This window comes from Heloderma suspectum, chromosome 7 (assembly GCF_057233095.1).
Source record: "Heloderma suspectum isolate Gila_16-S chromosome 7, 16-S_ref, whole genome shotgun sequence".
NCBI classification, from domain to species: domain Eukaryota; kingdom Metazoa; phylum Chordata; class Lepidosauria; order Squamata; family Helodermatidae; genus Heloderma; species Heloderma suspectum.
The window spans coordinates 65,257,905-65,368,163 of NC_139464.1; the positions used below are offsets into that span (position 1 = coordinate 65,257,905).

Below are 110,259 nucleotides of genomic sequence, written 5' to 3' on the forward strand. Positions count from 1 at the left end.
TTATAGTGGTCTGTGCTGGGTAATGCGTCCTTGAGCTCCAATGTAGGAGCTCATATTGCAGGTGCAATGCATAGATAGAGTTGGCCTACTGACTCCTGCCTTTCCCGAAGTGGGTCTCTCAGCTATCCAAAGGCTCACCATCAACTTCAGCGCAGGGTGATTTGCTTGTGTGGTTTCTTTATGCTTTGATTATGGTCTTTCTGAGAATGGAGAAGAATACAGGACCTTTGAAAGTGACTTTGTAATTTGCATGCATATATAGAAGCAAATATTTTTTTAGAGTGTTGCCCTTCTCTAGGAAACAAAAGGTCGAGAAAGCCTTTTAGTAGAAATATATGCTGAGTGGCCTATTCATGCGTAACGCAGATATGGTTACTGTGTTTATCAAACTCCTACCTGGAGTGGTCATGCCTTATGATAAAAATTAGGAAAGTCAAAAGGCTATCTTTATTCTTAGATTGAGAACTGCAGCAAAAGAACGGTTGTGGTATACTTGCTAGAGTGCTGGGCTAGGACTGAGAAGACCTGAGTTCGAATCTCCGCTTAGACATTAAAGTCATTAGGTGGCACTGGGAAAATCAACATCTCTCAGCTGCACATATGCTTAGGGATGTTGTGGGGATAAAAGGGGGTTAACTTGATTTATGCCAATGAGGCAAGAAGGGTGGCATTAAAGTGATAAATGTTTAGGGCTAATTTGGACCACATTAACAACAGCAAGTATGAATTGGTTCTCATATGAAATCTGTAAGACAGCCTTGGAAATAAGGCTACAAAAGTTATTAGCCTGCAAAGTATTTTACGAAGCTAGCAGCATCTGTTTCCATGTTGGCTGCACAACAGGCAAAGCCCCATCGTCCATGGCTTGCCATCAGGCTTTTAACATCTCGGCAGGTTAGGAAAAAAAAGGAAAGGTTTTTTATCTGAGCAAACAGGACAGGGTGAGCCATTCCTCCTCTGCCATCCCTCTGTATTTCCATGCTGAACAACAGAGAACGATGTTTTCCTTCCTCTGTGACTAGCACAGAAATCAAGGAGGTTGCTGGAGGAGGGAAGCCGTGATCTGTTCCCCCTCCTCTACTACCAGCTCTCTCAGTCATCTGCATAGTATTCCTGGTTGCCTATGGCTACCAGGTGCATTGTTAAATTCAAGACTGCCATAAAGGTGTTCCGACTCAAGCTGAGAACAAGCTCTGAAGTTCTGTACAGGAGGGAAATGTGTACAGGAGGGCACCAAAGCACCACAATTATCACATAGCATCACACACACACACACACACACACACACAGAGAGAGAGAGAGAGAGAGAGAGAGAGAGAATGGAATACATCCTCATTTATCTGAATGAGTAGAGTATTTGGATAATCACATATTTGGATCAATGAGAGTACTTTCTATGAAGCGCTATACAGATATATACAAAATGAAGAGTATGGAGATAAGTGGAAGAGTTGAATGAGCCAAAGCCTGCTGTGTATCGTGGGTGAACAGAATGTTTGATATTGTTTTCACTTGGTAAAAATTAGCTTATCTGCAGTCTGAGAATATGGACTTTTTGAAATTTAAATCCTTGCCTACCAAAAGTGGCCTAAAATAGTCCACAAAATTAATGTCCAGTAAAAACAACAAAGAGTCTTGTGGCACCTAGAGGCCATTTCATCCAATGCATGAAGTATTGTCCTAAATTATCAGGTATTTGTGTGTGGGGGTTCGGGGGAGGTTATAAGCAGTAATATTAGAGGGAAATTAAATTCAAATAGTGCAGACTATGATCATTACATTATATCTTAAATGTATGTAAAATCTTTACAGTGACCATCCACAAAGAACTGCTGACGATAACACAAACATCCTGGTATTAGTAAGTTAATTAACACTGAGATTGTTTCCCCAACTTTGGAAAGAGATCAATACATTTTTAAAAAGAATTCTGGCATGTATATTGGTTGACTTAAAACTTGTGCTTTGAAAAATTGTAATATATGCTAGCATTACTAAAAAGGTGCATGCAAAATGTGAACAGCCTGTCCAAAGACCTTCTACTGCCTGAGGTGAAATCCTCTCTCATTCTACATACAGAAGCTGACTGGACTGCCAGTAGAATTTTACTTCAATACTGGTGATGGGGTAGCATCATCCACCACACCTGAAGACAGCAGGCTAGTTTATTGGATCACAACTGGTTGTGTGGTACATGCAACTCTGTCCTCCCAACAGAGGGGAATGTCCATGGGTCTCAGGAAGAACAGCCAGGGTTCTATTGGTGCTGTCCCCCAGCATCAGCCATCTAAAGCTGTTGCCCCAGCCTGCCTAATGGTAGAGCTGGCCCTGAATGGGAGATTCAAAGAAAGGGTAAACTTGGCAAATATTTTCAGTGGATATGTAACAGCACATTTCCTTTCCTATGTCCTGCTTTGTGCTACAAGGATTTGCATGTGTGTTTTGCAGTTCTCAGTTAAAATACCAATTGTATAACTAGACACAACAGAAACACACACATGCCAAACTAGAGATGCTCAGTATTTGTAACTGAAAATATTATCTTCTTAAGATATTATGGTCTCCAGCAAAGGGGATCGTTACCTTGTCGTGGTGCTGGAGCTTGAGCAACTCAATGACGCCATGAGCTAAACAGTGAAGGGACACCCAAGACAGGAAGGTCATGGCAGAGAGGTCAGACTAAATACGATCCCTGGGGAAGGAAATGGCAACCCACTCCAGTATTCTTGCCATGAAAACTAAATGGATCAGTACAACCAGAGATATGTCAGCATACCACCGGAAGATGGGACTCCCAGGTTGGAAAATGGTCAAAATGCTACTGGGGAGGAACAGAGGATAAGTTCAACTAGCCCCAGATGTGATGATGCAGCTAGCTCAAAGCTGAAAGGACGGCAGGCGGCCGATGGTGCTGGTGGTGAACGACGAATCCGATGTTCTAATGATCAACATACCATAGGAACCTGGAATGTAAGATCTATGAGCCAGGACAAATTGGATGTGGTTATTGGGGAGATGTCAAGATTAAATATAGACATTTTGGGTGTCAGTGAACTGAAATGGACTGGAATGGGCCACTTCACATCAGATGACCACCAGATCTACTACTGTGGACAAGAGGACCACAGAAGAAATGGAGTAGCCTTCATAATTAATAATAAAGTGGCTAAAGCAGCGCTTGGATACAATCCAAAAAATGACAGAATTATCTCAATTCGAATTCACGGTAAGCCATTTAACATCACAGTGATCCAAATATACGCCCCAACCACAGATGCTGAAGAAGCAGAAGTAGATCAGTTCTATGAGGATCTGCAGCACCTACTGGATGGTACGCCAAAAAGAGATGTTATTTTCATTACAGGAGACTGGAATGCTAAGGTGAGTAGTCAAACGACAGCTGGAATTACAGGCAAGCATGGTCTGGGAGAACAAAATGAAGCAGGACACAGGCTGATAGAATTTTGCCAAGACAACTCACTGTGCATAACAAACACTCCCTTCCAACAACCTAAGAGACGACTTTATACATGGACTTCACCAGATGGTCGACAAGGAAATCAGATTGACTATATCCTTTGTAGCCAAAGGTGGCGGACATCTATGCAGTTGGTAAAAACAAGACCTGGAGCTGATTGTAGTTCAGATCACAAACTTCTTATTGCACAATTTAGAATCAGACTAAAGAGAATAGGGAAGACCCACAGATCAGTTAGATATGAGCTCACTAATATTCCTCATGAATATGCAGTGGAGGTGAAGAATAGATTTAAGGGACTAGATTTAGTAGATAGGGTTCCAGAAGAACTATGGACAGAAGTTCGCAACATTGTTCAGGAGATGGCAACAAAAAACATCCCAAAGAAAAAGAAAACCAAGAAGGCAAGATGGCTGTCTGCTGAGACACTGGAAGCAGCCCAAGAAAGAAGGAAAGCAAAAGGCAACAGTGATAGGGGGAGATATGCCCAATTAAATGCAAAATTCCAGAGGTTAGCCAGAAGAGATCAGGAATTATTTTTAAACAAGCAATGCGCGGAAGCGGAAAAAGATAATAGGAAGGACAAGAGACCTCTTCCAGAAAATTAGAAACATCGGAGGTAAATTCCAGGCAAAAATGGGTATGATCAAAAACAAAGATGGCAAGGACCTAACAGACGCAGAAGAGATCAAGAAAAGGTGGCAAGAATATACGGAAAATCTGTATAGGAAGGATAATATCGGGGATAGATTTCACAGTGTGGTCAGTGAGCTAGAGCCAGACATCCTGAAGAGTGAGGTTGAATGAGCCTTAAGAAGAATTGCTAATAACAAGGCAGCAGGAGATGATGGTATCCCAGCTGAACTGTTTCAAATCTTGCAAGATGATGCTGTCAAGGTGATGCATGCCATATGCCAGCAAATTTGGAAAACACAAGAATGGCCACCAGATTGGAAAAAATCAACTTATATCCCCATACCAAAAAAGGGAAGCACCAAAGAATGTTCAAACTATCGAACAGTGGCACTTATTTCACATGCCAGCTCAAGATCTTGCAAGGTAGACTCCAGCAATTCATGGAACAAGAATTGCCAGATGTACAAGCAGGGTTTAGAAAAGGCAGAGGAACTAGAGACCAAATTGCCGCTGGATAATGGAGAAAGCCAGGGAGTTTCAGAAAAACGTCTATTTCTGTTTTATTGACTATTCTAAAGCCTTTGACTGTGTGGATCATAACAAATTGTGGCAAGTTCTTGGTGGTATGGGAATACCAAGTCATCTTGTCTGCCTCCTGAGGAATCTGTATAGCGACCAAGTAGCAACAGTAAGAACAGACCACAGATCAACGGACTGGTTTAAGACTGGGAAAGGGGTACGGCAGGGTTGTATACTCTCACCCTACCCATTCAACCTGTATGCAGAACACATCATGCGATGTGCTGGGCTTGATGAAGCCAAGGCTGGAGTTAAAATCGCTGAAGAAACATTAACAATCTTCGATATGCAGATGATACCACTTTGATGGCTGAAAGCGAGGAGGAGCTGAGGAACCTCATGATGAGGGTGAAAGAAGAAAGTGCAAAAGCTGGGTTGCAGTTCAACCTCAAAAAAACCAAGATTATGGCAACCAGCTTGATTGATAACTGGCAAACAGAAAACGTGGAGGCAGTGACAGACTTTGTCTTTCTAGGCGCAAAGATTACTGCAGACACTGACTGCAGCCAGGAAATCAGAAGACGTTTACTTCTTGGGAGGACAGCAATGACAAATCTTGATAAAACAGTGAAGAGCAGAGACATCACACTGACAACAAAGGTCCGCATAGTTAAAGCAATGGTATTCCCCATAGTAACCTATGGCTGCGAGAGCTGGACCATAAGGAAGGCTGAGCGAAGGTGCTTTTGAACTGTGGTGTTGGAGGAAGATTCTGAGAGTGCCTTGGACTGCAAGAAGATCAAACCAGTCTATACTCCAGGAAGTAAAGCCAGACTGCTCACTTGAGGGAATGATATTAAAGGCAAAACTGAAGTACTTTGGCCACGTAATGAGAAGACAGGATACCCTGGAGAAGATGCTGATGCTAGGGAAAGTGGAAGGCAAAAGGAAGAGGGGCCGACCAAGGGCAAGATGGATGGATGACATTCTGGAGGTGACGGACTCGACCTTGGGGGAGCTGGGGGTGGTTCGACAGGAAGCTCTGGCGTGGGCTGGTCCAGGAAGTCACGAAGAGTCGGAAGCAACTGACCGAATAAACAACAAGAAGAAGATATTATGGTATGTTCCAAAAGAGATGTGTAGCCACCATGTTTTGTGCATGTTTATATGGAAGTCTTTCACCCTCTTGTTGAGGATGAAAGAGGAGAGTGCAAAAGCTGGTTTGAAACTCAACATTAAAAAAACTAAGATCATGGCATCTGGCCCCATCATGTCCTGGCATATAGAAGGGGAAGAAATGGAAGCCGTGGCAGATTTTATTTTTTTGGGCTCCAAGATCACCGCAGACGGTGACTGTAGCCATGAAATTCAAAGACGCTTGCTCCTTGGGAGGAAAGCTATGGCAAACCTAGACAGCATAGTAAGAAGCAGAGACATCACCTTGCCGACAATGGTCCGTCTAATCAAAGCTATGGTTTTCCCAGTAGCAACGTATGGCTGTGAGAGCTGGACTATAAGGAAGGCTGAGCGCCGAAGAATTGATGCCTTCGAACTGTGGTGCTGAAGAAGATACGAGTCCCCTGGACTGCAAGGAGGTCAAATCAGTCCATCCTAAAGGACATCAACCCTGAGTGCTCATTGGAAGGACAGATACTGAAGCTGAAGCTCAAATATTTTGGCCACCTAATGCGAAGAGAAAACTCTCTGAAAAAGACCCCGATGCTGGGAAAGACTGAAGGCAAAAGGAGAAGGGGATGGCAGAGGATGAGATGGCTAGATAGCATCACCGATGCCATGAATATGAACTTGAGCACACTCCAGGAGAGAGTGGAAGACAGGAAGGCCTGGCGTGCTATGGTCCATGGGGTCACGAAGAGTCGGACACGACTGAACGACTGAACAACAACAACATATGGAAGTCAGTGTCATTTGAGTTCAAAGGGATTTACTCTGAAATAGGTGGCCATACGATTACTTGATCTTTATGTAAATTTATTCTAAGCAAATATGCATGGAATAACGCAGATTGCATATTTTGTTAATTACTAAGCATTTGGCATAAAGATCTGGTCCATGATGGCTGGTGCCAGAGAATGAGATCTTTAAATGGTAAGATTAGTACTAGATTAATTAATCTTGCTAAATGAGAGTGCAAAGTTCTGAATTAGACAGAGCTCTTGATTAGGCTGAACTGAAATGCAAATAAAGCACTATTTTGTGTATTCAGAGTAAAACTTCTAATGTATGCCGAATGCACAAACATCTTCAGTCTATGAAATCAGCCGTGAGCTCTCCTGCTTTTAAAGCCTTAGAAAAAACTTCGACCGGACCTCATCTGAGCCTCGCGGGGATTTTTTGGGGGTCCCAACCCACCACACTCTAAACCCGTTACGCGCTGGGTTGCTGCTAGCATGAACGCAAGAATATCGCGTGGCTCTTGTCTCTCAGCGCTCAGGCGTCGATACCTTGCCGGGAAGTCATGCTAATACTGAAGACTACAAGACCCACAATGCACCGCTGCACGACTCCCCCGGGCTTACGCTCAAGGGGGCGTTCTGACTCCATAGAGTTGGAGAAAGATGAGAGTCGCTCACCGTCTCGAACCTCATTGGCACTTCCGCCCTAAAACCGAACAACAACAACAAGTGAGCGCTTCCACCGAGAGATACCAACGGAAAGAGCGACGCCACTCCGCTACTTCAGAGAGCCAGTGGCGGCTTTCACGTCTTTGCCGCAAGTTTGGGCTCCTTCTCTCCGTTTTCTATCTCTACATCTTCGACGCCTCCGGACGACAATGTCCGGCCAATGTTGAGCCCCAGGGGGCTCCCTACTGCCCCCCCCCCGCGAGCCCTGCGCCCCCTCGCGTCGGGCTTCCACTTCCGGGTTGTCGCCGTGTGGGGGATTCACGGCCGGGTGAAGGGGAAGCGGCATGGCGGCCTCCGAGAAGGCCGAGCGTGGGGAGGGGAGCGCCGAGACCCGGGCCCCCGCCGGCCCCCGCCAGCAGACGAGCAAAGGTGGCGCCATTTTCTCTGCTCGAGCGGCTTCCGGGGATATTTTGAGCTCGCCCGTTGGGCCACGTGCAGTGGGGCGGGGAGCGGAGGGGGGATTTCGTGTTCCCCGCACGCTGCGCCGCATGGACACTTATCTGGCCGGACCCTTGGGAAGCCTCCTTAAGGGTGCGATCCTGTGCATGTTTAGACAGAAGAAAGGCCTACACTTCCCAGCATGCTGCGAGTTGTAGGGCGTGCTTCTGCCCAAACACGCGCAGGGATGCGCCCTAAGGGAGCAATTCTGTGCGTGTTTACACAGGCAAGTGGTTTACAGCTCCCAGCATTCCCCGGCCTGGCGTGCGTAGCGTTGGGCTGCGTTGTTTTATAGCCCGATCCTGTGCATGTTTACTTCGAAGGACTTCAGGGGAGGTTACTCCCAAGTAAGCTTGCATAGGGTGGCAGCCCTAGGTCTTGGCGCTGTAGGTTTACAGCTCTTTTGTGTGTTGTATTCTAGTTTGCTTTGTCTCTTAACGTGATAAGTCACTGTGAAGTCTCTTGGGTTGGACTGCAATATAATTTTTAAATAAATAAATGTAAGTTCTGAATGGCTGCGGTTTCCTGTTGGGAGAAGACTTAAGAGGCGTAATCAGCCAACTTTGCTGGTTATAATGATCTGATCGCATAAGCTTACAGACCAATATTATATTTAGGGGAAAACAATTGGAGGAAATAGTCTCTTTTGTTGGGACACCTGTAGAATTTAGGGGTACTGCCAAAACAAAGCAATGTTTTGAAAGAAAAATAAAGAGCATTGGATGCCACTTTTATCTGTTTCTGCGGGCATCTACAGCAGCAAACAACATATATAGCCTATCATAGAGAACTACCTATTGGGGCTTGCATTCTTTCCCCCACCCCAACTGCATGATGACAATAGTTCTGGAGAAGACTGAATCTAAATATAAATACATAGAGGAACCCAGTTCCTTAGAACAATGAAGTTGTTGGACTACCCTTCATGTAGGAGTATTATGATTTATGTAATGCCTGGCAACTTGTAGATAGTGACTTTTAAGTCCTAATGCTGCTATGTAACTTGTCACTTGCGTCCATAGGCAGAGTAGCAGCCTATCCCAGGCCAGCAACCATGCGGCAAATGCACCTGTTTGTCCACTTACGCCTTTCCTATCCCAATATTGACACCATCGTGGCACTGTGGTGTCTGTTACTAGCTCGGGAACTGTGTTGGCACGCTATGGCTGCTGCATATGCACCTTCTCTGCTGTGAGTGTTCCAAAACACAGCAGCAGACTCGGCATGCGCTTTTGTTTTCCCTCCTGGGGAAACATAGAGGGACGCTGTTCCTGTTTGTACACGTGTGCATGTCCTTTCCTGGCATGTAGAAAGGTGGCAGAGGTTGTGACTGGAGTGGTTTGAAGTGATCTGTGCCATGTTTTCCTGACTGAGCATTGCTAATGAGAGTGTTCTCTGAGAGCCAAGGTATTTATGCCTTGTTAGGATATCAGCTTGAAATTTTGCACTGCATTTTTGCACCCTGACTCTTACAGTTGGTTGCAGTTCGTGAAGCTCAACGGTTTTCCCAGTTCGGATATCAACATTTGAAGCAGTTGTTGTGGCACCTCCCCACTCCCCATTTTTTATGTAAGACAAACTATTCTAATATAAATATATAATTTTTTTAACAGTAGATGACTCTGAACTTCTCACTGTTCCTGATGGATGGAAAGAGCCAGCCTTTACAAGACAAGATAATCCTAGAGGGCTTCTGGAAGAAAGCAGCTTCGCCACTCTTTTCCCCAAATACAGAGAAGCTTACTTGAAAGAATGCTGGCCCCTAGTGCGGAAAACTTTGAATGAACATGTATGAATACTTTCTATACTTTCATAATGCTTAATACTGACTTCAGGAGTGGGCAACTTGTACCTCTCTGGACGTTTTGGCCTACAGCCCCCATCAACTCTACGCATCATAGCCAGTGGTGAAGGATGGTGGAACTTGTAGGCCAAAACATCTGGAGGGCTGCAAGTTGCGCAGCCCTGTTCTACTTAAAGAGCCTAGGTTACCGAGAGGAAAGGTGAGGTGCAGTGTACTGTTAGGCAGAGAATTCTCAAACTACTCATCTCTACTTTCATAAATGGAAACGGGTGGACTAGATTATAATAATATGCTACTTAAAAGTATAAATTGTTATTTTCACAGTATTGTATTTCCTACAATACTGAGATATAGTATACAACTTATCAGAGCTTTAAGAAACCTGAGCAGCCTGCATGTTCCAGTGGAAATAAATGTACCCCTGCAGCAGATGTTTGGATTAGTATGATTGTGTGTGTGAAGTTAATAGACATATTTGCAGGGATAAGGGGTAAGTGGCACTGCTGGCCCCAGATTTTGGGAGTCCCTTGGACACAGTGTTCTCATTGTCTAGCACCATTGTCCATTTACTTGACTCTTTTCCCAGGCCCAGTCTGACCTCAGTATGACCTCTCAGAAGTAAGGGACAAGCCATGGGGAGGTTGCTGCTGTTCTTGCTCCTCTCATTGTTCACTTGTTCAGAGGGGGCAGGTGACCAGGCAGCAAAAGGGAGACGGAGGAGCAGGACCAAGAGGCCCAGAGGCTGATAGTGGGCTCTCTATTGCAGCATGGGCTTCAGCAGATGCCTTACAGTGCTAACCCTGATACTAGCCATGCAAGGCCTGTTAATTTAAAATTCTACTTGAAACTTCCTAAGTCAGGCTCATATACATCATCCAAAAAAATTGTTCTTGCTTTTGTAGTCAAGATATGTTCTATTTGTAAAATGTGTTTAGTCTATAAGCTCTGATACTGTCAAGAAACTTGTTTCTGCATAGGCCATTTCTTGCTTCTTTGTGTTACAGCACATAAGTGCAGCTTTAGACTTAATTGAAGGAAGCATGACTGTCAGCACAACAAAGAAGACGTTTGACCCATATATAATCATCAGAGCCAGAGACTTAATAAAGCTCCTAGCAAGAAGTGTTCCATTTGAGCAGGTTTGTTTAGTGATAAGTACTTGGGTGTCTACCACACCTCCCTATTAAATTGCTTGAATTTTGTTTTCCTATTAGTTTTTTAAGTCTGAATTTAGGAAGATCTGAAATATGTGCTTGGGTTTATTAGAAAAGTCATTCAATTGAAGTAGCAGACTTTTGATTTGGAATCATCTTTCAGAATAGTTTCTCAGAATAAATAAAGTTACTTTAATAATGCTGCTACCTATACTTGTATCTGTTTAACTTTAGATGGTCTCTAATATTCTGTTCAGGCTGTACGCATCCTTGAAGATGATGTTGCGTGTGACATCATTAAAACAGGGTCACTGGTGAGAAACAGAGAAAGATTTATCAAAAGAAGACAGAGGCTTATTGGTCCCAATGGATCTACGCTCAAGGTATGTCTTATACTCTTACAGCCCAACCGTATTCATATTTACTCAGAAGTAGGTCCTAATGGGTTCAGTGGAGTTTATTCCCTAGTGAGTGAGTTTAAGATATAAACCTCAGTTATCATTAAGATCTCTGCTTATGAAATATCTGCTATATCTTCTTATGTAGGCTCTAGAACTGTTAACCAACTGCTACATCATGGTTCAGGGGAACACTGTTTCAGCTCTTGGACCTTTTAATGGCTTAAAAGAGGTAAGGTCTCCTTTTCATAGGAAAAAACGTTTTAGAAATTCATTTCAAGTTGTAGAATCTGTTCGCCCCTTTTAAAATGTTTTTCCTAATAAACAATTAGGAAATTGTTCCTAATAAACAATTAGTACACATATGGGAAAAATGTTTCATCCCCTTCGTAGGAATTCTCTTAGTTATTTCACTGAGGTTGTTTTCTGTCTTAGCATCAACATAGAATTTTATGTTACAGCCGATTCTATGGTCCTGCTGTGCAAGGCAAAAAGTGTTTTAGGACCTAGTGTGAGGACCTTTTGCATCCATGCAAGCTGTGGAGTAGTGCAAGTGAACCATGCAAGATCTTGCACATATAGCATGTGAGAAGATAGGGAACATTAGGTGCAATCCTATCCATGATAATAAAGGATTATCTCTCCCCTCCACCTGACACACACCAGTTTCCTTGCGCTGGTACAGCATTGCATCTAAAGGTATGAGTACCAAAAATCTGGCTATTACCCAAACAGTCCATAGCGTGCCACATAAGAAGATACCAACTAGCTTGGCCGGGTGAAAATGCTTGTGCATTAGCAGCCACTGACCTGGGTTGCACATAACCATGAACCATGGTTTAATTAACCGTGGTTTGTTGAATTGTGGATTGTTATGTGTGAACCCAGGACTATGGGTTAACTTTGGGCTGTTAACCACGAACAGCCCATGAAGAGAACCCATGATTTGTTCTTGGGTTGTGAACTGTATGTTGCTGAAATCATGGGTTGTCATTATGTGCAAACCCAGAATCATGGATTCATTGTTTCACCAGGCTACAGAGGCAGCGGGTAAAAGTAGTAAAAAAAACACACACACCCAAAACAGTGTCCTTACATGCCAGTACTGCAGTGCCACAAAGGCACTTGGGATACAGGGAGGGAAGGAGCGGGGGAAGGAGAAGGGAAACAAACAACCCAGGGACTGAGAAAACAAAACATGGTTTGTTTGATCTTTCAGACAAACGCTGGGTAGGGCAACAAACTATGGTTTAAATAAACCATGGGTTAGGGTTATATGTGAACCAGGCTATTGTGTAAAGTATAGGATATTAGGTTGTTTGTCTACTTTTCTTTCAAAATGTAATTGGTGAGTTGTGAAAAGATTATTTCAAGTTCACATAAACATTCTTTATTGAAAATAAGTTGCTGTCTGCCTTTTCTTATATCTAGGTTAGGAAAGTAGTTCTGGATACAATGAAGAATATCCATCCCATATATAACATCAAGGTGAATATTACTTTTTTATGCAAATAAGACTTTACTTTGTGTCACTTTCATTTTAGCCTAACAAGTTTATCAGTTGAGGTGCCTATTACCTTCTTAGCATTTTTATTTTTTGGTAACAATCCTTTTTGGGAAGAGCAATCCTATGTCTTGGGGTGAGGGAGATCTGCAGTGGAGCTGCCACCACATCCAGGGGCCAGAGCAGGAGTGGGGGTGTCTGGTTCCTTCCCATGCCCCATTGACCACGTTAGCTCTCAGGCTGGCATAGGTTCCAACTCCATTTGGGGGCATGTTGGGAGCCTAAGAACTTGCAGATCCTCCAGGTTCTAGACCCTAGCATGCCACTGAACTGCCCCATTTTGGGCTCCACTGATGTTGTGACAGCCACGGTGGCAGGAAGCTGTGCTGCAGTGTATAGAGGACCACTGCAGATGGGACAGGAAATTCCATCTGCCATATCCAACAGCTCCTTGGTCAGCCTTGCAGGGAGTAGAGGATTCTTCCTTAAAGACTTGAAATACAGATTAATTTGAAAACAACTCAAATAACAGAAAATGGCTGACTTCTGCCTTTTTTTTTTTTTTTACACATCTAGCATATCATTGAACATACTAAATAGCACCCAAAGAACAGGGTATCATTGTTCACAAATCAGACTTCTTCCTTTTATGATGATATCTAGTATTATGTGCTGTTACTAAAAGGTTATTTTAGATCTACTACCTAGATACTTCTGTCTGTCTGAGTACATAAAAACAACTGAGTTGAGTAAATGCTATGTTCTAACTGGTGTTTTGTTTGAAGACTCTGATGATTAAAAGGGAGTTGTCAAAAGATCCTGAATTAAGACTGCAGAACTGGGAACGGTTTTTACCTAAGTTCAAACACAAGAATTTGAACAAACGGAAGGAACCAAAGAAGAAAAATGTCAAAAAGGAATATACTCCCTTCCCACCTCCACAACCAGAAAGTCAGGTCTGTTCAATCCAAAAACTTTACTGCCAAAATAAAGGGGTTCAGAAAAAAATCCTTGCCTGAGATTATAGAGCTATAGTGGGACATTTATGACAGTTGTTTTTATCAAGTCCAGTATCTTACTGTAACTGTTTTTAAAATATTTTAGTTTTTGTGTTAAAGATTTTCTATTATGTTTTTATTATCTTGTATTTGCGGCTTGTCATTTTGTGAAATGCCCAGAGAGCCTCAGCTATTGGGCAGTATAGAAATTGAAATAATGATGATAAGAATTCCACCACCTTGAAGGGGGCAGCAAAAGAAAAACGTGTTTTAAAAACATGTTTATTTGATTGCCTTTCTGTCACAGAATAATAGACACTTTCTGATAAACAGCATCAGTTCAGAGTTCTAACACATTCTTTCACATGAAATACAGAGTTTCTGAAGAGTATGATTTTGTTGTTTTTAAATGGGAGATATGGCAGTATTCAGTATGGAACATGTCTAATCATGGTAATTATTTTTACAGATCGATAAAGAATTGGCAAGTGGTGAATATTTCTTGAAAGAAAGTCAAAAGAAGCGTAAGAGAGTAGAGGAGATAAAGGTATAGTCACTTTGATATTTTTGAAGTTATATTAAAATGTATCTAATTTGGGGGTGTGTATCATACCTGAAATGTGGGGTCCTTTTTTTTAGGCAAAACAAGCAGAGGCAATTAGTAGGAGACAAGAAGAGAGAAATAAAGCTTTTATTCCACCTAAGGAAAAGCCAGTTGTAAAACCAAAGAAAGGTAAGCTTGGTTCCTGGAAACTTTTTTTTTTTTTTTTACCTTTGTTAAAAAATAATTATCTCTGCTATACAGAGGTATTGATGAAGGGAAAGTATTTTGGTCTGTTGTCTACAAAATGAATTTTCACTGGCTCTCAGGCTGGCATAGGTTCCAGAGGTACAGAGGCTATACAGAGGTATTGATGAAGGGAAAGTATTTTGGTCTGTTGTCTACGAAATGAATTTTCACTGGCATCTCTTACATTGTGAGGCTAGTAAAACTTGGAAAATTGAGGAAGAGAAAAGTTAAGATATATATAGTTAATGCTGGTCTGTCTTTCAGGATAAAATTCAGTGTGCTAAAATTGATAATATTTGTGTTCTTGCTCAAGGAACTGTGTCACTCTTTTGTAACTTTAACAAAGGAAAAAACGTAACATTTTGAATGTCAAGCATGTGCAAACTACTTAACAAGTTTCTAGTATTACAAACTCTGTGTGCACGTGTGTGTTTTGTATATCTACACATATTTTCCCAGTTTGTCTAGCTCCAGTGCAGAATAGGTCATTGCTCTTTGGAACTACTTGGGTAATTATGGTTCGACTGTAATGAGGCTATATTTTTGGCTTATACTGAAGGGTTCCTTATTTATTTTATGCAAACCTAAAACCTGTCCCAACCTAAAAGCTGTCTTTATAGATGTGAAGAGCTAGAGAAAATCATAAAGTGTGACAGCATGACCTTGGTGAAACCTTCAGGCTAGTAGATTTCATTTAAGCAAAAGTACTTTGACATTAACGGAAACTCCAGCCAATGCATAGCATCTATATACGTTTTTGGACAAGAAGGACAGTGCACATCAAGCTACTTTTCAAGGCAGTGTGGTTCTAGATAAGAGTGGATTTATTGTACCAAATCTCCTGTGCTAGTCAATTTAATAATCTTAGTTTAAATACATGTTAACTGTAGAAGGAGATAAAACCAGGTTAATCTGAAATATTAGTGCTTCTTGGAAGTTATTAAAACTGGATTCATTCGGTTGGTTCCAGAATCTGCCTTCCCTGGATGGAAGAGGTCCTCCCAGCTGCAGGAGGCTTCTGATCCAGTAGAGGAATTCTGTTGCTGGAATGGAAAAGGCAGTGATCTTTGTTGCTTCACCTCTCCCCAGGCAGTCCCCTGTGACCCACCCCACCCCACCCAAACCTGCTCCAGAGGGTTAGGAAACCCTCCTGGACAGGGCGGGAGGTGGCACTAGGCTCTGCAGAAGTAGGGGCAATGGGTGAAGATTGCTCTTCTCCTCTCTGCCCCCTCCCCCACCCTTTCCACCAGTGAGAGCATTCTGAGCTGAACTCTGCTCGGGGAATACTCCTGCTGATGGAAATAAAGCTGGATCCAACACTTCATTTCACTCAGGTTATTATTTATTTATTACATTTCTATACTGCCCCATAGCCGAAGCTCCCTAGGTGGTTTACAAAGGTTAAAACATTAACAATACAAAATTGCAAAGCATTTTTGCAATGCAAAATGTAAACATTTAAGAAACATACACGAAGACAACATATATCTAAAAACAACTTTGAGCAATCAGCCAAGCCATAAAACAAATCCAGGATCAATTAAAACTTATTACATGCTGCCAAAATGCCTGGGAAAAGAGAAGAGCCTTTATCTGGTGATGAAAAGATAGTAATGTTGGTTTAATTTAAAAATGTGTGCGTTAAAAATGTAGCTATGCTTACCACCTGGGTTGCTGCACCTGTGCATGCAACATTAGCATATCAGAAATTCTTGGCTCATGTACATGGCGCTAGTTTACGAATGTTATATACTCTGTCTTAAAATCTGATTTATGCATGACAAGTTTGTCTGTTGGTGTTTTTTTTAGCACACTTGGCATCATGCTTAAACTGGGCCTAAGTAATGTGTGTAAAATTTTTGAGTATCTCTTGGGTCTGGTATGTTGATCCTAGGAAATCCAACCTGTGTTAATGTCTCTCTTACTATGTAGCTTCTGCTGAAACAAAAATTGATATTGAAACTATTAAAGAAAAGGTTAAAAAGGCAAAGAAGAAGAAGCTGGGGGCACTACCAGTAGAAGAAGTTAAGTTAAAAATGGCATTGGATGAGAAGAAGAAAAAGAAATGATCTTTGAAGTTGTCGTGCTGAGCTTTTTCCAAGGAGGAAGACTCCATAAACTCCAGATTTATAACTGACCTTATTTATGGTGTCATATTTCTGCTGCATATCAGAAAACATAAGCCTCACGTTCTCTGATGGATGAAAAAACACAATTTCCAGGCTTACATAAAGTAAAACCAACAGCTTATTTTGTTGCATTCTGGACATTATGAATAATGCTTGCAGATTTACAGTATCCATTAGAGTAAGCTGGTGACTTAAAACTTTTTGGTGCATATACACAACAACCATAGTGTACAGTGTATGAATATTGCCAAACATACTTAACATTATGTGTGATATCGTTGTATGTGATTCTTGCTGGGAGTGCTTCTCTGATAAATTGCAAGTGGAAATAGGTTTTCTTTGGGAAGATGTTAAAAAAATTTCTAAGTACAAATGTAAACTGATTTATATTTTAGGTCTACCAAGATTACATAAACTATTTTTATATATGTTGGTATTTCTGAAAGTGGCTTTTTAGTCTGTCTTGGATGTTATGTATGTTGTTTGAGAGACGCACTTTCCAAATGCTGGCTGCAACCAAGCACTGAATCACTTCCTTTAGGTGGTGCTGAGATCAACAGGATAACTGGAAATAGGTGTAATAATGCAGACCTTGGGTGTTTGTTTTCCCTTAGAACACTTCATGAATGTTCTGGTTAAGAAGCCATATGAATCATACCCCTTATGACTGGTGACTGCTAAACTAAAAAGAGAGGTCTTTTTCTCCTGCATGTACACTTTTAATATCTAAAGAACTTTGAAGCAGAAGCTCTGATGTCTTGATGTTTAATTGTGCCATATACCAGCTGGCTCTTCTTATTCTTTCATCTCCTTATGAGACTTACTCTATATTTAAGTCATTTAGTTATCAGTGTTGCCAGATCACTTTTATATAGACATTTTGGGATCATGTTGCTTCATAAATAAGACTATTACAAAAGTCACTTCTGATGCTTCCAAGTGTCCTATGCCCTGTTGGGCTGAAGCTGCCAGGGCGGGAGAAGTGGTAGAGATCTTTGCCTTCCCATCCTCTGTGTTTCCTGAGTTTTGCTAGACAGGCTTTTGAGCCTGTCTAGTAAGGGTGCTTCAAGGGGGGGAGGGAAGAAGGCTCAGGCTAATTTGTGTCATGGCCTCTCCTGTCTCCTCCCCTTCCTGCCCACTGGAATGCAGCCTTTCCTACTCCTCGAGGTTGTTTTTCTGACCTTGGACAGGCAGCCAGCACGGTTCTCTCTGCACTGGCTGCAAGGAGGAGGGGTCGGGTTGGATCTCCAACTCCCCCTTCTGAGGTCGGAGCGCTGTTGGGTTTTCCAAGCAATCCTGTGGCCCTGGGACACTTGCCTAGGGCCCATAGGCTTGCTCTCTAAAAGTAAAGATGTTTCAGTACTAGGATGGTGATATAGTACTGGACACACCATGACTCCCCTCAGTCTTTAAATAAAATAAACATTATTTGCAGTTGGAACAACATTAATGACAAATCACTTCAGTAACATCACAAGATAATGGTGCATTTTTGGACTTCCTGGATTACTAAGCTTTTAATTTAGGAGTCATTCTAGGACCCCAAACGAAAAAGCTCAGAGCTTTGGATAGAAGTGAAGAGGCTTTGTCAGATTCTAGTGCAGTGATTCTGTGTGGCTCCATCCTTAAATGCTTCTCCAAAATTGTTCAAGTCCCTGGAATGATAATGTTCTGGGTAAGCATTTGACAAGTGGCAAGCCTCTGATCAGAGCAGGCACTGTACAAAGTGTTAGTATGCTTCAGATCTATGTTGCAGTGTAGAGGTTTCTAGACTGTGCTCACCCTTGGGGTGTTCCACCAGCCTCACATCCCAAAATTGGCCACTTGAGAAGCATATAGCCTTCCCCCCAGGTTTAAGCGTGTCCTCACTTATCACAGGTGAAATATCTCTTAATTACATGCTGCAAAGAGACTGTTCAGAACTTGGTGAGGCAGAATGCTGTTGCAATGCCTACATCTTCCTTTCTGTCTTGTCTTCTGCTCTCGACATGTAGAGGTAAATTCAACATTTTGTGAATAGTTTGTGAACCATGAATAGTCATGGTTCAAAGGCTTAGGGGGGAGAGGTAATAAGCCTTTTAAAAAAAGTAATTTGCAATAGACATTGAATGCCTTATGAGAGGTTGATTCTAAAAAGTTTATGTATATCCAGAACATTGACCAACTGATTAATCTATAGCCTGCATCAGAACTGCAAGCAATTGATATTCACCTGAAGTCCATGTATTTGTATTTAGATCACACCAGGTCAAACAGTATGGAGAGCTTTGTACTGGGGTTAATCCTTATGCATTTTAGCAACAATATTTCCCACTGCTGTAAAGCATATTTGGCTAGAAAGTAGCTGCTGCTGGAAAATTGCTGAAGTGATTCCTGGTCTTCGCTCACTTACCAAGAATGCGAGGCTTTATTTTTTCCATGTGATCATTTTCATTCATAGAAAAGCCTCGGTGTGAACAAAGCTCAATGCTAGACAGTAATGCAACCCAATTCAGCAGCTCTTTGTACAGCTGCTATAATTACAGAAAGTGTTAACGATTTTAAATTTTATTTCCCACCCCATGGACCAATGGAATCTTAGTGTGGTTAATAATCAAAACTATCTTAAAAACCAACTTGAAGCAGAAGAATTCCTGTATGATCATTCCTCAAGACTATACTTCCTAAAAAGGTCTTTCTCTACATTTTAAATGCCATGAATAGGCTTCCCTGATGAGCTACTATGAGAGACTAAAGTTTTACAACTCAGGTGCCACCACTGAAGAAGCCCTGAAACATTTCTGCAGACTGCCTACAGCATGCTTCATGTTAAAGTTTCTCCATGTGATCCCTTACATGGGAGTGAGCATGTGGAGAAGGTCCCTTGAGCCACACCAACATATTTTTAATTCCTGTGGTTATTTTTAATAACCACAGGAATTTTACTTCAATTCCTGTGGTTACTGCTTTGCTTTAGATTGTACAACAGCCACATAGCCAAACTGCTTTACTTGCTCTGGATCTCTGCCAGTTTTAGTACTCTGTCAGCCCTCCATTTTGAGTGATGCATTACAGCATTTTTTTCAGAACGCACATTTTCTTTGCTGTTCTCCAGAGCGGTATTTCCCCCCCCCCCCCCCGCCGCCCTTTGTATACATTCTTGGTTCAGTTATATATAGAACCAAAACCCACTATCTTGTATCATTCCACTCATAGTTGCACTTTATTTCAGCGTTAGAAGACTAGTTCCTTTTTACTTATCGCCAAGTCTGTCTTTATATGGTTCTCTGTTACACTCACTGCAAGCTGCTCCTGTTTTATATGGCCATGTTGGATAATTCCCACTGTGTAAAAGAACAGCTTTGTCAGCTCACTTCATGGAAAGGGAAGGGGCACTGGGTGAATTACAGGTTCCTGTTGTAATTTTATTGCAACTGCTTTAACTGTGAAATTGTAGTCTGGAATGATTCTTAATACGTAGTGAAACTTGAAATAGTAGAGAGTAAGAATAATTGCGTACTGTAACTCAGCCAAACTTCACAAAGGACATTTCTGAGCATTATATCAGTGATTCAGCCTTCTTTTCAAAGTTTACAGACTGAAAGGACTGAATTCACCCTTATTAATTTGTAGCTACTTGCCAATTATTTGAGTTTAATGATGGGTGCGACACTCAGATTCTCATTGCTATTTATTGGACAACTTCTAAAAGGCTGTAATTGGCCACTACGCTTTTAATATTATCCTAATCACTAAAGAATTAAGGTGAATGTTGTATCATGATTTCTTTCCTCTTCACTCTCAATAAACTGGTAACACTTTAGAAAACCATGGGGGATATCAAGCGGTGAGGGCTTTGGCACGCAATCACCAGAGATTAAGTACTGTTAATATTGGTCTAGTCTGGGGATAGGCAACGTAGTGCCTGCAGGCATCAGTGTGCCTCTGGACACGTTTCATGGTGCCTGTTGAGTCATCCTATCTCTCCCATTAAAAAAAAAAAGACTTCCTTACTGGCAGTTGGGATCACTTCAGAGTAAAGTGAGGGCCTCCAGCTGCAACCATCTCCATTACCCATGAATGCCTCTTGCGCCACACATGGGGCTCAGATACATTCTTAGGAAATAAAGATGGTAATGTACCCAGCCACCAAGAAAAAAGGGACTTCTGTTACTCCTGTCTGGTAAAGGGGGGGGGGGCACTAGGGAGATCAGAAGGTGTCTTAAGAGCAACAGTTAGCCTGGGAAGCCAACAAGGAAGGGGTAGGGAGAGCAACATGAAACCAACGGGTACTGGGGGAGCCAGCTAGGAACAATCTGGGCGGTTGTAGGCACATGCCTGGAAACATTCTGTCAGGAGTCGTCTGACAGGAGAGTTTACTCAAGGGAGAATCATCAGGAGATGTTTTTGTGAGGCTGAGGTGCCAGAAGAAGAGCAGCTACAAGACCAGAAAGCCAAGCTGAGAGCATGTGAGGCAGAAGCTGATGGTCTGCAAGTGAGGAGAGGAAGACTCCTGGAGCAGCCTTTTGAGTAAATAGAAGAAGCATGAGTGTCGGCTGGCAGTGGTGGTCTGAAGACAGAGCAGCTGCTGGACCAAACTGAAGACTTCAAGAGAAGCCTGGCAAACAGCCTCGGAAGTTCCAGGTTGAATTCAAACCCAACCAGAAAGACTACTTTCATGACCTCATTGTTAGGCCCGTGAATTGAGTGGGGTGGAGTTTGATAGGGGAATTGGCTTAAGGGAAATGAGACATCCCAGAACCTGAGCAAGGTTATATATATACAGAAGAACAAATGTTTATGCATATAGGATGCACACTGACAGATGAGAGATGAGGAAGCAAGGAGTGGGGAGCACTGTGTGTGGATAAAGAGCAGCCAGGTGCTAGGATGGTGGGACCGGGCTCAGAGTCACCTGTGGATAGGAACTACTGTGAGTTTTGGGGAGGAGATATCTATGTATCAATGGAGTAATTAGACATATATGATTATGATAATTTTGTTAATTAGTAGGTGTTGGGGGGCAATCAGGATTTGGACTTCAGCACATAGGTTCAAGGATTGGGACCACTACTGAACAGATTTATCAGCACCTGATTTACCTGTCTCCCAAAACTTCAAGGGGGAAACCCTTTATCTGTGATGGATAGATCTGTCTGTCAGAATGAATAATCTCTATGCAAAGATGATTGTCCAGACTTCAAATAAGCATCTGTATCCATTTAAAATGATAATAGAATGTATCAATAAGAAGCAATATATATAATGAAACAAATAGTATAAAAATGAATAGAAGACTAGTCTTCTAATGTCCTTCATTCTCAATATGTTCCATTTTGCACAGCACTGCGGGACAAGTCCCCTCAAAGCAGGCAAACGGGTCATTTCCTAAAATAAAATAAAAGCCTCCATGCAAAACTTTCACTCTCTTTTAACTTATTCACATTCTCCCACCCCCCAAAGGAGGTCAGCTTCACCCATGGGTAGCGGGCTTTGCATGGAGGGGGGATATTTGTTGGAACAATGGCACAGGGTTCCTCCTGTGTGGTCCTGAGTGCCCCCCCCAGCTGCTATTTAAGAACAAAAACCAACTCCAAGACAGGTTAAATGTGATAATACATTCAATGTAGCTTGGCCCTCGGAAGACGCTGGATCCATGCCTGGTTATTCCTTTGAAGGAAGGTTTAAAGACAATCAGGTGTAATTCCTTTGAGGCAATCACATCTGGTAGACATATAGCATAGAAAATGTATAGAACCTTGTCTCAATGTTAGTATTAACTAGCACTACAGTACAGAGGTTAGTCTAGCAAAAACCTCATGAGAGACCAGTGGGTTCCAAATAATCCTGGAGACCAAGTCAAATAATTGTGGTTTTTATAAAATTAGCTATAAAGGTGCTGTTTATGATGTTTAGCTTGAAAACTTCAGGGTGGTTTTATCTTGTTTTCCTTTGTCTCCAGTATTTGAATATACACAGCAGGAAATGAATCAGCTTCAGCTGAAGGCAGGGATTGCTGAGTCAAGTTTGCATTTGTACTGTGCCTTTTCTTTCACTTCCTTATATATTTCTCATTTCTTCATATCTTGTTAGTCCTTAACTACTCAGAAAGAAGCAGGAGTACCGGGCCATACAAGCATTGTAAAGTGTCTCATGCCAGTATGTGCAACAATTTAAAAACCTCTTCATTGTTTTCCCAATTTTGTAATGAGTCTTGTACCCCAGTTCGAAACACATTTTCTCTGAATGAAATCTCATGAATTTCAGTGGCATTGGATTTCAGGTCCCATCAGTAAAAACAAACAAAAAATGCACTGTAACAATATGACATACAACATAAAATACAGTTTTATATTTTCTATATGGAAATGTGGGCCATCTTTGCTGGTCCCAGGCACTCCATCCTCCCCATCTGGATTTGGGCCTGAAAGACCAAGATGTCATGGTGGAAACTGAGCTCATAGAGCCCCAAAGCAGTTCTGATTCTGAGGAAGAACAGCAATCTGTGGGAGAGGAGCTCGCTCATCTCTCACAAGCACAGCAGCTGGCAGAGATTCCTCCTGCCAGCATTTCTGAGAGAGATAGTGACCCTGGCAGTGAGAGAGCACTGGAGGGGGGCTTGCTGGACGCTCAGCGCAGACGCAGGGAGCGGCGACAGATGGAGGGCGCCAAAAGGAGGCGCTCCGCTTGTTTGGCACTAAAACAATGGCCGTGTCCCGAGGACCCAAGGGTAAGAGGGAGGATCTCTCCATAGCCCATAAGTTCAGAGTCTTCCCACAGTTCTTCTTCAAACAGGGACCAACTGCCTTACCTGGAGCTTAGGCTATTCTGCTATCTATCCCCAGTGCAGTTCCTTGCTTAGTTGCTAGTGATTAGTATCTGTAAGAGTCATAAAGGAATAAAGCCTTGGAAAGAATCCTCATCGTCTGTGTCCTGAGTTGGCTATTGGAGGGGACTGCAAGAGGCAGCTAGGGCACTCCTGACACAAGGAAAAGTGTGGGTGCGTGGAAGGTAAGTTGCAAGCGAGCATGATTTGTGACATCACACAACATTCATTCATTCACTTAATAACCCATCTGGCCAGTCACCTGGCCACTCTGGGTGATGTACAATAATACAACAGTTTAAAACAAAATTTCACATTAAAACCTTGTATTTCTAAAAATACCCTAACCCACCCTAAATGCCTGCCTGAACAATCACATTTTTAATGCGTGGCGGAAGCTCATTAAAGAGGGGGCATGGCAGAGATCCCTAGGGAGGGAGTTCCACAGAGTGGGGGCCATGACAGAGAAGGCCCTCTCCCTAGTCCTCACCAGCCTAGCTGTCCTGGCTGATGGGACAGAGAGAAGGCCATCTGAGGCTGATCTTGTTGAGCGGCCTGTCTGGTGTTGCTAGAGGCGCTCCTTGAGATAGGCTGTGCCGGAACTGTATAGGGTTTTAAAGGTCAAAACCAACACCTTGAATTTGGCCCGGAAAACAACGGGTAACCAGTGCAGCTCCTTCAGCACTGGAATGATGTGAATATGCTGGCGGCGGCTGCGTTCTGCACCAGCTGCAGCTTCTGAACCGTCTTCAGGGGTAACCCCATGTAGAGCGCTTTACAGTAGTCTAGATGAGAGGAGACCAGGGCATGAACTACCGATGGGAACAGATGGTCGGGAAGGTAGGAGCGCAGCCGCCATAACAGATGGAGTTGGTACAGTGCTGTCCGGCTCACAGCTGACACCTGAGCCTCCATGGACAGCTGGGAGTCTAAAATGACCCCCCGGCTGCGGACCTGGTCTTTCAAGGTCATTCAACTCCAGGTCGCCATCCCCCAACCTCCTCTTGTCTCCCACCAAAAGTACCTCGGTCTTGTCAGGGTTGAGCTTCAGCTTATTCCTCCCCATCCAGCCACTCACCACCTCCAGACATTTGGACAGGGATTCTACAGCCAACCCTGGTGAAGATTTGAATAAGAGGTAGAACTGCATGTCATCCGCATATTAATGACACCACACCCCAAACCTCCTGATGATAGCCCCCAGCAGCTTCACGTAGATGTTAAATAGCATCAGGGAGAGGATGGAACCCTGTGGCACCCCACAAGTGAGAGGCTACAGGTCTGAAACCTCCTCTCCCATTGCTACCCTCTGGTAACTGCCAGAAAGTGAGAGGCTACAGATCTGAAACCTCCTGATGTTAGCCCCCAGCAGCTTCACGTAGATGTTAAATAGCATCAGGGAGAGGATGGAACCCTGTGGCACCCCACAAGTGAGAGGCTACAGGTCTGAAACCTCCTCTCCCATTGCTACCCCCTGGTAACTGCCAGAAAGAAAGGACCAGAACCACTGTAATACGGTGTCTCCAATGCCCAAGCCCTCCAGGCGGTCCAGGAGGATACCGTGGTCCACGGTATCAAAAGCCTCTGAGAGATCGAAGATAACAAGGAAGGAGCATTCACCCCTGTCCAAAGCCCTCCTCATATCCACCAAGGCGACCAAGGCCGTTTCTGTCCCATGCCTAGTCCTGCAGCATGATTGAAATGGATCTGGATAATCGGCTTCTTGCAAGTGTGCCTTAAACTGCATTGCCACCACCCGCTCAATCACCTTGCCCAAAAATGGCAGATTCGAAACTGGGCGAAAGTTGTTCAGGATTTGGGGATCCAAGGAGGGCTTCTTTAAAAGCAGTCTTCTCTTCTCACTGCCTCCTTGAAGGCTGATGGAATCACTCCCTCCTCAAGGGAGGCGTTCACTACCTTCCTGATCCCCTCACCCAGCCTCTCTCTGCAGCTCATAATGAGCCAAGATGGGCAAGGATCAAGTAAGCAGGTAGTCGGCTTTACAGATGAAAGCACCTTGTCCACTTCATCAGAAGGAAGAAGCTGGAACCGATCCCACAAACCCGGTTTGCCACAGACTGCCTCTCGCTCGCTAACTGTATCCACAGTGCATGGAATAACACTCCTAAACATCATCACTGATCACAGGGCATTAGAGGCTTAAGCGGTCTCTGTAGCCTGAAATGCCTTTTATCAGCTATGGCTCATATACCAGCCACAACCATATCTGGATGGAGACTCCTGGCTACAGCTACCCATGCTCTGGTAACATCATGTTTAGACTACTGTAATGCGCTGTATGTGGGTTTGCCTTTGAAAATGGTTTGGAAACTGCAGTTTGTTCAAAATAGGGCCACAAGATTATTAACTGGGCTTGGGCATTTCAATCATATTATGCCACTGCTATGACAGATGTACTGGCTCCTAGCCTGTTTTTTGCCTCAATTGAAAGTGCTGGACTTAACCATTGGAGCCCTTAACAGCTTGAGACCAGGTTACCTGAAAGATCACCATCTCCTGCATATACCGACCTGAAGCTTAAGATCCTCTTCGAAGGGCCTGTTCTACTTCTAAGTGCCTCCACCAGGAGAGGCAGATGGCTACCTGGAGAAGCCCTGTAGAAAAGCCTCCCCAGAGAGGTTCACTTGGCATCTTTGTTATGGTCTTTTTAGCACCAAGTGAAGACCATTTTAAAATTGTGATTTTTAAAAAACTGGGCTCTAAAAGGTCAGATCTGTAATTTATTATATATTTGTACTGCTATATTGGTTTTATCTTTTATCTATTGTTGGAAATGCTGCTATTTATCTTTTTTATATTGTATTTTATTCTTTTCCATTTTTGCGAGCCACCCCAAGAACATATATTATTGGGTAGTGTATATAAATATAGATAATAAGTAAAGAAAACATAAACAAATCAATACCATAATAAGTGGCCACCAAATATTTCGTTAAAATATACAGAAAATAATGATCAACTAAAAAGGATATAACATTGCTAGAATTTAGAGATTTCCTCCTCTCAGTGTGAAGATTCATGTACAATGTTTTCAGCTACGTTTTGTTTTTTGTATGAATGTGAGAGAGCACACCAGAGGTACAAGTGCTTATCTATTTCTGTCACTAAAGAATGGACAAAACAGATTCTATTTTGTTTTCCTGTGACATATTATAAGCATGATATTCCTAGTGATGAAACTGAACATGCATTTATATGAATGGTGTCGGCTCATATAACCAAAACAGTGTCTGGAGTTGTGGTGAGCATGATGTACATTCAACCCTATATAGCTGAATATTAAATGAAAGATGGTGCAGAATCTATTACATTTATGGGGCTATACAATATTAAATCCTACACAGAGGCATGGACATCCAATACATTATATTGCATCACTTACTTCCTAATTTCCCCCCTATTTCTTATTTCTGACAAAGAGGGACAAGGATGCCTGGGTAGGAAGCAAAAGCAGATCTAACTCTAGAACAGCCAATACAGAGGAAGTCTTTTTTATCAGAACAGAAGGAGTTGCTAAAGCCTGGTGTTGTAAGGATTCTTCTCTAGGAAATTCATTCAGGCTGTAACCCTACACGTTTTTCTGGGAGTAAGTCCAACTCAACAAAGTGGGGCTTAACTTCCAAATAAATATGCATAGGATTGCATTGTCAATGTACTGTGGAAATGACGGAAGCAAAAGAGATGTCCTACCCCACAAATGATTCCTTGGGGACCAGAATCAACTTTCTGGCCTAGTGGAACCAGACAGTTGTCTTCCACCAGCAGCCCTGCAGTCAGGACACCCCCAGGGAAAGTCCATCTTGTTACTAGTTTAGCCACACATGGTGATGAATGATAGTGAATCAAGGTTAAATGCTTGTAAAAGGAAGCTAATTATGTCAGCATTTTAGTTCTCCTGAAGTGCTGGCAATCCACTAAAAGTTAAGCAAAAATAATAGGTTTACAATGCAGTTAGTGCCCTTCATATAATGGAACCATGGATCTCAATGGGACTTACGCTGAAATGTTTGGGTTTGCATATATATAGAATTAAAATTTTTGCTTCCCAGCAACTGTACTAGCCTATTAATATAATTTGATCGCCTATTCTCACATTGTTAATACTGAGAACTTAGTTTACATTCAAAAATTACTAAGTACAGAAAACCTACTGCCAATCGTCTTCTTCCATATATACCTGCCTGGCCCCTAAGACCATCCTCAGAGGCCCTTCTCTGGGTGCCCCTGCTGAATGAGGTGGGGCGGTAGCTACTAAGGTGAGGACCTTTTTAGTTGTGGCACCCTGGTTGGTGGAGAGACTTGCCTGGTGTCTATACTGTGGTCTTTTCAGTGTCACGAGAAGACCTTTTATTTTCCCAGGCTTTTTAGCCCATTTAAAAAAAATGTCTTCGTGTGTTTTTAGATCTTTGCACAGTTGCTGGCTGTTATCTTAATTACTTCTATTAATTAAGATAACAGGTTTTATTCTGTTTTAAATTTACGGTTTTATATTATGTTTTATGTTTTTGAGCTTTGTCTTGTAAACCATCCATAGAGCTTTGGGCAGCATAGAAATGTAATAAATAAATAAATAAATGCAAGTATGTTTACCAATTTCAGACTGTGTTAATATCTTCTTTAAGAATCACAAAAATTGTACTACTGACTTCCTGCCAAGGCTTTTGGGGTTCCCTCAGTTTCTAGCACTCCAAACATGTGTTTAGCAATAGTAATATCTATAGCTATAGATATAACATAACAGTGCATTTAGTGCAGGGTTGCAGAATCCAATCTGGCCCTCCAGAGTTCCCCAGATGACTGTGCCCCCTTCCCATGGCCCGCCCCCTTTCCCTGACTGTTGGTTGTCTGCTCATTGTTTGGTGGTTTCCCAGCTTTTGCACAGTTTTGTCCCCATTCTAAGAAGTTGAAATGTCTCTCCTAAGGTGTAGGTACTAGCAGCAAGAGTTTTAAGCTAAAATATGCTGATATTGATGGTATTTTGACCCCAACTCATTTTGCCTTCAGCTGTATCCACTGGAAAGCAGCCCGAGAGCTTCTCTAAAATTGAATTTTTCCCTCAGGCTGAAAGTTTCAACCCCCGATTTGGTGTGTAGGTAGGGGCAAAAGGTTTAAATCCAAATTAGTGCAACTGATTTTTTAAACATTTATTCTTTAAAAAGCAGGTGACTTGTAATTCAAACATAAAAGATATTTCATCTCTACTCCATGTGCTAGGTAGGTCCATAGATACAAATGTCTAAGGGTAAAAACCTATTTTCAGGGCCAGTCCATCCATGAGGGAAGGTGAATCCCCCAGGTCAGGCAGGAGGAATGGCGAATTGTGCACTCCCCCCCTGCCAAGAGGGTCCCTGACCACCTCCTCAAGCAGCTGTTACAGAGAGCCTCACCGGCTGCTCGCCTGCCTTGGCATTTGCCACCCACCTGGCAGCACTACAGCGGGTGCTTCGGAGAACCCCACTTAATCCCACTCTCCTGCTGTGGTAAATGCAACAGCGGGCAGGGCTTTCCAGAGTATCTCCCTACCCTCTGTCTTGCTCTGAGAACCCCTCAGAGTGAGACAGAGGGCAGGCAGTTGGGTTCTCCTTATGGTGAAACAGAGGATGAGCAGCTGCTTTCAGCTACTTGTCGTATGGTTTGGGCTGAGATTCCTCTCAGACAGTACAAGCCAGAGGGTGGGCTCTCTGGAGACCCATGTTGGCTGGAGGAAGCAGGCGGTGCAGCTGTTCAGAGAACCAGTCAGGCCCAAATACCTGGTTTTGACGAGGTCCTTCCTCAGAGCCAGGAATTGTGGGAGGGGTGTCCCAAAAGATCACCTGTACCACACTGTGAACAGTGTTTCCAGCCCATAATAGTTCTAGTACTGCAAATTTCAAATGTTTATAGCTCAGTCCTGTGGCTTCTTGTGAAAGTCAAAAAAATGCATAAAACTCGGAGCAAAGTTTGCAGCTTCCCACCAGTGAGCAAAACGCATAGGATGTGGGCAAAAAATGAAGTGTGGAGAGGAAAGAAGCAGCCAGTAGCAGCAGTGGAACGCTGAAACCACAGAACACTTCAAACTGTGAAGGCTGAAAGCCCCCGAAGAGCCACATGATGCCAGTTAGGGATAGGTTTCTGACTAGCTTGCTATGGTGCAAATGCTACTGCAGTAACAGCTCTTTGAGTCAGAGCGCCAATCATGAGATTTGAAAGATGAAGTGCAATGTTCCTGTTCTGTTTTTGGAAACTATTACTATCATACTGGCAATGTTTTATGTGAAACCTTGAAGGCTAGAAGCTTACACAAAGCTTATATTGAATCTGAGTAAAACTTGAACGTGCACTGGATACACACAGGTTAGAGAGCTTATTCATACATAAACATTTGAGGATATTTCTTGTATAATATGGCCACAGTGCCAAAAGTCAAGAATACAAAAAATGTTCTTAAAATTAAAAGAGCAATACAATATGAGTCACATGCTGAGTGTGATGGAATATCCCATTCTGGAGACCAATTGGAGTAACCTAAAATACAGACAGGTGTCAGCCTTATAAACAGACTATAGCCAATCCAAATAATAATGAAGACAATCCCATTTTGTGAACCACCCAGACAGCATTGGCTAATGGGTGGTATAGAAATCTAATAATAAACAAACAAACAAACAAACAAATAAATAACATACTCATCAATTGATCACGCTCTGGATTCTCTAGGGAGTGAAAAGAAAGTAACGTAAATATTGAATCAAATCTGGTATTCTCCCAATCAATTATATCTGCTTAATCTGGACAGTTACTTTATGTATTAAAAACGTTAAAGCTGTTCCCACCATCAATAGCTATTTTTAATTGTCCAAAGCTTTTGTTAAATGATTGAATTGTATTATCAATAAATTCTTGCACACCTGCTTAGTTCAGACAAGATTATTACTGCCCCATTTTGACCATCAACATGTTTACATTCCCATAAGACTGAAATGCAATAAACATCTTGCAAAGTTTAGACAATGGGAACTGGTGACCCATAGCCCTGATGGGGCCCCACCAGGCCTTCCCATCCAGCTCCTGGCCTCTCCTCCCACCCTCCTCAGCCTCCTGTTTTCCCCACTGCTCAGCTGTTTTCTGATCTAACTGTAGTGGTTAGGTTTAAATCTTCTCTCCACACAGTTTCTCCCCACTGCTCAGGTGATCTGTGGGAACAGTTGAGAAGCAGGAAAGAGGGGGCATGGCTGCAGAGTTCTGCTGCCAAGCGCACTCTTCACCCATTGGCATCTCACTGTACTTCCATGTGGGGCACTGAGAAAAGGAAGCCCTTTTCAGCACTCAGCATGGAAGCCAAGCAAGCTGCCCATGGAAGAAGTTCTCCTTCTCCATGAGCAGCTCACATGGCACAGGAAATCTTCATGTAGGTTGTGGTTGGGAAGGAGAAGGTTAACCCTTTTCATGCCACAATCTCAGCAAAAATCCCACCGCCACCCAGCAACTGGGCTTGAAAAAATCCCCCCACTGGAGCCAATGAGATGCTTTTTTCAAACCTAACTGCAAGGGTGGGATCTTTGGGTGTGTTAGTAAACGGGCATGTAATGGGTGAGAATGGATGTGTGTTATATGTATGAATGCCTGTGCTTCCAGACAGATGACTTGTAGTGCTACCACTCAAGATGCATTGTGTAGAGATTCCATCTTTTCCTTAACAGATTTTTTCTGGTAAGAAAAAAGATGGAAGAAGTGGTGGGAAAACATAAAAACAGCTACAAAATGAAGACATCATTGTCTGGACCTCCCAGAAAAATCTGTCAATGAGGCAGACTGATTGCACAGAAAAAGCCTTGTCTGGAAGCAGCCTGAATGTGTGTATACGTGTATGAATAGATGAGTTGTGTTTGTTATGTGTGGATGTGTATGAATGAGGTTTACATGTGTATGAGTGTGTGCTTTGGCTCTGCCTACCACTGGCAGGTGGTGTCCAGGGTCTGAAAAGTTTCCCCACCCATGGTTTAAAATAATTAGCACCCTGGGGAGTTCTTGCTACATGGTAAACAACTGGTGAATGCTTTATGTGGGAAGGGAGACATGCAGAAAGCTAAGAAACTTTCCAAACAACCATAGCAAAACTTCATAGCAAAATGAAAACACAACTGTTGCTCATGTATAGCATTAAATCCAGATGTCTTTCTTCAAGGAAATACTTCTGATATACAGATACTGCATTTCCCAGCATTTAAATCACAATATATTGTTTCTGGAGAACTTGCTATCACAGCAACATGCCTGCATAAGCAGTCACAAGCACTTATTGAATGACAACACTGAAATCAAGTGACACAACTTCCAGTCCCTTCCCCTCGTGCCTGTGCCATTTTTGCTCTAATGCCAGCACTGCAGCTACACAGGATTCACCTGGGAGCTGAAATGAAAAAAGTCTAACCTCCCCCCACCCCATATGTTTAAATGTTGCAATTGCACTTGAGTGAAACTAACAAGGGGCCTTTGCTAGCAGCTCCTGTGAGAGGTTCCTCTTCTTTTAGCTGAGGCAGAATGTATCTCCGGCCTTTAAAATGAGGGGAAATGGAGACAATTACATGGCAGAACTATTCCCACCCCTATCCCTTAACTGTTGGCTGGATTTTATTTTCTTGCCTTTGAAATGTGATTAGCAGGACTATCATGCAAAGACTACAATGCAATAGGGCCACATTTTGAACTCACCGTCTGGATAAGCTGAAAGGAAAACTTGTGCTGAAATTAACAGGATCATGGCCAGAAATATTTGTAATGGCAAGTGAATACTTAAAACAGGAACTACAGGACTACATATATGAACCCATTATAAATGATTCTATTTCAAAGACTTTTTCCATTCCTGCATGACAAGCTGCTCTTGCCAGAATCCCCTCTTCTACACAGCTATTATAATTTTAGTTATCAGTCTTCCTTCGCAGCTGGTTACCCCAGTGAAAAGGTAGACAGTGGTAAAGTTGATTTACAGAGCAACCCTACCATTTGGTGTGGAGAGCTCTGATGTTAGAGCCTCCCAAGCATCCAAAGCCTTGCCTGCATGAGCCCAGCAGGGTGGAAGAGAGGGAGAAGCAACATTTCTGCTGTTTTTTTCCTTCACAGGTCATTGTAGGTGTTTTTTTTTTTTTTTTAATGAATTCCCTCCTTTTGATTTCAGTGGGAGGCAATGGGTCTACACCAGCTCCAGGCCTGGTGTAGATCAACAGCTGGTTTGGGTGTGTGTTTGGGGACCAGAAGGGGATATGGATCCACAGCCTTTCCCAGCACACCACCTTTCCCCACTTCCTGACAATCTGGTACCAATGTCGGAAAAGAATTGGCTGTGGAGATGTCCGTGGTGGCTGGGAAGGGGTACCCCTTTCAGAAGGGGAAATCTGACCCAGAGACCATAGGACTGCAGCTTTAGCCTGTGCACTTTCTATTGAGAAATCAGATTCCTATGTACTTCCTATGGAGAGACAGTGTGGTATAGTGGTGAGAGTGTTGGACTGTCAAGAGATCTGGGCTCTAGTCCCCACTTAGCCATGACGCTCACTGGGTGACTTTGGGCCAGTCACAGACTCTCAGCCCAACCTACCTCACTGGGTGTTTGTTATGAGGATAAAATGGAGAGGAGGAGGATAATATAAGCCTCCTTGGGTTCCTTGCAAGAGGAAAAAGGTGGGATATAAATGCAATAAATAAATACTATATACGTATTAGCAGTTTGGTCAACAACCACAGAATTTTTAGCGCTTCAATCTTTCTTAATTTGAAACTTGCATATGATCTACTTGATGCCAAGAATGTGTATGGTATTTCATACTAACCATTCAGGAACTTATGAGAAAGGAAATGGCAATCAAATGCCATTCCTACAACTAACTACATGGATATATCTTTAAGTCAGGGGTGGGCGAATGCAGCCCATGGCTGCATATGGCCCCAGCTGCTACCCTCACACAGATATTTTTTTTCAATGCTGAAAAGGTCAAAGAAGCTAAATTTGACCTTTTTTGGTGCTCTGTAATGCTATGCACACTTTTTCTCTAATTTATTTTTTAATTCATGTTCAGGTTGCCCAGCATACTGCAGCATGCACATGTGTGTAAGTGTGAGTGAAAATGGTCCCTGGATTTCCTGAAGTTGCCCTCCCATGCTTTAAATCAAGAGGATATCTGGCACCTAAACACAATTATAAATAATTTTGTTTTGGAAGTAAATCCTATGGATATAAAAGGATTTGTTCTCATGGAGTACAGAATTCACTGCAGTTTGGTATTAATCAAATGAGAAAATATAATTTTTTTTTAGCCCTAAATGTATGCATAACTAGTTTCACATCCATCAAGGACAGAATCCTTACCACATAGATTATGTACACACTTTTCACCATTGCACTCACTGCATGGTCTTCCTGTTTTGTAAGGTTGCACTGGATAATTCCCACTGCAAAAGTAAAAGCAAAATGTCTGAATTTATGGAAAAGATATGATTATGTTCAATTAAACTGCTACACCAACAAAGTACGGAAGAATATTTTGAAGATGCTTCAATATCTCAGTTACATGTATGCATTTTTAAAGGCAGAAAAGGAAGAGAAAATCTCTCTCTACCCTCTAGAGATATATCAGAAGTTCAGATTTTTTTTTCATTTTTCAGCTAGTATCATTGGCTGTTCCAGGGAATTACTTACAGCAACTCCAAGAACAATGAATGAACCATTCCAACTTTAATACGTGTAAGAAATATAGATCCAATTTCTTTATAAGAAAGCATTCATTTTAAAGTTTCATTAAAACTACTAAATTTTTAAATCTTATATTTAGGTAGTGATATTGTTTGTGTATATTTTAGCATATGTGTAATGTTATTTAGGTCATTTCATAATAGGAATTGAGTCAAGTAAGAGGCAGACAACTAAAGATCAGTTAGTAAAGGAGAAAAACATCAAATCTCTTGCTATTATTATTTGCGAGCAGTCCTAAACACGTTCACATGAAAGTAAATCCCACTGGTTTCAGTGATTTTTATAGGAAGTGTGTTTAAGACTGCTGACTAATCCCAAACCCACTGGTAAGTCTTCAAGTGTATTCTTGTGAATTAATGGGTCTTACATAGTTAACTGTCCATTCATTTCACTGGAGTTTAGTAAAGCATGCCCAACTTGCTCTGGATTATGCCCATTGTATTTCAGAGTGGGTTATCAGGCATCCATTATGCAAAACTATTTGCACTTAGTTACAAGAATGGAAGGGTCAGCCTGATCCGGAGGAATTGCTTTAGCTACACACCACAGACAAGTTTATCACTGCAGCTGAACCATTCTATACTTGGAAAGAGAGATTCCACTTTACCCCTCAGATTTCCATTAACTACAGGCACATTTGGCACTGCTTTAATGATCCCATGATTATATGTTATGGCCATAACCCACCATCCTCTGTGCCTGCCACTTCCAGTTTTAGTTAACAACCTATTACGGGCTCCTTTGTAGGTTATTGAGTGTGACGTCCAACCTGGACTGCTGGGTTGTTTAGGGGCTAAACAACCCAGTGGTTAACCCATGGTTTGTTGGGTTAACCACTGGGTTGTTTAACAACTTACAAAGGAGCAGATCATAGGTTGTTGATTAAAAGTGGAAGTGGTGGGCATGCAGGACGCAGCGATCTCTGTTTCTCCTGCTTGTCCCTGGCAGCCCATGGTTTGTTTATCCCATGGGCTGTTGTTATGTGTGAGCAGCACCACTGAATTGAATATATGCAGTTAACTGGTTTGTGGGCAAAAGTGGCAACGTGCTTTCTAGTGGCACAAGGATGTCCCTTTTGAAAGAACTTTCAGTGATGGTGGCATAGTGATATCAAATTCATACTGATAAGAGGTATCATAGGTACATACTGGATCATTTGGGACAAATACAGCACTTAAGATTACAGCAGTTTCAGGTCAGTAAGATATGAATCCATTTACAAAGAATGTGCATCACACATACTACAGAGAGCAATACAAGAATTATTTTCATTAACTCTATGAATTTAAACATATTTTAAAGTATTGGAAAACTTATATACGCTGGTCCATAGTTGCAGACAAAATGTGCTCCATTGGAAAGTCCTTCATAGCCTGAAACACTCTGGCAGAATTGGACTGCACAGCCAACTTTGTAACTTGTTGCCCAAACAACCTGAGACAGAGAAAAGAATTTGTATAGGATGGCATAAACTGACTTGCTACAGTTAAGCTACTATCAATTAAAAATGAAGGCAATACTTACTTTGCAAATATTCAGGTACATAACTTTAGCCTTAGCTTTTGTTTCTATGAGATATATTGCAACTCCCCTTTGGCACTATTAATTAGGCTCATTTCTTATATTACTGCTATGAGAATAAGGAATTTACCTTTTGCTTCCTTGGATTAATGTAGGGACAGGTGGGCTGGATGATGTCAAGGGGGTGGGGAGCTCCGTGCCTCTCTCTTAGGGATGGCGGAGAATTCTGCCACGGATTTCAGTGAGGCCGAATGCACTGGCGTTCAGCCCCCCGAAATCCGTGGCAGAACGGCCTGCCACCCCCCCACGGATCCCCCCCGGGACAAGACTTACCTGGGGCGGATGTTCCAGACGGCGGCGGCTCCAGCAGCGGCGGCAGCTGGTCTTCTGACCAGCTGCCGCCGCCATTTGCAGTCTCATCTTTTTTTTTTTCTTACATAGATGTGATAGGCTATGTAAAGACTTATGTAGCCTATCACGTCTGGGTTAAAAAAAACCCACACATACGCAAATGGCAGCGGCTAGGGCAGCCGCCATTTGCGTCCCTGCTACCCGGCGGCTGGATGTCTGCGGAATCCCCGTGGAGCGGAGCCAGCCGGGCAGGACTCCGGGGGGAGGGACAGAGCGCCTCCCCCCCCCCGTCAAGGATTCCAGGGGGAGGGACGGAGCGCCTCCCCCCTCACCGCGAAGCAGATCCGTGAAACGGTAAGTAACTTTTGTACATCTCTACTCTCTCTGTACGGAGAAAGCAACTCAGCCAACACTTTCAGGAATGAGTCAGGTGCCTCCTTCCTGCACAGCTGGCATCCTAATTGGGGTGCAAGTGGTGCAGGAAGGGACTTGGCTGAAGCTTGCGGGAGCTGGTCCTGCAAGCCCCAGACGCCACGAGGTGGGACTTGGGGGGTGGGGGCCTGCAGAAGGTGCCCAATCTTCCACAGGCCAGATTAGGCCCGCAGATCAGAGGTTTCCCTCCCCTGGACTAAAGGGTCAGAGGCTTTGAAGGCCGTGCTTGGATGTAATGATAATCAGAATTGCTGAGAATTCTGGTTTATTGCTCCCTTAACAAATAGGAACGGGAAACTAACATCAAACCTTGGTTTCAGATTCTGTTTTGTTATGGGAACAACAACCCTGGGTCTGGGTTTGGGTGCAATAGGAAGCTTTTGCTTCCTCATTAGTTTCTGGTTAGTTTAGCTGCTCCTGCTGGCACAGAGCCAAATATGGGTGATCAGGCAGTGTGTACCAGCATGCCGCTCATGAATGATAATCCAGAATTCTAGTTTATTGCTGCATCTGATTGCAGCTAATCCACTGATGCCTGTTGAACAGGGAGTTGTGATTTTGCAAGCGCACACGTGTATGTGATAGAGAAGCTGTGTGTGCCTTGCTTGTAGTGAGTATGCATGGCTGATTTTCATGGTCAATATTAAAAGTGCAGTGTCACCACCAGGCAAAATAGACCCTACTCTTGCAATATACCTGTGCAACTAAAGCTAGATTTCATATTAATATGCCAGTGCTTCATATTTGCTGTGTACTTAATTTGTAGCTTGTAATGATAGAATGAGGAAGAAAGGAATCACCTGAGTATAATGGCCACAAACATTAGCGCATGCATGGTTCTCAAAGTTGTAGTCATTGACTTCATTATACCACTTACGGATGGCGTGTTCTACAGAGAACAGAGAGAGTGAGCCAGTCCAAAGATTTTCTCCAACTGGAGTAAAGTTAGGGTGAGCCTTTCCAGGAGTTGAAAGATAGATATTATGATCAAAGTGACATTTCTTTGCCCATGCTTTAGCTGTCTTTGCCAAAGCAGGGTCCCAGGTCTGCAGAATTAAAAGACAAATAGATATTGTTTTATTGATTTTTTTACAAATATATTTTACATCATTAGCAATTGCTATAGACAAAATATAATACAGACCAGTGGATATATTTACATTTCTTGAATCCCAGTATCATGCATAGCTACTAATATAGATCTTAACCAACAGAAAGTATGTCTTAAGCTATCTTCTTTGCTGCTTTGTTGCCTTTGCTTCATCCCTTCCCCACTTTCCAAAAGTTTGTATCTTGATAAACCTGCAACTGCTTTCACTTGGAGTTGTAAAATTAGCTCTTTCATTGCTTTACTTTAAATGGGCCGTGTAGTGTTTGCTGCGTCCTTCTCTCTAATAATTCATATTCACAAATGGGGTGGAGCAAATTTACAGAAGATGTACATTGACAAAGTCCATTCTGCAGTGTTCTTAATTTGTTTGAGCAATTCCTGTGAGATAACATTGAAAGCATTACTAAAATCGAAGCCTACAGGATCAACTGCTTCCCTCTTGTTTCTCTTCTTTTTGAAATAATAGATGGGATAGTTTCACAAATCTATGTTGTCTCTTATTCACTTATATGCTCTCACACACAACGTATCTGACCAGTACCTACAATATCTTGTGTGTGTGTGTGTGTGTGTGTGTGTGTGTGTGTGAGAGAGAGAGAGAGAGAGAGTGAACCCCTACCAAATGTGCAAATATCCATAGGTATTTGCAGAGGAGGGGTGGGTGCTCTCTCAAACAAGCGAACAGTCTCTCTCCACCTAAGGTACATAGCTTCAATAATTGCCAAAAAAGAAAGAAAAAAGAAAAAAAGTGGTGGTGGGTGGTGGTGGGGGGGAGTGAACTGACCATGCCCAAATGCTCTTCTGCTTGTACATGCAGTCTAGTTGCAGGCCACCAGGACTATCCTTGTACTCAAGGCTAGCAGACAGATGTAAAACCATGGAAAGAGGCCAGTTGAGTAAAGAGGAAGAATGGCTGGGTCTACCTAGCCATCTAAGAGGAGAATTCAGAGGCCGGGTGTGCATGTAACAAGAAGCTACTCTGAGTGAATTTCCCTGCAGGGCTTTCTGTTGCAGTGGTGGCCGCCATTTTGAATATTTGGGGCACGCTGTAGTTTCTCGCTACATGGGAACTTGACATGGGTGGATTCTTGGGATAGTTGACAAGCTACCCATGACCCTAAAACAGCCCATGGGTTCTGGGTGGCTTGTCAATCATGCTAACAACCCACCTTGACCAGATTCGCATGTAATGAGAAGCCATGGCTTGCCCTGGCAATGTGCCACCTGCAGGTGCCACAACCTACCGTGGCTAATAAGCCATGGTGGGCTTTGGTTAACATGCAAACCAGGTCAGAGAGAAAAGGTATGCTGGATCTCTGAGGGAAAATCATTTGGTAGTTCTTTTTCTGCTTATGGAAGGTACTGATGATAACAGTAACTTGAAAGGTTTATTTTAGTTCTGTATTTTTAAATCTATTTTTCTCTTATAAAAACCAACTCTTTATAGAAGGCAATGTTGAAAGTATGCTCTTTGGACATGCAAAATGACCTGTCTGGATTTTTGTTGTTTTTGATAATAGCTGTTTAGTCTTTAACACTGGGGGCTACTCCAAAATACTAGAACATGTAAGTCACACCTGCCAGTTAGGGAGACCACTGTTTTGTATGTGTTGGTTTGGCAGAAGAGAACAGAAATAGGATTTCTGGGGAGAAAAAAGCAAGATACTGAGTTTTTGCAACTAACTGGCAATAAGCAGTCTTTGGGGGGTGCTTCTAGAATTCAGTGTGACTTCTGGGGAACTAAGGGCACAACCCTATCAAGATAGGCAGTCACCTCCAACCTCCTCTGAAGTCAGAGGCAACCGTCTGTCCAATGTAGGGCAGCTGAAGCACGGAGGAGAGGATTTACTCCGTGTTCCAGCTACCCTGCAGTTTGCCTTAGAGCCCTGTTCCTGCCCCCTCCCCAAAGCCATGCTTAGATGTCCCATTCCGTACAAAGATAGGGAAAGTTTTCTTACCATAAGATGCATGTTGCTGGCTGAGGGGCTCACCCTGGATCGAAAATAGTTGTGTTTGTTCACACAGTCCTGTATAAACTGTTGGTCTTCTATATCAGGTAAGGAGGTTGGATCATAAGTATAACAGTAAACAGAGAGATCCAATAATATCCAAAGTCCACATAGCAATCTGAATTTCATTATTCTTCCGAATCTTTGGTTGCCTGCTATATACTGAAAGATTCTTTTTGTTTGCTTCATACAGACCTCTGGTGCATGGTATCAAGATTGCACTTATAAGGAAATCCTCTTTTAACAGTTTCATAGTAACAGGGAAGAGTTGCTTCAGCACTCAAAAACAAATGTACAGGAAATGGTTTTGTGTTTTTTTTAACTTCTGTGTTGAAACAAAACAAAAATAGAGAAGCCCAATACAGTATTTTTAAGCGATAGATAAACATTCTTCCTTGGTTTCTGGCATATAACAAGGCTATGACTTGTTTTGACATAGGGCACAAATCATTAAGAAATTACCCTGCTGTGCAGCTTCCATTCAGCTGAATGGGAATTGCTCAGAACAAAATATTCAGTGGAATATGCCCATAATTTCTTCTTGCAGAAAAATGGACAAGCAAAATATTGTTGGGATGAAAAAAGATATTAGACCTATTCTCAAAGCTTTCCTGCAAAATAAGATTTTTCTTTTGAACAGGCATTTCCACATTTTCTGCCTTCTTTAGGATGGGGAGAGGTTTTACTCAGCACTCCTGGAAGACAGAAAGAGACACCTGACTTGTTTAGGGCATGTTTTGGCCTTGCTCTGTAGATGTCTGATGCTTAGAAGCCAGTGGAGTGATGGTGAACCCTCCATAAAGAAAAGCTCCTGTTGTTTTCTCAAAAGGTTTAAACGTAGACCTCATATTTGTGAGCTGCTGCACGCACTGATCTTCCTCAGCTCAGTATGGCAATGGACAAAAATTGAACATAATGTATGAGTTGTTGCTAAAACTCTTGTGGGAGTCATCTTGTCAGTACTGCAAGTACAAAAGGAACCTTCTTCAGATTCTACCCTAATTAAAGGAATCCCTGACTCCCCAAGCCATTGTTGTAGGACTTAACCAGTGCAAGCTTGTGCCAGTCTCCATAGCTTCCGGCCAGGAGAAGCTGTACGTAGTGTGCATTCTCCAGCCAAGGATTCCTCGGGTTAGTGGCTTGAACTATCATATGACATACAGTAAGCAGGAGAAACTGTTCTACTGATCAGGTAAACAAGGCCAGGTTCATAGTATATATTCCAGACCTGGCCACTCTGGAGGCTTCACACTACTTCCCAACTGATGGGTTAATGGGCGCTTGAACTGTGGGTGCTTGAACTGTACAGTGGTTAACCATCTCAAATGTTTCTTCAAGATCCCCCTGAGCACAGCAATGCTTACTTCTGAGTAAACTCATTGGCTGTAACCATTTCCTTTCCTGGGAGTAAGTGCCATTGAAATTTGTGTGGCTTGCTTCTGAGTAGGCATGCATAGGAGTGCACTGCTACTTAGAGTAGCAGTCTTAAGGTCTCCTATCCTCTTCAATGCATTTACTTGGAACTTCCCCCTCCCATTGACTTAACTGCTTCTTCTCCCTTTTGCTCACCAGTTTAATGGGCTTTTTTCATACAGCCACTGAATGGACTTGCACTCATGCCTGTGAAAACATCCATATGATTGGGAAGGAAGCCAGCCACTATATCTTCTCCTAGCCCACCTTGCAGGGTTGTTGGGAAGTAAGAATAAAGGGGAAGAGCAACAACAGTGCAGGGAGTTGGGGAAGCAAGCCAGGTCTCATGAAGGTGTCCCTGTGAAGCGGTCACCTGGGGGGCAGGGCTGCTAGGGATGGCTTGGTGCATTGACTGTATACAAGTCTGTTTGTGGATTCTTACTTCTGTAGTTGGGAACCTGGAAATTAGTTTACCCTTCAAACTCAGTAGTGCCAGCAATGTACTGCATTTAATTCCATCACACACTGACATAGTTAGCACAGAAGGACTAGCAGCGCCAGCAACCTCAGGGTAAGCCACCAAGAAGACTCTATCTCCCTCACCACAAAGTTGGAGGAAGGAGGGGAGCAGGGGACCAGCTCCCATAGCCCACTATCCTGGTCACTAGAAGGGCTTCCAACTTCCCTCCTGCTGTGGAGGAGTGGAGGGACAGGGCGGAGCCATCAATCATGTTATAGGAACCAGTGATCAGGAGAGGGGGCATGGGGCCAGCAGCCCCCTTCTGTACTGATTTTTCCATGCAGCTCTGCCCAGCCATGAAAAGGTAGAGAGTGGAGATAAGTGCTATGAGAGATGCCTGTATACAAGGTCAGTCTAAATCCTGGAAAAGATCCGAAATCAAAAGGACTGGTTTGTAGTGGGATAGAACGCCAGATGTGAAGAGAGCCTACGTCTACCCAGAAGCTCACTTGATTAGACCCCAAACTCAGATCTTGCTGTTCAAGCCCTGGGTTACTTAATTAGAATCCTTTAGTACTGCTGAAGTGTTGCTTTTCTGAGGAAGCAGAATTAAAACAGATATTTCATAGCACTATATTATGCAGCAGTGCCCTTTTCCCATAGTCCTAGAAAAATTCCTCTTATATGTAAAGTCCCATTCAGTAAAGGTCATTCGCAGCATCAATAAAAAGTTTGTTTGCAGATTCAGCCAGTTTTATTGCATCCTCATGATCCTGGTGGAGGCATTAGTGGTGAATGGCCTAATTGCCCCTTTCATAGCCTCTCTGAATTGCCCCAATGAGAGTTTCTGCTTTTATGGGGGTGGAAGGTTTAATTACTGATTTCCTGTTTGATTATGTGCTGCTTTGTGATGAAAGTAACATGTGGAAAGCACTAATTAAAGCCTTTCCCACTGCAGGAACAGAAACTGACATTGAGCAATTCAGAGAAGCTATACAAGGTTGAATGAACAGGCTACTCTAAATGCCACAGCTGGGATCAACAACAAGCACTAAAACAGGCTGAACCTGCAAACTGGAAATGTTAATTTTAAAGGCACAGGATCCTTGAAAAGCCTTAATAGTGTTTTGGTTGTCCACACTAGACAAACTGATGCTGCAATAGCATTTTATTACAAAAAAGGTCTGAAAGGAACACTAGACTGCAGTGACTTGAAGACAGCATCATATGGATGCTCCATAAACAGTGAGTGAACAAAGGATATAAATTCTAGATAAAAAGCCAGGTGTGGGAACAATCCTAGATTTCCTGACACACAAACTTTCTGTGAGCCAGAAAGATTCCTATTATATTGTGCACTGAACATACCATATATTATTATATTTATATATCTATATACAATGTATATGTGTATTTTTCTGATTTTAAAAATATTCCCTAGTCATTAAGATGGAACAAGTAACTTTTTATAATGTGATAAAATTGCAAGAATCATATAATGACAGTAATCAAATCTACTTTAAAAACATAAAAGTGCAGGAAAATACTATTCATATCCATGTAAATATGAGCTGCTAGTTATCCTAGATATTAATGGGCATGTTAATATTTGCGTTATATACATATCAAATAGTTTATGTTTGCAAATTTAAACCTTGATAACGTTGTTGTAAACAGTAAACAGCTGCAAATGCTAGAAGCATTACTGATGGTCTTAGAACTGCAACAGCAATACAGTATTCATCACACTTAATCCGGTGTTCCCACGGTGGAAACCATCGTGCATAGCCTATTAAAACCAATTAAAATAATTGTTACTTAATATTAATTTGCTTTTTAAGTAAATTTAAGATATAAAATTTAACTGTAATACATACGCTTCATGTTTTCTTTCTCACGTTCAGGATTTCCTGGAAAAAGGGGATATATACGATTTTTTGGAGATAAAAGATTTTGCTGATTGCAACCTGTTTGCTTTGTCTCAAGGAACTAATTGGAAGCCACTGGGAACCAAAACTTCTACATGTATTGTCCTGCCCTGAGTTCCATGCCTTGAACTTATTAGGAAGTCTTATTACAGCATGAAATGATGGAACCCAGAAACTGACTTTCATATATATATATATATATATATGATAATTGCCTTTGTCTTGTTTTCCATGAATATTACTTCATTCAATTCTATACTTACTACAGAGATTATTTTGACAAGTGTCTCCTTCTGGGCATGTGCTACATGGCTGTCCCGCTTTATAAGGTCTCAATGGGTAGTTGCCCCTAAAGAACAAATTTTTCATAATGTATTATGGCATTCAGTACACAAACTAAACTGACGACTGAAATGCAAACTATTGCAAATATATATTTAGATGTAGCAAATAAATAGCCTATGCCTATGTGTTAAGACATCAACTCATACAACTAGGTAACACAGTGGAGTGTCTTGAGTTGAACAGCCTTATGATGTACACTGGATATAAATTGTGACATACACAGAAATAATAAGAAAGCTGTCCTAAGTAGGGTTGAACTGGGAGGAGTGAAGTGATGGATCCTCTGTCACTTCCAAAGCCCTGCCACTCATGCTGATGAGGGTAGACAGACATACCTTGTCTCTTCCTTCGCTGGTGGCTACAGGTCTAATCCTTGGGTGTCACAGGGGAATGAAGGGGCTTTGACTCCAAAGCCAGACGTACTCCTGCAACCAACCAACCAACCAACCCCCACCCACCCCCTTTGGGGCCTATTTCTGAGCAGACACATATAGGATTGTGTTGTCAGTCTTCATGAAACTGAGCTTGCTTATGTCTTTGCAAGTGTACAGAGATGGCCACACAGAACTCTGTCTCTGGTCTGTATGTGTATAAAATTCAGTCGTGCAAAAGGCATGTTGGCTATATGTCCTGAGATTTTATGCTCCTACGTTATACAATGGCTCTATAACTAATGGGAGCAGCTTTTTACTGTAGGCTTTGTTTGAACCCTATAAAAACCCTGGGCTTCAAGCCCTCAGGGTTCCAGTGACTCTAGCTGGTCCCACTTTACTGAAATCACTTGGGTCCTAGCTACCCAAGGCAAGCATCTTCCACTGAAATCACTTGATTGCATGACAAGCCCAGTTAGTCCTGGTTGTTTCCTTGGCTTTCATTCTGCTGAAATCACTCTAAGCAATGGAACCTGGGGTTCTGTTTGAGTCCCACAAACCCCTTTACCTAGAACATGCATTCTGCCCATCTAGGTCCCTGTTTAGCTGAAGTGGTGACATAACTGCAGCCTCTTTTGAGGATTTCTTTAGCTGAAATCTCAGTAGTTTTCCCACACCCCAACACTGTCTGTAGGAAGAATCTAACGAAATCCCAGGAAAAGTATCTTTTAAGCCCTCTCCTGTCTTCTCAAGGTCCATCCTCTTAAAACTGTAACTTCCCCCCATACCTACTTTCCTATCATATGATAGTGTATGTGGAAATTTGGTCTATTTTTGAATGGTTTTGGCAGAAGCCTGGCCACTTTGGTGTAGCTTTGCCCTGGTTGTCTAGTAAGAAGGACTGTGGCCAGGCTTCCTTTTAGGGTCTTCTTTTTGTTTCCTCTTCATCCTCATTGCAATCAAGCTATATTCTCCAGAGAAGCTGGCTTGATATGTAATGTGTCCTGGAGCCCCTTCTGCACAATGAACTTCTGAAAGAGGAAACGAGAAGAAGTGGACTGTGTACAAGGCAGTGGAAACTGGAGTGTGTGAATTAGATAAAGGTAACTCAAATCCCATTGTCCCCATTTCTCACAGTGACCATGTGCAAGGACTAGCCTTGGCGCACTGCACACCGCTACAGACAGGCCTCTGCAAGCTCTTTTCTCCTTCCTGCTCTTGCAATGTCACCTCTGAACCTTTCACTCTCTCCCATCACTGCCCCAAGTTGCTTAGCTCTGACCTCTGTAATTCTCTCAGAACTAGACGAGTGCCATCCACTCAGACTCTCCATGCATGTCTGCAGCCTAGTTTTCTGTGCACCACAGTCTTCAGCTTAGATGCCAAATGGATTTTTCAGCTATTTTCCCCACCATTTGAATTCTGTGCACGGGTGCTTACATTATTCAATTTGCCTTTTGTTTCATTTGCTTAATATGTATAGGCTTGTTAGTAATTTATGAACTGATTGAGTCCATTCTAGAGTTCATATAGTGCCTTTTCCCAACCAGCTAATTCCAAGAGTAATTATTGTGTATATTTCTGATTCTTGTGTGTTCAATCAAATGCCCTTGTTTTCAAAGATATCTATAAGTGTGTGTGCATTGTTGGATTACCTCTGAAGATACACCTATCTCAGGGACCTTTGAAAAATGTATCTCTGAAAGTCTGTACACTTGTACACATATCTGCAGAGGACATTCAGTAATATGTTCCTGTCCAATTGCTAAGATAATCTTTGGAGGGTCTTCTCTGGGTGCTGCTTCCCACAATGGTGCAATGGATGGCTACCAGGAAAATAACCTCTCTGTAGTGCCCCCTGTCCATGGAATGCCCTTCCCAAGGAGATCTGCCTGGTATCTTCACTGTATACATTTAGACACCAGGTTAAGACCTTCCTTTTTAAGTAGGCATTTAGGGCACAATCCTATTGAGAACTGCCTATCCAAAGCAGGGCAGGAGAAGGTTCTTCCGTGCTCCTCCTGCCCTGTATTTTCAGTTGTGGGAGGGCTGAGCGGGGAAGGAGGCTGCTGTACGACACACAGGATGTGTCGTACAGACAGCTACACTCTCCCTGCCCTGGAATGCCTCCAGCCATGCCCCTTTCTGGTCATTCAATGTTCCTCTTGTGAGCGCGGAGGATGGAGCTGTTCCGCGCTGCCTCCAAGGCAGTGCGGGATTGGGGGGAGGTCGGTTCTCCAGGAACTGACCTTGGAGCGCCCTCTCCAAGGTCAGTTCCCGGAAAACACCATATCCTATGGCTGCCTTGCTGCTGTGTAGCGGCCATAGAATTGCTCCCTTAATCTTTAATCTGCTACTTTATTCATTGTACTGCTGGCTCCTCAGTGTTTTTATTATTTTTTAATGTTTGTGATGTTTATATTGTATTATTTTACTTGTATTGTTGTATTCATTTATTTATGGTTATTTTATTGTTGTTGTTTGGTTTTATGACTGTAAACTCCCCCGAAGGACATTTGCCAGCTGGGTGGTATACAGATCTAATAAATAAATAATTAAATAAATGGGGAGGAAGAGATGTTTGTCAGGAACATAGGAAGGGTTAAACCTCACCCTCCGTTTATTATTAAAAACATCACACAACACTGCAGTTGATGTATTTAACATCATGTGTAGTTAGGCCTTAACTTATGGAATTTACTCCAGAGGTGATGGCTACTAGCTTAGCTGACTTTTAAAAAGGGTACTCCGCTACAGTCTGCCATGAAAACGCCAGTGCAAGCGGAGTCCCTCTAGGGGTCAGTAATGACCCGGTGCTTGCACAGCAGGAACCTTTCCTTTAATGAGCCTCGTGTGGCCCAGAGTGGTAGGTGGCAGTATTGCAACCAAAACTCTTCCCACGACCTGAGTTCGATCCCATCGGAAGCCGGGTCTCGGGTAGCCAGCTCAGGTCGACTCAGCCCTCCATCCATCCGAGGTTGGTAAAATGAGTACCCAGCTTGCTGGGGGAAAGGTAGTCACGACTGGGGAAGGCACTGGTAAACCACCCCGCTATAGTCTGCCATGAAAACGCCAGCGCTAGCGGCGTCCCTCTAGGAGTCAGTAATGACCCGGTGCTTGCACAGGAGGAACCTTTCCTTTCCTTAGTCAGATTCATGGCTAGCAGTATGAATGACTTGCAGCCATGATCCCTAAATGGAACATCTATGTTCAGAGATTATATGCCACTGAATACCAGTTGGAAAAAGCAGGGGTGGGGTGGGGTTGGAACAGGTGGCCAGCACCTTCTCATCCTTTTCTGAGAAATGAAAATCAACAAAAGTCATAGCAGATCTAGAACATGCTGCATGCAGACAGTAAAGGAAGAAGTTTGTTCCCCCACAAATTTGTATTGTGATTGAGGGAACTTTAATTGAAGCCTTTCAATTAATACAAATCCTTCCTACGTTTTCTATCTACAGTGTCCCAAGGAAGCCAAGGGATTCTTTGAAAGCTTAATAGCAGCCAAGCCTCCATGAAGGCAGCTTGCCCACCACTATCCCCTGGAATATTGGCTTAACTCTTTGCCTGCTTCTAGACAGTGGGCTCCTAGTGCTACCAGTCAGAAGGTATACTGCAGCAATTCCTTCTTTTTTCCTCTTAATGGATTTTCACCAGGAATGAAAGGGATAGAAGGGGTGGAAAAAAATGGGAGGGCTACGAGTGGAAGATATTGTCATCTGGACCTGCTGTAAAATTCTGAATGAGGTAGGGCAATGGTGCCACAAAAGCCTCAACTGGAAGCAACCAACATTTACGCAGGAGTGAGGACAATAAGGCTCAGTAGGCTTAGTCAGTGCTGCTGTGTGTGAGCTGGTTGTGCATCCTAGAGTACAATTCTCTGAAACACTGCTGTTAGAGGTGCTGTGACAGACACGTAAGACTTCCTCATCTGATCATTTGATGTGGAATGAGCCTCTGAAGTTGGAAAGTCTGAAAGCCACTCGTTTAGAGGATTCATTAACTGGAGCTTTTAGATCATTCCTTTGGAAGACTATACTGAACTGGCGATAAAGTTGACGCCTTTTTACTTGAAAGAAAGCTCCTTTAAATTCAATGACAGTTTAACAAATGAAGTTAAATCTTATCTACTTTGATTGACAGTGGCTCTTCTCTGTGTCAGGCAGGTCTTTCTCAACACCTGCTACCTGATCCTTTACCCGAAGATACTAGAGCGAATGAACCTGGGACCTTCTACATGCAAATTATGTGTTACATTACTGAGCTATGGCCTCCTCCTAGTATGTAAGTTTTGGATTCAGGTGTGACAGAACTAAAAATTGAATACATTTCTACTGTCTCATGTTCTTGAGTTCTTAGCTGTTTTAGAACTGTTGGTGGTTGTTTGTTTTAGGTCAGACAATTCATTGTTAAACAAAGTCATGACTGGATAACAGATGCTTTTGAAGTCATTAATACAAATGTGAATCAACTTACAAAATCCAAAATTACTACCCTCAGTAATGCAACTGCAAACAGCCACATAATTTTGCATTTCAAAATACTTTTTATATGAATAATAAACACAAATCTGAGCTAATATATATTTTCTTTAACATTTGTTAACTTACGGTGGACCATAATTGCACACGACATTTTCAATATTTCTATGGCGACCCAGTTTATGGCAGAAAACAACAGCACAGCCAATCTTATAAGTAGTAGCCCAAACAAGCTGGAAAAAAAGGTTTATTTTATAAAATAAGTTGCAAGCTCTGCTAATAGTTACCCATCTCTAAAATTAAGTTCATCCTCAGATTTCTCCCCTGTAGCTTTATTGGCATTTGGGCAAAGACATCTGTGTACCTAATATTAGTATTCAGCAGAAATGGTTATATGTCAGAGCAGCAATACCATATCTGCAATATTAAAATAAGTTCTATGTAGGGCACAATCCTATGCATGTTTAGACAGAAAACAGTACTACAACCCCTAGTATTCCATGCTGGGCGTTGTAGGACTTTTTTCTGTCTAAACATGCATGGCATTGCACCCTTAAAGAAGTTAATCTTATCCATTGTTTACTGTTTGGATACAAATAAAGAAAATTTTGTAACCATCACCCAAAACTTAATGGCACACCAAATTCTCCAAGTGCTGGTCCTTATGTAGCCAAAACAACACCATTCAAAAACACGAGGGAGGTATAAGAAGGTTCAGGGGAATTCCAAGGTTTGCAGAAATACAAGCAAATGTTAGAAACCTCTCAAAACAGTCCAATGAGGACTGAGCATGCTCAGCAGCCACAGAATGCTGGGTGATGGTTGGAGGGGAGGGAAAATGGAAAACCTGGGGGCAGGGGGAATGGAATATGGCATGTCTGGTGGCTAGAACCCTGAACAGTATTCTCAACATCTTCTTCCAGGTCCCAATTGTATCATACAAATTATAATTTGGTGTTTTGAATTTTAGCAACATTCTGTTTACTGAAAATGTTATGCCACTAGGTACTATAATAACTATGAACTGTAAACAAAGTTTTATTGCATGACCAAAGTTGTCAGAATATTATGTAGTCAGAGAAAGTAAAACAAACATGATCAAGGACATGTATCAGGAAAACAGTAATGCAAATAATCTTCCCATGCGAATTGTGCCTTACACATTAATGAATGAAGATCAACAAAATCATTCCTAATCTTGGAATCACACACAGCAAAATGTGCAACTTATTAGTAACATATCTATCATTACCATTTGATTTTTTAAAAATCAACAATTTGATAGGATGGGCAACCCTGCACCTTATCAAAGAAGGGTGTCTATTGGTTTCATTCCAGGTATTATAAAAACAATGATATAGAACATGCATTAGGTCTTTCATCATCTTTATACCACAAGGGGGAAGTCCTTACATAAAATGGACTATTAAATCATCTCTTCACCAAAGAGTCCATCAACTGGATGTATGGTGAGATAAATGCTTGCTTTAAGATAAAGGCATTGAGTTGCAATAGATGATTTCCTCATTATTTTATCCCATGCATTAGAGGAACATGGGTGTTATACAAAGTTCCTTGTCCTCCTAGCTATATCTATCCTCCAATTTTGCCAAACATTTACAACAAAGTACTAAAGAAGACTCTACTGGTTTATATGTTTAGAGTTTTCTGCAGTTTGATTTCTGTTTTGTTTTAACATTGTATACTGGTTGTTGTTGTTGTTCAGTCATGTTCGACTCTTCGTGACCCCATGGACCATAGCACGCCAGGCCTTCCTGTCCTGCGCTCTCTCCCGGAGCGTGCTCAAGTTCATATTAATTGCATCGGTGATGCTATCTAGCCATCTCATCCTCTGCCGTCCCCTTCTCCTTTTGCCTTCAGTCTTTCCCAGCATCAGGGTCTTTTCCAGAGAGTTTTCTCTTCGCATTAGGTGGCCAAACTATTTGAGCTTCTGCTTCAGTATCTGTCCTTTCAATGAGCACTCAGGGTTGATTTCCTTTAGGATTGACTGATTTGACCTCCTTGCAGTCCAGGGAACTCGTATCTTCTCCAGCACCACAGTTCGAAAGCATCAATTCTTCGGCGCTCAGCCTTCCTTATAGTCCAGCTCTCACAGCCATACATTACTACTGGGAAAACCATAGCTTTGATTAGACGGACTTTTGTCGGCAAGGTGATGTCTCTGCTTCTTACTATGCTGTCTAGGTTTGCCATAGCTTTTCTCCCAAGGAGCAAGCGTCTTTTAATTTCATGGCTACCGTCACCGTCTGCAGTGATCTTGGAGCCCAAGAAAGTAAAATCTGTCACTGCTTCCATTTCTTCCCCTTCTATATGCCAGGAAGTGATAGGGCCAGATGCCATGATCTTAGTTTTCTTAATGTTGAGTTTCAAACCAGCTTTTGCACTCTCCTCTTTCACCCTCAACAAGAGGCTCTTTAGATCCTCTTTGCTTTCTGCCATTAGGGTGGTATCGTCTGCATATCGGAGGTTGTTGATAATTCTCCCAGCAATCTTAATTCCGACCTCTGATTCATCCAACCCGGCATTTCTCATGATGTACTCTGCATATAATTTAAATAAGCAGGGTGACAATATGCAGCCTTGTCGTTCTCCTTTCCCAATTTTGAACCACTCAGTTGTTCCATGTCTGGTTCTTACTGTTGCTTCTTGACCCTCGTACAGGTTTCTCAGGAGACAGGTAAGGTGGTCTGGTACTCCCATCACTTTAAGAATTTGCCACAGTTTGTTCAAAGGCCTTAGCGTAGTCAATGAAGCAGAAATAGACATTTTTCTGGAATTCTCTTGCTTTCTCCATGATGCAGCGAATGTTGGCGATTTGATCTCTAGTTCCTCTGCCTCTTCGAAACCCAGCTTGTACTTCCGGTAGTTCTCGGTTCGCATACTGCTGAAGCCTAGCTTGTAGGATTTTGAGCATCACCTTGCTGGCATGTGAAATGAGCGCAATTGTGCGGTAGTTTGAACACTCTTTGGTGTTGCCCTTCTTTGGAATTGGAATGTAAACTGACCTTTTCCAGTCTCGCGGCCATTGTTGAGTGTTCCAAATTTGTTGGCATATTGAATGCAGCACTTTAACAGCATCATCTTTTAGGATTTTAAATAGCTCGGCTGGAATACTGTCATCTCCGCTAGCTCTGTTGTTACTAATGCTTCCTAAGGCCCACTTGACTTCACTCTCGAGGATGTCCGGCTCAAGTTCAGTGACTGCACTATCATGGCTATCAGGGACATTCAGATCTTTCCTGTATAGTTCTTCTGTGTATTCTTTCCACCTCTTCTTAATCTCATCTGCTTCTGTTAGGTCCCTGCCTTCTTTGTCCTTTATCATGCCCGTCTTTGCACAAAACGTTCCCTTGAGATCTCCAATTTTCTTGAAGAGATCTCTAGTCTTTCCCATTCTGTTGTTTTCCTTGATTTCTTTGCATTGTTCATTTAAGAAGGCCTTCTTGTCTCTCCTTGCTATTCTCTGGAACTCTGCATTCAGTTGGATATATCTTCCCCTTTCTCCCTTGCTTTTCCCTTCCCTTCTTTCCTCAGCGACTTGTAAAGCCTCATCAGACAGCCACTTGGCTTTCTTGCATTTCTTTTTCTTTGGGATAGATTGAGTTGCTGCCTCCTGAACAATGTTATGGACCTCTGTCCATAGTTCCTCAGGCACTCTGTCTATCAGGTCTAATCCCTGAAATCTATTCCTCACCTCCACTGTATATTCATAAGGGATATGATTGAGGTCATACCGGAATGGTTTAGTGGTTTTCCCTACGTTCTTCAATTTAAGCCGAAATTTTGCAAGAAGCAGCTCATGATCTGAGCCACAGTCAGCTCCAGGTCTTGTTTTGACTGACTGTATGGAGCTTCTCCATCTTTGGCTGCAAAGGACATAATCAATCTGATTTCGATATTGACCATCTGGTGATGTCCATGTGTAGAGTCGTCTCTTGTGCTGTTGGAAAAGAGTGTTTGCTATGATCAGCGTGTTCTCTAAGCAAAACTCTATTAGCTTTTATCCTGCTTCATTTTGTACACCAAGGCCATGCCTGCCTGTTATCCCGGTGATTTCTTGACTTCCTACTTTAGCATTCCAATCCCCTATGATGAAGAGGACATCTTTTTTTGGTGTTAGTTCTAGAAGGTGTTGTAGGTCTTCATAGAATCGATCAACCTCAGCTTCTTCGGCATCAGTGGCTGGGGCATAGACTTGAATTACTGTGATGTTGAATGGTTTGTCTTGGATTCGTACTGAGATCATTCTATCATTTTTGAGATTGTACCCCAGTACTGCTTTTCCCACCCTTTTGTTGACTATGAGTGCTACTCCATTTCTTCTAAGGGATTCTTGCCCATAGTAGTAGATATGATGGTCACCTGAATGAAATTCGCCCATGCCTGTCCATTTTAGTTCGCTGATTCCCAAGATGTCGATGTTCAATCTTGCCATCTCATGTTTGACCACCTCCAGCTTACCTTGATTCATTGATCTGACATTCCAGGTTCATAAACAATATTGTTCTTTACAGCATCGGATTTTCTTTTCACCACCAGACACATCCACAGCTGAGTGTCCTTTCGGCTTTGGCCCAGCCGCTTCATTCTTTCTGGCGCTACTTGGAAATACCCTCTGCTCTTCCCCAGTAGTATATTGGACACCTTCCGACCTGAGGGTCTCATCTTCCGGCGTCATATCTTTTAGCCTTGTGATACGTTCCATGGGGTTTTCTTGGCGAGAATACTGGAGTGGGTTGCCATTTCCTTCTCCAGTGGACCACATTTGTCAGAACTCTCTGCCATGACCTGTCCGTCTTGGGTGGCCCTGCACGGCATAGCTTATGGCTTCACTGAGTTATGCAAGCCCCTACACCACAACAAGGCAGTGATCCATAAACAAGGCAGTGATCCAAGGCAGTGATCCAACACTGTATACTACTTTGTGCATTTTAATAGAGAAGTTGTATTATGAATTAAGAAATAAATAAAATAAACACCTGTGCCCCCCTCCCCTGGCTGCCGCTACAGACTTTCCCGTAACAATAGGAGTTGCTTGAAAAGGAACAGATTGCCACAGTTTTGAATGGCATCCCATCATACTTCGGACAAATTCACATCAGCTTGTTTTGGGGATACACTCAAAAATATCCTGGTACCATTCACACCAAATTCCATGTGGAGTCACTGTTTATTGCTCCACTTCTGCCTTTGTAGGAAATTAAGTCCCTTGCCTGTTGTGAGCGATGCCCAATGGGTACTCATTCATAAAAAATTCTTGAGCTGCTTGGTATATTGTGCACAGAGGCTATTCCAAGACAGTTTGCTCTTCCTTTTTATGGTAAGAACTCTGCTAGTATGTATACACATGCCCTACAAGATTTAGTGCTGGTTTTCTGCTGGTAGCTCAGGGAGTTTTTACAGATTTTACAAGAAAGAACCTTCCACCATTCTGATCTATAAGAGCCTGCAATTTGAGTAAGCTTATACAAATGCAACTGAAGTGATTTTTTTTTCCATTCAGAAATGTAGAAATTATCTCTAAATTAATTTCAACCATTCTTTGTTATTTATAAACTGCCATAACTGTGATTACTTCAAAGAGTATGATTACAGAACCCCTATTAGCTACTTCATATATTTGTTGTCTCAGATGATCCAGGTTCTTGATGTTTCACTCAAAAATTTAAAATTACTTGAACAGATAATAAAAGTTACCTGAGAATAAGCACTGCATAGTTGTGTACATGAGTTGTTCTGGTAATTGTAGAAAACGACCTCTGAGTACCATGTATTCATGGCACCAGTAAAATTAAATGGTCTTCTGCGGGCATTTCCATACCATAGATTTTCTCCTGGGGGGTTAAATTTAGGATCAGGATGGCCTCCTCCTATTTTCTTCCTTAATTGGTTATGTTCAAAAACACATCTGTGTCCCCATGCTCTAGCTGTTTTAGCTAAAGCTAGATCCCATGTCTGAAAAATATGATGGTATAATGCACTGCTTTTATCACATTTTTATTAGCTGACTTCTACTACGGGTATAAATATACTAATATAACATCTTCAGTTCTCTTAACATTTAAAATGCAAATATTTATTTGGATGACTTTGCATCAAGTTATTTTCCTTCTAGTATAGCTAGTGAATAGTCTGGTAGCAACCCAGGCAATTATAGATACTCATGGGCAGAGCAATCCTATAGGGGTGGAGGAGGAAGAATCCATGACGGAAGAAGTGCCAAATCCAAAGCCCTGCTGAGCTCATGCTGGGGCAGCAGGTGGTAGTGGCAGCTTTTCTCTCTCCCCCCACCACTCCCCCTCCATGTTTTTGTTGGCCCTGGCAGAACTTTTTTTATTTTCCCTACCATTTCTACCATTGGGACCGAAAATAACTATGCCAGGGGTGTGTTGGGGGAATGTGAGACTTTGGATCCTACAGATCACCTCCTCTACCATCTGCCTTTTTTCTTCCACCCACAAACCACTCTATCCTCCTGTGAAAAGGCAGGTCTGCAATATCCTCTGAATTCTGGGACACCCTGCCCAGGGCTGTAAGATTGCGCCCTTAGAAAGTGTCTGAAAAACCTCCTCATAATAGGAGAGCTTGTTTTTCAAGAACATAACTTGATGAATGTGCAATACTCTTTTTTCCTTTCTAAAATTTGTAACACACTTTCCTCAAAGCAGCTAACACTACAGATTTAAAGCAATCACCAATAAAAATAATACTGGCCTAGTAAATAAAGCAGCAGAAATATTACTAAAATCAACACTAGATCTCAATTACCCATCACACAGATAGTGATTAGAGTATACAGTTGGAGTATATGGAAGCCAGGGGAAGTGCTAAGTACTGAAAAGACCCGGGGCTCAGGGCATAACACAAAAAAAAAGAGACACATTTGCATATACTAATTTACATATGCAATATGTGCATAATTAGAAATAATTACTATAATTTAAATTTTATAGAAGGCAAGCCAATTGATTGCTTTCAGGACAGAACTGTGCAATGTCCAAATCATACTTGTGTAAAACTTAATCTCCATGCACCCACACTTTTCCTTGGTCTTTCAAGACCCAAATCCAGATGGGGAGGATGGAATGCCTCAGATCATCAAACAGCTGTATGGCACCTTAAACATTTACCAATTAATTGCAAACTGAACATGGCACACTGGCAAGGGAGAGTGTGGGAATGTATTGTAGACTATAATAACCCATGCTCTTAGGCTGCAAACTTACACAATTACTAGGGAGTAGCCCCCATTAAACATAATGGGATTTACTTCTGAGTCAATCCTCACTTGCACTCCCCAATCACCAACAAGTCCAACAGCACCAGACAGAGATCTCAGGACTGGAGGATGTTGGTCTGCTGCTCCTGATCCCCAGACCTGGTGAGGAGGCAGAGAGAGCTGCTGCCAAAGGTGACTCCTCATTTGTTTCAAATACTTTATTTTGGTAGTTTCTGGCATTCTAGAACATATCTGTTTTTACAGTTCTTGAGTTCTAATTTCTGGAAATCCTAAAATCTACACCAGCTGTTGCAATATTAAGTTTCCACAACCTCATCATTATACAACACGGAGGGAGCAATCCGATGGCAGCTAGTCAGCAGCTAGATGGCCGTAGGATATGTCGGTTTCCTGGAACCGACCTCAGAGCCCACATTCCAAAGTCAGTTCCCGGAGAACCGACCTTACCCCTCTCCTGTGCTGCCTTGCAGGCAGCTCGGAATGGCCCCGTGCTCCAAAGAGGAGTGTGGAGTGGCGAAAATGGGGCGTTCCGGGGCGGGGAAGGCACAAATGCCAGTATAACACATCCTATGTGTCATCTGGCAGCCTCCTCCCCTGCTCCGCCTCCCCATGGCTAGACAGCCAAAATTGGCTGTCTAGCCACAAATGCAGGGCAGCTGAAGCTCAGAAGGGACGATACCCTCCATGCTTCTCCTGCCCTGCAATGGATAGGCAGTTGCCTCTGAGTTCGGAGGCAGCAGTCTATCCCCATAAGATTGAGCTCTTAAAGTACCAAAATGCATAGCTGGATACCTTTATTTGGACCAACCAAAATTCCTAATAAAGGTATTGCCCAACTGTGGATTTTGAGTTTTTATTTCTCATGGACCAGCATGGCTACCTTTGTTGTTGATTGTTTGCTTTTTAAATTACCAAAGTTATCAATCCCCAGGCTTCTCTCTAGATCCAGATATTAGAACTATCTCCAGGGTGGGTAAGGCAAGTTTGAGCACATTTACTAAGGAGTAAGTCTCCAATCCTACATACACTTACCTGAGAGTAAATCCCTTTGAACTCAGTATGACTTACTTCTGAGTAACCATGTTTAGGATTACATTTTTTAATGTAGTCCTGAACATGTTTCCCCATCCACAAATCTCTCTGTACCCCCAGTTATTTCCCGACCTCACATAAATTCCGATACCACCTCAGCTACCTTTTCCCATACCACAGGTCTCAATAGCCATGTCTGCCTCAGCTAGATATTTGTAGGGATGGCAGAGAATTCCGCCACGGATCTCGGGGAGGCCAAATGCCAGTGCATTTGGCCCCCCGAAATCTCTGGCAGAACGGTCTGCCACCCCCCCGCCACCCCCCGTGGATCCCCCCAGGACGAGACTTACCTGGGGCGGATCTTCCGGGCGGCGGCGGCTCTGGTGGCGGCTGTGGCGGCAGCTGGTCTTCCGACTGGCTGCCGCCGCCGCCATTTGCAGTTTTTTTTTTTTTTTTACAGACGTGATAGGCTACGTAAGTTTTTACGTAGCCTAAAACGTCTGGGTAAAAAAAAAAAAACGTACGCAAATGGCGGCGGCCGGCCATAGCTGCCGCCATTTGTGTACGCCTTTTTTTTTTTTTTACCCAGATGTTTTAGGCTACGTAAAAATTTACGTAGCCTATCACGTCTGTAAAAAGACGAAGACGGCGAAAATAAGGGGAACGCAAATAGCGTCCGCTACGCTATTTGCGTTCCCCTTATTTTCGCCGTCATAGTCTACGTAAATATTTACGTAGATTAAGACGGCCAAAAAGAAGGAATGCAAATGGCAGCGGCCGTAGCCATTTGCATATGCGGGTTTTTTTGTTTTTGTTTTTTTACCCAGAGCCCTCCGCGGCCGGAAATCCGGCTGCGGACGGCTCTGGCCTGGCTGGGCCTGGCCGGCTGCTCTGCGGAGCTGCCGCGGAGCATAGCCGGCCGCGGAGGATTCTGGGGGGGAGGAACGGAGCGCCTCCCCCCCCCGGCCAGGATTCCGGGGGGAGGGACAGAACGCCTCCCCTCCCTCACCATCAGCATAATCCGCGAAAGGTAAGTGATTTTCGTACATCCCTAGATATTTGGCTGACTGAAGCAGAGCATCAAATGGTGCATCCCCACCCTAAACCCCAGTCAAGGTGCATAGTAGGATTCAAAGTCAGTCAAGTTGTTTTGGCCCCTGAGGCAGAAAATCCTTTAAGCACCTCTCCCCTTCCCTGGAAGTGAAAATATAATAATTAATACTTTAAATAATGAAGAATTTGTTCCTCAGCTGTCAGGCTCTAAACTGCATGTGTGGTCTTTAAAGGACTCTGTCTCCTAAGTACACCTTTATTTGTAAAAAAGGGATGTGTAGTCAGGGGAGAGATTAGCATTTGATTTCAGAAAAAAACCCTCAGGCAGAAAGATTCAAGGAAGGCAGCAGAAGGGGAAGCACCTGTGGGCAAAACCCCAGCTAATTCAGGGGGATCAGATGCAATAGAGATAATCAGGACTCCTTTACCTTTATTTCATCAAGAGCTATTTTTTCCAGTTACATGAAAAGCAATATCTTTCAAAATAACTTTGTGTACAGTGGACTCCTGTCCATGAAAGGTTATTAGCCATAGTAAATTTGTGAGTCTTTAAGGTGCCACAAGGCATTGTGGCTTTTGAACACAAAAGAGTAAGAACCTCCTATTTTCTTCCCACTTCTATTCACCTTTCTCTAGCCTAGTGCAAACTTCTGATGCCAAGGAGAACCATGCACCCACATGGATTATGCAAAAAGCAAGTGCACTCCAGGAAGATGACTGGAGAGCCAAGAAGCTCCAGACATAAACAAGCCAGCCAGCAAGCAGTACACTCATACATTACCTTGTCCCAAATTCAGACACTGCTGCTCATTCAAACCCTTTTTGCAAGCAAATCCACCTCTGTTTTCCCTCAAGGTTTGAAGGAAGCCACAGATGAGGAAGTCCTCTAGCACTCAATCTGATATGTGAGCAGTCAATGTGCCTGCTCTTCCTCTTGTCAGAGCCTTGCTGCCTGCAATGGCCCAGGGCACAAGTGCCATTGCTTAGTAGAAATTGGCTGGGCAGGTTGTGCAGAGTCACACTCTGAGAAAGTGGGGTGACAGTGGAGCTGTCAGGCAATTTTGGACTCTGGACTTAATTGAAAATAATGAGTAGACTGGAAGGAAAGGTGGTAGTCTCTCTTCTAGTTTAAAAGGCTGGTGCCTTCATGTTACACTCCCTATTAATCTGTTAAGGGAGTGAGTCCTACAGTCTCCTAGTAACTGTAAGGCTACTGAGTTCAGAGGGAAGAAGCAGGTTGGTATTAAGGCAGATGGCTGGGGAAGCTCTAAAGATCTGGGGCACTGCTCAGAAAATCCAGGGCCCATGCCTAGGTGGTCAAGTCTTAACACTGCCCACGATGGGTGGGAGCACAGAATCATAGAATTGGAAAGGGCCTACAAGACCATCCAGTCCAACCCCCTGCTCAGTGCAGGAAGCCTGATTCCCAGGCAGTCTCCCATCCAAGTACTAACCAGGGCTGACCCTGCTTAGCTTCCAAGATCAGACGAGATCAGGCGCATCCAGCCCTTTGCTCGGCAGATAATCTTTTAAGTGGGGATTCCTTTAGTGCAGAGACAAGAGGCGTGCTAAGAGTTTTGCCCACCCTGCATCCTTCCCAATGGGGGAAAGCATGGGCTGGGTGAAGCGATGCCATTGCCTGGGTGGCTTCACCTGCATTTCCCCACTGGGATGGATACGGTGCGCTAGGGGACTCCCTGCTGTTACATCCCATCATGACTGGGGAGAAAAGCAGGGCTTCCCTTTAGTGTACCACTTGCCCTTCCAGTTGGGAGGATGAGTGGCATGCAGGGGAATTCCTGCTATTTCCTATTACTGATAGTAGATAATAGCAGATTCCTTTCCCTACTAGCCCTGAAGGGGCGGGTCTTGGGGAAGGGGCAGAGCCTGGGGAGGGACCTCAGCAGAGTCCCTGTCAGCTGGGCTGGTTCCCCATCCCTAACCTAAATGGGGTCCCTGTAAGTAGAATTTTAGCACCCATCTATTCACTCCTTTGGTACAAAGAAAAGAGCTGCCCTTGGAAACAACGCTGGGGAAGTGGGGAAACCTACCTCCTTCAAAATATTGAGCAGCTTGGCATATACCTCAGAGTACAGTGGCATGCATTGTGACACACACACACGCAATGTACTTGATTCCAACACCACCACACCATTTTCAGTGTCACTGATAATCATTCAATGAAACTGGAGGAATATTAAATCCCACTGGATTATGGGTGGGAGGAAAAGGTCACAGCTACTTTTTAGGGTCATGACAAAGCTTTCACTGAACTGAGTTCAGGACAAACTTTCACTGTGTGTGGTTTAGGGGGAGGCAGACTTATCACCCCTTCCCTCAAATTGTTTTTGCTTATAGTTATTCCACAAAGGGTGTCATAAATGGCTAACTCAGACTAACTATTAAGGATGTGTCAACACCTGTCAGGGCCTAAACTGATTAGGGATTTAGTTCTGGAATCAGATTTAGGATTAAGCCCTAGAAAATGTAAGGGCTTGTGAACAAAGGTGAAATGCCTTTTCCTTTCTCAGACTACCCCCATAACTCAGTCTCACATAGGTTTGGAGTCTAAGCTTGGGTCTAAGTCTACTTAAAAATTACCCATTAGCAGCAGTAAATATTGTATTAACTTTTTAAGAACCAATACTCTGTCCTCATTCTAGGATGTAAGTCTTCAGAGACACCATGTGTGGTGTACATTTAAATAAAAAGATAATCCTCAAAGAACACTGAGCCACTCTAAGACATTTTGCTGCCTGAGGCAGAACATCAAATGATGCCCAGCATCTGCTCTTGTTAAATTACATACTATCCAAGGCTGGCCAATTTATTTAGGTAATTACAGAAAATTCCAGACGTGCCTCTTTCTGGGAAAATAAAACAAAAAATTTAAAAGTACCTTTTTTTTGGTCCTCTCATGACACCCAAAATCAGTTACCTGCAACACCTCCCTTCTGTTACCTCATGGTAATATTTGTCCTTCAGAATAGTTAGCTCTTTAAATGACAGACACTGGATATTTGCACGCCACCCTGTCTTGGAAAAGGGTAGTACACAGTGCCGCCTTCCCCAGTCTGGTGTCCTCCAGACGTGTTGGACTACAACTCCCAGAATCCCCCAGCCAGGACACCAGGATGGGGAAGGCTTGGGTGGTGGAATAAATTGGAGGCTTCTCCTTTAAGCTCACGTCTGGCACGAAACGTTTCACTTCCCCGCCAGCTGCCTCGGCCCCCGCTATCTTCCAGAGTCTTTCCGGCACACACCATATAAAACATGTTGGAGGCAGCGGGGGTGACTCCCGAGCGAAGTCGGTTGTGGGCGTCGAGATACTGGTGGATAAAGGCCCTGTCGGTGATTTGGGGATAGGCTCCTGGTCGGAAGCCCTTCCTGCCGCGCCTGCCCGCGACGGCGACGAGCCCCAGCACGACCCACAGCCAGAGCCTCGTCATGGTAGTAGCGTCCTGCGAGGAACACGTCGGGTGGGGCGCGCACTGACGGTTCCCCTCCAACGGTCGCGGGGAGGAATCCGTGTTTCAGGGGCTATAGAGTTTCGACCGTGCAGCGCCGCCCTATCCACGTCTAATCAGAAGTAAATCACATTGTGTCCAGCAGGGTTTGCTCCCCAATAAGCGTGCATAGGATTTCAGCCTTCTCCTGGCTGGATTTTTTTTTTTTCCTGCAGCTTCCAGGATTTAAACCTCCTGAGCTCTGGCTGGCTGAAATTAAGCCATTGCGCTCTGCTCTTCACATACTGGACAGCAAAGTCTTATTCACGCCTACGCAGCCCTATTGAGTTCAATATGAATTACTCCTATAATGGTCCATAGGATTGCAGCTCAGCACTGCTATCTAACCAAGCATACTCAAGACTAAGTCCTACCGAATTTAATAGGACTTTCCTGCAAGAGCGTTTAGGAACATTGTAGCCTTGAGCATCCTTCAGGATCCACAGGTCATGGAACAGTCAAGACTCTTGAACTTTTCATCCTAAAACACTGGCTCGATATTGCAGTGTTCTGAAAAAGTGAGCATTGAGTCTCTACAATGCAGCAAATTAATTAAATATATAGCTGATACAGGGGGGGGGAACCTTTCAGGTGTAAATGGACTACTGTAATTTGTTGGAGATGGGACTGCTCTTGAATGAAGGGAACTTGAACACTGGTGTCAGGATGGTGAAGGATTCTGAAGAGCTAGAAAAAGTGTGTTGTAGAAAAAGATCTCTCCAAACTTGGGTGAATGGAGAAAAATGGGTAAATACAGCAAATAAGTGTAAAGTGATGCACATGGGGGTCAAAAATCCTATCTTCACATATGTACTGATGGCATCTGAACTGAGGGTGCCTAATCAGGAAAGACTTTGGGATTGTTGTGGACAGTTAAAAGAACAATAACCACCACATTGACCCAATGTGTGGTACTTGTGAAAAAGGTGAATTCCATGCTAGGGATCATTAGCATCAACCACCCTTGAATATATATTATAAAGGACAGTATATGCATCCTTGAAAACTGCCACTATCAAAATGTTTTTAATAGATCTACAATCAAACTTTGAACATTCCAAAGCATTTGGGGGGAAAATAGGGGCTGACAGTGGGGGCTTTTTTGTGGCAGCTGTGATTAACCCCCCCCATATCCTGTAACATTGCAAATGTCTGGGGATATGCTGGGGGGGGGGGCTTAGACAGCTCTACTCTTCTATCATCTTTGCTTAAAATAAAACTGCAATCCTATGCGGTTACCTAGGAGTAAGTCCCATTGAATTCACTAGGGTTGCTTATGAGTAGACATTTATAGGATTGCTTTCTTTTAAAAATCCCCAGTGCGGCTCACCAACCTCTTAAGAATTTTTTGCTGCCCCGCTCCCAGTTTCACACCTGCCTAATTCTCAAGTTCAAAGTTTTCTCCAGTGGTTCCAGTGAGGGGTATTGTTTATATTGTCTACTTGGATTTTCAAAAGTCTTTTAACATATTCCTCTACTAAAGACTCTTGAGCAAAATTAGCAGTCATGCAATAAGAGGAGAGGTCCTCTTATGGATTGGTAACTGATTAAAGAACAGAAAGCAGAGAATAGGAATAAATGGTAAATTATCACAATGGAGGGATGAAAACAGTGGGGTCCCACAAAGATCTGTATTGGGACCTGTGCTTTTTAACATGTTCATAAATAATCTGGAATTAGGAGTAAGCAGTGAGGTGGCCAAGTTTGCGGATGACACCAAATTATTTGGGGTGCTTAAAGCAAAAAGAGAGTGCAGAGCTCCAAAAGGCCCTCTCCAAACTGGAGGATAAAAATGGCAAATCTGGTTCAATGTAAGCACGTGTAAAGTGATGCATGTTGGGGCAAAAATCCCAACTTCATATATACACTGATGGGATCTGAGTTAGAGATGACTGGCCAAGAAAAAGATGTTGGGGTTGTAGTGGCCGTCTCAATGAAAATGTCTATCCAGTGCGCAGTTGCTGTGGAAAAGGCAAATTCTATGTTAGGCATAATTAGGAAAGGCATCAAAAATAAAACTGCCAATATCATACTGCCCTTGTACAAACCTATGGTGCAACCACACTTCGGAATACTGGGTAGAGTTCTGGTTGCTGCACCTTAAAATAAATATCGTAGAGTTGGAAAAATGCAGAAAAGGGCAACTAAAATGATCAAGGGGGCTGGAAGGAATTCCCATAAGAGGAAAGCATAGGAAAAAAGGTGAGTAAGGGAGACATGAGGTGCACAAAATTATACATGGGGTGGAGACAGTGGAAAGACATTTTCTCCCTCATAATCCTAGAACCCATGGTCATCCCATGAAGCTGACTGGTGGAAGATTCAGGACAGATAAAAGGAAGTACTTTTAAAACCATAGTTAAAACTATGGAATTTGCCAACATAAGATGTAGTAATGGTCATCAATTTGGATGGCTTTAAAAGGGGATTACACAAATTCATGGAGGATAAAGTTACAGTGGCTACATGTCATTATGGCTATATGCTACCTTCATATCAAAGGCAGTGTGCCTATGTACACCAGTTGCTGGGAAACACGAATGGGAGGGTGCTGTTGCACTCATGTCCTTGTGGGTTTTCTACAGGCAGCTGGTTGACCGCTATATGAACAAAATGTTGGGCTAGATGGACGCATGGTCTGGTCCAGCATGGTTCTTCTTATGTTGTTACATACTTTTGAGATGTGGAAAAGTACATTATCCCCACAGTGAGATTATATTCTCACATGTGCTAGATACAATATTTTGAGAACACATTGACCAAAGGCTTCAAATGTATTAATGTGATAGCACCCAGTGAATGGTTGGACAATCTGCTCACTAACTCAGTCGAAACAGAAGTCCTACAAGTGGTGGGAATTGCTCAAGGAATGAACTGTAATGCCTTTCACATGTGCTGGTGCAAGCTCTCCTGCTGCCTGAGGTGGGAGAACATGCCTATGCCACTGCATGCCACTCTCCCACCCCCTTGCAGTTGTGGTTGCATGCCTTAGAGTAAAACAGAGGATGGGTGTCTGCTCTGGAGAGTTTCACCAACTTTGATTTCCTGCTGTGGCAAATGCCACAGCAGAGCACCCACTGGAGGAGACCTTCCTCTGTGTGTGTGTGTGTGTGTGTGCGTGTGTATATATGTATGTGGGGGAGTGTACAATTTGCTGTCCTCCTACTCTGCCACCTGGGAGCCGGTGTGGAGTGGTGTAATGATAAGTTTGCAGTTTCACTCCAATGGGGTGTGTGGCAGCAGCGTCTCCAGCCAAGGACAGATTTTGCACTAGGTAGGGGACCTAGAGGCAGGGTTGCCTCATATATGCCTTTTCTGTGCGTTATTTTAAGGCTACAGAGTATACTTAAAAGACAAGCCAATGGATTCCCCTTTTTGCTATACCCAGTGATCTTTCCCAATGCAAGGTGGCAATGCACAAAGGAATCAAACATAAATGTATTAGTTACTGATAATGCTTCTGTGAAAGTTATCTTGTCAGTACTGAGAATGTTCAGGCTGTAACCTAATTATAGGACCCTCCCTTCTGTTAATGTACTTGTCTAGGGCAGCCTTGTGTCAATCTCCACGGTATCAGGCTCAGGAGAAGTTTGTACTTGAATCTGGACCTTGGGTGTGCTCTCTAGGTCAGCGTCCTTGATGTCAGTTGTTTCAACTGAAACCTGAAGTAAAGTAAGCAAGGAGGTACTGCTCTGTTGACCTGGCACAAAGCCAGGCTCCTATTATTCATACCAGGCTTGGCCACCCCAGAAGCTTCATAGTGCCTGCAAGTTGCCGGGGTCACTGTTGCATACTGCTATCGCTTTCTGCACTTGCAGAGGTCTCAGAGGCGTATGCACATTCAGTCTACAGTAGCTCACTATGTGAGGATCCATCTCAGCCCCTGAGGTTTCTGGTCAAGACCTGCACACAGTGGGATCCTATGGATTAGAAAGGCCCACAGAATTACGGCACAATGAAGTCCAAGAAAACCCTTTCCCTTCCTCACCTCTGCCCAAATGGGACTCACCTCAGTCGAGGACAGAAGGCAGCAGTTGGGACAGTAGTAGGCTTGGGATCAAGTTTGTACCATCCTAACAGCCCTATTAGCAAATGGCTCACAGCATCAGGACATAAATAATTTCACCAGTTGAACTACTTAATTCTTGAGCATAATCTCCAACTATTCAGCATTTGGAGTAATAGGAATTGGAAACAATGTCTGGAGTCAGATGGGCCACACTGTGAAATTTATCACATAAACATTTTTAGTTATAGCATGTGAATAATGCCAAATAATTAAACTTATCTTTAAGATGCTTGCTTGGTCTTTTTTCACATAACATTGAATATCACTATCTATTCTACTTTATATTAGTATCTTCTAGATTTAAAAATATTCACACATTTCCTTAATACAGAACAAGTTTTTTACAATTTGAAAAAGATCAGTGCATTATATGAAACAATGAAATGAACTGAATCTAGTTTTAAAACATGAAACAGAGGAAAATAATTTAATCATTCCTGTAAATGTAGTTTGTTAATTACCCAAGAAATTTAAAGGAAATGTACTGGAGATTATTTTTGAAAACTTAAACCTGGATAACGGACTCTTAAGTAGTAAACAGCTGCAAATACTAGAAACAATGACAACGGCCTTAAAATTGCAACAGCAAGGCAGGCTTTATCACACTCAATCTTCATTGGAAAGGATGGGTACCAGTTTGAATAGCCTATTTAAAAAAATGTAAAAGTTTTTTTTAACTGAATGTGAATTGTGTTTTTGAAGTAAATTTAAAATATAAAATAGAATTGTAATACATACTGGTATTTTCTGTGTCACGTACAGGATTTTCTGGAAAAAAAATAGTTATAACAAGTAAAGAAAGCTTTTAAAATACTAATATTTTACCCTGGGTTTTGTTTCTTCTGAGGCACAATACAATATGGAACATGACAGCATTTCTATTGAATTCTCACAACTGAAATGTACATCAATTTATTTTAAAAGTAAATTCAAAACCCCTTCCTTGTCTCCAATCTCTTAGGCTTTAAGTAGACTATGAATAGCGAAGTTTAACAACCAAATTAACCATTCCAATTGCCTGAAAGTTCTTACAGGACAGTAATTATGACAGCACTGTCTGGGTTCTTTCCCCTCCCATTACCAGGTTTCTGGAGGTTTGCCTCCTTTCCTTTCAGGGGACAAATTGAGTTAAAACACACCAAGGATGAGGAAACTGCTTTTCCAGTAAACAGAGCCATTTTATCTGCCCCCACTCTTCCTAATTGCTTGGGATTGGAAGTTATGCTTGGCATTTACACTCCCAAGTAGAATAGGGAAACTAAGCATATGAATAACTGCTGATCAAAGTGGGTCTTATTATATCAACTGGCGTAGGCAATATGGAACTTCCTCTTTTTATTGCAGTTCAGGTAGGAGAGAAGTTCCCTTGCTTAAACAAATATTCAGAGGGAAGTTGATTCCCAGCCAATTTAGTGCTTCAAACAAAAAGGTGACTTCATAATTGAGGTGCATGTTGGTTCTTCTACTGTAGTCTTCTATATTATACATTCCCTTTGTTTCTCTGCATATCTAAGCAATGCACTAATTGTCAGGATTGATTCTGAGTGCAGGGAGATAGTTAGCAGCTCAGATTCAGAAGAGGAACAGCCAGAACTGGGGGGTGCATTTTCCCAAGTCAGTTCAGATTTGGGTAGGCATGCTTCTCAGGTTACTACCACATGGCCGGGCATGAAGCCCCCCCCCTTGCCCCCCTCTCTGTCAGAAGCCAGGAGGAGAAGGAGTGGGGGCTGTGACCTAAGAGATGCTAGACTATGGCGCAGAGCTAAGAGGGCAACGTCAGGGGCGAAGCTCAGACGGTCCATCCAGTTAGCGATGCATGAGAGGCATTGTAGGGAAGCATCACTGGAAGGGTGGGACATCCCTCCCTAAGTTAGTCTAGCCAGTAAGCCTCACTTCAAACTGTAGGCAAGGTGGGTGTTCCCATTTGAATCCCCTGGAGGCATTCCTTTGTAGCCTGAGAGTCTTTGAGGATTTGCATCTGCAATGAACCTGTTGATAATGAAGGCTTGAGACTGAAGCCTCTCTATTTGTGTCTGTGAGTGCATAAGGAAAGAGGAGGCCAAGGGAAATGTGTCAGCTTGGCCAGTTTGAAGTGAGGCTTGCTGGCTAGACTAACTTATGTCCCGCACTTCCAGTGATGCTTCCTCACGTCACCTCTCATGCATTGCTAACCGGGTCGACTGTCTGAGCTCCGCCCCTGACGTTTCCCTCTTAGCTCTGAGCCATAGTCTAGCATCTCCTAGGTCACAGCCCCCACTCTCCTCCTCCTCCTGGCTTCTCATGGTGGGGGGCAAGGGGGGGGGGCTTCAGGCCTGGCCATCTGGTAGTTAGTGTCAGGAGCGCCCTAGTGGCCTCTTTCAGTACACTCCAATAGCCAACTCAAGACACAGACAAAAGGATTCTTTTTAAGGCTTTAATCCTTTTACAACTTAATGACTCTTTCAGATGCTATCACCAGCGACTAAGCAATGAACAGCGGAGTAGCCTATGCTCCGGGTAGGCAGTTGGTCCCAGTTTGAAGGAGAATCACTTGAAGACCCTGAACTTATGGGCTAGGGAGAGATCCTCCCTCTTTCCCTTGGGTCCACGGGACGCAGCCGTTGCTTGCGTGCCAAACGGGCGCTACGCCTGCTTTCCGCACCGTCCATCGCTCGTCGCTCCCTGCGTCTGCATCGAGCGTCTAGCAAGCCCCCCTCCCGCACTCTCTCACTGCCCGGGTCACTATCTATCTCAGGAATGCCAGCAGGAGGAATCTCTGCCAGCTGCTGTGCCTGTGAGGGATGAGCTGGCTCCTCTCCCACAGATTGCTGATCCTCCTCAGAATCAGGACTGCTCTGGGGTTCTATCGGCTCAGTTTCCACCCTGACAGTAACCTGAGAAGCACACCTACCCATATCTGAACTGGCTTGGGAAAATGCACCCCCTGGTTCTGGCTGTTCCTCTTCTGAATCTGAGCCGCTAACTATCTCCCTGCGCTCAGAATCAATCCTGACACTAATATACCCAATACTAATTAATTTTTCTTTCTCAAAAATGTTGGGTTTGGGTCGTAGGAAGTTTGGGTTTCAGAAGTATGTTGTGATGAAAGAAGAACCTAGCTACAAACTTGCTGTCAAAGCAAGTGCTGCCAAAATTTTGTTGTTGTTTATTCGGTCAGTCGCTTCCGACTCTTTGTGACTTCATGGACCAGCCCACGCCAGAGCTTCCTGTCGGCCGTCGCCACCTCCAGCTCCCCCAAGGTCGAGCCCGTCACCTCCAGAATATCATCCATCCACCTTGCCCTTGGTCGGCCCCTCTTCCTTTTGCCTTCCATCAGCATCTTCTCCAGGGTATCCTGTCTTCTCCTTATGTGGCCAAAGTACTTCAGTTTTGCCTTTAATATCATTCCCTCAAGTGAGCAGTCTGGCTTTATTTCCTGGAGTATGGACTGGTTTGATCTTCTTGCAGTCCAAGGCACTCTCAGAATTTTCCTCAGCACCACAGTTCAAAAGCATCTATCTTCCTTCGTTCAGCCTTCCTTATGGTTCAGCTCTCGCAGCCATAGGTTACTACGGGGAATACCATTGCTTTAACTATGAGGTCCTTTGTTGTCAGTGTGATGTCTCTGCTCTTCACTGTTTTATCAAGATTTGTCATTGCTGTCCTCCCAAGAAGTAAACGTCTTCTGATTTCCTGGCTGCAGTCAGTGTCTGCAGTAAACTTTGCGCCTAGAAAGACAAAGTCTGTCACTGCCTCCACGTCTTCTCCCTCTATTTGCCAGTTATCAATCAAGCTGGTTGCCATATGCTTGTTTTTTTTGAGGTTGAACTGCAACCCAGCTTTTGCACTTTCTTCTTTCACCTTCATCACGAGGTTCCTCAGCTCCTCCTCGCTTTCAGCCATCAAAGTGGTATCATCTGCATATCGGAGATTGTTAATGTTTCTTCCAGCCATTTTAACTCCAGCCTTGGCTTCATCAAGCCTAGCACGTCGCATGATGTGTTCTGCATACAGGTTGAATAGGTAGGGTGAGAGTATACAACCCTGCCATACTCCTTTCCCAATCTTAAACCAGTCCGTTGCTCCGTGGTCTGTTCTTACTGTTGCTACTTGGTCGCTATACAGATTCCTCAGGAGGCAGACAAGATGACTTGGTATCCCCATACCACCAAGAACTTGCCACAATTTGTTATGATCCACACAGTCAAAGGTTTTAGAATAGTCAATAAAACAGAAGTAGATGTTTTTCTGAAACTTCCTGGCTTTCTCCATTATCCAGCGGATATTGGCAATTTGGTCTCTAGTTCCTCTGTCTTTTCTAAACCCAGCTTGTACATCTGGCAATTCTCGTTCCATGAATTGCTGGAGTCTACCTTGCAAGATCTTGAGAATTACCTTACTGGCATGTGAAATAAGTGCCACTGTTCGATACTTTGAACATTCTTTGGTGCTTCCCTTTTTTGGTATGGGGATATAAGTTGATTTTTTCCAATCTGTTGGCCATTCTTGTGTTTTCCAAATTTGCTGGCATATGGAATGCATCACCTTGACAGCATCATCTTGCAAGATTTTAAACACTTCAGCTGGGATACCGTCATCTCCTGCTGCCTTGTTATTAGCAATGCTTCTTAAGGCTCGTTCAACCTCACTCTTCAGGATGTCTGGCTCTAGCTCACTGACCACACCGTCAAATCTATCCCCGATATTATTATTCTTCCTATACAGATCTTCCGTATATTCTTGGCACCTTTTCTTCGTTATCTCTTCTGCTTCTGTTAGGTCCTTGCCATCTTTGTTTTTGATCATACCCATTTTTGCCTGGAATTTACCTCCGATGTTTCTAATTTTCTGGAAGAGGTCTCTTGTCCTTCCTAGTCTATTACCTTCTTCCGCTTCTGTGCATTTCTTGTTTAAAAATAATTGCTTATCTCTTCTGGCTAACCTCTGGAATTTTGCATTTAATTGGGCATATCTCCCCCTATCACTGTTGCCTTTTGCTTTCCTTCTTTCTTGGGCTGCTTCCAGTGTCTCAGCAGACAGCCATCTTGCCTCCTTGGTTTTCTTTTTCTTTGGGATGTTTTTTGTTGCCACCTCCTGAACAATGTTGCGAACTTCTGTCCATAGTTCTTCCGGGACCCTATCTACTAAATCTAGTGCCTTAAATCTATTCTTCACCTCCACTGCATATTCATGAGGAATATTAGTGAGCTCATATCTAACTGATCTGTGGGTCTTCCCTATTCTCTTTAGTCTGATTCTAAATTGTGCAATAAGAAGTTCGTGATCTGAACTACAATCAGCTCCAGGTCTTGTTTTTACCAACTGCATAGATGTCCGCCACCTTTGGCTACAAAGGATGTAGTCAATCTGATTTCGGTGTCGACTGTCTGGTGAAGTCCATGTATAAAGTCGTCTCTTAGGTTGTTGGAAGAGAGTGTTTGTTATGCACAGTGAGTTGTCTTGGCAAAATTCTATCAGCCTATGTCCTGCTTCATTTTGTTCCCCCAGACCATGCTTGCCTGTAATTTCAGCTGTCGTTTGACTACCCACCTTAGCATTCCAGTCTCCTGTAATGAAAGTAACATCTTTGTTTGGCGTACTATCCCGTAGGTGCTGCAGATCCTCATAGAACTGATCTACTTCTGCTTCTTCAGCATCTGTGGTTGGGGCATATATTTGGATCACTGTGATGTTAAATGGCTTACCTGAATTCGAATTGAGATCATTCTGTCATTTTTTGGATTGTATCCAAGCGCTGCTTTAGCCACTTTATTATTAATTATGAAGGCTACTCCATTTCTTCTGTGGTCCTCTTGTCCACAGTAGTAGATCTGGTGGTCATTTGATGTGAAGTGGCCCATTCCAGTCCAATGACACCCAAAATGTCTATATTTAGTCTTGACATCTCCCCAATAACCACATCCAAATTTGCCCTGGCTCATAGATCTTACATTCCAGGTTCCTATGGTGTGTTGATCTTTAGAACATCGGATTCGTCGTTCACCACCAGCACCATTGGCTGCTAGCCGTCCTTTCGGCTTTGAGCTAGCCATCACATCTGGGGCTAGTTGAACTTATCCTCTGTTCCTCCCCAGTAGCATTTTGACCATCTTCCGACCTGGGAGTCCCATCTTCTGATGGTATACCGACATATCTCTGGTTGTATTAATCCATTTAGTTTTCATGGCAAGAATACTGGGGTGGCTTGCTGTTTCCTTCCCATGGATTGTATTTAGTCTGGCCTCTCTGCCATGACCTTCCCATCTTGGGTGTCCCTTCACGGTTTAGCTCACGACGTCATTGAGGTGCTCAAGCTCCAGCACCATGACAAGGTAATGATCTCCTTTGCTGAAGAATGCCAAAAATAGAAGACACTTTTTTCTATGACAGAAAAAGTGACTGTAGTTGCCAGCCATTTTGGTTTTCTTTACTAGAAAAAATATTAGGTACTGGATATACAACATGCTGCCACTGACAGCTTGGTTTGATGCTGACCTTCTTGGCTGATTCCCTTATATGTGATCCCATGAATTGCTGTCCATTCAGATAGCACTCAGAATTAGGAAGCAATGTCATGAGTTGTAGTGAATGTGATGCATTGAAATGCCTATCCCCGCTATCATCAGATGCCAAAGTGTAACTCTGCGCAGAGTACTTATGTGTTTTCTAATGTTGCCGAAGTAATTTGCAACATAATGCTCTAGAAATGAACACCCTGACTAATCAGTGAATATCTGCATGTAATTTACTCCATTGTGAACAGAAGTTTACTAAAATGATACAATGGCATGTTTATTATTGTTTTCGTACATTAGCTCAGTGCCTGTCATTGTACTGTGTTGGGTGCACAATGGCATATATATTACAAGGACCTTTTTGGGGGGATGGACAAAACTGATTCTTTGTATTCTATGGAATGCAAAAACACATTAAAGCCACTTCCTATGAGATTAACTTTCAAAGGAAACTGGGCCAGTTGGATCGGGGAAGGGGGAAGCCAGTCTTACCACCACTGCAACAGTGTACCGAACTGCAGTTTCTCACTTTTTCTCCCAAAGGAGTGAATGGCAGCCTCTCATGAGAGAAAGTAAAGACATATATTCAGGAATATCACTACTCTTCCTTGGGTTCCATGTCTTGAAAACATTAGAAGCTCTCACTAGGGTTGATTGGGATGAATCCCAGGCACTGAATATAATAGATGTGATTATTATCTTTTTAATGAATGTTTGCTTACTTCAACTCTTTACTTACTACAGAGATTACGTTCACAAGTGTCTCCTTTTTGGCACTCACTACATGCTGATCCTGATTTATAAGGACGAACCCCTGCATAGTTACCCCTAAAGGAGAAAAGTTTCAGAATGTAATCAGATATTGAGTATAAAAAGGTAAACTGAAAATTAAAATGCAAGCAACTGCAAATATACTTAGATGTAATAAATTGTTTGTTTTTGCCTATGTCAGAGGTGGGCAACATGTGGCTCCCGCCATGCCGCCAAATTCAGCAGAGATGGAAATGCCCAGCCCCCCAAATGGCAGTTTTAGCACTAAGTGTCAAGTTTAGCTTGTTTTCAAGCTAAATTTGACCATTTTAGTGCTCTATAACCACTACAGGGCACTTAAAAGTGTTACATTTAGCTTGCAAACAAGCTAAATTTAATCCACTTAGCACTATGGAGCAATTTACCACCGAATTTCCATAGGCATCAATGGAATATTTTTTTTCCTAAGCTTGATTTCCATACAGAGGGAGATTTTCAGTAATCACAGTGTGCAGGCAAGGGAGGGTTAGCCCCCTGGAACCCCCCCCCCCCCCCGGCAATTAAGCTTGGAAAAAGCCTTCCATTGGCAGCAGTAGACTTTTTTTCTAAGCTTAATTGCCATGTGAGAGAGGCAATTTTCAGGGCAATTGCAATACCTTTCTTCCTCCGTCTGTGATCCACCCTGATAATTAAGGTTAGGAAAATTATTCCATTGGCACCTATGGACACTCAGGGCTCTGGGAAATAGATTCAAGGCCTAGGTCTAAGCAATGCTTCTGGTTCTCGGTCAACATTTGAAGAAGCCTTTTGAGCCTATGCCCTAATCAGACAAATGTCTCCTCCCTTTTATGATAGCCTTTCTAGAGATGTTATCTGTCAGATAAGCAAGTAATCTATGCCCTGTCATGTTTCCAGGCTTGGAGGCTCAGCAGCACCCCAAGGAAGACTCAGAGACCAATGACAGCCACTTCAGGAAGCACCCTCATAACCCCCTCATATAGCTTCCAAGTCGAGGATGTAACCTTCCCCTCAGCCTCAGACTCTCAGAATGAACCCTCCCCCAGTTTATCCTATCTCTCAGCCACTTTGGAGTTTGAGGCTGTAGCTAGCATCCAGCAGGGGTGGAGCCTTTGGACATTCTGGGCCTCCCAGCTTTCTTAAGGCCACAACTGCTTGCAGTCCCTTGCTGGAACACCTCTCCCTGCAGCCAGGGGTCGAGGGGAATGGGTGTGCCCCCACGCCAAGCTATGCTTTGCCCCCCCCCTGATTTTTTTGGAAATTGCCTTTTTAAAAATGGGTCATGACAAACAATGACAGCTTCCATTTAAAGAATTACAGCTTGTCTTAAGAACAGGAGCAATTAAGAGAAATTCAGATAATATGACAAGGCAAGTGCACAACAAAAGCCTCACCTGGAAGAGCTCCCCAAAATCTGCTCTCAAGAATTTTCCTGACTGAGGGTGGATTTTTCATGATGACAATCACCCTGTAATTACTTAAGTGAGCCTGAAAAAAACCTACAACCAGTGTAGTAACATGACCCTTGAAAAGTAAAATATTAGAACTTATTGTGGGTTAGGTTTAGACTCCCTCCCTTTGCTCTGCTTTTCAGTTTCAGTTGTGTTCTCTGCTCAGCCATTAATAAAGAAGTCTGTTTGTCTGCTGTAAGAAGAGTTTGTTTATTCTGGTTATTATGAGTAGAGCAGGACTGGATGCTTATTGCTAAAGGGAGAAATGTAGAGATAATTTAAGATAGGAAAAAATATCTACCCTAAGTTTCCCTTTACTCTTTTAAAGTACTTACTATACTCACAAATATTGTGGCTATTTTTTCCCTTTTTCTTGAGTACTTGGTGGCAAAGGATGAAAACAGCTCAGAGGAATTAGGAACATTGTTGTGCACACTTCTGTTAGCTGGCTAGCTGGGTACCTAGGCTGAAACTGAGGCCTGTTTTCTGATTTTCCTAATGTGTGCAGCTCAGCATGAGGCCTTTTCAGGGTTTTTGGAGGTAAAAATCAACTCACAGCTAGCACAAAAATGGCTTTCCACAATTAGTTTAGTTCCCAATCGCCTATAGGGGTGGCGTGGGTGCCTGATTTGGTCTGCGAGTCTGGTGGACCCCGCCCTCCTGCTCACTGAACCACCAGCACTCACCTGGGACTTGTCAAGCGCCGTGTTCGCCATTTTGCGCCAAAAAAAAAAAAAAAAGCGCCTACTGCTTTATATAGCAACAAGTTGTCATTTGATTGTCCAACAGGAAGGAAAATTAAAATGTCAGGTCTCAAAGCTATAAGGTGGGATCCTTAAGGAGGACTTAACAAACATACCTGAAGATATTTATTTTTTATGCCCTTTCCTAAACTTCTATCATGGTCAACTTTTTTTTGGGGGGGGGGGGAATCTAAAACTGAGATACCTAGTTCAGCATCAAAGCCAAGCACAGGAGCTCACTGTAATTACCAAAGTGATTCATTTCATGAAGAACTGGAATACCGAGACAGACTACAAGTGAAAGAACACTGCAGCTATAGGCAAAGTCAAGCATTTGAATCTGGTATTCCAGGGGATCTCTCAAAAAAGGGTGAAACAATTAAAGAGATTAAACATTATTCCTACCCAAAGAACAGTGAGGGCTGTAATTTACGACAAGAATGGTTTCAGAAATATGAAGGGTTAGAATATTCTCCATTAGCTGATGCAGCTTTCTGCTATCGTTGTAGACATTTCCAACCCAATATATCAAAACAAGATGCCTTTACTTTAAGAGGTTTCAAGGACTAGAAGAAAACACCTGAAAAATCAAGAGGGTTTCACAAACATGCTACATCTATGGTCCATATGTCAGAAATTACTATGTGGCATGAAAAAGAAAGACAACTCTGAGCTGCTACCTCTGTGTCCACTTTAGTGAGCACTACCATTCTTGAAGGCAATAGATATTATTTAAAAGCAATTGTTGTTATTCCATTTTTAGTCATCAGTTAGCTAGTTATGTGGGGAGCATATTACGTGGAAGAGAAAGAAAAGCACAGCTTATTTAGACATTTATTTGAATATACTCTCAAAAAAGATGAAAAATTGGCAGAAATTAGTAAACACATTCCAAAAAATGCAAGTTATCAGTCTCCAGAAATTCAGAATGAAATTGCAGACATCATGGCACAACTTGTTTGAGAGGATATAGTACTAAACATAAATACTGCAGGTATACCCATGGTATACACTTTTAGAAGATTCTACGAGAAACAAAAACAATTGTGAAAATGTTGTTTTAGGAATCTGGTATGTGAAAAATGGCAAGGTTTATTAATCTTTGTTATGCATAGTCACCACCACCACCACTTTGATGCTGCATCTTTTACAGAGCTGACATTGAAGGTGTTTGAAGAAAATAATTTGGATTCATCCAGGTTAAGCCAATGTTATGATGGAGCTAGTGTTATGAGTGGTAGAAAGGGAGGACTGCAAGCCCTAATTCAACAGTAGCTTCAAATAAAAATTCCACATGTCCAGTGTAGCAATCACCATCTCCATCTTGTTGTTATAAAAGCTGTGGATGATATAAAACCTGTCAAGCAGTTTTTTCATTGATGTGTTATGCTTCATACATTTTTAAAGCATGGAAAAGTTGCAAGTTTGTATGAAGGTCAAAGCCTGTCTTACCTTTTGGAACATCGTTGGTCAGGTCATATGAAAGTTACCAAAACTGTTTGTGTTCATTACAAAAACATAATTGATGTTGTAAAAAAGGTGAACACTGGAAGCTTTAATGGAGATGATGTGGCCTGAAGTGAAAGGCTTCTTGCTGTCATGAGAAAACTTGAATTCTGTTTTTGTTTAGTGTTCATGAGGAAAGTTCTTGAGATTCTAGAATCTACAGATAAAGTCCAGCAAGCCCAAGAAAGAGGACATAAGGACTCTATAGCTATTATCATTCAGTAACGCAAACTATTAAATAACTTCAAAACAATGATTCTTTTCATGAAGTCCGTCAAGAGGCTAAAGAATTGCAGGAGTACAACGATGAATAAGACATTTGCCCCCAAAGACCTAAGAAGACAAACTTAATCCTAAAAGATTATGATTTAATAGAAAAGATTGGTGAAAAAAGTGAGACAGAAAGTGAACAAGTGGAAAGAATATACTTTGAAATAATTGATATTGTTCTTATTGAAATGAACAGGAGATTTTCTGAAAATGATATAATCACTGCAGTGGCATCTGTTGATGGCTTGAATTTTGAGCAAGTGAATCCACTTAGCTCCCTAGGAATCAGTCCCAATAAAAGAAGAGTCATCTGTGGCCAAGAATTTCTTAGAAAACAGAGCAATTCATACGTGTTTCAAGAAATTTACCAGCAAAGAATAGCCTTTGCAGATAGATACATATCAACTTCTGGCAGCTGCAAAGAATATTGCATGCAGCACAGCCATCTGTGAGTCAACATTTTCAGTTTTAACTCTGATCAATCAGCTGGAGAGACTTTCCATGGCTCACAAGCATTTAGCAAGTTTGGTTTTTCTTGCATTTGAAAAAGAAAGGACAGCTAACCTTAATTTTGATAAATTTTCACATTACTTTAATTCTAGGAAAAACCAAAAGCTGCAACTGTTCTGAAGACTGATTTTTTTGTGCTATGCATTTTCTCTCTCTCTGAAATGGTGTTGTGAACCTATCATTCAGAAACCTTTCTTGCATGTTTGTCAAACATTTTTATAGGTTTATAAAAGGAACTTTATTATACAGTTAATAGTTTACAAAGTTAAGGACTTAATCTCATTGACTTCAACAAGGAATATTGTTGATAGTTGAACATATTTTCAGCCCCACTCTCCCTAAATGTTTGACTACAGTTATATTGTAATGTGCTCTTATTCTGTTTCTAAAGGTTTGGGGGGGGGTGTATTGATATTGTTGTCATACAAGATTAAAATTGGAGTTTTGAGAAAACAAGCTCCATACTAGTTTTAAATGTCTTAGTTATATAGCATAAACTATTTTGTTTAACACCTTTTGCTATTCCCTTGCTCGGTGTATTCTTAACACCTTTTTAAAAACGAAACAAAAATCTGCCAGTCATTTAGTTCCTGGTGTCCATTTTCTATTAACTTGACCTTTATATAGCCCATTATGGATGTTAACATACTCTCTGAAGGGGGAAGGCCACTTCCTTTTCCTTCAGTTGGCCTGGCCCTCTCATTTTCTCCACCATTTGGGGGGGGGGAGGAATTGGCGGGCACCATGCACCCCCCCCAAATGCCCCACCTAAAAATCCAGCTGCCCCACCTAAGAAGGCTGGCTACAGGGCTGTCTCCCTGTGAGGAAACACTTCAGTCAGTAGCTCCTACCATATGCTGTCCACGGTCCTGACAGTTTCTTACCTTGATGTGATTCTGGTCTCCTGGACCTGACCCTGCTGTCTCCCTTCTCTACTTGACACTGAACTATTTGTGGGTGCACATGCTACAGGCCCCTTCATCTGAGCATGTAGCCCAGCCAGGACACCCGCCTTATGGTCAGACATACCATATCTCCAACTTCATAAGGACAACGTTGTTTTGCTGCTGGATAATATTTTTCTACCTAAAGAAGTATCATTTCACATTGGATGGGGGCCTTCAGTCTGGTTATTAAATGAGCCATCTCTTTATTTGTACAGGACAGTGGCTTTCAGGTCTACCTCAATCTATATGTCTGTTAGTAAGGCCCTTGTAAGGGCTGCAAAGTTTTATCACAGAAGCTGGGCTACATGCTCAGATCAGCTTTCTAATCTATGTATGACCGGAAAGAGATGATGATGAAGGTTGCTTAAATTCTTTGAATAGTCATCTGTGCAGACACACAACCCACCTTTCTCCCTGCTGCATCTGTGCACACTGATGCTAGGCTTGTAGCCTTCTTAAAAGGAACTGAGGGAAAGGGGCATCTCTCTTGCTCTCAGGGTAGCCAGGCACAGGATTTCCCATTGAGGGCAGGAGCTAGAATGCTCATAGAAGCTCTACAAGTTTTTGAAATGCTGCTATGCACAGGAACAAGCAGATACCATGCATGTCTGTATACATGACCTCTCAGATAATGTTCATATAGAGGTAAGCAACCTGTCTTCTATGGCAAGGTTTAGTTGAACTTTGTGAGAAAGGGAATAGGGCACAAGAACCATGGTTCTGTGTCCATCTCCTTCTCTACCATTTCAGGGCCATCGCTTACACATGGTTAAGTATGTGGGATCAATGTGAGGAAACATCCTGAGACTTTCCCAGAGGAGCCTAGTTTGGTTGTCAGAATGCAGCCAACTGATTTTCTCGCTAATTCTAGAGCATAAAGAATCACTTCAGTTTAACAAGCACTCTTGAAGTCCTGTAAGAACTTATTTATATGACTGTTAGGTTCATAGTAGCTATGGGAAAGCACCTGAAAATCCTACATACAGTGTGACTATAATTCTGGTGTCATGGACAGATTACTACCTGGTGGATTTAGACTTACTGACACTCAAAACATATGCAGGAGTGGGAGACCAATTAAGATAGTCCGCCTCAGAAGGCTGATGGGTTTCTAAGAACTCTCAAGGATTGTGCTGTTACCTTGGCAGGTGATTCTGTTGAAGCACTGGTTGACCTTTGGAACAGAAAAATGACCCGGGTAGTTGACGTGATCGCTCCTGAGTGTTCTGTACTGCTGAGTGAAATTAAATGAGCAGCTTGATGGCAATGAAACAAGTGGGGCAGCGACTAGAGCGATGTTGGTGAAAAACTTAGAATAAGTCCAACGAAATGTGGGCGAGGGCCCATTTGAAGGCTTTCTCCATGGCGGTGATGGTGGCGAAGAAAGTGTTCTCTGCTACTATTGTGTCTGCATAGTCACCCAACAGAGCTTTCTCAGGTGGTCAAAGGCCTACTGTATTCTGGCTGATGAGAAGAAAATATAGAACACTCGATAGCTCGTTGTGGCCAATTTCTGCAGATAAAAATTGCTCAGATGTGTGCAGACTTTGATGCCATACTTGAGATAGGTAGGTGGATATAACTTTGGCCCTGGCTTGTTGAGTCATAATGGATACTTTTCAATTTGTGCTGCCTGAGGATGTGGACAGGATCCTTGGAGAAGTGAGACCTATTATATGTATGCTGGACCCTTGCCCCTCCTGGCTTAGAAGAGTGGCCAGAAGGGGACTGGCTGAGTGGATGGGGATAGTGGTGAATGACTCTTTACAACAAGGTGTGATTCCATCTTGTCTAAAGGAGGTGTTGTTGAGAACTTTGTTTTAAAAAATCCACACTGAACTCCACTGTACTGGATAATTTCCAGTCAGTCTCCAATATTCTATTCCTGGCCAAGGTGCTGGAGCATGTGGTGGGTGGTTTTTGGATGAGGATTATCTAGATCCATTTCAGTCTGGCTTCAGACCTGGTTATGGGATAGAGACTGCTTTGGTCATCTTGATGGACCACCTGCATTGGGAACTGGAGAGGAAGTGTGTGTCCCTATTGGTTATGCTGGACCTCTTGGCAGCTTTCAATACCATTGACCATGGTATCCTTCTGGGGCATGTCTCTGGGATGGGACTTAGAGGCACTGTTCTACGGTGGCTCCGGTAGTTCTTGGAGGAGCGATATCAGAAGGTGGTGCTGGGGGATTCCTCTTTGACACCTTGGCCATTGGCCTATGGTGTCCCTCAGGTCTCCATCCTGTACCCCCATGCTATTTAACATATGCACGCAACTGCTGGAAGAGGTTTTTTCAGAGTTTTGGGGTTCAGTGCCGCTGGTATGCTGATGATACTCAACTCTATCTCTTCTTTCCATCAAGATCCAAGGAAGTTGTTTTAGTTCTAATTCTGTGTCTGGTGTTGGTAATTGACTGGATGAGAACAACAAATTGCAGCTTAATTCAGACGAGACAGAGGTGCTCCTAGTTAGTCAAAAGGCAGATGAGGGAATATTCAACCTGTGTTAGATGGGGCTATGGTTCCTTTGAAGACTCAGGTTTGCAGTTGGGTGTACTCCTGGATTTGGCCCTGAATCTGGATGCCCAGGTTTCAGCAGTGGCCAGAAGTGTGTTTGCAGTAGCTAAGGCTAATGAGCCAACTGCATCCATTCCTGGAGATGTCCGATCTGGCCACATGCTTTAGTTCTATCTCATTTGGACTACTATAATGGGCTTTATATGGGATTGCCTCTGAAAATTGTTTGGAAACTTCAGTTGGTCTAGAATGCTGGGGTGAGTTAGAGGAATCATGTGGCTCCCTTGTTACAACAGCTTCACTGGCCACTGGTTTGTTTCCAGGGACAATTCAAAGTGCATATTATGATCTATAAAGCCCTATAACTGAAAGACTGCCTTGTCCTATACGAGCCTGCCTGGGTTTTAAGATATTCTGGGGAGGCCCTTCTCTTGGTTCTGCCGCCAGCTGAGCCATGTTTGGTGGTGATGCTAGAGAGCCTTCTCAGTGGTTGCTCCCAGGCTCTTGAACACCCTGCTGAAGGATGCTAGTTTGGCTCCCTCTTTACCATCTTTCTGCTAGCAGACAAATATGTTTTTATTCAAGCAGGCCTTTGGCATGAAAGCAGGTCTGTTGGGTTGGATGCTGTTTTTATTTCTTTCATTGTTGTGTTTTTGAATTGTGCTTTTAATGTATTTGTTTTTATGATTATTTTAACTAAGTTTTAATTTTACTGCCCCCTTGCCCTCCAGATAACTATTACTGGGGACTGAATCTGGGATCCATGTACTCTGCCACAGAGCCATGCCCTATCCCTACTATGTAAGTTTAAAACACAGGTGACACAGAAGAACAGGTTGTTTACCTGTAACTCTGGTTCTTTTGAGAGGTCATCTATGCAGTCACACATATGGAATTCTGCACCTGTGCAAAGCATCATCCAGAATACTCTATAGGTGAGATTTTGGCAGGAGCCTCACCCCCCACCCCTCAAATCACACATGTCCACAGGGCAAAGCTCCTGCCTTTCCTGCTCAGCTTCCAAGACCACACAGTGGTAGGAAAAAGAGCTAGGAGACACAAGGATGTGCCTAGTGGGGAGGAGGATAGGTTGTGTGACTGCAGAGATGACCACTTGAAGAACCAGTTACAGGTAAGCAACCTGTTCTTTTTTGTCGTGGTCTGTGTGTGTCACACACATGGGTGAATAGCAAACTTACCAGTAGGTGACGCATAGGCACCTCGCATCAATATCAAGGAAAGCCTAGCCATTCCAAATGTCACATCAGCCCTGGCTCAAACATTAAGGTGGTAATGCTGGATGAAAGTTGATGGCTGTGACTAGGAAACATCCCTGCAGACCTCAAGTAAGGGGATGCCACCTAAAAAAGCCATAGAAAATATCACTGACCTAGTGGAGTAACTCTGAATACACACAGGTAAAGGGAGTCCAGAAAGCTGATAGTATTGAGAGATGGTGGAAGTCACCCAATGTGCAAAGTGTTGCGATGACATCACTTTTGGGGGGGTCTTTGGTGACAAAAAGAATACTGAATCTCCTGAAAGGTGCAGTTCAGTTGACATAAAAAGCCAAAGCTCTTCAAGCATCCAGGCTATGTAGTGCCCAAAGGCTGGGATGACGATATCTTGAGAAACATGAAAGGAGGAAATAACTTTGAGCAAAAGGGTAATGTCTGGGTGAGGCGCAACCTCCTTGTGCCTAAAAATGAATGAAGGGTCCAAAGAGTGCATAGCACACTTGCCTGGCAGGCTGATGTTACCACAGTCAAGAAGCCACTTTGAAAGAAGGACGCCTCAGATCAATAGAGATGCGTAGTTCAAAGGACTTGGAGGTTAACTGGAACAACACTACTCAGAGGTTCCAAGCTGGCATCAGGGAAGCAGAAGGAGGCTATAAGTAGTGAAGTACTCTGAGGAATTTCTTCACCAGTGGGTGAGAAAAAATGGTGTAAACATCAACAGGAACTCTGAAAACCAAAATGGTGGCAAGATACTCTTTAACTGAGGAAAAGGCTAATCCCTGTGGAGACAAAGACAGAAGGAGAGTATATCTGATAACTGGCAGGTAAGCAGGTCTAGTCCTCAAAGCCTAGCATAGGCCATAAAGTCATAATCCTCAAAGCCTAGCATAGGCATGGGTGAACCAAACTTCAAGGGGCTACATCTGTAGGTGAGTGAGGGCCATGAAGGTGCTGTATCTTGTCCATCCTGGCTGGTCAAGGCATAAGCATCATCCATGATGTCCTGCACTTTGTGATTTGTAAGAAACACCATGGCTCCGGCAAAGTCCAGGTGAACCCCTATGTAGGGGATAATCTGAGGGCTGTAGTTGAGATTTCCCCCAATTCACGCAAAACCCGAGATCGGTGAAGACTGAAATTTATTTATTTGTTTGTTTGTTTTCTATACCACCCAATAGCCAAAGCTCTCTGGGAAGTTCACAAAAATTAAAGTGCATTGTCCAGTACTTACCATGACAGGGCTGCCAAGAGCCAACTGCTGTTGTATGGGGAAATGTCTATGTCCCTGACCCTTAAATGAGCAGCTGCTACTGCCTTACACTTTGCAAATACATTGGGGACTGTTGCAAGTCTGAATGGCAGAACTCAAAACCGCTGATGACTTGGGCAAATCACTATATTAAAATAAGTGTCCTTGAGGTCAATTGTGATGAACCAATCACCTTTGCAAAGCAGGGGAAGAATGTTGGCCAGGGTGATTATACAGAAGTTTGTTGGTTTAATGAAGTTGTTGACACTCCTGAGATCTAAGACAGGCCATATGCCCCATCTTTCTTTTAGACGGTAAAGTATAAAGAGGAGTACCTGGTGTGCCAGTCTTTGTGGGGTCTTTTTGTGAAGCAGGGATGCAAGTTAGTGTACAAATGGGGTAGCAGGAGGAGTGGACCGGAGGACTCCGACAGGTGGTATGGAATCAAAGTCAATGGCATAAACATGCAAATAATGGTGAGAACCCTGTGATTGGCTGTAATAAAGTCCCAAACTGCAGCAAAATGTCAGAGATGGTCTCTGAACATGACAGCAAGAATTTCTAGAAATGGGTAGGTCACAAGGCAGTCATAGGTGTTGTGCTGGAGCATGCATCTGCTTGCGGCACTGGGACTTGTACTTGGTGAAAATAAATGACTGTTTGGATGCTTGGGGGGCTTGCTTTGAGGTGGCTGCGGATGAGGAACAAGAGGCCTTGTGGGAAGACATTTGGTACCAAGGTTTGGGATTGTAGTATTGTAGCAACTTGACTAGCCTGGGCTATACCCAGCTGATGGGCCTTATTCTTTCTCTTCTGGATGGGGTGCAGTATATCATCCATCTTTTCACTGAAGAGGTGATTCCCATCAAAATGGTGGTCCTTTATGTGTAAGTGTGCCTCCTGATTGAGACCAGCTGACCGTAACCAGGCATGGCGGTGTAAGGCAATTGTACTTGCAAGGATTTTCGAGCTGCCGTGTGCCATGAAGTATTGGTCTGTTGGCTAAAAAAGTGACATGCCTCTGCATGGAAGATGCGAATCAGTTCTTTTTCATCAGCAGAAAGGTGTTAAAAGAAAGTGGCTGCTTTGTCCCATAGGAATAATTGGTAGTGGGCCATGCATGCCTGGTAATTAAAAAACATAGCAACAGCAAGGGTATGAAGTTGAGCTTTCTACCCATATAGTTTAGCTTAAGTCTCTCCTTGTCCACTGGAGTGGAGTGGGGTTTACCCTGGGACTCCCCTTGGGCCGCTTCCACAATAAAGGAGTTTGGTGTTAGATGGCAGAAGAGAAAGCCACACTGATCTTCATAAAACCTATAAAGGTTCTCAAGCTTATGAAGATGGTTTCCACCAGGATCCCTTTACTGTGCATACTAGCGCTGGTAATGCTGGGATGGTGATGGGAGCATAACTCTGTGTGCACAGCCTGAAAGAGAGAATTGTCGACTGGGGGTTGTTTAATATCCAACAGGTTGTTTAACATCCAACTTGAGAAGTGTAGCTATACAGATCACCTGTTCAATTTATGGGTAAATGTCATCCATAGGAGACAAAAGTGTTTGGCCTCCTGTCAGAGCATCGGGTGATAAAGAGGAAGGCACAACAGAGGATTCAGAGTCCACAGCATAGTCACCTGCATCAGAGTCGTTTGTGTAAAACACCGTAGTTCCAGAAGGTGGGAGAGTTCGAGCCATCAGTGGGTGGTGGTGATGGCACCACTGGAAGATCAGGCATTAATGGGGCTGGGCCAAAACCTAATGCTGCTAGCATTGGAATGGCCAGTATCAACAAGGCCAGTATCGAAACTGGTACCAGTTTCTATACCAACTGACAGAAGTTGGTACTGAAAGCAGCTGCGACAAAGTTTGTATTGAAGACAACAGTCGGCATCAAAGGAGTCATCAGTGGATCAAGTCCCAGTACTAAAGAAGGCCGAGTGGTCTGGTGTTGGCAATATTGAGTTTAACAAGAGCTTCGGAGGCATACTGGGTGCAGCTACCGGTATCAATGTTGATACTGAATGGATCATCGGTGCTAATGGCATCTTGGAAGTCCCTTGAGTTAGGAGGGACATTGTCAGGGTTGGCATGGAACAAAGACCCAATGACTGTTAGAAGACAGGATTCAAGGATGTTGAGTCTGCTGCCTGCAGAGCTTTCTCCCAAAGCAAGACCCACAACCTTAAAGTCTGATTCTTCCTGGTCTGCTTTGTAAAATTCTAGCAATGGTAACAAGAGTCAACCAAGTGGGCTTCTCCAAGGCAGAAGAGACACTTAACGTGTCTGTCTATGCAGAATAACTTCCCATCACATGAAGAAAATCTTCGAGGCCATAAGCTAGGGAAAGAAAGTTGTCCAAGTGCTAGTGGTGCAGAAAAATACTCCAACCAAAAAAACACTCCTGAAAATAAAATAAGAGATGAGAAAGAAAAAACACAACTCCACAGGAGAGACACTTCTCTTAATGCTACTGCTGTGACAGTCAAAGAAGAACCAAGCAGGAAAGGCAGGAGCTGTACCATGGGCAAGCCTGGTGCAAGGGAAGGGTGGGATTCCCACCAAAATCTTGACTCTAAAAATCTTGACTCTAGATTGTTTGGTATATTAGATCAGAAAATTCACTGTTAAACATAGCAGTGAATGGATAACATAGTAGCTGAGTATTCTGGCTGCTTTTACAAGTCAATAATAATAATGTGAATCAAATTACAAAATTCATACATAAAGTAATTCAATTGGAAATAGCCATGGAATTCAGCATGTTACAATGCTTTCTGTTTGAACAAGCTAACATAAACAGAACTTTACATCCTTTAACCATTTGTTAACTTACGCTGGAGCATAGTTGCACACTACAATCACAATGTTCCTCTTTTTTCCTTTATCTACCACACGACAGTAAACAGCAGCACAGCCAACCTTGTAAGAAGCAGCCCAAACAACCTGTAAAAGAGTAGGATTTACTATACAACATAAAGTACATGTTGTGCTAAATATATCGTTTCTAAAATTCAATTTCTTTGCAAGTTGTCCCCCTTTTATATTAGATGTCTGAGACTAATTTCAAGCTACAGTCATCATTTGCCTCTGCTAAGGAAATATGTCACTGTGTGTAGAGAGATATCAATTATTCTATTGAGCACTGGAATGTAAAGCAAAGTAATATTATCTTCAATTAAACATTTTATTCTTCTTGTATCTGATGTAATTCAAACTACAAAAAAGAATGCTATAATCCAGCCCACGATGTTACCAAGACAGACAACTGTCAGGAAATATCATTGGCTACCAAAACCTCAAGAAATCCACACACTCAGTTTTAATACTACTTCATGTGTAGCATAGCTTTTGCATAAAATTAATTTATTACATTTTAATCTGCCCCCAAACAAAAGTTCTCTTTTATTACAGTTTGGCCTTCCGGGGTACAAATATTGTTTAGTTTGAGGAGTTTAATAAAGGTCCTTGTATTTTTCAGTAATTTGCCATGAAAGCTTATAAAAGTTTTCTACTGACTTTTATCTTTCAGATTCGCTGCTATTTTATGTCTTCTATTGTTGCAATTATCATTTATTTATTTATTTGTTTATTACATTTATATACTGTCCAACAGCCGAGGCAGTTCACAACAATTAAAACCATAAAATACAACATGTTAAAGCCTAATATAAGAAATTAAAAGTGTATTAAACATTATTATAGTGCTTTTTGTATTTTTAACAGAGAAGTGGTACAAAAGCATAATATATAAACAAAGGCAACAAAATACCCATGCTGGCCTCTTATATCCTATACATTTCACCATTCATTTTCACAATGCTAGAAAACGGTTTCCAAAGAAAGTGAAAATAAAATGGGGAAAGCATCTGCAGAGACTTGAGGGTCAGGGAGGTTGGGTTGCTGTGACCTATAGGAGTTCCATTTCCCTCTCTAGGCTTCCTGTCTGTTTTAATACCAGTCTTGGGTGTTTGTATTTTGTGTTGCGTACTTGGGACAGACCCATTGTGCTGCCCTTCAATCACCCTGCTTGAGCTGACTGAGATCTCTTTGGATTTGGTGTTGAGGACTCCCAGGAAGATTGTTCTGTTCTGTGGGACCTCAACATTCATGCTGAGGCCATCGGATCTGGGGCAGTTCAGGTCTTCATCGCAGCCATTCTGTGAAGTGGGGTTTTTGGAAAATTTTGCATTGAAAAACTTCTGGAAATCTTTCCTATACAAATTAAGCAAATATGCATAGGGTCATTTACACTGGAATATTTTCACTTTGCACTGGAAAATTTTCTGATGACGTAGGGAGAGATCTAATTTAGTATATTTATTTAACTTGCATTTAGTAAACAACAAAGCTAAAAAAGCGCCCCATGTTATATTTTTGTCCCAATACACCACAAGTATTTGGGCAGAGAATCCAACGGGGTGCTTACACCCCACTGACTCTCTTATGCCCCGCAAATTCCGTTAAGCGCTTCCGGGGCAACCTGAAATGAGTGAAAATGCTCATTTCTGAAAGAGACAGATTGGCAGAGCTCGCATAAGGAAGCTCTGCTGACCTGCCTCCTTCCAGAAACGAGCATTTCTGCTCATTTTAGGGCTTCCCCTAGGAAGCACTAAATCTCCCTTGCATAAGCAATATGTCCTGCTTGTGCAACAGAATTGGCAGGACCCCCCTCTTGTGCAAGAGAATCAGTGAGGAGGAAAGGAATTGGCAGGGACGTAAATGCCCCATTGGATTCTGCCCAATAATCAGAAATATTTGAGAGGAAAAATTAAAACAAACTTAATGTGATTTAAATATTATATTATGTAGAATTTTTACTGGAATACTGGTAAAAAATTCAAGAGAGTTGCATGAACTTTCCTTACATTGTTTAAATGTAAGTAAAAACAAAGGTACTGAAAATTGTTGACATACTAATTCAGACTTCCTCAGCCTGGTGCCCTCCAGATGGGTTGAATTAGAACTCACAGCATCCCCCAGTCAGCATGGCTGACTAGGTAATGCTGGAAATTCTAGTTCAATACATTTGGAAGGCAGCAGGCTGAGGAAGGCTGCACTAATTAATTTTAGCAGCTCAAAGAACTGTGAATGATATGCTGACGACAACTCATTTATTTCAATAAGAGTTCAACTCTCTGTCACTAAGGTTGTTGGGGTACATTCAGTTTCACTGTCACTACTTATTAGGTCCATGACGCATTTCAATGACATATATGTATTGTCTCACATACTTAATAGGGATAGTCACCTGAAAAACATTAATTACAACTTTGAAACTACCAAGCTGGCTTAATATTGTATTTGCAATTGGCACTCATTAATTGCTACTAATGAACTTATGAAATGGAAAATTTTCTGTAGAAAAATAAAGCACTGGAAAAAATTCAATTTTGCAAAATTTTCTGTCCCACATCACTACCACCATTACAACCATGGGACTGTCTCAACATGGCATCGGCCCAACACATGTAGCAGGACATTTGGGTTTCTCAACTGAGCGGGAGGATGATCTGAAAGTGGGAGATATAACATCTAGCACCTTGTCATGGTCAGATTACTTCCTATTGAGGTTTAGACTTTCAGAGTCCTTTTCCCTCCAGAAAGGTGAGGGAAATATTAAAATGGTTTGCTCCTGATTCCAGAGGAATCTGAGGGATTTTTCTGCTGGTACTCCTGTTGAAGGCTTGGTTACTCAGCAGAATACAGATGACCCAGGCAGTTGATGCAATCACATCCAAGTGCCCACTCCCTCTAAGCAGAGCCTGGGCAGCTCCTTGGTTATACACCTGAGCTGAGGGCAATGAAGCCAGATGGGCGACAGCTGGAATGCAGGTGAAGATAGACCGATGAAATCTGACTGAACACAAGTTACAGCTAATTATCAAGTCTAGACTGTGGCAGTGATGGAGACAAAAATAGTGTTTTCTCACCACCACGGCATCTTCTGTGTCATCTAGTTGGAACTACTCTGAGTTGTTAGAGGTCTGCTAAAATCTGGCCTTGAGAGAGATATGGTGGAAATGTCAGTTGCATGCTGTGACCATTTTGCGACACACCTTCAAGATAAATTCACTCGCATCTGTCACAACTTAAGACTCTGAGGTTACTGCAGTTCCATTAATGAAGGTGTCCCAAGCACTGTCCAATCCTGCTTTATTGAATAAGTTTCAGTTATTGACGCTTGAGGTTGCTTCGCCATGGCAGTTGATCACCTACATACTTTACCCTTACTCTGCTTAGCTTACTATGTCTAACAGGAAAAGGATGTCTGGTTGGGTCCAGGAAGTTGTAAATTCCTCCTTGAGAGAAGGAGCGATAGAGGCAGTCATTAGACTTCTCCAGAAAAAACCTAACCTGGACCCTGAAGATGAGGAAAACTACAGGTTGCTAACACGCCCTTCCTGAGCAACGTGTTTGAGCAGGTGATTGCCAGCCAACTCGTCATTCTTGGATGAAAGTGGTTTTCTAGATCCACTTCACTCTGGGCTCAGGCATGATTTTGGAACTGTAACTGCCTTGGTTGTCCTGTAGAATTGCCACTATTCGGAGAAAGACAGGAGGAGTGTGACCCTGTTAATTTTCCCAGACCTCTCAGCACCATTTAATACAACTGATTATAGTATCCTTCTGAATGGGCTTTCTTGAGTTGGGAGTTAGAGGTACTGCTTTGCAGTAGTTCTGTTCCTACTTGTCTGTTCCATAAGGTAGTGATAGAGATTTCTGACTGACCCCTTGGAAATTGTTTTTTAGGGTCTGATCTTGTCCCCCATGCATCTAGAGATTTGGAGTGAGGTGTCATAAATATGGCATCCAGTTCTATACTCCTTTTTCATTGAATCCTACAGAGGTAGTGGGTGTTCTGAATCAGGACCTGGATATGGTAATCGACAAGATAATGGCCAATAAACTGGGACTAAATCCAGACAATATGGAAGTACTGTTATCAAGTGGTTCATCTGCTCAGTTGAGTGGTATTCAATCTGTTCTGGAAGGGGTTAAACTCCTAAAGTATCACGCCTGCGGTTTGCGAGTACTCATGGGGCCAGCAATGTCACTAGAAGCACAGGTGGCCTCAGGGAGTGCCTTTTTAGCTTTGGCTTAGAAACCCGACCTGGATAGAAATAGCCTAGATACAGTTATACACACACTGGTAACCTCTCGCTTGGATTACTGCAATGTGTTATACAGGAGGCTGCATTTGAAAATTGTCTGGAAACTTCAGCTAGTCCAAAAAAATTTCATTCCATTTCCCTCCCCCGCATTGTTCTTTTCAGTTGCCTCTAAATTAACTTAAACTATTCTGTTTTATATAAGGAAGCAGCCTTACTTAGAGAAGGCTGTGACAGAAGGCAAGTAATTACTTCATGATCTGTGATTACAGAACTACTATGCCTACTTCATATTTTGATTTATCAAAATTTCTTGATGTTTTGCTTCAAAAGTTGTAGGCTGAATAGAGAAGAATAAAACTTACCTGAGTATAATGTCCACATACGGCAGTACACTTGTGGGTACTGAGATCATAGAATTTTATCTCATTGTAAAATGATCTAATAGCACCAGAAGGATTAAACGGTTGGTTGCTGGCATGTCCCATCCACAAATTTTCTCCCATTGGTCGAAATTTATGATCAGGGTGGAGTTTAGTATATGGGTTATGTTTCCAAACGCATCTCCGTCCCCACGCTCTAGCTATTTTAGCTAAACCAATATCAAATGTCTGCAAAGTATAAAAGCATCATGGACAGCTTTTAATCACAACATTCTGTTATCCACCTCTAGTACATGCAGCAATACCACATCTTCAGTTCTGTCAAAATATTTTTTTTCCTGGATGCCTTTTGTATCAAACTTTTAAAGACATTTTCCTGCTGAAACTCTGGAATGTTCTAGTCAATATTCTGGTAGAAACCAAAACACAATGCTGAGAATTGTGGGACTTTTTGTTTTTATGTTTTTAATTTTTTGCATATTGTATTTCTAATGTTTTTACTCTTTGTAAACTGCCCAGAGAGCTTCTGCTAGAGGCAGTATAAAAATGTAATAATGTAATAAATACTGAGAGGATGATTAAAAAAAATGTGACCATGTTTAAAATGTGTCTTTCAGGACCTGGACTTTTGGAAACATGTAAGTACAACATTTAGCACTTGTGCTCTTAAAATTATCTCCTCTAACAAATATTAGGGAGTAGGATTTATTATTTAACATAAAAGTGAAAATACTATGCCTATAAATGTATTTTCATGACTATATGTATCTATATTTACATAATGGGCGGGTTTGCATGTCACACTAAGCAACCCTGAGAATAAGCCACCGCAATGATTGGGCGCTCTGTGGCTTGCTGAAGCTTGTTTTCCCCTCCTCAGTCCTTCTGCTGGCTCCTGGCATGTATCCCAGATGCCTTTGAGGCAGAACTCCTCATTTCCTTGGTCCCTACATCAGCAAATTGATAGGACTGCACCCTTAGATTGATTAAAAAGATTTAATAACTGACTAAAAAGGCACCACCAATTTTTCAGACAACATATTAAAATATATATTTTAAAGGTAAGTACTAATAAAAACTACAGATGACAGGCTTCACCTTAGGGCTAAAATTGATGATACATTAAATGTGCAGCATCTAGCAGAGCCTACTTTTTTTCTTTTGTTTTACTTCTTTGTAAGTGTGTGGGGCCCTGATGCAGATTAGGACCACCGTGTCTAAGTAGGGGGCAGGTTAAACCTTTCCACTCAGTCATTCCCCTCCCCCAATTTGCATCCCCTCCCCCTTGCAATAGCTAAAGAGAAAAAATCACCAAAAGCAAAATCATCTTTTTGTCTTTGGAACAGCTTCCCCAGAAAAGACTGCCTGGCCTATGTCTCCTCCCCAGTTAAGCGGTACCAATACTGTAAAATATATGTGTCACTGCACCTGATACGCAAGCTATGTTTGGCAAATCATACCACCTACTCTCCTTTATATTCACTGGGTGATGCATGATTATAGTGACCTTTGTGGCAAAAATGCCTGTGTATAAGGCAGAAGAAAACTGTGGCCCTGTCCCATGCATGACAGAACTTTCCTCGAGGGCAGGCAGTTGGGTGGCACCACAGGTGGTAGCTCTGTCAAGTATGGGGTGTCAGAGGGCAAGGCTGATTTTCCAGAGCCTATATCAAGCTTGGAGATCCCTCTGTCCCTGCTTGCCCGCATAGTTGCTACTGCTCCATCTAGTAGCTCCACTAATCTCTTGGGATATTGCAGTGTATTATTGCAGTATGCTCTCCATGCCCTGTCCAGGGCCTGTAGGACAGGGGTGGGCAACCTTTGTTTGGGTGGATGCACCCATCAGTTCTGGCCCCAACCAACATGGATTCCAGCACCACCCATCCCCAGTAGATGGTTCTTGAGAGGTCCCTTAAGGAGACTGTGGCCCTCTACATAAAAAAGGTTCCCACTACGAGCAGGGACGGCTCTCCGTAATGGAAAGTAAGGACAAGATATTATCCTCCAATTTAGGTTGGGAAAATGGCATAAAGGAGAAAGTGATAAATACCTACTCCCCCAGAGCTGGAATCTTGATCCAATCCCCCTTGCCTTCTCTTGGGCTGCTTTCATCTAAAACTGTTGTCTTCAACCTTCTCAGACCTGGGACACACCATTAGCCCAAACATGCATTTCGGGACTCACATTTTAATGTTGTTTACCTTATATTTGTATGCTGGTAATGCTGCTGTTGCAATCCACCCAAGGTCCATCTGGGACCCAGCAATGGGATTCAACCCCCAAACTGAAAATTAATGATCTACAAGAAACTGTTCACAGATCTTCTGTTGTGTCGGACATGAAACCAAAATACATCCCCTGCTCCTGGCTCTGAAGTAACTGGTGATGTGCATGGTATCAATGCATTTTTTTTTTTGCCTGAGGTGGAGCAACAAATAGCACTGGTCCCCAAGTAAAGGTACATTACTACCCCAAGCCCCATCAAGTTATTTTAGAATCTGAGACAAAAAAAAATTCCACACGTGCCTCTCCCTCTCCCTGGAGTTAGAAAATGGAACCATAATAAACTAAGGGTGCAGTCATACGCATGTTTAGACAGAATAAAGTCTTACAACTTCCAGCATTCTCCACAATTATGCATAGGATTGCGCCCTAAATAGCTAAAGATGTGCTGCCCTTTCACGACCCACAAACTCAACTGCCTGCCATAGCAGCATTACTCTGCTTATTAGTAGGGCACAGTTTTGCTTTCCTTTCTTTTTCAAATGTAAGCAAGCACGCGATGTACCCACACTGCCTCCCCCGTGAGGAAAAAAGTGGAATAAATTGGAAGCGTCTCCACGCACACAACCGGAGCGGCAAATTTAATTTCCCGCCAAAGGAATACTGCCCTCGCTCACGTTCCCGTTCCCCACTCGCTTGGACCTCCATCCACCCTATTCCCAGGACACACCATGTATCGCATGTTGGAAGCAGCCGGCGTGACTCCGCTGCGGTACTCGTTGTGGGCGTCGACATACTGTTTGATAAAGGCCCTGTCGGTGATCGCGGGATATTTCGGGCCGCGCACGCCCCCGAGGAGGGCGACCAGCCCCAGCACGACCCACGGCCAGAACCTCCCCATGGTAGCGGCGCCCTGACAGGAATAGGCGAGGGTGCGCGCGCACCGACGGTTGCCCGCCAACGGTCGGAGCATGAACCCAGAGCTCGGCTGCCACCCAGAACGTTCTAGAATCCGTGGCCATGCCCGACCCCGGGGCGGGTGGTTTCTGCTACTTCGGCTGCCTCCTCCTCCCCCCACCCAGCAGTACGCTTCCAGCATTTTTCTCTTCTGTTTTCTAGAGTCTTAGGCTGCAACCCCATGCTCATTTACCTGGGAGTAAACCCCACTGAACTCAATGGGACATGCTGCTGAGTAGACATGGATAGGATTGCGCTGTCATTTAGCTTTTAATTCCATGCATGCTTCTGCTGCAATCCTATCTGTGTCAAAAAGTAAGTCCCACTGAGATCAGTGGGGCTTACTCCCAGGTAAATAGGTACAAGATGGAAACGTCAGCCAGTAGTCGTATACACGCGTTTCTAGGATACGCCTCACTGAGCTTAATGGAGCTACTTGCTCCATATCTACTTGCTTCTGGGTAGAGTTGAGCTGTTAATTATTTCACATACATCCCGCCTTTCTTTTACCATAGAAGTTAAGGCGAGGCTTTGAGTTTCCAAGCTGGGTCTGAACCAGGCACTGAACGGAGCCCTCTACTACTTCCAAAAGCAACACATCCTCTTTTAGCCCGTGTCCTGGGACCCAATGGGCGTTGAACTCAGTGAGACGTTTCAATAAACCTGCCTAGTGTGCGGTATTTAATCCTGCATATATGTACGCAGTGGAGGCTGGTGGCCCCGATTTCGTTGGGACCGCTTATCCATGCTGGGTTTCAGTCAGAACTAGCCAGTTCTCTAAGGGAGCTATCCAAAGTGCTGAACCCTAGCCCCCAAATCGGTTCAGCACCCTGGACAGCTCCTTTAGAGTTTTGACTGAAGCCCAGTTGAAACGCCACCGAAATCGGAGCCACCAGCTTCCATTGTATGTACATACTATGTCACGTTTACGCCGATGTTCTCCAGACGCGACTACAAGCATGCACTGGAACCAATTTGGGGCCCAGATTACGTTGCCGAACATCTGGCGCACATTTAGCAACCGACAGCGCGATCCTATGCATGTTTAGACAGGGAAGAAAAGTCGTGCAACTTCCACCATGCCCCAGGCTGGGGCTTTTTTTTTCTGCCTCTGCTTTTAACTCACTTTAACTACAGGGCACTGGCATTATTCTGAGACAGAGTTTTGATTGGCGGCTTTGTTTCCAAGGGCCCTCACTCCAGATCACCCAGATGGGATCGCATATCCCTTTTACACTCTCCTCATCAGTCTGATGAATTCACAGTCACGGTGGGAAATAGGTATATTTGTATATTTTGGACGGCCTGTGGTGAAAGACGCTGCAGCCTTCATCGCCAACCCATCTCTAACCCGCTGTAGTGATTTTGAATGCGAAAGCTGCAATCATACCCACTTACCTGGGAGTAAACCCCATTGAAAACAATGGGACTTCTGTATATAGGTTTGTACTGTATATAGGTTTGTAATATAAACCTGGTTAGTGGATGCTCGGGATTAATCTTGCATTCGGACTAGAAAGGCGTGCCTTTTGTATTTGGGGCGTGTTATTTCTACTGAAGCCCTCCCTGAAACAAAGTGTGCAGAAGAGGCTCCCACCACGCCCTAAGCGGCCCTTGGTGCCCACCAGGGGGTGCCAGCGAGGGAAAGCGGAAGGAGAGGAGTCGCAGAGCGGGAACTGTCTTCACAAGTCTATGGTTTGCTTGGCCGCCGCTCTACTTCCTTCTCGCCGCGGCGACTTCCTCTCTTCCCTTAAGCATCCGCCGGTGGGCGGAAGCAAACCGAGAAAATCGAGGTGGGGGTTGTTTGCTGCTGCCATCATAATCCTTTTCTGCTCGCCGCCATGGTGCTGTCCTCGATGCACCAGGCGCTGGTCTCCGTCGTGCTGGTGCTCTGCGTTTTCGTAGTGATGCCTAGGATATTCGGAGGCGGGAGGTCCCCGCGGGCTGCCAAGACCTCCCCTGGCCGTCGTGATCCCCGTCCTCACCGCCACGGTATCGTGCCCGTCACCCTCTCCTTCCAACCCATCCCTGCACTCCGGTACAGAGGGGAACAGGAAGCTTCCTAGGCTAGTTGCCTCACTGTCTTTCCTTAAGAGGTGCCTCTACTGTAACCTTCCTTGAGGTTTTTTTTGTTTCGCTCCCCCTCAACAATAACAACACAAAAAAAATCTTAAATTCAGTTTTTAAATATAGGCATGGATGCAGAACTCCTGGAAGAGTTAGACGATGCTGGCCTTATACCTCAGTTACCTTGCTTGCTGCTAGGGCATTAGGAACTGGTCTGGTAACAGCAACATCGGAAATGGGAGGAGGGCTTTCCCCTCAGACTTCTGTAATTCTTAAAAAGAAAAGGACTTTTTTTTTAGAAAGTGGCAGTCTTTTGAGATCTAATAGCCAAGTAGTTTAAAAGAAGGAGAAGGACTAGGGTTCTCTGTTAGGCAAAATGAAAAAGAATTGTAAGCCAGTTTTGTTTTTCTGGTCTTAAAAGTGATACAGTTTGTGGTCACTGAATGATAGATCTTCTCAGAAAAGCTTTTAGTTAACTTCCCTTGGTGCCAACAACCATCAAGTGAATTAGAAAGTAAAATGCATCTATTTCTATTAAAGCATGATGGCTGCTTAGGCTAGAGATACTTGCTTAACTTTTTTCTACCTGACTGAAGATAATGTATTGGTATGTTCTATATCTCAGTTGTTACTTTTGCAGGTTGTGATACCATACCATAGTAAAATTCATAAGCTTCTCCTGTTTGTGCATTTCACAACTTGGTTAGTTCTGCAATCTTTTGTGCCATGATTAATCCTTTCTATCTCATCTCCTTCCTGACCCATAGAAGTACTGAACTGGAATTGCTGGTTAAGTCGATACAGAGCAGAGACATTCAAAAATTCATGGAGAAAATTCCACACCTATACATAATGTGTTCTGGAACTACATTGGTTCAGTTGAGACTCATTTTTAACTAATATGATGTAAAACATAGAGAATTATTATTTATAGGTAAACTACTGTTATGCTGAGCACTCTAATCCTTGGAATTAAAAGCCTAATTGAATAAGTGTTTTTAATAAGCAAATTTACTCCCAAACTAACCTTTTTTGGTACTCATATGGCTATTTAGGAAATTATGAGACGTGTTAAAATAGTATGAACAAAACTACTATAACATTATACAACTCTTTCTCCTGTTACTATAGTTAACACAGCCTTTCTGATTGGCAGAGTGCATAGGTTGTTAATTTCAACCTATTAATGGCTATTTTTGTTCTCATTTTACTTCGCTGGAAACTGAATAAATTTCTGGGTACATAGTATAAGGCTTTTTGTAGTGGTTATTGAAGAGTTTGATAAGGCTTTTTGTAGTGGTTATTGAAGAGTTTGTCCTTTAATATTTCAGAATACATCTCCACCAGGATCATGTTGGTGAAGTCTAGTGAGAATATTCCAGAGTTGTCCTCTGCTCTGCTTTTGGAATTGAAGATAGTTCTCTTTCCTGGTTAGAGTGTCCTGGTGTAATAATTTTCATATGAACTGTTACATCGGCTGTTGACCATTACATCCCTGATGATGAGACATACCGTCTTCTTCCCATCGCATTCCTGCACCTGATGTGACCCTGATACCAGAGGGACTAATTGTAAAGCGCAGTGTGGGGAAGCCCCGAATCACTTTCACCAGCCTCTGCCAGTCTCAGACTTTGCCTTGAGCCTGTAGCTAGAATTGTTGCCATGGTGAAACTGATTTCTCAATATTCCAGTGTGATAATTTTCTTGTATTTTTATGGACTGGAAATGCTTTTCTCCATAAGAAGAGCCATGCCGGATGAGACCAAGGGTCCGTCTAGTCCAGCATTCTGTTCACACAGTGGCCAACCAGCTGGCCACAGGAAATCCACAAACAGAACATGAGTGCAAGAGCACTCTCCCGCCCATAGGCTTATTGCCTCTGATACTGGAGGCAGCACAGAGCCATCAGGACTAGTAGCCATTGCTAGCCTTCTCCTCCAGGAATTTGTCCAATGACCCTCTTTTAAAGCCATCTGAATTGGTGGCCATTGCTACATGTTGTGGTAGCAAATTCCATCATTTAACTATGTGCTGTGTGAAGAAATACTTATTTTTATCTGTCCTGAATCTCCCACCAGCCAGCTTCACCCGATGACCCTGGGTTCTAGTATTATGAGAATGGGAGAAAAATGTCTCCCTATCCACATTCTCCACACCATGCATAATTTTGTAGACCTCTGTCATGTCTCCCCTTACCCTCCTTTTTTCCAAGCTAAACAATCCCAGATGTTGTAACCTTCCCTCATCGGGGAGTTGCTCCAACCTCTGGATCACTTTAGTTGCCCTTTTCTGCACTTTTTCCAGATCGACAGTAACTTTTTTAGGTGCAGTGACCAGATCTGTACACAGTATTCTAAGTGTGGTTGCACCATCGATTTATATAAGGGCAGTATGATGTTGGCAGTTTTATTCTCAATTCCTTTTCTAATTATGCCTAACATGGAGTTTGCCTTTTTTACAGCAGCTGCACACTGGGTTGACATTTTGACCGAGCTGTCTTGGTTGGTCACTGCTAGCTCAGATCCCATTGGGGTATACTTGAAGTTGGGATTTTTTGCCCCACCGTGTGTCACTTTACACTTGCTTATACTGAACTGCATTTGCCATTTAGATGCTTATTCTCCCAGCTTGGAGAGATCCTTTTGGAACTCCTCACAATCCCTTTTTGTTTTAACTGCCCGAAATAATTTGGTGTCATTGGCAAACTTGGCCACTTCACGGCTCACTCCTAATTCCAGATCACTTATGAACAAGTTGAAAAGCATTGGTCCCAATACAGATCCCTGTGGGACCCCACTATTTACATCCCTCCATTGGGAGAATTTCCCTTCTCTCTCTTTTAAGAGAAAACTTACTGTTTCCTTTCTAGCAAAATCTATCTTGCTCTCCCTTCCAGTCTGTTATGTGTGAACTGGATATTGTGCTGTTGTCTTTGAATTGGACTCCCAAGACAGTGCTGCAAAAGCCAAAATTCTGTAGGGGTACTTGTTAATCTGTTTGAAGAATCCCAAGCAAAGCCTACCGAAGAGCCCAAGTAATCCAGATTAAACTGCCAGTCTTATTGATTGGACTCAACTGTCTCTAAATCCTTAAACTAACTGTTTTGAAGGTGGACCTGAGAGAATTCTGCAGTCACAGATGAATTCAGAAACTTCTGGAAGTAAAACCTATCAGAGCATCCAACAAATGAGGAATGCCATGGAGAAGGACTTGAAGACTGAGCGGACAAAAGGGAATGGCAAAGACTTTGCTTTAACACTTATGCCTTTGTATGCTCTTGGTGTGGGAGTGTTTGCTTTATACAAATTCTTAAAGGTAAATGTTAATAAGCCAGAGTGCTAGTGGTCCATATACATACACACAGTGTGTACCTGTGTAAATGTGGCTTATTTCTTCAAATACAGATAGTTATGTAGAAATGCTAGTTCCCCTTAGTTTAAAAATCTAAAAGATTTTATTTTAAGCTAGATTTCAATTATTCTTTCTCTTCTACAAAATTTAAAGGGTGTTAGGGTTCTACCATGTAATGCTATAAACATCTATACCAGCCTTCCCCAACCAGTGGTTTTGGACTTCAACTCCCATCAGTCCTAGCTAACATGGCTAATTGTCAGGAATTCTGGGAATTGTAGTGCAAAATATCTGGAAAACACAAGGGTGAGGAATACTGATTTATACTTGTTCCAAGACTGAATTGGGAGAAGACAATGGCCTGTTTCGCATGTAATCCTAAACCATAGCTTGTGCACTCCCTTCCCCCCATCTCCTCTGGCACAGCCATGGGGAGATCAGAAGCTTCCATTTCAGGTTAACTGCAGTTTAGCATTTCCAAACCCTAAACTGTGGTTGAGCTTAACTATTATTAGCTTAAACAAGCCACCTTCATAAATTACAGTTTGTCTGGGTTTGGATGATGCAGCAAGCTACAGTCAGTCTTGTAATGGAAGTGAAAGCTTCCAAATTCCTTGCATCTGCACGGGGAGGGTGGGGGAGTGCATGAGCCTGAGGCTAAACTCTGGTGTAGCATTATGTCTGAACCAGCCCAGTATCTAAACAATATTTAAATATTTCTTCATTGTGTAGCAGTAAGGAACATTTCCCTAGTGAGAACTCAAAATATTATGAACAATATGCTGCAGCAGGACTAGCTCTTGCAAAGAGCCTTGTTTGACTCTTTAAAGGAAGGGTGGGCAGGTTGTGGCCCTCCAGGTGTTGTTGAACTACAACTCCCATTATGCCTCACCATTGGCTACGCTGGCTAGGGCTAATGGGAGTTGCAGTCCACAACATCTGGAGGGCCACAAGTGGCCGCCCATACTTTAAAGAAAAACACATGAATAGGAGATAGGTGTCTCAGTGTTGCTGTTTTTCAGGAGAAGCACATTCAAAGAAACCAGAAGCTTAAAAAATAGTATGCAAAGAAGGTTCTGAAATGCAGTGGAAAGGGTAGCCTTGTTCTGTTTTCACTAACCACTGTCTTTTAAAGGGCCACATGAGCGTTCAGTGCAGTAGAGCAGAGATAAATTCATCCTGGCAAGTAAGGGAGAGATTTTCTGCTTTGTTACGGACATTATTCCAATATGAAATGTATTGTCATAATCTTATACACGTGCAGCAGAAGAGGAGGTACTAACTGAGTGGAGAACTATATTTCTCCAGCAACACTGAACTGTGGTTTGGCACACTGGGTTCCTGTAACAAAAGTGCCTCCTGGAGAAAAGACACTTAAGCCTTTGATTGTAGGGGATAAGGGAGCACTTCCTTTGCTCAAAAAATAATAGTATATAAACCACTGAGGCTGCACTTCTAAGTGCACATATAGCCCAATCCTAAAAACAATTACTTGGAAGAGAAATCCTAATTAGTTTATTAGGGGTTATTTCTTGGTAATTATATTTAGGATTAAATGGTAGAGAGTGCTGATGAAATCAGTGATTTTAAGTAAATGTAGTTATGGGTATAAAACAGTCGCAAAGGTTGCTCTATTAGGAAGGCTTTTGTGATTACAGGTTATTTTATATCACTTTTCATCAGACTGTGTGCTTCATAATTTGTGTTGTATACACAATTCAGATGGCAAGTGGTGGTGGTGATGTTTCTGAGTGTTCAGGGCATTACATCCCAAATCAGAAACAAATTTTACTGAAATCGGTAAGGCTAAGTAACACTGAGGTGTGAGTTAAACCATCATGATATAGCTTTACTGGAGAGATCAGTTTACAGCATGGTTCAGCTGTACAATCTGGACTGATGCTGGCTTAGTTGTGAAGTCAATAAGACTAAATGGGCTGAAACATAAATCAAACAGATTGTGGGGAGATGTGGACTTTATCTGGATTACGGTGTATTTCTTGGACAAAGTACTGTTAACTGCTCCACATCTTGAGGGTCTGAACCATTATGCTGCAATCCAAACAAATAGCGAAAGTGGGAGTAACACTTTGTTGAGGTATAGGTAATTTTAAAAACTCATTACAATGATTTTTGTTTCAATCTTTATAGATGAAATCTCAAGAGGAAAGTTTATCCAAGAAAGAGAAAAATACAGAAGACAAGACAAAAGAAACAGGTAATACTTGATTCAAAACTGTTCCACTTTTCTTTCTTACCAGATAGTTTGTGCATGGGAGCATTGTTAAGTTGTTCAGCTCTGCCCAGCTGCAGCGGAAGCAAGCAGGTGGTGAGAAGGAGCACGCTTTCTTGCTCCCACTTCACTCAAAACCTTAGGTTGTTACGTGCAAACCAGGTCAGTGAGTTCCTCTGGAAAAGAATATATAAAGATCACTGGTTTTTGAAATGTATGTGCAGGCTATAACACAATTACTTTTCTCATTAGCAAAGTTGCTTTCTAAAAAAATACTTGTTTTCACTTGTAGAATGCCAGCTTCTGGAGCTGGAGCAACATCTAGCACAGACAGAGAAAATGTTAAATTCTTTATTAACTCAGTTAGATCCACTTTCAAGCTGGTGAGTACACTAGGCTTAACCATAGAATTTACTTAAATGATATTATCTTGACTGTCTTAAGGCGTCGAACAAAAATGTCACAAGAATATTTATTGTATGAATTGTTTGCTCTCTCATATTTTCTGCCTGCAATCCTTACAACAACTGAAATTTTATGGGAATAGTTTTTACTTGTTTGATGTCCCCTTCTTGGACCCTAAATAGTATAGTGATAATACAAGACCCACAGGGCTGAAAGAAAAATTCAGATTTCAAGGTGCTGGCATTAACCCTTTTGCATCCGGGCTTTTAAAGCACTTGGGATATTTCTAGCTCTGAAATTGTATTTACTGTCGGTAAATAAATTACACCAGTATCATTTAAAGATCCAGTTAAAAGTTTTAAAACTAATAGTGGCAGCTAAGTAAATGAGAAAGTAAAGGTTTGATGAGTATACCATATTCCTCCTCTTATGCATGTATCCTGCCATGGGAGCAAAATTGCACTGGTGCATACAGCTGCTTCTGCCCAGCTAAGAGCAAGCTAGCTGGGTTTTGTGCCCTTATTATAAAGACAGTGTTGTTTGCTTTACACTCAGCAATTTGTGCTTTTAATTTGGATTCCACAATCATGGCAGCATGGGCTTTCTGCTGCTACCCTGATGTGACTATAGGTAGCCTCTCATGACTGGCATAGTTGAAGGGTGGTTCCAGAGCCTTAAAAATGCTGTCATAAGAATGTGTCATTGAGAGGTTGTATGTAACAGCTTTCAGTCTGGGAGGCTTTAAGGCAATGATCCAGTTCAGATGTAACACTAAGCAATGGTTTAGTATGCTGTGCACGATCCTCAGACTCATGTGCTCCCCCTCCCTCCTCTGGTGCTGCTGTGAGGAGAGCAGAAGCTTTCATTTTCTTTATAACTAACTATGGCTTAGCATTATGTTTAAACTTGGACAAACTGTGGGTAGCCTTAACCATCGTTTTCTTAAACAAGCCAACTTCACACTGTGGTTTATGACGTTGCCTTGTTTCAATGAAAAATCATGGTATTATGTCTGAAAAAAATCACTCCCAAATGTCCTTGACCCAGTCATAGAACCATGTCCGCTTCTTGGTATTCTAGGGAGTTGAGGGCAATGAAACAACTGTATCAACAATTAGAGCTTGTAAGACTTGTAATGAACATGATCAAACATGGCTAAGGCTCCATTTGCAATCTTATTCTGTGGCCATGATGGCAGTGAAGAAATCTAACTTTTTCACCACCATTGTATCTGCTCAATGTTATCCAGTGGAGCTCTTTCAGGTGATTAAATCCTACACCACTCTGGTGGTGTAGGCTCCAGAATACAACAACTTGAATCCTCAAAGGCCCACTGTAGGCAGTTTGCTAGACATTTTGCAGGTAAAGTCGCTCATATCCATGCTGACAGTGATGCCATTGTTTTGGCAGAGCCTGAGACGGACAAGGCTAGTGCACCGATCATGTCATGGATATCTTTCAGACCGTGCAGTTTGAGGACTTGGACAAACTGCTTGGAGGACTGACGCCTACTACTTGCTCTTTAGATCCTTTTCCATCCTGGCTTGTGAAATCTGCCAGGACTGGGCTGGGAACATTAACCTCCGAGATGGTCAATGCCTCCTTGAGGAATGGTGAGGTCTCTGTACGTTTGAAGGAAGCAGAGGGCCTTAGTGAAGAAACCAAATTTTGATCCAATGGTTTTGGATAACTACCACCCAGTGTTAAATTTACCATTCTTGGGCAAGGTGCTGGAGCATGTGGTGGCCTTGCAACTCCAAGCAGTGTTGGATGATACTGATTACTTAGATCCATTCCAATCAGGTTTCAGGCTTGGTAATGGAACAACAACAGCCTGGGTTGCCCTGGTTGATTACTTACGGTGGGGAATGGATGTGGGGAGTGCAACCCTGTTGATTCTTCTGGACTTTTCAGCGGCTTTCAGCACCATCAACCATAGTATCCTTTATTTGGGTTGAGCATAGGAGCCACGGTATTAAAGTGGTTTAGGTCCTTTCTGGAGGAGCAGTTTCAGAAGGTGGTGCTACGGGACTTCTGTTCCACCCCATGGCCATTAGCCTGTGGTTGCACCTTGTCCCCTGCGCTCTTTAATGTCTACATGAAACTGCTGGGGGAAATCATCCAGACGTTTGGCCTAAAATGTCATCAGTATGTGGATGATACTTGGCCCTACCTCTTGTTTCCATCTACATATCCCAGGGAGGTTGTGGAACTCTCGAACCAATGTTTGGAGACTGTTTTGGGGTGGAAGAGAGTGAACAAGCTGAGACTTAATCCAGACAAGATGGAGGTACTTTGCATTGGCAAACCAACTAATCTGGATGGAGGTTTACAACTGATCTTAGATGGGGTTGCAGTCCCCCTAAAAGACCAAATGCACAGTCTGGGAGTCCTCTTGGACTCTGCACTAACTGGGGAAGCCCAGGTAACTGTGGTGTCCAGGAGTGCATTTTACCAGCTTAGGCTGGTATGCCAGCTGCAGCCCTATCAGGAGAGGACAGAACTTGCCTCACTTATCCATACTCTACTGACATCCAGGCTGGACTATTGTAATGCGCTGCCATTAATAATGTGTTGCCTTTAATAATGCTGTATTGTAATGCACTGCCTTTGAAGATGGTCCAGAAAATTCCTCTTGGACTGAATGTGGCCACCCGAGTATTGGTGGGCCTCTGGTGGTCAGATCATATAACTCATAAGCTGTACTGGTTATCAGTGCTTTTCCAAGCCCAATTTCAAGTGCTGGCTTTGACCTTTAGAGCCTTAAAACAGTTTGGAACCAAATTACTTGAATCCTTCATCCATATCGGCTTGCCCACGCTTTAAAATCAGCAACAAGAGGCCCTTCTCACTTGCTCACCTTTGAGGGCAGTTAAGAGGGCAAATATGCAAGAGAGGGTCTTTTTTGCGATGGCCCCTTACCTGTGGAATGTGTTGCCATCGGGGATCCGTCAGGCCCCACCATTGCAGACTTTTAGGAAGTCACTAAAGACTTGCTTATTTACTTTAGCCTTCACCAATTATGTTTTACTGGACTGTTCTGAATTCTGCAATTGTATTTTAGTTTCTTTAGTACGGTTTAGGCCAGATGTTTTATGCTGGTGTTTGTTGTATTTATGAATGTTGGCTGTTTTATTACTGTGCCAGTTTTTATTATATGAATTTTATTAATGTAAGCCACCTCTGGAGGGCTTCTGCAATGAAAGGTGGCCTAGAAATATTTTATGTACATATGTATTTATTAATTATATTTCTATGCCACCCAGTAGTTGAAGCTCTCTATTCATTTTAAATGAATAAATAAACACTAAACTGTAGTTAATCTTAACTGTGGTTTATCATTGAAACAAACCAACGTCATAAACCTGTTTTGAAGTTGGCTTGTTTAAGTAAACTATAATTAAGACTACCCATGGTTTGTCTGGGTTCAGACGTAATGCTAAACTGCAGTTAGTTTAAAAATGGAAGCAAAAGCTTCTGATCTCATATTTGCTGCTGTGGTGGAGTGGGGAGGAAGACCATATGAGTCACATGAATCTAAACCATTGTTGTGCTGCATTCAGATGCAATACTTGTGGGTGAACGATTACACACTAACTTGGTAATAAAGATGGCAAGACATGTAATTTTTCCCTCCTTTTGAAGTCTAGAAACATTATTTTGGCGGAATTGTCACAACTGTTCTCTACCACCATCTGTTTCAATCTCGAGCATTTTCTTGGCTTTTCAGTATTAATGCCTTGGCTTCTGAACAGAAAGATGAAATTATGGTACAGCTTGAGTCCATCAGGAAGCTGATGAAAAAAAGTGGATTGGACAAATCGGCAGCGAAACCACAAGGTACTAATATGCTTGATATTTTAAAAATGATCATAACGAAACTCCTGCTTAATACTGATTCTAAACTACATGATTTTGCTATCCTCAACAGATTTGTATGGTAACTTGACATCTCACTGGCATGGGTGTAGTATCCCCATTGTAAACAGTTATACGATGACACAGAATGTCTTCTAATTAGAAAACTAATTTTCCAAACACAGATCTCTTCCTTATAAAATAAATTCCTTATAAATATAAAATGAATGAGGTGGTGGCCCTCATTCATTTTAATAGAGGAAGATTTCCTGCACTCTCATTCCTTTGTGTGTGTGTGTGTGTGTGTGTGTGTGTATAAACTGGCTTGCTTCATTGAAATGAATGAATGGGCAAATTTCTTTCTGCTTCTCCTCTTGCTGGCTTAAATCATTGTATATGATCTATAAACGTGTTTGATGCTGCAGAACAAAAGAAACCTAGTTTATGATTTAATAGGCAAGTCAAAGAATTGGACAGTTTATCAAAACATTTAATGCAATATGTTCTGCCATATATAACAAAGCATCTTACTTGCTTATAATTTTCTAACAGCAACTCTGTTTTAATTACTGTAAAGACATTGGACATAACTTTAACTGTGAGTTTCCATTTTCTATTTTGTAAATTAAGATATTAGCCCTACATGCCAAGAAAAGCTTGAAGACCTTATTCAGTCATTCAGTGAACATCATGAGGCAGAGATGGATGAGGGGGGTGATGAAAACTCTGGACATGAAATGCTCTTTGACAATATTGTGGAACACTACGGTGAAGAGGAGCACAAACATGGTGATCACGAGTTCTTTCTTAGTCCAATGGAAGAGCTGAAGAAGATGGAAATTGCTGGAGTAACTAATCAAGATGCAGCAGAACCAGAGACTGGATTAAGAAGACGTATTAGAAATGAATGAAATAGATATGCTCAGCAAATTGTGATGAATGATTGCACATCTGATAATGCACTTTTAAATTATTCTGAAACAGGCACGCATTTACTGCAATATGCTTTAAAAGCAAGATGTTTATGAGACTTTTCTATTTATTCTGTATAAAATTCTGTATGTATTCCACTATGTAGATATTACACTGAGAGTCCTATATGGCATTTCACTATCAAGATTTATCATATTTTTACAACTATTAAAGTTGAGGAATGGCAACAGAATATGTTGTAAGCGTCTTTGTTTTATGGCAAACGTCTGCATTGGTTTTGTGATGTATGTTCCTGCAGAAGTGACTTGGTGCAAATACCAAGTGGTATTCTGAATCAAGATTCATCTGTACCCTTGGGTATTGACTCAGAGTGCAGTCCCAATGTGGTTCTTGTTCCTCCTGTTTTCTTGTTTTGTTTTGAAACAAAGCAAGAAAACAGGATGGTTTATATGGCTCATGTGGTGAAGATTACTTTCATTTTATTAACCTGAATTTCATTAACCTGTATCAAAATTTTATAGAACAGCAGAAGTGTTGAAAACCTGGCTGAATGAAAGGCTAGTGAAATGGAATACTAAATAGTAATTTAGGGCACAATCCTATGCATGTTTAAACAAAAGAAAGGCCTACAGTTCCCACATGCCCCAGCCAGCAAAGCTGGCTGGGACATGCTGGGAATTGTAGGTCTGTCTAAACATGCATAGGATTCTGCCTTGTTGGAACTTCACATAGCATATTTTGGTGCAGATAGACAAAAACTGACAAAATTTTGGGTTTTTTTATTTTGAAATATGTGGAAGGGAAATAGGTCAAAATAGTTCATGTTCTCTTTGGTTTTAGCATTGAGGTTCCTGTGAAGACAGAATCATAAGATAAATGCTTTTAAGACTGCAATCTGATTTAAGAAATTGTAATTACAAATTTTAGTCTATTGGTCTATCAGTTAAATTTGCATAGGTGCAAAAACTATTTCTGAAGTAAGAAGCATATTTTCTTTTTAAACTATGCTCTCATGTCGTGGCAGGCACTAGTGTTATGTGAGAGAAAGGAGAACAGTTCTTTCAAGATGTTGCTTTCCTTGTCATCTACAGTTTTTGCAAGCACTTGTATTTAAAAAATAAATCTCCTGACCCTTTTTGTTGATCAAAACATATTTTTAATGTAATCTTTGTAAACTGTCCAGGAAGCCTTGGGTATGGAGTGGTATAGAAATATAATAAATAATAGTAATATATTACTCTAACTGATTAATCTATTAAATGTTGCAGCCTGAGTTCTTAGATTAGTAAAATGTAAGTTTTTAGATTAATGATTGAGCTTTTAATAAGAATATTATTGCCAACTTTTCAACCAGCCTCTTTTAAGTGTGCTCTTGTAACAATATAATGATTATCTCTATAGTGTGCATTAGGGATGTATGGATTTCGTTAAATACGTTCTGCCTATGTTTTGCAGATTGTCAGGCGTCTTTTGTACCGTCATCCACTCATTGATGGAATTTGATTTTTCTTAGGGATGTATGAGAATTTTGTTCCACTAACAAGTGTGCACTAGCACTAATGCAAATTTGCGCAAATCTCCCCCACCAAAGTAAAACAAACAAACAAACTAGTCCACAAGATTCAGAAAAAGTTGGTCTGCTTCAGAATCCACAGGTTGGATTCACAGAAATGCAAACTCATTTGAATCCATTGCAGATTTCCCCGACATCCCTAGTGTGAATAGCCTCACCTGTTAATTTCAGCACATCAAGCTGCTGTTACAGGCACAAGAGCAGGTCAAGATTTTTTTCTGATCAATTTGCAACTATAGATAAGAGAAAAAACAATTCTATTGGGTTTTTTGCCCTTTAATTGAGGCCTCTGAGTGTTGTGATAATGGATCGGTAGTATCCAATGTTAGTCTTACGTACATTAGATCCATTGAAACGAATGAGACTTAAGTTAGTCATGACTAACCTCAGCCTCATTCATTTCAGTGGGTCTGGCGCTATGTAGGACTAACACTGGATACGACCCTGTGTCCTGCTGTGATCTACATGCTTTGAAGCCAGTGGTATTGGATAAGAGTTATCATTGGTGCCATCAGTATGAGACTTTACAAAGTAACATTACCCTGCCTTAAAGAGTTCACAACCTCAGTTTCAACAGTAAGGAAGACTGCAGGAGTGAAGAAAAGGAGAGGTGAGGTTAAAAAATGAGAGGTGGGGGTGGAAGGGATGGGAGGCTAATGTTCTCATGGGATAAAAGCCATGATCTAATTCATTAATTATTATTTAACACTTGGAAAGCACGTAAAAGGCTCGCTATCTAATGCACACAATACAAAAGGAATAGGGAGGCAAGATGAAAGAAAGCACTGGAGCAGCTGCTCCTTTGGCCATGGATTGGGCCAAGCTGGTCTCCACCTTGCTGTGATAATCTTCCTGGGAGATTCCTGGTGCACCTTTTCAGTGGCCCTTGTTCTCCTGGCTGATCACAAAGGCTATTGAAGGTTGCTCTTAGTAGCCCAGCAAATTAGTCATATGTGATACTACCTTTTGAGATTTAGCATTGGCTAAGGATCTTCCCAGACCATGTTGCTGGGTGGATGATTATAATCCCTACTTTCCAATGACATTTTCTCTTGTCATCTTGTGATACCATACATCCTGGAAGCTCAAAATGCAGCGAATTTGCTTTAGAGTTATTGTGGCAAACATATTCTTAGCTAGACATCGTGAGACCATGGAATCTGTTAAACAGGTATTGTCTACTTGAGAGTAAATTATTATCATTGTTGGGGAACCTTGAATCGGTTGTGAAGCACAGTGGACAACAGACTTTAAATGAGAAGCAAAAAGTGCTTATCAAGTGAGAGGGCTCATGTGGTATAATACTGTATATGTTTTTATTTCCAATCTACATGACTACATAGGACAAAGGAAAAAAATAAACATCTGTTCCATCTAAATTGTGGCTTGGGAGGAGTAAATAGCAAGCATCACACAAATGGGGGCTTTTTTATTAGCATAATTGCTGCACAGGGTGGGTGAGGAAGGGGTGTGTGGCTGTGGTAGGGCTAGCTTCTGTGCCTGGGGATTTGTGTGAACCACCATACAATCTTCTGGGATCAAGGAATGGATCATAAACATTACAGTCACCTTGTGATCAAAGGTTTAAACAGTTGGGACTTTTTGAATTAAGAGAAAGCTGACCAATGGGGTAACATCATAGAAGTGTATAAAATACACTTGTGAACAGCAAGAGCTTAACCCTCTTCTTTATAATACAAAAACAGGGCTGTGCCCTGAAATGAAAAGGCGGTCCACTTAAGGTAACCAAAAATCAGTAATAATTCAGAGAGCCCATCATTTAACTGAGGACAATTAATTGCAAAGAGCACCACGGCCACTTGCTTTTGCTTTGGCATTTTTAGGTGAAGTTATAACTTAGTAGTACATTTAAGGTTGCATCCGATGCTAGAGTAGTCCCATTAAAATCAAAGGAATTTAAGTTAGATACAATCCTTAGTCTTCCAAGTAGTTGCATCCCTTCTCCTTTATATTATGATTGAAGACGCCTGGGAGAGTCTAAGTCAGCCTTCTCCAACCTGGTGCCCTCCTGATCTGTTAGACTGCAACTCTCATCAACTCCAACAAAATGGGGGGC

General features: G+C 42.5%; 5 protein-coding genes across 8 annotated transcripts; 2 read left to right on the forward strand and 3 right to left on the reverse strand.

The window, feature by feature from the left end:
- The first annotated feature begins 7,191 nt into the window (after nt 1-7,191).
- Nucleotides 7,192-17,932, forward strand: KRR1 (KRR1 small subunit processome component). Of its 3 annotated transcripts, none has more exons than XM_084810469.1 (10): nt 7,192-7,366; nt 9,330-9,505; nt 10,525-10,659; nt 10,932-11,057; nt 11,221-11,304; nt 12,504-12,560; nt 13,362-13,532; nt 14,044-14,121; nt 14,214-14,307; nt 16,297-17,932. In XM_084810469.1, exons 1-10 carry the CDS (start codon nt 7,213-7,215, stop codon nt 16,431-16,433), a joined length of 1,212 nt encoding a protein of 403 aa, XP_084666595.1. In that variant the 5' UTR covers nt 7,192-7,212; the 3' UTR covers nt 16,434-17,932. The 3 variants fall into 3 exon arrangements, with proteins under 3 accessions (XP_084666595.1, XP_084666596.1, XP_084666597.1); XM_084810470.1 differs by lacking the exon at nt 7,192-7,366 and adding an exon at nt 7,534-7,647; XM_084810471.1 differs by lacking the exon at nt 7,192-7,366 and adding an exon at nt 7,534-7,647 and having other exon boundaries at nt 9,333-9,505.
- A 10,508-nt stretch (nt 17,933-28,440) lies between these two features.
- On the reverse strand, nt 28,441-39,674 carry GLIPR1 (GLI pathogenesis related 1). 2 transcript variants are annotated; one of them, XM_084810472.1, is made up of 6 exons: nt 39,422-39,674; nt 37,153-37,398; nt 35,370-35,482; nt 33,665-33,747; nt 29,985-30,011; nt 28,441-29,823 (listed from the first exon to the last, which is right to left on the reverse strand). In XM_084810472.1, the coding sequence occupies exons 1-6, from the start codon at nt 39,659-39,661 to the stop codon at nt 29,663-29,665; spliced, it is 870 nt and encodes a 289-aa protein (XP_084666598.1). In that variant the 5' UTR covers nt 39,662-39,674; the 3' UTR covers nt 28,441-29,662. The 2 variants fall into 2 exon arrangements, with proteins under 2 accessions (XP_084666598.1, XP_084666599.1); XM_084810473.1 differs by having other exon boundaries at nt 28,458-29,823; nt 33,704-33,747.
- A 3,117-nt stretch (nt 39,675-42,791) lies between these two features.
- Nucleotides 42,792-61,291, reverse strand: LOC146339883 (GLIPR1-like protein 1). The gene is made up of 6 exons (XM_084810477.1): nt 61,080-61,291; nt 54,189-54,446; nt 48,600-48,703; nt 43,537-43,622; nt 43,223-43,255; nt 42,792-43,134 (listed from the first exon to the last, which is right to left on the reverse strand). The coding sequence occupies exons 1-6, from the start codon at nt 61,263-61,265 to the stop codon at nt 42,980-42,982; spliced, it is 822 nt and encodes a 273-aa protein (XP_084666603.1). The 5' UTR covers nt 61,266-61,291; the 3' UTR covers nt 42,792-42,979.
- A 4,078-nt stretch (nt 61,292-65,369) lies between these two features.
- Nucleotides 65,370-93,825, reverse strand: LOC146339884 (GLIPR1-like protein 1). The gene is made up of 6 exons (XM_084810474.1): nt 93,536-93,825; nt 90,565-90,810; nt 85,924-86,033; nt 72,625-72,713; nt 66,130-66,159; nt 65,370-66,037 (listed from the first exon to the last, which is right to left on the reverse strand). Exons 1-6 carry the CDS (start codon nt 93,776-93,778, stop codon nt 65,883-65,885), a joined length of 873 nt encoding a protein of 290 aa, XP_084666600.1. The 5' UTR covers nt 93,779-93,825; the 3' UTR covers nt 65,370-65,882.
- Nucleotides 93,826-95,522: 1,697 nt separating this feature from the next.
- Nucleotides 95,523-108,208, forward strand: CCDC107 (coiled-coil domain containing 107). Its single transcript, XM_084810478.1, has 6 exons — nt 95,523-95,754; nt 98,939-99,144; nt 101,332-101,398; nt 101,706-101,796; nt 105,549-105,658; nt 106,307-108,208. The coding sequence occupies exons 1-6, from the start codon at nt 95,604-95,606 to the stop codon at nt 106,585-106,587; spliced, it is 906 nt and encodes a 301-aa protein (XP_084666604.1). The 5' UTR covers nt 95,523-95,603; the 3' UTR covers nt 106,588-108,208.
- Nucleotides 108,209-110,259: the final 2,051 nt, after the last annotated feature.

What these genes read in the sequence shown, in the direction of transcription:
- KRR1 (XM_084810469.1), top strand. Translation starts at nt 7,213, where the DNA reads ATGAGAGTCGCTCACCGTCTCGAACCTCATTGGCACTTCCGCCCTAAA. An exon ending in CTTTTAATGGCTTAAAAGAG is followed by an intron (nt 11,305 to 12,503) that starts GTAAGGTCTCCT and finishes TCTTATATCTAG; the next exon opens with GTTAGGAAAGTAGTTCTGGA. An exon ending in ATCCCATATATAACATCAAG is followed by an intron (nt 12,561 to 13,361) that starts GTGAATATTACT and finishes TTTTGTTTGAAG; the next exon opens with ACTCTGATGATTAAAAGGGA.
- LOC146339884 (XM_084810474.1), bottom strand. Translation starts at nt 93,778, where the DNA reads ATGCTCCGACCGTTGGCGGGCAACCGTCGGTGCGCGCGCACCCTCGCC. An exon ending in TATGTGGACATTATACTCAG is followed by an intron (nt 86,034 to 90,564) that starts GTAAGTTTTATT and finishes ACTCTTTTACAG; the next exon opens with GTTGTTTGGGCTGCTTCTTA. An exon ending in GTGTGCAACTATGCTCCAGC is followed by an intron (nt 72,714 to 85,923) that starts GTAAGTTAACAA and finishes TTTCTCCTTTAG; the next exon opens with GGGTAACTATGCAGGGGTTC.
- CCDC107 (XM_084810478.1), top strand. Translation starts at nt 95,604, where the DNA reads ATGGTGCTGTCCTCGATGCACCAGGCGCTGGTCTCCGTCGTGCTGGTG. An exon ending in TCCCCGTCCTCACCGCCACG is followed by an intron (nt 95,755 to 98,938) that starts GTATCGTGCCCG and finishes ACTGTTTTGAAG; the next exon opens with GTGGACCTGAGAGAATTCTG. An exon ending in AGACAAGACAAAAGAAACAG is followed by an intron (nt 101,399 to 101,705) that starts GTAATACTTGAT and finishes TTTCACTTGTAG; the next exon opens with AATGCCAGCTTCTGGAGCTG.
- GLIPR1 (XM_084810472.1), bottom strand. Translation starts at nt 39,661, where the DNA reads ATGAAGCAAACAAAAAGAATCTTTCAGTATATAGCAGGCAACCAAAGA. An exon ending in CCAGCAACATGCATCTTATG is followed by an intron (nt 37,399 to 39,421) that starts GTAAGAAAACTT and finishes TTAATTCTGCAG; the next exon opens with ACCTGGGACCCTGCTTTGGC. An exon ending in GTGTGTACATAATCTATGTG is followed by an intron (nt 30,012 to 33,664) that starts GTAAGGATTCTG and finishes TTCACTCCCTAG; the next exon opens with AGAATCCAGAGCGTGATCAA.
- LOC146339883 (XM_084810477.1), bottom strand. Translation starts at nt 61,265, where the DNA reads ATGACGAGGCTCTGGCTGTGGGTCGTGCTGGGGCTCGTCGCCGTCGCG. An exon ending in TATGCAGTGCTTATTCTCAG is followed by an intron (nt 48,704 to 54,188) that starts GTAACTTTTATT and finishes CTTTTTTTCCAG; the next exon opens with CTTGTTTGGGCTACTACTTA. An exon ending in TGAGAAAGAAAACATGAAGC is followed by an intron (nt 43,135 to 43,222) that starts GTATGTATTACA and finishes TGGTTTTAATAG; the next exon opens with GCTATGCACGATGGTTTCCA.